The sequence below is a fragment of the Podarcis pityusensis genome, assembly GCF_964106645.2.
Source record: "Podarcis pityusensis genome assembly, chromosome: 12".
Classification (NCBI taxonomy): Eukaryota; Metazoa; Chordata; class Lepidosauria; order Squamata; family Lacertidae; genus Podarcis; species Podarcis pityusensis.
Genome location: NC_138037.1, coordinates 49856171 through 49995773, shown reverse-complemented (window position 1 = coordinate 49995773; position 139603 = coordinate 49856171). Strand labels below are relative to the sequence as shown.

The following is a 139603-nucleotide window of genomic DNA, read 5'->3' as shown; positions in this document are numbered from 1 at the left end:
GAGAGAGGGGGACATTCCCTTTCTTGCCAGCCTATACATTTGCTTAGCTCCTTGCTGGACAGTAAGGATAGCTCCATTTTTGCAGTGCCTTAGCAGTGCTAAAGGGCTGGTCTGGTATGGAAACAACCTCTTTTTCTGTCTGGATAATATCAAAGTGCCTAATCATCATTGCTGCAGGAATTTGTATTGTCCATAATCATGGAAACTGTCTATCTTTTGCACTGTTGTTTTTTTAAATTACTGTAACAGCTGTTGGCTTTTCTGGCTTTTATAAGGTGAGTCTTTGCATAATAATAGCAGATCAACACTACGACAATAAAATATTTTCGTAAGAGTTTCTAGTCTTCTGGTTTGAATTTATCCAAAATGGCAACATAAATTGTGGTGGCTTTCAACAGAATGATTTCCAACCACCCCATAGTAATAATGCTGTGGGTTTTTATATATTTATCTATACAGTGGTACCTTGGGTTAAGAACTTAATTCGTTCTGGAGGTCCGTTCTTAACCTGAAACTGTTCTTAACCTGAAGCACCACTTTAGCTAATGGGACCTCCTGCTGCCGCCGCACCGCCGGAGCACAATTTCTGTTCTCATCCTGAAACAAAGTTCTTAACCTGAAGCACTATTTCTGGGTTAGCAGAGTCTGTAACCTGAAGCGTATGTAACCTGAAGCGTATGTAACCCGAGGTACCACTGTATATCTATATATCTTTATATCTCTATCTATCTATTTATCTATCTATCTATCTATCTATTAGAGCCAGGCTGCGTAAAGTGAGGACATGGGGAATGACCCACTGCACTTTTAAGAAGCCTAAAGCCATTTCTATTATTCCTTACTATGCAGAGTTTATTTTCCAATAACAGAGATGGACATACCATGTTCCAGAAAAGCAGTCGCTTAAATCAGGTAAGAATGCACATGCACCTTCCCCACCAGGTAGACAACTCTAGACAACTGCTGTAATTGACAAAGGAAGCAACTACAGAAGTCTTTTTTTCCTCCCTCTTTCCTGGATATACAATGGAAGGAAAACTGAGCATCATTGCTGCCTTTGATTCTCACTGTGTGTCTAGAATCCTGAAGGACAGAATCACTTTTAATGAACCGAGCAACTGGCTAGAATATTGCCTGCATGGTCTTTCCAAGCTAAACTAGAGACATAACAGTGTGAACCTAACCCTTTCTACTCAGAAGTAAATCCTATTTAATTCAGTGTGGTTTACTCCTAGATAAGTGGGGAGTAGGATTGCAAGCCCTAATCAGGTTCCTCGGTTATTGTAGCAGCTGTAGACAAACTTGTGAGGCTGCCAACTCATGCGTGCATCCCCACCCCTGTATTTGAATATTGCACAGGGAAAAGTTCCATTTTCAGTGAAGCTGGGTGGGTTCACAATAACCCTAGAATAACCTTATTTGTCTGAAGGCAAATTTGCTACACAGAGCTAGAAATCCATTCTCTTTGTCAGCATTAGAGTAGACCTCAGCAGTGGAGCAGTAGATGCCATAAATACTCCCATGTGGTACCTTTTAAAAATAATAATAATCTGGCTACAAAGAGTTTCATGTACAACCATTCTGTGTTGCACCATTAGCTTCTTTGTGGAACTGCAGAAAAGAAGAAATCAGTGGGATAGAGGGACATTAGTAACTTCAGTGCTATTTTTCTAGAAAAAGGTGCCAGAACTCACCGTGAACACCTCCCTTGTTCTCTAATGCCAGTGGCGCCCACCTGAGAGGTGCTGGAACTGAGTTCCAGCAAGTTCCAACTGCAAAGAAAAAAGCCCAGGTAGATTTCATTTTACGCCGGTTTTACACACGTGATCACAGCTTTATGTGGATTGCAGGAAAATTTAAAAAGGGGCGAGAAAGCAGGGAAAACCCACAAGAAGGACTGTCTGAGATCTTGTGAGAAACCCTTGTGCGATGTTCCCAGAGCCTGGCAAGCAAAGCAAGGGCCTTTAAAAGCTCTCCACCTTGCATGGGGGGGGGGGGGCAAAGCCCGCTAAGCACTAGCTTTGGACAGGTGTGGGGGGGGGGTGTCACGTGGGACCTTTCCAAGTGTCGTCCAAGCTTTCCACAATTATGCCTATAGCCAGGAACCAAATGCTAGCATAAGATGAGATCTACCTGTATAGATACAACAGTTACAGGCCTGTTTATGTGGCAGGTTCTGGAAGAGAAAGAGAGAGCAGGACTGCTTTGAGATTTAATAGGCGGGGCTTGGATCAGGCAAATTTAAATCTGATAGCCTGGAGGTTCCTACCAGTTGGACAGTTAACTGTCCGGGAGAGACTGTTGGAGAGCAACATAGTGAGAGGGACACAGTTAGAAGCAGGTTGGTGAGAGGAGGTGTGGAAGTAAATTGGATAGGGTGGAGTATTAGAGAAATTGGCTTGTGATGTGGGAGGAGTGGAATGAAGCCATTGATGGAGCGATGATGTGGCATCCTGAGCTGGCAGAGATCGAGTTGAGAGAGAAAGGACTCTGTGTACAATCTGGAGTGAATTTAGAGGGGAAAGTTATCAAACCTCTGGCGCTTTTCTCAGGAAAAAAGAATGGAAGAAGCGTAAATGGTAGGGATTTCCCCCACAAAATCAAGATGGAAAGCCACGGCAAATACAACAGGAAATGGGATCAGAAGATACGGAACTAGGGCAAATTAATGAATGCATAACAAGAAAAGAACTATGGAATAGTGTCTCGAAATATGATCATGACAGAGAGACTATTCTGTGGACAAAGATGGAAAGATTTATTGTTGTTCAGTATGGAGAAATGGTTGTCGAAGCTATTGGAGGCAAAGCTGATATGTTTGGTTGGAATAAAAACAATGCTGACATTTGTTAACAACAACAACAACAACTCCACTCCATGGGAGATAAAATAAAACACTGGGGCACCCCTTACTGAAGGCTCTTGAGGGCCGAATAACACTCCTTAGGCACAGTTCCTCTGAAGACGATCATCCAAGTTGGACTGGAACTATGGCTAAGCTGTACTGTCAGCGCCCAACTTGGACAGCTACTCCAGAAGAATACAATGGTCAATGGTATTGGAAGCCATTGGGAGAACAAGGAAAGTTAATAGGGACACACATCTCCTGTCTCTCTCAAGGCCACCATATAGGTAGTTTCCATGTCAAAGCCAAGCCTAAAGCATGAAATGGATCTAGAAAATCAGTTTCATCCAAGAAAGACTGGAGCTGACCTATGACCACGCACTCAAGAACTTTGCCCAAGAACTAGTCATTAAAAACCTTGTGTCTACTAGGTTCATGAGACATGTACAAGGAATCCTACTCCTGACACCACCATGGAAATGATTTGATGGTAAGGTACAAAATGTTGCTTCCCCCCAAAATAGCTGTATGTTAATTCAGTAACAGGAAGGTTTCTCTGAAAGCTACTTTAGTGTTGCCAATATCTGTTTATCGTTGTTAATGATATGAGCATACAGCAAATCCTACAGCAAAACTGGCCCTATGTGTTATTTTAAATAAACAAGCTCTGAATAGCGTTCATTGACTTTCCCCAGTACACAAACATTACAATGAAGTTTTACTGAATACCAGTACACGTTGATTCATGGCAACTGAAAGTACATAGTTTTAATTTAGCTTTCTAGCCCATCTGTATCCAAATTTCAAATAATGAAAATCAGGCATAGGCAAACTCTGGCCCTCCAGATGTTTAGGACTACAATTCCCACCATCCCTAGCTAACAGGACCAGTGGTCAAGGATGATGGGAATTGTAGTCCCAAACATCTGGAGGGCCAGAGTTTGCCTATGCCTGCCTGATGAAAATAAACTCCAGATGGTATAACATACAAAATGCTTAGATTATAAACCCAACATTCCAGCAAGATTGAAACGCTGTCCCAGAAGGGGATGCCCCACTAGAGAAGTCATTCCTTCTCCCTTCCACTAGTCTAGACAAACCAGACAACCTCCCCTCCTTCCTAAAGTGTAACCTGAATTACTCAGCCAGCCCGCTTTTACAGTAAATGTTTGATGGCTGTTGCTTCTCTGACTCAAAACACGTCTTTCACTAGCAAGGCGTTGCCTGCTCTCGAAGAAACCAAATAAATGCCACTGGTTGTTAGTATAATTATGCTGATGTATTTCTCGAATAATGTTTGTTGTGCCTAGCTCTGTCTATCTTACATTGGTAAGACCACAAGTGATGTCGGTTGAGATACTGTCAGGATGCTGTCGGCTGTTCCCGGCTGGTTGCCCAGGAAAGTATAAAGACAAGGGAAAGTTCCTTACCGTTTTTTCTTATTTCAGACTCACAGAGAGAGACTATAGAACCCAGCCTCTTGGATTGTTGTCCTGAGTGAATTTCCACCCACTGTCTCTCCCACTTCCTCATTCATCATTCTTATCACCTCCTCTACGGGTGTCACTAACTGCCCTCTGTCTTCGAGCTCTTTGCTCTCCTACTTTTAAGGCTCGCTGGGTTCTGGGAAAGGGTGGGTCTGGAATGACGTGTCAGCCAGCTGCTGCTCCCGCTCTCCCATGTTTTCCCAACTTTCGCCCTCATCTGAGCTGTGACTTCCCACAAACCCCTGTTGTAAATCTATACTGTCTTCCTCTTCCTCTTCCCTGGAAGGGTCAGGATGGGGAAGTGGTCTCCACCATTCCTCCTCCTCTGCCCAGTCCACGACAGATACCCTTGTTTAAAAGATTTAATACATGGGATAGCACAACTATCATAGCCCTTCATATTTATTTCCTTAACTGATTTTCCTTTGCATCGCATGGTGCTAATATAACTAGTATGCGGGTGGCACTGTGGTCTAAACCACTGAGCCTCTTAGGCTTGCTGATCAGAAGGTTTGAATCCCAGTGATGGGGTGAGCTCCCATTGCTCTGTTCCAGCTCCTGCCAACCTAGCAGTTCAAAAGTACACCAGTGCAAGTAGATAAATAGGTACCGCTGCCACAGGATGGTAAAAGGTGTTTCCATGTGCTCTGGTTTCCATCATGGTCCTCTGTTGCACAAGAAGTGGTTTAGTTATGCTTGGCCATATGACCTGGAAAGTTGTGTGAACAAACACTGGCTCCCTTGGCCTAAAAAGCAAGATGAGCACCACAATCCCATAGTCGCCTTTGACTAGATTCGAACCGCTGACCTTCTGATTGGCAAGCCCAAAAGGCTCAGTTGTTAAGACCACAGCGCCACCCACGTCCAAGGGTATTGAATGTTATACCCATCAAGAAGCTACAAACATTAGGGTTAGGAGAAAGCAAAGAAGGTAAACATAAGATGCCTATAGATTCAGGTAGATAGCATTGTTGGTCTGACGCAGTCAAAATATATTTAATTTTTTTTTTTTTTAATGTCCAGTCGCACCTTAGAGCCCGACTAAGTTGGTTGTTGGTATAAGCTTTCGTGTGCATGCACACTTCTTAAGGATGTCTATGTATGAGAAGTTGCATAAAGAATCATGGCAAGAAAAATTGATGGACTATGCAGAACTGGCCAAACTGACATACAAGCTAAGGGACAGGGATAACTGTGACTTTAAAGATGAATGGGAACCCTTTACAAAGTATTTGAAGACGCAGCAAAGTGAACTGGACTCCTTGGCTGGCTTTGAATAAACATTCACAAACTTTTTATTGATAATAATCACCTAAATAGTTTGAGGATCTATACAACTTTGTAACATGCAGAAAACAGCATTCTCAGAGAAACCAAAGACTGGAACTGAGGGAAGCCGGGGGGTGGGTTGGGTGGGTTTTGTGTGGGAGGGTTGGGGGGGGGGAAGGGAAAATGGGGGGGGGGGGAAATAAGGATGATATGTTTTTGGATAATATGTTTTGTTTTAATTTTGAATAAAAAATTTAAAAGAGAGAGAAGTTGCAGTCAGTGTTCTTTATTTTTTGTACAAGTTAGTTGAAAGTCAGTACAATTTAGTTTAAAGTTTTAGTACAATCAGTTATTTATAATTTTGTTTTTTAAAAAGCTTAAACTTGTAGCTTATTTTTACACCAGATGTTAGAACTGTTGGCCCTCCAGATGTTGCTAACAACATCTGGAAGACCAAAAGTTCCCCCCACATCCTACATGGGGCTCACAGGGGTTTCTTATACAAGAGTTCAGCTAGGCTCATACCTCCTTAGCCCCAGCTTTTCATCAACATCAATTGCTCTCATTCCACTCATCCAATGCCCTTCCTTCTCACAAAACAAAAAACTATGCCAGTTACTTAGTTCAAGGTGTTTGTAATTCATTTCCCATTATTCTTGCACAAAGTCTGGACAAATTCATCCATAAATCTAACTTTTTCAAGGCGTTTACTTAAGAAAGATGGCAATTATAAGTAGGCAGAAGCAGAAACGTTTGTGAATAGATGTTCATTCAACTTATACTTTTCTTGTGTTATCAGTTCATAGGTTAAAATAAACATTTCTGTTGAACGACAGGAATGCTGGCTATGAGGAAATCACTAAATATGTTTAGCTGTTTATTAATAGTATTTGTTTTTAAGTGAACACAAACAATCAACATTTCTTATTTTGGTTTCTGAAGAGGCAATCTGGGTGGTGGTGGAGGAAGAGAAAGATCAACTATGCATGCAAGAAAGTCTTTGTGTGGGGAGCCAAACTGCGTCCATAGAGAGAGGATCTTGTACCAGTTCTAAGGTTATTTCTATGGACTTGTCCACACCAGAGCAAAATGTGGATTTCCACTGGCCTATCTCCTCATTAATATAGGGGTGTCCACATGACATCATCCCCATTCCAGTGTTATCCCAGACCTTGTCCCCTTTAAGTGGAGGGTTTCCTAATCATTGGCAAGGATGATGCCTCTTTGAAACATATGTTCATACAGTGTTCTATGCTTACATTTTGGAAGAAAGTGTTGGACTGTGTAACTATGACTATGCAGAAAAAGTTAAATCTTTGTCGGAGAATATCTTATTGAACTATCGTATTTTTCCATGTATAAGATGAGGGTTTTTTTACTCTAAAATAATGTTTAAAAACAGGGGTCATCTTATACATGGATAGTGCATAGGGTGGACTGGTGATTGGTTGCAGCCGTGAGCAGGAGCTTGTCAGTGGCGATTTGGTGGGTGATTGGTTGCTGCGGCAAGGGCTGCTGTGGATTGGCTGCCGCTGTGTCAATTGGGCATGAAGCTGCCGGCTGCTGTTGGCTTTGGCAAGTCCCCCAAAATAGGGGGCGTCTTATACATGGGAGCATCTTATACACAGAAAAATACAGTATATACCTGCAGTGTGGAAATTATCAACGGGACAACAGAAATGGATTTTCCATGCTCTAATGGTGGCCAAGAGATTGATATTGAGGATTTGGGGGGGAAATAAAGGTATGATACCCTTCAGTCAATGAACTGACAAATTGACATCACTTACAATTCATGAATGGATATTTGGAATGAGCTTATACAAAATGTAGTAGGCTCTTAACATTTACATAAGCACTAGGACAATAACACTATACCAATTTATACAAGAATGTATGGGAATATCTCTGAGAGAGAGAGAGAGCTTATATTTTCACTTTTATATGTATCTTTGTTGTTGTTGTTGTTTTCCCTCTCACTTTTCCTTCTTTTTTCTCTGTAGCACTTTATTTCTTTTAAATGAAATAACTTCAATAAAAGTCCAAAATGGCCAACACACCCACCCACACCAAGGGGGACAGGTCAGGGACAACAGGGGAGTACATCAAGTAGATGGCCCTATATTAAGAGGGAGACAGTCTAACCTGGAAACAGCGGCAATACCTAGTGAGTCCTATGTTCCCACAGACTTGCATTTAATCACATACCTATGCAAAAGAATATAGTTCATATTTTGGGCAGTCAACATGGGCAAATAAAATAACTTTAGATTATATAGCCAGACCTAAGATACAGAGCAGTTCAGATCACATTTAGAAGTATTATAGCTAATAACATAATAATAATAAAAACCACCACCTGTTAGAGTCATGTTAAACTCTAAGGCAATTCTGAGATGTACAATGACTCTAACAGGTGGTGTGTGTTTTTTATAAAAAGAATAAACTATGAGGTGGTTTAAAGCGATCCTCTCACTGAAAGGAGGTGGGTGGAAGCCCAAAAAGGACTTGGGAAGTAGATCTCATGTGATGACTTGAAAAGAAACTCATAAGATGATGAAGAGTGATGGCATAGAAATTTGATTCAGTTTGCATTTAAAGGTGAGTTTGAAGAATTTGTATTTTACGAAACAATATGTCAACTGAAACACCACCATCTCTTGAAATTTGCCCTTTTCTTAATTTTGCAACACGGTCCCCCAGCTGAGTATGTGTATAAAAATTGAATTCAATAATTGGGTACTGGGGAAAATTCATGCCAAAATCCTGATTAATTTTCATGAGTACTTTCTTCTAAGGCGTTTCTCAGAACATTGTGGAAACCTGGAGAAGTAGACTTAAGATAGGAAAAACAATAAACAGATATTGAGAAATTTGCCTATCCCTAATGCTCAGGTGCTTAAGTTGACTGCAGAACTGAAATGGAGTAAAATGAGAATTCTTGTTCCCAAGATGGCTTCCTCCTTTTTCTTTTCCATGTCCAAAGCTTTACGATTAGGCTGTGCTTATTTGTCAACACACATCCTCTGGTTTCCGGCAAAACAAACTCACAATTGTTCTGATACCTGAGATAGCATCACATTTTGGCCTGATCTCACACGAGACCACCTCAGGCTTTTCAGAGGGGCTCTTCGTCACTTGTGGACTGAGTGTAGATTGAGCCTGATGACTCGGAGGTGAATGTATCGGGGCGTCCACAAGATTTGCAAAATATTTTCGAGAAGACACACTTCTTAAAGAACAGTCTGATGTACTTCTTGAACTTCTGTCCCATGAAGAAGTAGATAACAGGATTGAGACAGCAATGGAAAAATGCTAGAGTTTGAGTCACCTGAGCTGCGTAGTCCAAGTTTTTGCTGGTCAGGCAGCCTTCTAAAATGCCCACTTCAGCCAAACATTGTAGGAATTGTACAATGCTATAAGGGGTCCAAAACACAAAAAACACAATCATAACAGCAAAGATCATCTTTACAGCCTTCTTCTTCTTTTCATTTCTGCAGTGGAGCAAGGTCATGACTATCCTTGTGTAGCAAAATAACATGACAATGAATGGCATCAGAAGGCCTAAAATGTTGATCTCCAAGGAGGTGAAAAGGTTCCAAGTTGTGTCGTTCCTGGGATATTCTGCCCTGCACATGGTGTAGTTATAGTAGCTAACAGACTTGCTAAATATCAGCTCTGGGACAGACGCCGTGACGGCCACTAGCCACACAACAACACTGGCAAGGCTGCCGTAGCTGACGGTTCTTGCTTTCAAGGCAAACACGACGTGAACGACGGCGAGATACCGGTCGATGCTCATGAGCATGATGAAGAAGATCCCGCTGAAAAATCCAATCTTGTACACCCAAGAGACAAATTTACACAAGCCGTCTCCAAACACCCACTTGTCGGCCACGTAATACGACCAGAAGGGAAGAGCAAGGACGAAAAGGAGGTCAGAGATGGCAAGGTTGAGCAGGTAGATGTCCGTCATGCTTCTCAGCCTCTTGTATTTGAACAGGACCAAGACAACGAGGGCGTTCCCCGCCAAGCCAAGCAGGAACACGAGTGAGAAAAACGTGGGAAGGAACCAGGACTCAAAATGCCTCACTTCATCTTTGCTGCATGGTTCAGGATCATCCTCGTAGCTATAATAGGTGGAAAATGATGCGTCCCACCCTGTGGCAGCCAATGCTTTGTCAGTAGAGGTCATTTTCTTTTTGGAACCTAAATAGAAGGATGAAGTGAGTCAAAATTGAAAGGTTTTTGCCCCCCTACCCAGGGTAACATACAGTACAATCCTTGTCTGTTCAGAAATATAACCTTATCGAATGCAATGGGGCTTACTGCTAGATAAATGGGGTTATGGCTACAGCCATAAATTGCAATTCTGTGCACACCTATCTAAGAGGTAATCCCATAGAAAGTGGAATTTACTTCTGTATAAACTTCTAAAGATTGCACTATTAATGATTATTTTGAGCAAAGATTTAAAAAACAGAATGAGAATGCAGGAGTGAGAAGCCTACAGCTCCAAAGAGAGCTGATTGCCAGGGATTCTTAAGGATTTCTAAAAAAGAATTTAGATTTTTTTAAATATTTCTTTTAAATAAAACAATAGAAACTTGGCAATAGATAAATGTCTCTTTGCGCAATGGCCAATTTTTGACCAAAGAAGGGCTAAGAAACTTTTAGCTTATCTTTCTTAATCTTATGCTTCTTGTTGCTTTATAGGTTTGGCAATTATTCTCAGGAACTTTTCACCTCTTTCATAAATATCTAGAGCATAACTATTTCTAGTGCTAAATCTTACTGAGAGATAGAGCATATGCAATGGCTAACCCACACAGACTGCTTCTAACTGCTCCTACTTGGAGCTTATTTCAGGGCTCGCAATTTTGTTTTGAAGGTTCTGCCGGACAGAGAAACAGTCTGATGTCTGTCATTAATTCACCTTGCTGTACTCACAGTTTTTACCACCCAGCAGTATATCCATTCTATGAAATAAAGAGATAAAGCTAAGAACAGACGGAGATAGCCAATGAAACCAGTAAGGGCATGGTCTCAGCAGTGACCTCTTCATATTACCATATGGTAAGGATGTCAACGGGTCAGATAAAGGATTTCTCCAGAGCCTGTAGCAGAAGGTTGACATGCAGGACTCTACAGATCAAAACTTTTAATGGCGCGGAAATCAACATTGTCACATACTAATATTATAAGCATGTCAACCTGCTACCACAAGTGCAGTTCAGAAACCAGAAGCAGAAGCTGTCTACTCGCTGCATGGGGGAAATCTGTGCCTAATAATCCCCTCCTTGTGAAAAGGACGTCATGTGCATCCACTGCCAAATGCAGGGTTCGTGGGTGTTTGGAAAACGCTGTTTTTTCCAGAAGCTAAAAATCAACTGCTATGCATGACAGTTTATGCTCATGACCAGGTGAGTACAAATGGTTCATCAGAGGTTATGGCTACCATGTGCAGATTTTTCCAAAGGCTTTTTTTGTGTGGATACTCACAAACCACCCACTTATCAAGTGAGTAGACTTAACTGTCTTTTACCTTGCATGCACACTTTTATTTTATGAACAAAGAGGACCAATGTACATAGAAATTAAGTAGTTGTTAACCTCGAGGAAGTGGCTCTGTAAAGGAGCTTTGCTATGCTGAACTGTGTATCTGAAATAGATGTAATTCTCAGGTTTTGTCCACTTACCCTGTGCACACTTACATATGAATAAGGCTGCAATTAGGGATAGAAAGATCTGCCACTTTTAGTACTCTCAGTTTCTCATTTCTCTACATTTTAAATCAATCACCATAGCTTTTTTTAAAAAAATGGCCATGAAAATTCACCCATTTATGGGTTTGAATTTCTCCTAATAAACATTTTTATATGCAGTTTTGACTCATGTGCACATTTTTGCAAGCAGTTTTTGCTAATCTAACACATTTTTATACACACCTGCCCCACATATAGGCATTTTTGTAAACCTTGTTTGCTCCGAAAACTGCATTGTAAAATTCAGATAAGTGTGACTTTCGAGGGATAGCTCTTCTTTCAGTTGATGTATTTGTTTGGAAAGCGCAGATTTGGCAGATTTGACTTTAAACGTATCCCGAATCAAATTTATATGCTATCCCTAGCTGTATTCCTTGACATGCCTACCTGGAGATATAAGTCTGACTGATCTCAGTAGGACTTACTTCTCTGTTGACGTGCATTGGATGGCACTGAAAACCCCCATATTTCCAAAGGAACATGAATAGGATCAGGCCGCAAACAAAAAATAAAAATCCATTTACATACATTTCAGTTAACACAATTACAGCATAAATATCCCTTGCTGTAAGTATATTTACATTTGCAAGCTTCCCTTGCTCCATCACACATTATTATATACAATTATGTGTATAATTTTAAGTAATTAAGTAATGCAGCAGCATAAAAATTGTGCAATCATCTTATGACAGCAATGGTCAAAGTACATATGAGGTGTATTTTACACATACCTTTTTGCCTTTCTTAGATGCTGAGAAGTGTCTTGCCTGAGGGTGATGTACCTTCTGTTCTCTAAGGAAGTGGTGTACTTCGTGAGATAAACAGAAGTCAGCGAATGAGGAAGTGTAGTGGCATGGAATGATCCACGTAATTGCTTCTGGTTCTTGTGAAGATTAAATTATAATCTGACCTTTTAAAATTAGTCGTCATAGCAAGCATCACTGCCCACCTCTGAGCCTGCTTCTTCAAGCCCTTTAGCACTGCGGAGGCACTGCTTTTCTGAAATTGGCAGGAGGTGGAATGAAAACAGGGGTTCAATAGGTTGCACCTTTGCCATGAGTCCTGTTGCCTAACATTTTCTTATAGCATATATTCAGAAATAGTTGAATTGAACAAATGAAAATGCCTTATAGTTCACAGCCTTCACCATACTCCTTTGGGTGCCTACTGAAAACATTTTTGTTTGGACAATCCTATCCAGACACGTTGCATGTTTCAATCCTTTTTTTGTTTATGGATGATTTTATCTTTCGAAGAATTGGTTTTTTAAAAATGGTAGACTGAGTCAAGCTGGAGCTAATTAAGGCTTTCTCCGAGACTTTCCAGGGCTTTCTCTAAAACTTTTAGCTTAAACTTGTGATTATAAGAAAAAGATACCAAGCAATAAAATACTAGAACTGATAAAAGCTAATAAAAAGCTGATAAAACTAGTAAAAACTAATAAAAACCGCATAACAGACTCGGAGCTCAAATTGATGCTTTCTCTAACGACCCCAATTAATTATGCAACCAATCTGTTTTTAGTTTATGGATGATTTTATCTTTCGAAGAATTGTTTTTTAAAGAATTGAGTGTTTTTTAAAAACGATTTCTACTGATGATTTCATTCTTTAATTCTCTCTGAGGGTTGGTTTGTTGGTTTGTTTGACAAATGAATGACTAGTTAGAGCCGTTAATTTCCATCGTTCACCTTCATGTGCTGTGATCATCAAAATAATAATGATGAAGAGGATGACAAAACATTCATTCAACAACGCTGTGTTTTATTATCCGATGATGATAATGATGGAACAACAAAAGCATTCAGCAAAGCACACAGACCGCAGTACTACAATGATTATTGATTATGATATTGGTGGCAACATCTCCAGAGTAAATGAGGAACTGAGAAACACACACACACACACAGAGGCTGCAATTCTAACCCTACCACTACAATGATGATGATATTGTTAAAGAATCTCTTTCAAACTAAACAGGGAATTGTGCAACTCGTATCAGAGAGCAACAGCAGCCCTGAGCAAGGCACAACCACCCTCTCATTTCAGCAGAAGCCTCCAAATTTATCTCTCCTCCCACCACAAGTATTCTGACATAAGTGGGTGGTATTCAATGCTACTTCCACTCAGAGTAGATCCTTTGATGTCAACAGTGGCATAGTGTGGGGGAGCCCACAGGTAAGGTTGCCCTGGGCGCAAAATTGTTAGGGGCACAAAACTTCAGCACCCGGGTGCTACCTCAATACAGCTGAGCAATTCCGTTGCTGGGCTCCATTCAAAATAATTTCAACATACGAACCAGGAAGTGACCTTTCCAGGCAACAGAACGACTCTTCTTGTCTTATCTCTGCAGCTGCGATCTCCTGGGCAACATGGACACTGTTAAGTAGCTGAATACGCATGTGTACTCGGTCTGAAACCCTCCCTCATACACAGCCCTCCATGCGGCCCCGGGAGCTGGCAACACACGCTACATCACTGGACGTTAATAGCCATGAAGTATGGCATCCCGATCAAGGGAAAATATAGTTCCTCTCTATTCTGCCTTGGTCAGACCACACCTGGAATACTGTGTCCAATTCTGGGCACCACAGTTTAAGCAGAATGTTGGCAAGCTGGAATGTGTGTAGAGGAGGGCAACCAAGGTGATTTAGGGTTTGGAAACCAAGCCTTATGAGGAATGGTTGAAGGATCTGGGTATGTTTAGCCTGGAACAGAGGAGACCAAGAGGACATATGATAGCCATCTTCAAATATCCGAAGGGCTGTCACATGGAAGATCGAGCAAGCTTGTTTGCTCCTGCTCCGGAGGGTAGGACCTGAACCAATGAATTCAAGTTACAAAAAAGGAGATCCTGATTAACCATCAGGAAGACTTTTATGGCAGTAAGAGCTGCTTGACAGTGGAATGGACTCTCTTGGGACTCTCCTTCATTGGAGGTTTTTAAGCAGAGCTTGGATGGCCACCTAGCATGTATGATCTGGTTGAGATTCCTGCATTGCAGGGGGGTTGGACTAGATGACTAGGGTCCCTTCCAACTCTGCAATTCTATGATTCTTATAGGTTAATTAATTTCAATGGATTTTCCCCTAGGATTTAGTTTAATGGTATAGGAGAGCTTGAAATTTCAACAGCATTCCCTTCCTGCCTTCTCCATTCAGAGAACTGTCTATTTATTGCTTGCTGAAACTTAACCAATTCCTGATCCACAAGAAGACATCTCCTCTTATTCCTTGGCTGCTAAGCTTACTCAGGAATCTTTGATGAGGTACCAAGTACTATGTGTCAAAGCAGTCTCTTGTATCTGTATGTTTGCTGATACCCTCAAAGAACGCTAATAGTCCTTGCAGAAGTCAAGCTGCCTCTGCCTCATTAACAGTTGTTCTTCAATATGCATAGTTATATCATCTTTAATACCCTGGGCCTGCTTACCTGTTACGTACTGAGGTCCTAGAACAATAGGATTCAGAATCCAGCAGTCTGATTGGTCCACAGGACCAATCCAGCTCCAGGTGGAAGTGAATCTGCAACCTGATCAGCCTACAGGAGAATCCCGGATTTAGCCAATCACGTGGGGCCCATTGTGTAAATAATGTATATAAAGCAGACATTCTGGGCGAACTTCCATTCCTCCTCACCACTATGAACTGAATAAAGAGCATGAAATCCACTCTTGACTCCGAGTATATTTCATTACCCATGAGGCAAGATGAGGCAACTGCCTCAGGCAGCAGGAGCCATGGGGACAGCAGATCCAGCCTCCAAAGAACACCCTGGCCACTGCTACTGCTCCTTGGTAGCCAGATCAGACCCCCCGTTGGTCTTTATTCCACACAAACACACCATGATGGAGCTCTTTACTTTCCTCTTCTTTGCTGGAGGGAAGCACCCTTCTGTGTCTTGCCTCAGGTGCCAAAACGTCTTGGGCTTGCTTTGTTAAGAATATTTTCCACTAGTTTTCCTGGGAAGGATTTTCAGCCAACTGGCCTGTTATTTCCAGGATCCCTCGATCCCCCCCCTTTAAAAATGGTGTTACATTGGATGCTTTCCATTCCTCAGGTATAGAGGCTGATCTGAGAGATGAGTTATTTTTGTTAGAAGACAAGCAACTTCACACGTATGAAACTACAGAACACTGAAATGCTATGTGAATGGATTCCTTTAAAAATTCTGCGATGCCTCACTTTTTGGTTTTTCTCTTATTATGTCTGTCAATTTGGCTAAACCAAAAAGTGAAGTAAAAAAAGAATGGGAGTGCCTAAATGAAGACCTCAAAAGTCAAGGTTCGAGGACAGAAATCTGGCTGAGATTGGAATAACCTTGTGACATGAAAGGATAAGAAAGAGGGATTTATATCTAGATGTTAGAACAGAGATGATAAGGAAAACAGGAAAACAGGAAGACACAATGAGAGATAAAGGAGGTGCTGTGGGATTGGTGGAAGTCAATGTCTTGTTGTTGTTTTAGTGTTTACAGTATTAACTTGTAAGATATGGATTTTTTGTTTTGTTTTTTAGTTGTTGCTTTCTTTAGTTTTCGAATGTTGATTTTTGTGTGTTGTGTATTGTTATTTTTCGATATTTTTCGTGTTGTTATAAATACTAATAAAATTTATTTTAAAAATAAAAAATAAAAACTCTGCGATGGCAGATTAGCTCATGAAATCATACAACTGCTGAGTCGGAAGGGACCACGAGGGTCTTCTAGGATATTTTTGCTCAACCTGCGGCTCGAACCCACAACCCTGAGTTTAAGGGTCTCATGCTTTACCAGCTGAGCTGCTAGCTATTTGCAGATTGTGATGTGTCGAAGAGAAGGTTGAATGTTCTCTCCCTTTGCAGGATCCAGAAGGCATCACACACCATTACCATTCAGACTGAAAATTTGTGCAGCAATGAGAACCAGAGTTGGATTCCTGGAGTACCTCCTTCAACACAAGAGGTGTAAAAGCCAAGAATGTAAGCATCTCTTGCTTTGATTATTCTGGGTAATGTGTGGTATGAACTGAGGTTGGGTAGCAATGGCTCAAATGTTCAAGCAGTGTGCCTCTGATGTTCGGATAAATTGTATTGCATTTTTAAGAACCACAACAAAAACAATTAAATTGCTGCTGAAGGCCATTGAGGACAGGGGCGGAGGAAGGTGGGTGCAGTAAGAGCGGTCTGTCCTGGCTGTCACCACTGAGGGGGGTGACAAAATGGCGGGCAGCACTCACTGCGGGGTCTGCAGTGCGCCCGAGCCACGCGTCTCTCCTGGGAGTGATGTGGTGGCTTGGGTGCCCCCAGGCTCCGGACTGCCCCAAACAGTCCACCCGCCGCCTCCCCCTCAGGTGTAGGGCGGCTGAGTGGGAGGAGGCAGGCAGACTCCTCAGAGGCCCTGCTGAGCGTCCTGTCCTGGCTCACCCCACCCCACAGGTGGCTGGCCCCGCCCTTGGAGGCGACTGGCTCCGCCCCTGGGTGCAGGGCACAGGGCACAGGAGCTGCCCCACGTGCCCAATTGGCTTGCTCCGCCGCTGATTGAGAAGGCAATGACTCACCATGGACCATAGCTGGATCCGTTCTCTGCTGTTTGAGTGCTTTGGAGGAAAGCATGAATCAAAAAGCGACAGCAGCGAAAGTGCACTCATCCCTAGAACGGAACAGAAATTAGAAGCGGTGCTGCAGATTACTTAGTAACATCCCAAATTTTTTTGTGTGGTTTGCCAATGCAGAAGAAAAAATAAGGAAGCTATAATTATTTGTCCTGTAATTAAGATGTCCATTTTGTCCCTCCTTAAAGAGATCTACCTGTGCATTGTTTGTACATTATACAATTAGATGACATTCATTTTCTGTCCTATTGATGACATTTCTTCTACAGGACACATTTCTGTTGTGTTAAAAATCTCCTGCTCATGTGAATGTTTTTAATACAGTTTGCAAGATGAGGATAGGTTTTCTTTCAACGTTGCCTCGGAATATTTTTTTTTAATGGAAAAAAATGAAGCGTGGTCGCAGGGCAAGGTGCTGTGCAGTAAGTTTGCACTCCTTTTTTTCAGGCTTGATCAGGATTTTTTGTTGTTGTAATTTTTATTATTATTTAGCCATACCCCTCAACCATCCCAAATTGAGTGAAACAGCCTGGAATTACGGAAGCTATCTTGGCTTCTGATTGGATCCCAGAATGTCCCATTTTTTGGTCCGGCACTCTGGCACAAGTCAACTGGCCAGACCAAAAGACACCCTTTTTTTGTCTCGTGCTCTCAAGCGAGTCACATGGTTCCCTTGAGAGCTAGAGACGAAAAACGAGCATCCCGATTTTGATCAGTGGGATGTTGGAGGGTATGTTTGTCCAGAATTGGGCTTTTAGGACACAACATCCACAGCTGAGCACTAAACAGATGTTAATTGTAATCTATCTCTTTGCATGTACTTGCAACCCAATAAATAATAATGTGTCATCAAATAGTGTTCATCTGCATTGGAGAAATGTAGTTGACAATTCTTTGAAGTTATTTTTATTTATGATTATGATTATTACTTATTAACTAAATTTACATATTGCCCTTCATCCAGAGATCGCAGGGCAGCTTACAGTAGAGAAACATGCAATTCGTAGCGTAACAACAACAACCCCTCCTTTCCTCTAAGGAGCTCAAAGTGAGAAATACTGATCTAATCCGCCAATTCATACCTAGGCTCCAGAATGCCTTCTTCTGCCCCTTTAGCTGGAGAAACTTTGTGAAAAACACGATCCCCATTCTGCAAGGCTGTACAAATCCTGAGGCCCACAAAAGGCCCACAAAACCACAAGGTGTTTTCAAGCAGCAGAAGAGCAGGATGGTGCCCTTCCTGTTATTGCGGCTTCCTCTTAGCAGCAAAAGTCGTAACACAGCAAATGCAGCTCTTTGAGTTGTCTCCACTAGATGGGAGGCTTGCATCACACCTGAAGCTCAAGCTACTCCCAGTTCCTTTCTTTCATTTACTTCCAAACCATTACAGTTCTATATTTAGGCCAAGTACATATTAGTTGCTTAATACACAGTGAGCTCATTCCCCCCTGTTGTGTTTTAAGCTGCATTAGTACATTGCTATGCACACCAAGGGTGGCGCTGTGGGTTAAACCACAGAGCCTAGGGCTTGCCGATCACAAGGTCGGCGGTTCGAATCCCTGTGACGGGGTGAGCTCCCGTTGCTCGGTCTCTGCTCCTGCCAACCTAGCAGTTTGAAAGCACGTCAAAGTGCAAGTAGATAAATAGGTACCGCTCCGGCGGGAAGGTAAACGGCGTTTCCGTGCACTGCTCTGGTTCGCCAGAAGCGGCTTAGTCATGCTGGCCACATGACCCAGAAGCTGTATGCCGGCTCCCTCAGCCAATAAAGCGAGATGAGCGCCGCAACCCCAGAGTCGGCCACGACTGGACCTAATGGTCAGGGGTCCCTTTACCTTTATGCACACCAAAGAGAGAGAAGGAATCTCTCTCTCTCTCTCTCTTTTGCCAAATCTCCTAAAAAAATAAAGTTTTTGAGCAACTTTTTCGGAAATTCGCCAAAAAACCAACGCTTCCAAAATGGGTTGCCATACAGACAGGTTTTCCTAGGCATTCTTACCAATTTTCTGCCTGGATGCTATTTCTGACGGCCGAATTCCGGCTACGTCTGGGAAATTCCAGATGTATGACAACCCTAGGTTCATACACCTGCTGCAACACTGCTGTCCTCAACTCCTATCTATGAAGCTGTCATCTGCACATGTGCAATGGCTGTCTTAGATGTACACACCTCAGCTGAGGTGTGTACATCTAAGACAGGACACAAAGTGATTGTGGTTTACATGTTCAAAGCATATGGAAGCTGATTGGGGGGCGGGAATGCATGTAACAGCAGTATTTCTCTAGAAACTAACAGGGTAGATATGGACTGTGGTCTAAAGTTATGTGTACACAGCTTCAAACACCAGGTGGGAGTGCACAGGAGCCGGAGTAAACAGAAATGTGTATATAGCCATGATAAATATATCAATGCTCTAAGTACATAAAAAAATTAAATGTACATTTTAATTACATCATATAGAACGCTGCAGAAATGTCACCGGAATTTTAATGAGATGCAATCTGCCAGTGCATTGTTGCAAGTAAATTACATATTTGAAACATAAAGGATGCCCAAGTTGAGCAATACATTTGATTAGGAAAAACAAAATGGCGAGCAAACTTTTCACTTCTCCAGAATGCAGCTGTGAATGGGACTTCCGGAGGTGGCGCCAGCGGTTAATGGCGGATTTCCTCGATCGGAGGAAATTTCGCCACGAAAAATAGGGTCAGATCCCGCTTCGGCGCAGCGGGGGACCCCTAAAAAGCACAGGCGGGGGAAGCCTGTGTACCTGGGACCCAGCGGGCACATTTGGCGCCCCCCCAACCCGGTGAAAAGCCCGGCAACGGGCTCGGAATCGGAGCGGGGGAAGGAGCGCTGTGCTGTGGGCTGTCTGCTTCTTTCGTGGAGTGAAGCCGCAAGCTGTTAACCGGAGAGCGCTGCCTAACGATCCGTGAGTAGGATACAACGTAATTGGAACTGTACAAATTTTGAATCTGGCCGAAAACGGAAAGAGGTATAAAAAGGAAGTCTACCTCTTCCTATTTGTAGATAAAATAAAGCTTTGAACTTGAAAGCGGAAGCGCAGGAAAAGACGTATTGGCGGACTTTAACCCAATCATCTAAACTGGATTTCCCCCCCCCTTAAATTAAGGGAAAAGGGGGGAGAATTGTGGATGTGATTTCTTCATAAAGAAGTGGAAATAAAAGGGACTAAACCATCGCTCAACTCCTTGGGAACGGACTTCCAGAGGCAACTTAAAAACGGATGAGAGGTACTGTCTTGAAATATACTTTGACAGCTAGTCCTGCGCAGGAAATATAAATTTGGATATATTATGTGGACATATATCTCCTGGTCTTAAGTACTTATTTTAGATAGACTGTTATCTTCCTGAATAAACTGGGGGGACTGAAAAAAGAAAGTAAAGTATCCAAGAACTTTTATGACTGTTACAGTGTCCCCCTAGTGGAACTTGGAATTGTTACAACCTGTTATTATTGAAACTGTAGCTGGCTTGAGGAATTCTCACACAGCTCTGCTGGGAATTTCCACTGTTTGAATTTAACTGCGTGTCTGACCTTGAGCTTTATCTAAAGGAATGGCAGATGGTAAAGAGAGAACAGAAGCTTTACAGGCTACAAGGTGGGGCAAGGTTCTTCGAACAGAAGAAGGATTACAAAGGAGATTTTCAGTTTCGGGCGCCTCTGGAATCCCAACAACAGCCTCATCGGCACAATCAAAAGTAAAAAGTATGACAAGTGATGACGCCTTTGCTCAAGTTTTGGCTAAGGTTAATGAATCGTTAAATAGAATAAGTCAACAAGTAGCAGAGGCATGTGACAAGATTGATCAAAATACAACAAGTATTAATCAGAATACAGCAAGCTTAAACAATTTGGGTCAGAAAGTAAACACTAATACAGAGACTATTCAGAAATTATTAGAGGAATCGGCCTCAACACGCCAGATTGCCGAGGAGGCCAAAGAAATTGCTACAACTTCTGCTACAGAGGTTAAAGAGGTTCAAGAGACAATACCATCACTGCACAAACAATTGGAAGATCATAAATTGACCCTGTCTATGATAGAATTGAAGGAAAAACAAGTGAATTTACGGGTCAGATCGGTACCTGAAGTGGAAAAGGACAATCTAGCTGAATTTCTCATGCAGGAATTTTCGGACTTTTGGGATCCAGAATTGGTAAAAGACAGCTTTAAAATAGTAAATGCTTTCAGACTCGGGAAAAGAGGAGAGAAGAAGGTGAGAGACTGTTTGATCACTTTTCGAACAAAAGAAGAGAGGGATAAGATTTTGAGTTTGCATTTCAAGAAGACACTGGAAATCCAGCGGACAAGGGTTGAAATATTTAAAGACATTCCGAAATACCTTCTGGATCTCAGATCAAACTATAAAGACTTGGTCACCCTGCTGAGAAGGAACAGTATTAACTTTAGGTGGGAACTTCCTCAAGGCCTATCTTTTAGCTACAAAGGAAAGAAGAGGAAAATAAGATCGGAAGACGACAAAGACAAATTTTGGAGAGACCACGGAGAAGACCTACAAAAAGAACTATCTCCGGAACCAAAAGACTGTTCGAAAAAAGTGATACCACCGACGGACGAGGAACAGGCACTAGGTGCAGTAGGAGGAGAATTAAAACAATAACATCATGGCCCTGCAACTTTTAACATGGAACTGTCGGGGTTTGAATTCCCCTCAGAAAAGGAAGTCAGTATTTCATATATTAAAAAAGGAACAATTGGACTTAATTTGTTTACAAGAAACACATATAACAAGATTACACAGGAAATTGTTGATAAATAAAAGACTTGGTCAGGAGTTTATTTCGTCGGACAAAGTTAAAAAAAGAGGGGTTGTGATTTATGCAAAAGACAATTTATCACCGAAATTCGTTTTTAAAGGTGACCAAGGAAGATTTGTGGCAATTGAAATTCAAACACAAGGAGAAAAATTTTTGATTGTAGGAATTTATGCACCAAATGATGGGAAATCTGAATTTTTTAAGAAGTTGCACGAGACCCTGATGGACCATATGGATTATAACATGATTTTGATGGGAGATATGAATGGAGTGGTATCTACATATATGGACAAGGCACAAAGACAGGTAGTCACCAAGGATGGTAGACTACCGAAAACTTTTTTTGACATGACAGACAACTTGGATTTAGTGGACATTTGGAGAATAAGAAATCCCATGGCTAAAGAGGGAACTTTCTTTTCTGAAGCCAAAATGACATGGACAAGAATTGACCAAATTTGGATAACTAGAGCAATGGCACCAAAGACAAGAAAGGTGGAAATCTGCCCGAAAATTTGCTCCGACCATAATGCTGTTAAGATGGAAATGAGACTGACACCAACTGGCTCCTTCAGATGGAAGATGAATGACACCTTATTTAGAGATGAAGAATTTCTTAAGAAGGCCCAAAAAACACTGAGAGATTACTTTGAGATAAACCTCAGTACCAACGTGGAGAAAAGAGTAATCTGGGACGCTAGTAAAGCGGTTATGAGAGGGTTCTTAATACAACAGAATGCAATAAAGAAAAGAACTCAAAATGAGAAGAAGGATAAGATAATGGACAAAATAAAGGAATGTGAAAAAAGACTGAGAGTAAATCCCAAATCTCAAGAGATTCTGCGAGAGTTAAAGCTATACCAAGTACAATATATGAAAATGATGAATCAGGAAATAGAATGGAAAATTAAACAAATGAGACAAAAGACTTTTGAGTCGGCCAATAAATGTGGTAAATTGTTAGCATGGCAAATGAAAAAGAGACAAAAATTAAATACAATTACGAACCTAGAAGTGGAAGGAAGAAACATACAGAACCCTGCAGAGATCAGAAGTTGTTTCCAGAGGTACTTTAAACGACTATACACTCAAGGGCCAATGAAAGAAACAGACTTAGACCAATTTTTGAAAACAAATGGATTACAAAAAATATCTCAAGAAAACAAATTAATTTTGAATCATAGAATAACTGAACAAGAAATAGAAGGTGCCATCCAAAATATGCAACTGGGTAAATCTCCAGGACCAGACGGCTTGACCTCTAGATACTACAGATCTTTAAAAGAATGGTTAATTCAACCTTTGAAAGAGGTCTGCAATGAAATAATGGAGGGGGAAAGAGCACCAGAGTCGTGGAAAGAAGTATATATTACACTTGTACCAAAGACAGAGACTGAAAAGACACAGCTTAAGAACTACCGCCCTATATCGTTATTGAATGTGGATTACAAAATTTTTGCAGATATTTTGGCTAAGAGATTTAAGAAGGTGCTGATGGAAGAGATCCATAAAGACCAAGCGGGCTTTCTCCCAGGAAGACATTTGTCTGACAATTTGAGGAATATAATTGATATTTTGGAAAAATTAGAAGTGAATATAAACACCAAAGCAGTTTTGATATTTGTAGATGCGGAGAAAGCCTTTGACAATAGTTCTTGGAATTTTATGAAGAAGAATGTCCAGGGTATGGGGGTAGGTCAAGGTTTTGAGAATGGTATAGGTGCAATTTATTCAGAACAAAAAGCTAAACTAATTGTAAATAATGTTGTGACGGAAGAGCTAAAAATTGAAAAAGGGACACGACAAGGTTGCCCTATTTCCCCACTTCTTTTTATTTCGGTCCTGGAGGTTTTGCTGAATATGATTAGAAGGGACCAGTCGGTTAAAGGTATACAGGTCGGAACTAAACAGTACAAATTAAGAGCGTTTGCAGATGACTTAGTATTGACGTTACAGGAGCCAGAATCTAGTACTAAAAGAGTATTAGAACTGATTCAGGAATTTGGTCAAGTGGCAGGATTTAAATTGAACAAGTCAAAAACCAAGGTTTTAGAGAAAAACTTAACACCGTTTGAAAGAGAGAGGTTTCAGAATGAGACAGGTTTAACAGTGGTTAAGAAAGTTAAATACCTGGGGATTAACATGACAGCAAAAAATGGGAACTTATTTAAAGATAACTATGAAAAATGCTGGTCCGAAGTGAAAAAAGATTTAGAAATTTGGTCAAATTTGAAGCTTTCACTGCTAGGCCGTATTGCTGCGATAAAGATGAATGTATTGCCTAGAATGTTGTTTTTGTTCCAAACTTTGCAGATTGTGGACAAAATGGATTGTTTCAAGAGGTGGCAGAAAGATATTTATAAATTTGTCTGGCAGGGCAAGAAGCCCAGAATAAAATTTAAAATACTAACGGATGTAAAGGAAAGGGGTGGATTTGCCCTGCCAGACCTTAAACTTTACTATGAATCAGCAGCTTTTTGCTGGTTGAAAGAATGGCTACTTCTTGAAAACACTGACATTTTGGACTTGGAAGGGTTTAATAATGTATTTGGATGGCATGCATATTTGTGGTATGATAAGGTCAAAGCACATAAAGCATTTAGAAACCACATTGTCAGGAAAGCGCTATTTAATGTTTGGATAAGATATAAGGATTTGCTAGAAAACAAAACCCCAAGGTGGCTGTCACCAATGGAAACGAAAGCCTTGAGAAAGGCCAATATGGAGGTCAAATGGCCGAAATATTGGGAAATTTTAGAACAAGACGGAGATAGACTGAAATTGCAGAGCTTTGAAAAATTAAAAAACAAAGTGCGAGACTGGCTTCATTATTATCAGATAATGGAGGCATTTAAATTGGACAAGAAAATTGGCTTCCAGGTGGAAAGATCCAAATTAGAAACAGAACTGTTAGAACCCAAAACTAAGAATTTGTCAAGAATGTATAACTTGCTGCTGAAATGGAATACCCAGGATGAAACGGTAAAATCGGCTATGATTAAATGGGCACAGGACATTGGACATAACATTATGTTTGCTGACTGGGAACAGTTGTGGACCACAGGTATGAAATTTACGGCATGTAATGCCTTAAGAGAGAATATTATGAAAATGATATACAGGTGGTACATAACCCCAGTCAAGCTTGCAAAAATTTATCACTTGCCCGATAACAAATGTTGGAAATGTAAAGAAACTGAAGGTACATTTTTTCACCTTTGGTGGACGTGCCCAAAGATTAAGGCTTTCTGGGAAATGATATATAATGAATTAAAAAAGGTATTTAAGTATACCTTCCCTAAGAAACCAGAGGCCTTTCTCCTGGGCATAGTCGGCCAAATGGTGTTAAAAAAGGATAGAACTTTCTTTATGTATGCAACAACAGCAGCAAGAATACTCATCGCAAAGTATTGGAAGACACAAGAACTTCCCACGCTGGAGGAATGGCAGATAAAACTTATGGACTATATGGAACTGGCGGAAATGACTGGTAGAATCCGTGACCAGGGAGAAGAGTCGGTGGAGGAAGATTGGAAGAAATTCAAAGACTATCTTCAGAAACATTGCAAAATTAAAGAATGTTAGAGTGATGTTGGACTGAAAATAAGCGGTTTCCAGCTGTACAGGTTAAAGTTAATGATAGACTAAGATTAAGATTAGGATTAAAGATGTTTAAAGAAATGGAAATTTGACAATTAAGAGGGAAAATTTTAATGTTATATTATACTAAGATTAAAGATTAGGTTTAAAGAAGTCGAAGTTATATATTACAATATTATATTAAAGTTAAATATTGGGATTAAAAAAGTTGAAAAGAAATTGCTGGACAAACAATTTGGATTGGAATACAAAAGAAGGAGGTATGAGGAAGTCCAGAAAATAAGTAAACTAAAAAAAAAACGGAAATGGAAAAGAGATATTGTTTTTAATTGTTATGTTTTTTGTTTTTTATTGATGAATTGTGTTTTTTTGTGTGTGTGTTTTTGTTATCATTTTTTTTTGAGATATGTATTGTGTATGTTTTTTCCCCCTCTTTTTTGTTGTTTAAAACTTTAATAAAAATTATTTATATTAAAAAAAAAAACAGAATGCAGCTGTGAATGTAACGTTTTAAGTGCATTATACAAAAGCGACACTAGAAGCGATGGTGAGCCCTCTGGGAAGCAGTCGGCAGCCAGTGTCATGGACATTTAGTGGTCAGAGAGAAAACAGAGACAAGTTCAGAATCAGAGGCAGAAGTTGAAGCAGGAGAGTGGGAGGAGGCAGGCCAAGAGGCAGAGATATACCAGGCTGTGAAAAGTTGCAGATGTCTCCCCCTTCTGCTGCGAACAGCTCCCTTCCCCCTGGTCTCTCAGAACCAGAAGAGGTATGAAGAGAGCAGAGAAGTTAGCTTCACGCAAGCGCAGTCTCTGATTGCTTGAGGGAAACCCTGGAGACAAGGGGATTTAGGACTCAGCTACATTAATAAAGAAGCCATGATTTGAATGCTCTGTAAACATGCAACACCAGATGGTGCCAAAGAGCAGGAATTTTAAAGCACGGTTTTCCATAGAGATTTTTTTCTTTTGTTAAAATGACCTAATTTCTGACCTATTTATAGTATCCCCGCCCCTGTGCTTAGATCCACCCTTAGACAACTGTGGGGAGGTGGGGACTGTCAGTCTCAGCAACTGATCCATGGGGCAAGACCTGCCGGGGGATGAGCTGCTATGCTCCTTAGGCCTGACACTTGGCCATGTCTGTGCAGATCATGTTCTTGCTAATAAAGAGTTAACTTGCAGGGTGTGATTTACTGCTGGCTCGCTCCTGTCAGATGGGCTGACTGAGCAAGAAATCATCCAAAGCCTGAGCTTCATGCACCTGTAATCAATAAAGTTGTGGCCTGTTTCGATCCAAGAATCTTGTACTGTGTATGCAGGGGTGAGGCACCAGGCAGTGACTTGAGCGTGCAACTGATGCTGTTTTCAAGGCAAACACAGTGTCTGGATCTCACTTCTTCCTTGTGCTCAGCTTATACGCCTGTAAATAAACAGAATGTAGAAGAATGAAAATTGCTAAGTCTCGTGCACTTGCTGCTTGTTGACTTTAATAACCTGGGTACTTCCTTCTGCCTAGGGAAGTGGAAGCCCTCAAATAAGCTGCATTTTCTGGAAATGTTAATGGATTCACAACAAAGAAGTTAAAACACACACACACCACACCCATGGCTGATGAGAAGTCTTTGGCCATCACACTTTGCAGAACTCATTCGGCAAGTCTTGCTTGGGTGGGCCTTCATTGGAAACCTCAAAGCTGAAGGCTGGGTTTATAAATAACTACGAGCTGGTGGCACTGGGTGTTGTATGTGTGAAAGCAGTGCCAATATCTGCATCTTGATGTTGACACTTCTGCTTATAAGACTGCTGACAGATCTGCGTGAAGAAACGAGGAGAACATTTCTGAAAGTATCAGTAAGCTGTTTCCTTGTTCTGCTGGATCTCTCAGCGGCTTTTGACACCATCAACCATAACATCCTTCTGGACCATCTAGAGGGGCTGGGATCTGGGGGCACTGTTATACAGTGGTTCCGCTCCTTCCTCCTGGGCTGTGTTCAGAAAGTGGTGGTGGGGGATGAGTGTTCAGACCCCTGGGCTCTCACTTGTGGGGTGCCTCAGGGTTCTGTCCTCTCCCCCATGCTTTTCAACATCTACATGCAGGCACTGGGAGCGATCATCAGGGGGGTTGGGTTGGGTGTTCATCAATATGCGGATGATACCCAGCTCTACCTCTCTTTCAAATCAGAACCAGTGAAGGCAGTGAAGGTCCTGTGTGAGTGTCAGGAGACGGTTGGAGGATGGATGGCAGCTAACAGATTGAGGTTGAATCCTGACAAGACAGAAGTACTGTTTTGTGGGGACAGGAGACAGGCAGGTGTGGAGGACTCCCTGGTCCTGAATGGGGTAACTGTGCCCCTGAAGGACCAGGTGCGCAGCCTGGGAGTCATTCTGGACTCACAGCTGTCCATGGAGGCGCAGGTCAATTCTGTGTCCAGGGCAGCTGTTTATCAGCTCCATCTGGTACACAGGCTGAGACCCTTCCTGCCTGCAGTCTGTCTCGCCAGAGTGGTGCATGCTCTAGTTATCTCTCGCTTAGACTACTGCAATGCGCTCTACATGGGGCTACCTTTGAAGGTGACCCGGAAACTGCAATTAATCCAGAATGCGGCAGCTAGACTGGTGACTGGGAGTGGTCGCCGGGACCACATAACACCGGTCCTGAGAGATCTGCATTGGCTCCCAGTACGTTTCCGAGCACAATTCAAAGTGCTGGTGCTGACCTTTCAAGCCCTAAACGGCCTCGGTCCAGAATACCTGAAGGAGCGTCTCCACCCCCATTGTTCTGCCCGGACACTGAGGTCTAGTGCCGAGGGCCTTCTGGCAGTTCCCTCCCTGCGAGAAGCCAAGTTACAGGGAACCAGGCAGAGGGCCTTCTCGGTAGTGGCAGCTGCCCTGTGGAACGCCCTCCCACCGGATGTCAAAGAGAAAAACAACTACCAGACTTTTAGAAGACATCTGAAGGCAGCCCTGGTTAATAGATTATTGTATTTTAATATTCTGTTGGAAGCCGCCCAGAGTGGCTGGGGAAACCCAGCCAGATGGGTGGGGTATAAATAAATTATTATTATTATTATTATTATTATTATTATTATTATTATTATTAGACACTTGGTCCATACGATTGACTCTACATGCTGTGGTTGTAATGTTGTAATTCTGGGTAATGTTAATGACCTACCAACACACTTGTCAGCACAGTGGAACCTTGGTTCTTGAACTTAATCCATTCCAGAAGTCCGTTCAACTCCTGAAACGTTTGAAAACCAAGGTGCTGCTTCCAATTGGCACAGATGCCCCAGAAACAATAGCTGACAACCACATCAGACCTTTGGCTTCCAAAAAAGTTCAAAAATTGGAACACATACTTCTGGGTTTTTGGCATTCGGGAACCGATTTGTTCGTCAACTAAGCCGTTCGAGAACCAAGGTTCCACTGTAATGTTTAATTGTGGATCATGCTAACCATTTACACACAGACACAACTTCCTGCCTTCAGTTGCCTTTGAAACAAGAACCCTCTGATGTGCTAATTTTCTTACATGATACTTTCATGTTGCACTGAATTATACAGGTAGAAGATGAATACTAAGAAACAATGAGCACATCTTAGAATGAGCAACCACTGTTGAAACGACTGGATTTGCATTAAAGTACCTGTACATTTTTGTTTCATTTCCATCCAAGAGCATTACCCTCTGTTCTTGTCTGGGAAATTAGTAGTTTAAATATGCCCTCTTCCAGAACCAACCTTCTACAAGGAACTCTGCAAATGTCCTGAAAACCTAGTCTATGCTCAAGCAGGTAACTAACTACTACAATAGGCTTCATTTTAAGCTTGTTTGTGTGTGTGTTCGTGTGTGTGTATGTGTTGCCTCCCCTTTCCCTTCATTTCCCCCCAATTCTCCAAATAAGTTTCCTTTTATATTTGGACATTTGGCTTCATTGGTTTCAAAAGGAATTTCTCATTCAGATCTTCCCCATGTGCTAAAACCACACAGCTAAGAGTTAAAGCTGCTCATTGCATTCTAATGTTATTTCAAAGGGACTTGCAAAGGTCTGCCTCATACGGGCTTTGGGAAAGGACATACAAAGATTCTTTGTTTGTTTTTTCTAGAGGTGTGCAAAAGAGAAGAGTACCAGGCAGTTGGGCTCAGAAATTTCAGAAACAGCTGAACAGCCTGGTTCAAGGTTGTCGGTAGAAGCTCACCCTGTCTGGTACAAGCCCATGGTAATACAATTGGGGAGGACTCTTATACAAAAAACAGGGAGTGGTCTGCCAGTAAGCCAAAGCCCTCTGCCTCAGATCCATGCCCCTACAAATGCATTTTCAAAGGGGGAAGAAAGCTACAAAGTGCCCTGTCATGAATACAATGCTTGCTTTGAGCACACCACAGTGAAACTTGAGGCATACATTTACAGCAGGGGTCAGACCATATGGTGGGCCGGACTATATTTTGAAAAAAATAATGAACGAATTCCTATGCCCCACAAATAACCCAGAGATGCATTTTAAATAAAAGGACACATTCTACTCATGTAAAAACATGCTGATTCCTGGACCTTCCGCGGGCTGGATTGAGAAAGTGATTGGGCCGCATCCAGCTCCCGGGCCTTAGGTTGCCTATCCCTGATTTACAGCATACTTCTCTCTTTCAAGAGCTTGACCCCAGTTTGTTGGCGAGGCCAGAAAAGAGGAAAGAAGCGAAGAGAGAGAAAGAGAGTTTGTGTGGCCTTACGCAACATATGCTTTCTTCGTTTTCTGAAGCCAGGTTCCTGCATGCAGCGGTTTCAAAGCGGAAGATCATTATTAGTCTGCTACGGGACAAAACCAGAAGTGGTTGCCTTTTGTCTTGTCTACCCGCTTTGTTCAGCAGTTGCCAAAACCTCATGCACATGGTAGGGGCTCAATGCTTGCCTAAGAAGTTTATTTTGTTTCTCCTTTTGCTGACTTCCTTGGTTGTGGCATGGATGGGACTTCTGCCTTTGTCTTCCTCTTTCATTTTATAAAAGCAACTACATGTGTGTGTGTGTGTGTGTGTGTGTGTGTGTGTGTATGTGTAGGTAGGTATGTAGATAGCTAGCTAGCTAGATAGATAGATCTAGATAGTTACATGGCACCCCGATCTCCACAGCTGTGTGACATCCCAGGGTGCCTGGGTCTTACCCATGGTTTGTGTTTCCTTTGGAAATGAGGCACAGTGCTGGTTTGGGTCGGTTGTTCATTTGGTCAGTGTCATTTGCCTCTTTCTTGAGGTGTAAAATTTTCCACTAGAGTCAGAAGTAGCCCATTTGTTATCATTAGAATTTTTTTCATGCTGGAGAGGTCCGTGCATATCAAGTGGAACTGGTCCTGAAGATAGCCGTTTCTCTCCTCTGTTTGAGTACATTTGGAAGTAACCTGTTGACTTTGAAAGTTTTTTCCAAGCTCAGAAGGTGGCCTCTGGGTCGTTATATCAGTTATGTTTGCCTTCTAGGATTTCTCAGCTAAGGCCAGTTCTTGAGCCAGGCTTGTTGGGTAGTTAATATTTTCGGAATCTTGTCGGAGCCCTTTAAGATCAGTTGACCAGTCCAGAACAGTGGAAGGAGGAGGAATGGCCTCATCTAGAATTAACTCATTCAGCTCCCTCTTACTCTCCTCCTTTTGGAGAAAATAATGTGTGATTTCGCCCTGTCTCCTTCAGCGAATCTGGCATGATTCCCAGATCTTTGCAGTTCTTTCTAGTAAGTACCATAATAATTATGAATATTTGTTGGCAGTTTGCAGAAATCAATTATCTCCAAATGTGGCAGCCTTGAATTTTTCAGTCCGGAGTCAGTGCCATCCAGCAGAAGGGAGTGTTTTAGAGACTCTCTGCAGCTGTCACCTGGGCTCGCTCGTCAACAGTTCTGATAATCAAGATGTTTCTCTTCCTAATTTATAACTAGTATCATGTATCTGGCTCGACCTTGCATTTGGCACTGCCTAGCAAAGTGCTCAGCCCAGCCCAGCTTCATGCAGCCTCAGAGTTTAGGGGAGTTAGAACAATAAAACAATGAGATAAAACAACAAATTAAAACAACAAAAGAAAGCACTAAAAGGAGTTAAGAAATAAAATGGAAGAGGGGATAAAAACAAATGCTAAGGGTCGGTTATAGAGCAGAAACTTGCCTTAGAGTTGGCCTTAGAGCTCAAAACCCTGCTTCAAGCATTCGGCAGCCATCTTCCTACCCAATGTGGTTTATTTACACACCTGAGCCTACTGTGAAGGGGTTCAAAGCATTGCACCCCCAATGCTCTCGCACTCCTTTCTGCAGCACCAAAGCAGTCTGCCCTCCTCGTGCTGTGACCTCCACCACTCCCGCTTGTCACTGAGAAGAGACGGAACAGGATTTTTCTTCACCCTACCAGGCAAACTGCAATCCTGCACATCTCCCTCCTGGACTTTTGTCTTACTTTACTAACTAAATCCAGGACTCAGGGAGGGGCTTCCCCCATTTGGCTGTATGACAGTTTTGTTAGGTTAATGGTTTTGGCCATCATCAGGCTTTCATCCCCTTCGGTGAGCTATTTTGAACAGAAGCTGTTTGGCCCAGTTTCACTCACCAAACATTGATTAATTCTAACTTTCATCGGACCAAGGAATTTAGGGTGTCTCGCATCGAACAAACCCATCTCTCTCTCTCTCTCTCTCTCTCACTCACGCGCGCGCGCACACACACACACACACACACTTGCTGACTTGCTCCTCTTTCTTTCTCTTCTCTTTTGGGCACAGCAGTGCAAAGTTTAATACTATTCTGAGCTGAGTCAGCTTAATGGCTGCTATTTATTTATTTGTACGGCTGTTACGTGGAAGCAGCTCAGGAAATCACTGTGTCCTTTAATTCGCAGGCTTGTGGCCTCTGGTCCTGCCAAAAGGAGAAGGGATGGAAGGAAGGCAAACGCTGCACCTTATCCCTCCGAGGTTTGGGCGATTTGCAGCACGGCCAGGAATTGGTTGACAGGGAGTTACTACAGCTCTGTGCTGTAGCTGCTGCCTTCCCTCTCTCTGTTTGTGCTGTGGCTACCATTTTGCGATCCTAGAGGTTCAAGGATAGCGTCCAGTTTTCCCTTCAATAAGATATGACTAGAAGAAATTGTCAGACACAAGTTAAGGAGATACCTGCTTTAAACAACCTAATGTTTTTTAGTTGTTCATATTTGCAGTGCCGGATTTACGTATAAGCTAAACAAGTTATAGCTTAGGGCCCCACTCTCTTGGGGTCCCCCCAAAAAAATTAAAGGGAAAAAAACCTGGATGTACATTTCCAAAATATAAGATAAAAAACAAATAAAATAAAACCTACATACAGCAACAGTGTTTTGTGTAGTGTAGGCTCCTATGATGTAAGTCAGGGGTCAGCAAACGTTTTCATCAGGGGGCCGGTCCACTGTCCCTCAAACCTTGTGGGGGGCTGAACTATATATTGAAAAATATATGGTAAATACCCTGCAAACCAGTCCCACAGCTGCCTCCGGACCTGGAGGAGGAACGCATAGGTAAAGGTAATTAGGTCCAGTCATTAGGTCCAGTCGTGGCCGACTCTGGGGTTGCAGCACTCATCTCGCTTTATTGGCCGAGGGAGCCAGTGTACAGCTTCCAGGTCATGTGGCCAGCATGACTAAGGCACTTCTGGCAAACCAGAGCAGTGCATGGAAACACTGTTTACCTTCCCGCCGGAGCGGTACCTATTTATCTACTTGCACTTTGACGTGCTTTCGAACTGCTAGGTTGGCAGGAACAGGGACCGAGCAACGGGAGCTCACCCCATCGCGGGGATTCAAACCGCCAACCTTCTGATCGGCAAGTCCTAGGCTCTGTGGTTTAACCCACAGCGCCACCCGCGTCCCTTGTAAACGCATAGTCCCGCACTAAAAAGTAAAGCAGGTGTTAGAAAAGTGTTGAATATATTTACAGCATGATAATATAAAGACGAAGGGACGCGGGTGGCGCTGTGGGTAAAACCTCAGTGCCTAGGACTTGCTGATCGCATGGTCGGCGGTTTGAATCCCCGCAGCGGGGTGAGCTCCCATCGTTCGGTCCCAGCTCCTGCCCACCAAGCAGTTCGAAAGCACCCTTAAGTGCAAGTAGATAAATAGGTACCGCTTTATAGCGGGAAGGTAAACGGCGTTTCCGTGTGCTGCGCTGGTGCTGGCTCGCCAGCTGCAGCTTCGTCACGCTGGCCACGTGACCCGGAAGTGTCTTCGGATGGCGCCGGCTCACAGCCTCTTGAGCGAGATGAGCACGCAACCCTAGAGTCGGACACGACTGGCCCATATAATATAAAGACGAAGGATTTATTGACTATTCTTTTAGTGGCTGCTCGGCTATCAGTAGCTCAAACCTTGAAGGCTTTACAAGGATTATCCATGGACAAATTTTATGCAGTATGCTGGCCAATTGTTTGGTTAGCATCTGCCTGTCTTGGGAGACAACGGAGATGTCTGCCATTTATCCAATATACAATATGAAACTATCTGCAGATACGGCTATCTTGAACAGTAAAGCTTTCACTATATTCTTTCCTGGTAATGACTCTCTATGATGGCTAAAACAAATTTTACAGGACACTATATCCTGCATAGTTTTTTGTTTGTTTGTTTTGAAATAATTTTTATTAAAGATTTTCTTGAATTACAAAAGAACGTGCAATGTCTCTTTTCTTATGCTGGATAGTTGAATAATTTGTATGGCTTAATAAGAATCCTTTATTTATTTCATAAAATATATACACCTCTTGAGTATAAAAACAACAACCTTCAAAGCAGTTTACTAAAGGATAAAACAATAAAAATGAGGAAGAATTACAACCATACTTCAAAACCTACAAAAGTTAAAATACTGAATTAAATTAAAATTACCTGAACTTTCTAAGCATTAATGCTAATGCACAATCAGATACCAGTTGGGGGGGGCATGCTATGTGTGTGTGCATATATATTTCTTTGTTGTTGTTGTTAAAGATTTTATTGATTTTCCATTTTCAAAACAAATATCCACTATCAATACTAAACATTAGCTTTTCACCCCCCCCCCCTTGACTTCCCTCAGCTTCCATTTCTGGTTTATTACATCAAATGATACGTTCTGCTGTTTATATGCAATACTATGTTATCACAGTGTTATATTCCTTGTTTTATGTAAATATAATTGTAAATGTTTATTTAAATCCTGCCAATGAGTCCAATTTTTTTTTTTTTTTGGTGTTTCTGCAAATATATTGTAATAGGTTCCCATTCTTTTTCAAAGTCCCTGTTGTCCTTTTCTCGCAGTTTGTCCGTTAACTTTGCTAACTCTGCGTAGTTCATCCATTTTTCTTGCCATTGTTCTTTAGATGGTACTTCTCCAGTCTTCCAGTTTTGTGCTATTAGAGTTCTTGCTGCTGTTGTAGCATACATAAATAATGTCCGTATTTCTTTTGGCAGCTCTTGTCCTAAAATATCTAACAAAAAGACTTCTGGTTTTTTAACAAATGTTATTTTAAACATTCTTTTCAGTTTGTTGTATATCATTTCCCAAAATATTTTGATAATCTTGCACTCCCACCACATATGATAAAATGTACCTTCCCCTTCTTTACACCTCCAACAGTTCTTTTGTTCTGTTTTATACATTTTTGCCAATTTTACTGGCATGATATACCATCTGTACATCATTTTCATGTAATTCTCCTTCAGCAATACACAGTTGGTAAATTTCAAATTCACTTTCCACAATCTTATCCAGTCCTCAAATACATATATATACATTTCTGGTTCTTAGTGGCAGAACATGAATATTGAAACCTATGGGATGTACAAAAGAACCCAGAGAACTGCCCCCAGAAGGGGGCAGCTAGAAGTAGCCTTTCCTGCTCCCTTTCCCCCCCTCTCAGCCCCCCTCAACTTGCAATTAATGGTTCCCAGAGATCCAGAGCCTCTGGCAAGGAGCAGAAGGGGAAGAGAGCAGAAAATTGGACAGAGGTACTTTTTGCTCCCTTCACAGGGGAAGCCCATGACGTTTTCCCCATGGGCGGATCTTTGGACCCAACCCTATTCGCTCACTCACATCTAGGTCAAATTGTAGGCTAGCATTCAGTATACAAAATATTCTTCAGGGCTGGCCTCTAGGGAGCAATCACAGAAGGATGGAGCCATCTTGGTCACTGGTGTTCTGCGTATGGTTGCTGGTTATGGTGACCTCTGGAACAGGAACTGGAGCTCTATCGCAAGGCGCACAGAAGAAAAAGAACGAGACACATCTGAGAGCCAAGCGAGAAAGCTTCTTTCTGAATTTTTCACCGGCAAAAGCATAGATGATGGGATTAAGGCAGCAGTGGCTGAAAGCCAGTGATTCGGTGATTTGCATGGTGTAATCTAAAAGCCTCCTTGAGCTGCAGCTCTGAAAGAAATCGGAGAGCCTCAATATCTGCAGAAAAAGTGATATGTGGTATGGAGTCCAGAACAGGAAGAACACAACCACCACTAATAAAATCAGCTTCATGGCTCTTCTTTTCCGGTGATTTTTGCAGGACATCAAGGTTTTGACGATCATCAGGTAGCAGAAACTCATGATGCACAGCGGGAGAAGGAAACCAATGACGTTATATTCTATGTAAGTGAAAATGGGCCAGATTTCCTCAAGGTGTTCTGGATACAGAGAAGTGCATTCTCTACCTATATTTCGGATGAACACGAAATGGGGAGCTGCAAACAAAATGGCCAGGGTCCAGACTGCAAGGCTAGTGAGAGATCCATGTCGGATTGTTCTGGCTTTCATGATGCAAGTTGCCCGGACGATAGCAAAGTATCGATCGATGCTTATGACAGTGATGAAAAACATCCCTCCGTACAAGCCCACAGAATAGAAAGAGGAAACGATCCGACACGGAATGTTCCCGAGTGTCCAACCTTTTACGATGTAAGAAGCCCAAAAGGGAAGAGAAATGACAAAAAGGAGGTCACAAATGGCCAAGTTCAGGAGAAATATGTCAGTGACGCTCTTTTGGCGCCCACCTTGCACGATGGTCAGAACCACCAGGCCGTTTCCAACCAGCCCTACGGTGAACACAAGGGCGTACAGTATTGGCAGAAAGGCTTTGCCCAATGCCTGGATGTCTGTTTTCTCGCACATTATGGCCTGCTCTTCATAGAGATACTCAGTGACCACTTCCAGATGGTCCTCAGCCATGATGAATACTTGCCTGAAAAAGGAAAAGGAGAAGAAGAGTTTGGATTTGATATCCCGCCTTTCACTCCCCTTCAGGAGTCTCAAAGCGGCTAACATTCTCCTTTCCCTTCCTCCCCCACAACAAACACTCTGTGAGGTGAGTGGGGCTGAGAGACTTCAAAGAAGTGTGACTGGCCCAAGGTCACCCAGCAGCTGCATGTGGAAGAGCGGAGACGCGAACCCGGTTCCCCAGATTAGGAGACTACCGCTCTTAACCACTACACCACACTGGCTCTCAGTGACCACTTCCAGATGGTCCTCAGCCATGATGAATACTTGCCTGAAAAAGGAAAAGGAGAAGCACAGTTAGCCGTGGAAGAGAGACATGGACTTCTCTCCCGTGGTGGCTGGTGTCCATTGGAATTGGCAGGGAGGCCAACAGTAAGTGGCACTAGAGCCAATGGAAGGCAGAGCTAACTAATTCTAGAGTTCATATAATCATAGAGTTGGAGGGCCCCCCGAGAGTCATCTAGTCCAACTCCCTGTCATGCAGGAATATGCAGGTGGTCTGTATGGGGATTGAATCTGTGACTTTGGTTTTACCAGCACCTAACCAACTAAGCTAACTGGAGAAGGCAGGCAAGTGTTGGTGGATCAGCCTCTGGTGCTCATTTCAAATGCAAAGCAGCTGTGAACCCGACATTAAAGTCCTACAGTTGTGTTAAATCACCTCTTCACATTTTAAGTAACATTTTTGTTTTTGTCATGTGGCCTGAATGACTAAGCCACTTCTGGTGAACCAGAGCAGTGCACGGAAACGCCATTTACCTTCCTGCCAGAGCAGTACCTATTTACGTGCTTTCGAACTGTTAGGTTGGCAGGAGCAGGGACCGAGCAATGGGAGCTCACCCCGTCGCGGGGATTCAAACCGCCGACCTTCTGATCGGCAAGTCCTAGGCTCTGTGGTTTAATCCACAGCGCCACCCGTGTCCCAGTTCCCTTAATTCTTTGGGCGAAACCCTGTGCATTAAATGTTGCCGCATGCCACCATTTTGAGGGTTTTTGTTTTTTAATGTCTGCATTATTGTTTACAGTTAACTTCCTTAAAATTTTGTGCTATTTCTAGATAGACCCAGATTACTGGAACATAAATTAACTGTGGAAGCACTTTCCCAAGTGCTAGTTGGGGAAATAACATGTGCCCCTTTTGTCCATGCAAAGTTGAGATTGCCTTTGAGGCTCGCAAGTCTTTTGCCAGAGAGCCACACTAAGGATTATGGAGCTCTGTGGCAGAACTTCTCTTTCCTTTTTCTACATCACAACCCCCGTGTCGGGGTACCAATTGGGCCTTGTGGTGGCAGCTCTTTACCAAGAGAAAAAAGAAGACATGGCAGATCAAATCATGGATGTCTTGTTATTTGACATATTCACAGGTATTAAAATGCTTGAGTTTGTTCAGTCTCCAGACTACCATATGTACATTTGTGCCATTTAAGTGGACTCCCAAGGTAACTATCATTTTCTCTGAAAAGGTAAAATTTGATTCTTTTCTATGATAGGTCACCCTGGATGGAATCTGTCAAAAGGCAATTCAAGCCAATTTTCCAGTAGACAGCAGAAACATTTTGAAATATACTCGTAGTCAAGAGTGGATTTCATGGTCTTTATTCAACTCATAGTGGTGAAGAGGAATGGCAGTTCCCCCAGAATGTCTGCTTTATATACATTACTTACACAATGGGCCCCACGTGATTGGCTAATTCCGGGATTCTCCTGTAGGCCAATCAGGTTGCGGATTCACTTCCACCTGGAGCTGGATTGGGTGGCTCCTGTGGACGAATCAAACTGTTGCATTCTGGATCCTATTGTTCTAGGACCAATCAGACTGCTGCATTCTGAATCCTATTGTCTAGGACCAATCAGACCGCTGCATTCTGAATCCTATTGTTCTAGGACCAATCAGACTGCTGCCTTTTGGATCCTATTCAACTCAGTACATAACACATTTCATCAGCCTAAAGTGGTATTTTAAATTTGTGCAGCATGACCAAGACTTGGCGAGGGTGTGTGTGTGTTCCTTTTGCAATCCCAGGGTGATATGGGGCTGCAGTCCTACACACACTGAATTTGAAATAAGGCCGTTTAAATCAGTAAAATGAACTTTGAGTAAACATTTACAGATGCTTGTCATTTTACAGTGGAAAAACCAAGTACAGCAGAACACTGGAAGCCAGTGAGACGAAGGAAACAATTGGAAAAACAATGTGCAAGTGGAACGAGGTTTAGTGAGAAACAGTTTTTGGATAAAGCTAGAAGCTGTTCAGTCTGGAGGCATCCTTAGATGTTACAAGAAGAGAGAAAAGCTTGTCTTGCGTTTCATATGATGCGCAGTTGCAGCCTCAGCTATCAGAAGCCTGGGAAACCTTTTGGTGCCCTCTGAGGTTCACTCATATTCACTGAAAAGCAGCTCCTCTGCCACAATACGGAAACTTCAGCAGTCACATTTTGATAGTTCCCACTCATAGTGTTAGTTTCAAGCCAGACCTGATAACCAGACATTAGGTCGCTGTAAGGTGGTGGTTCTCAAAGGGTGTGGCAGGCAAGGGTTGATGGCAAGGGTGGCAGGAAGATTCAAGAACAAGAAACAGGCAAACATTTCAGTGTTTTACACACACACACAAACACACACAGAGAGACAGAGAGACAGACAGACAGACACACACACAGAGAGAGAGAGAGAGAGAGAGAGAATATGGGTTGATAGCTTTTCAAAATACAGTGGTACCTCGGGTTACAGACACTTCAGGTTACAGATGCTTCAGTTTACAGACTCCACTAACCGAGAAATAGTACTTCGGGTTAAGAACTTTGCTTCAGGATGAGAACAGAAATTGCACGGCGGTGGCAGCGGGAGGCCCCATTAGCTAAAGTGGTGCTTCAGGTTAAGAACAGTTTCAGGTTAAGAACGGACCTTTGGAACGAATTAAGTTCTTAACCCGAGGTACCACTGTAGCTTTTTTGACAAATATGAAAGATCGGGAAAGGCTTCTTTGTGTTGTTGAGGAGATGAGAGTTTGTTTGTCTCAAATGAAACCAAATATAAATGAGATCACCCATGCCTCTCATTGAGTTTGTATACAGCCATTTATTATAATAATTTTATTATTTGTACCCCACCCATCTGACTGGGTTACCCCAGCCACTCTGGGCAGCTTCCAACATGTATAAAAACACAATAAAACATTAAACATTTTAAAAGCTTCCCTATTCAGGGCTGCACTTCAGATGTCTTCCAAAGCTTGTATCTCCTTGTCTCAGGAGTCACATAACTCCATACCCTCCAACATTTCTCTCATGAAAATAGGGATGTCCTAAGGAAAAGTGGGACATTCTGGGGTCAAATCAAAAATCGGAATGGCTTCTGTAAATCTGGGACTGTCCCTGGAGCACTTGGAAGGTCTGGACTTAAGGTACATATGTAAGAGGCTCATTCATCATTATATTTTGGGAATGATTTCTGTTCTTATGTAGTTGCATTGTTTCCTGGATGTCCCATACTATAAAGCAGTTATGTTCCATGTTATAAATCAAGCACTGCTAGAAATGGTTTCTTATCGCTTTCCAATGGATCTTTTCTCAATAGAAAACTTGGTGTGGTGTGAGCAAATTTTTATTCTGAAAGGGTGACCTGGGGAATTTTTTGTTTTGTTTTGTTTGAGAAGCACTGCTGTAACCTGTTAAGCCAGCCTTTCTCAACCTGTGGGTCCCCAGGTGTTGTTGAACTACAACGCCCATCACCCCTAGCTAGCAAGGCCAGAGCTCAGGGATGATGGGAGTTGTAGTCCAACAACATCTGGGGACCCACAGGTTGAGAACCACTGCCAGTTAATCCTTAGTTCCCCTCCCCGGCTACTCCCTTTGCACAGAAGCAGCCTGCTGCTATCTTATCTTGCTGGCCCAGGCAAGGATGGTTGCAGAAGCCCAGAGACAACAGGATGAGGCTTCCCACACAGATGGGGCAAGAAGACAGGTGGAAGTGGTAATGCGGCAAAAGGCCTGCGTCTGCTGACCTTTGTGGGAAGAAGATGCATATTGCGCTGAGCTCGCTTTCGTGGTGCTTCCGTCCCTCTCTCTTTCCACACAGCAAATGCCACCTCTGCCCCTCTCGTCCCCTCTTGCCCACATGGGACAGTCCATGTCTTCTTTTGTGTGCCCCCCACCTTCTCTCAGTATAAATTGGGGTGAGGAGGAAAAAGGAACACAGAGTATTGTAGGGTTGGATGCACAGGAAAACCACACCGTGTTGAAACACCCAAGACTTTGAAAAACATTTAATGGGAATTAAATGTTTCACCATACATTTGAAGCACCGTATTTTTCGCTCCATGAGACGCACCCGACCATAAGACGCACCTAGTTTTTAGAGGAGGGAAACAAGAAAAAAAATATTCTGAACGAAACAGTGGATGTATGATTTTTGTGGTTCATGCTGTGGCCACAGACATGTGATTTGACAGTGAGTTTGGGGTAGCCCATTGCAAAAATCCTGAGAATCCATGTGGATCCGTGCTTTGTAACCACGTTTTTGCGTCCTATTTTTTTTAAAAAAGCATGATCTGCTTTTTGCCCCTGGGCAATTCGGCTCCAGGGACCACGCATTCACTCCATAAGACGCACAGACATTTCCCCTTACTTTTTAGGAAGAAAAAAGTGTGTCTTATGGAGCGAAAAATACGGTACATTGAAAACACACGACTCTCTCTCAATGCCCCCACCCCACCCCAAAGAATCCTGGGAACTTGGAAAAGCACAGAGCTACTCTTCCCAGTACCCACTGTAACAAATGACAGTTCCAGGATTCCCTGGGGGAAGTCATGTGCTTTGAATGCACTTTAAATGCATGGTGTTTGCAAAAGCTCTTTGCAAAAGCCCTTTTCACATGTGTAGCCGATGCATGAAGGGCATAGCTGGGCCCTGCTGCTGACCCCACACCAAAGGTATGCACACTTTTGAGTCTCGCCTTGACCCCACGATGTCTGTTCCAAGAGAGGACCATCTGGAAGGAGAGACTATGCACATCAACTCCGCTCCCACATGCTCTTCTCAATGTGCGTGGGGTACGAGCATTTTGAGGGCAGGGGAGAATGGGCACTGCCCGGCTCTGCCCTCAATGTGTATAGCATATGTTGGGGTAAGGCCTTTGGGGTACGTAGCTAAGTCACAGAGCACAAGTTTGAGCCCCGGCATCTGCAGATAGGACTGAGGGAAAACCCTGGAGAGAGACTGCCAATGAGGGCTGCCATATTTCAAAAAGTAAAATTTCTGACACTGCCAACCACCAAAAATGTTGAAGGTATTTTTTAATAAACCTACCCAAACTGTTGAGCTTCATTTGGGAACAAACCCAAATTATTGGGTGATTTTAAGCTTTTGGAGCTGCTTTTTTCCAGCACATTGCCATACATCTGGGTTTTCCCTGACATTTTGCCGGTTCGGCAAAATTCCTTCCCGACACCATTTTTACACCCAAAAACCAGGACATGTCATGAATTTTTGTGACATAGCGCAAGCCTACAGAAGTGAAAGCTGGACCATAAAGAAGGCTGATTGCTGAAGAATTGATGCTTTTGAATTATGGTGCTGGAGGAGACTCTTGAGAGTCCCATGGACTGCAAGAAGATCAAACCTCTCCATTCTTAAGGAAATCAGCCCTGAGTGCTCACTGGAAGGACAGATCCTGAAGCTGAGGCTCCAATACTTTGGCCACCTCATGAGAAGAGAAGACTCCCTGGAAAAGACCCTGATGTTGGGAAAGATGGAGGGCACAAGGAGAAGGGGATGACAGAGGACGAGGACGAGATGGTTGGACAGTGTTCTCGAAGCTACCAGCATCAGTTTGACCAAAGTGCGGGAGGCAGTGGAAGACAGGAGTGCCTGGCGTGCTCTGGTCCATGGGGTCACGAAGAGTCAGACACGACTAAACGACTAAACAGCAACAACAGGGCAAGCCTACTGCCAACCAGTGTAGATAAGACTGAACTTGGGCCTGTAAGGCAGCTTACTATGGGTAGAGATCCTATAGATCAGGTCAACATGGGAACCTGCAGATGTTGTTGGGCTCCCGTCAGATCCAACCATCAGGTTCGGGGGTGATGGGAACTCTGGTCTAAAAACAGCAAGGCTACACCTTCTCTAGATTCAGAGAGAAGGCTTCCTTCTTCACCTCCAAGTCAGTCCTTTTATCAGCCTTTTGAGGACAGGGAACCGTGTCACAGCAATCATGCTTTCCTCACGTCACCTATTAAATGCACAGCTAAGCTAAAGACCATCTCTCTGACTACAATGGCTGCTGGATCTTTCTTGACAGTAAAAAAAAGGGGCTGGAGGCCCTTTGATGGAGCTGATAGATTGCCAGCAACAGCTTGATAATGGCTGATGTTTGGAAGAGTCAATTGTTACGAGAGATTGAAAGCTTCACTTCCCGTGGTGGGCTCATTTATCGGTTTTTATTAAAATAAGTGATACAAAAAGTGGAAGAGCATGCAAACGCCACAAGCCACAGTACAATATCCTGTCTCTTTCAAGCTACCTTCGGTTCTCAAAAAGGTACACCCCCATCTCCAGCCTGTCACAAGCATCTACTGTTAAATAGTTATTCGGAGCCAGTCATTATCATATATGATCTAGCTGAGATTCCTGCATTGCAGTTGGTTGGACCGGATGAGCCTTGGCATTCCTTCCCAAGTCTGCAATTCTATGATTATTTCATTGGCCTGCATCTAAGGATGCTTCCAGATGGGACTTAATGCTGAAGACAGATTGCTGGGATTTCGCAAATGGGTAATGCGCAAGAAAAGACAAGAGAAAACCTGTCCCAAGTGGTGTTTATAGGAAGGCCGTAACACTAAACAATTATCAGCCACAGCTAAGGAACTATGATTACCTGGTTATACCTTAACACCAAGAGAATGTAATACAGTGGTACCTCTGGTTACGTACTTAATTCGTTCCACAGGTCTGTTCTTAACCTGAAACTGTTCTTAACCTGAAGCACCACTTTAGCTAATGGGGCCTCCCGCTGCTGCTGCGCCGCCGCCGTGCGATTTCTGTTCTCATCCTTAAGCAAAGTTCTTAACCCAAGGTACTATTTCTGGGTTAGCGGAGTCTGTAACCTGAAGCGTATGTAACCTGAACCGTATGTAACCCGAGGCACCACTGTACTAAGATAAATTGTCATGTTAAAGATGATCTGTAGATGGTTCTGATCCATAGGTGGTATCTGAGACCACGGAAAAAGGACAGGGTTTATAGGGTTGATAATTTTGGTGGGCAAAGGTGTGCTGTGATCAACATGGACTTTTACATTGCCCCAAATTTTAGAACAATTGAGATTTTGTAATCAAGGTAATGCATGGAATTCCAGTTTGTAGGGCTGCCATCTGCTGCCCACTTGCCTGGGAGGGAGTCCCACTGAACTCAGTTGGAATTACTTCCGAGCAGACATGCACAGGATCACATTGCTAGAAGAGATTTGCTGAATTTTGCTGAATTTGATTCATATGATTTCCGATTAGGACGATGAAGAATCTCCTAATGGCTGCAAAAATTTGAGTCCCAGGAAGTGATTGTTAAACACTGTTTCCATACAGAAAAAGTTCTTGGAAGAAGCCTAGCAAACTACAGAAATAGGAACACTGCCCTATACAGTGGTACCTCGGGTTAAGTACTTAAATACGTTCCGGAGGTCTGTTCTTAACCTGAAACTGTTCTTAACCTGAAGCACCACTTTAGCTAATGGGGCCTCCAGCTGCTGCCGCGCCACAGGAGCACGATTTCTGTTCTCATCCTGAAGCAAAGTTCTTAACCCGAGGTACTATTTCTGGGTTAGCAGAGTCTGTAACCTGAAGCGTATGTAACCTGAGGTACCACTGTATTAGAGATGCTTTAGAAAAGGAGATATCCAATGACCAATGTCAGTCAAACCCACATAGAACCACTAAAATCAGAATACTAGTTAAGTCCATTGATTTGAATTGGTCTGCTCTTAGCATGACTAATGGTGGCTTATCACCCCAGAGTTGTAGCTGTAATAATATAGTTTAGCGTACAACCACAGGTTGTAAAACAGATTATCTTCCACACCTGAACCCTGCAAAAATCAGAATACAACTCCCTTCACATCAGCTGGGATTCCACTCTTCTTGAATTTTTCAGTGCAAATCATTCTTGATTCTAGAGACTTTGGGCAAGATAAAGGAGGTTTGAAAAGCATTCTTTCCAATGCTTTTAGGGTATTCAAATATTCAGAACCGTGAAGTATTCACAACCGTGCCAAAGCATGTTTAAGTGTCAAATGACACATTGTGCTAATTGCATAAAAACAATTACTGTGTGCAGTTTTTTAAAATGTCTACAACCACCACAGGGTGGGTTGGGCAGGATTAGAACCACCACCATCCCACAGTCCCAACAACAATCTCTCCCTGGAGAGGCTATTAGCCTCAGGAAAGAGGATTCCACTGGCGACAATGGAAAGGTAAGCATAATCTTAATTGTGCAACCTTCTACATGCCTAATCATAAGTAAATATAATAATATAAAGTTGAGGTCTTTTTCAGTATTTTAACTTTTGCATGCTTTAAAGTATGGCTGTAGATTTGTCTCGATTTTATTATCTTTCTGCAAACTTTGAGGTGTTTTTTTCTCTTCTTCTTCTTGTCAGTTAAAGAAGCTAATGGATTTTGTACACGGCATTGGCTTGTTAATGAAATATCTGTTTTAAATTGCTACATTGATTCATGCTGAAGACAACACATGGTGTCAGAAGTGAAATACATTGTGTGGAGGTACTATCTCTCTCACATGGGGCAACTGAAGAATGGAGGGGGGAGAATTCAGTGAGTAGGGAAAGACACGGACAGGAAAATTGTAGCAATAAACAATAACATTATTATTATTATTATTATTATTATTATTATTATTATATATTTAGTTATTTATACCCAACCTTTTCCGTATCAGAGACTCAAGATGCCTTACAGATAAAATAAGAATAGCTAAAAACATAGGAAGAGGTGTTAGTAAAGCAGGAATGGATAGAAATTGAGAGAGAGGAAAGCAGCAGTTTTAAACAAAGGTTTGATTGTTTTTGAAATGGTGTCTTAGGTTGGTTCACATTTGTGTGAACTGAATCAAATTTCTCCCGATTCCAAAATCTGATACATGCTTACCTAAGCTGAGAGTAAGTCCAGTTGAGCTCTTGGGGCTAACTTTTGAGCAGGCATACACAGGATTCTGCTGTTAATATAATTTTTTTAAAAAACAAACATGATTTCAAGGTTTAGCCTTGGAAGGACTTCTACTGCAGCTCCTTCCCCACTAACAGCAGTGGATATTTCCATGCCGCAGACTGGAAGTGATGTTTCAACTCCACTATTTTGGCACTGTTGAAATCTCTCTGGCAAACAATCTGATTTTCTGATTGCTTGTACAATGAGACAACCCCCTCCGCTTTGAAGATTAAAATGGAATATATATATATATATATAGTTTATTTTTTAATAAACAAAACAAAGAAAATATGTTTCACGCTGCAGCCAAATCTCGCATATGATGAATCTAACACATCCTTAATCAGTTGTCGGCCTTCATATTTACTTTCGTAGCTGTTGGCTGAGGAGATCAAAATTACACGAGCTAATATTGTGAACTAGAATGGCCAGGTAAAAAGGACATTGGCTCTTGCACCTTTAATAGTAGTTTGTCATGCAAAGTAGCCTATTGAAATGCCCTCTCCTATACAACTATTAAAGGTGCAGGAGTGCTATGGACCTTCGGATATTATATGGTGCTTCTTGTTCTTACCTTAATAGGCTCTGTCTTGCTTTGAATGAAAATGTGCTCAAATCTGATCAGGGTGATTGCTCCCTCTTCTGCCTTAGACTGATGCAGCCAGAGCATAGACTGCAGATGCTGCAACTGTTTCCTCAATTGCAACCCAGCTCTGCAAGGGAAATGAACTGCTTCTTCCGAGAAGATCTTGCATAGGCTGACCAGGACTGCATGCATGTTTAACTGGGCTCTTGCTGGGCTGGGGAAAAAAAATATGGGGTGGGATTATGACATGAGCATCCACCAGATTCTGAGATGAATGAATCATGTGACATAAAGAGTGTCCCCTGGAAAGTTAATTTCCCCAGAGTGCCATGGACTTGACTCCCAACAATAATTTCTCATTTGTTTTGTTTTGTAACGTTTATGTCATATGTTGTGTTGCAAGCATGCCTCTGCTCCACTCTGAAAGGAAGGACAGGGTATAAAAACTTTTAAATAAATAAATGTCGTTTTAGATAGATAGATACAGTGGGTTTCCCCCCCTAAAAAATGTTCAGGGGTACTCTCATTTTGACTCAAGAAAATTACCATTTTATTGTTCAAATTGAGGGAAATAAATACAGTAAACGGACAAAAGTACAAAGAACATGCATTGCCTCATATTACACAGCTGACAGCTGACAGTAACTTCCACATTGGCATGAGGTTGTGTGCACTAACGTCTTCCCGATAATGGCTTGCGGTTGGTGTCTGTCGCCAGCCCGCTAATGCAGATGTCATAAGAGAAACCATGATCAGAAAGGGGAATTAAAGAATGACACTGTCTATATTCGTATCTGCTTTATATTCCGTATTGAGTAAGTATATGTATGCTATCAGAGAATGTCGTTTTCTGAGAAATAATGTACCTTTGACTTCAAGAATGAATCTTTTTACTTGTACCTCTTCATTTCTATCTTTTTAAAGAATGTATCTTTAAGAATGACTTCAAGAATGTATCTTTAAGAAAGTACTTTTTTACTTGTATTTTAAAGAATGTATCTTTTAGAACATGGGTAGGCAAACTATGGCCCGGGGGCCAGATCCAGCCCAATCACCTTCTTAAGCCAGGCCACAGACGGTCCGGGAATCAGCATGTTTTTACAGGAGTAGAATGTGTGCTTTTATTTAAAATGCATCTCCGGGTTATTTGTGGGGCACAGGAATTCGTTCATTTTTCTCTCTCTTCAAAATATAGTCCGGCCCCCCCACAAGGTCTGAGGGACAGTGGACTGGCCCCCTGCTGAAAAAGTTTGCTGACTCCTGTTTTAGAATGCATCTTTTTACTTGTATTTCTTTACCTTGTATCGCTCCTTAAAATGTAACTAAAGAACGTAACTCTTGTCTTTGTATCGCTGTATAGTTTAATGCCCTCATATCCTGTATTCCCTGTTTTATGCCTTTGTATTACTACATTAGTGTATAACCAATCTGTGAATATTATTGTCTGCTACTCACAAACTGTCAAACTCACAAACTGTCAAACCTTGTAGCACCACAGCGCCACCTACTGAGTCTACAAATGAACCCAAGAATACACACAAAATGCAAACATAAACCAAGTTTAATTAATAAAAGTATGCAGAACAGAACTTCACAGCACCACTGATAACCATTTCCCAAAAATCCAGTCAATCATGTAATCTGCATGCTGATCACCTCAGAACCTCCAGTATTCTTTCCTGTAAATAAAGGAAAAACAGAACTATTAGCCAAGATCCGCTGAAAAGGAAAAACAGCTCAACACCTTTTGCTCCCAATCTCAAACAAAGGACATCTCCATTAGCACCACTCAAGATCTTACAACTGGGGTCAGCAAACGTTTTCAGCAGGGGGCTGGTCCACTGTCCCTCATACCTTGTGGGGGGCTGGACTATATTTTTTTTTTGGGGGGGGGATGAGCGAATTCCTATGCCCCACAAATAACCCAGAGATGCATTTTAAATAGCAGCACACATTCTACTCATGTAAAAACTCGCTGATTCCCGGACCGTCCGTGGGCCGGATTTAGAAGGTGATTGGGCCAGATCCGGCCCCTGGGCCATAGTTTGCCTACCCATGTTCTAAAAGATACATTCTTTAAAATACAAAGATACATTCTTTAAAATACTTTCTTAAAGATACATTCTTGAAGGCAGACAGCAGGCTACAGCTTGCAGTTTATTTATTCTTTTATTTCATACCATTTATATTTAGGCGACCACCCATGAACACGTGTTCAATATGTGTGCAACTGTGGACAGGCACATAACTCAGAAGTGACTGATAAATGTCAAAAACGTCACCCAGAGGGGCAGAGCGGGGTGGGGGCAGAACAGAGGGTTGGGGGGGCTTTCCCAACGGTGTTTCAAAGACACACTATTTCATTGATGCACGTGGTGCCTCAAAATGTAACGTTAATGGCGGGTTGCCTGTACTGCTTAATTTTTAAATCCACGTCTTTGTGCTTTGCAAAAAAACACACACAAAAGAATAAAATTATCAGTAAAAGCAGTTTAAAACAACTATTTAATTAAAAGAAATAAGAATTAAGGATCAACCAAAAACAGATTTAAAAACACACAGCAACATTATGGAAGAGGGCAACCAAGGGCAACCAAGATGATCAAGGGTCAGGGTCTGGAAACCAAGCCTTATGAGGAATGGTTGAAGAAGTTGGGTATGTTTAGCCTAGTTAAAGCTATGGTTTTCCCAGTAGTGATGTATGGAAGTGAGAGCTGGACCATAAAGAAGGCTGATCGCCGAAGAATTGATGCTTTTGAATTATGGTGCTGGAGGAGACTCTTGAGAGTCCCGTGGACTGCAAGAAGATCAAACCTCTCTATTCTGAAGGAAATAAGCCCTGAGTGCTCACTGGAAGGACAGATCCTGAAGCTGAGGCTCCAATACTTTGGCCACCTCATGAGAAGAGAAGACTCCCTGGAAAAGACCCTGATGTTGGGAAAGATGGAGGGCACAAGGAGAAGGGGATGACAGAGGACGAGATGGTTGGACAGTGTTCTCGAAGCTACCAGCATGAGTTTGACCAAACTGCGGGAGGCAGTGGAAGACAGGAGTGCCTGGCGTGCTCTGGTTCATGGGGTCACGAAGAGTAGGACACGACTAAACAACAACAAGCCTGGGAAAGAGGCTAAACTCGTGTGTAGCCTGGGGATTTCTTTTCAGTACCAGAATTAGGCTCCAAGTTCTTTCCCAAATCCAATTGTTTTTCCTAAGCTTTTATAATGTGCTTTCATCTATGAAAACTAGCTGAAATTCAACCTATGGAGATGCGTGACTCTACATTTTTCCCTAGCTCCGCGGTAATGAGCTAACCGCCCGCCTTCCTTTCTGTAACAGGGCTCTTTCGTCATCTCCAAGCGACGTGCTTGGGATGATGGGAGTTGCAGTCTGACAAGATCTGGCGACCCAAACCGTTTCATAGCATACAGTATATCGAAGCAGAATTGACAGAGAGGAGCTGAAAACGGCCAAGATCCTTAGCAATTTTTAGGTTTAATTCCAGATCTTAGTAATTTTTAAGTTTAATTCCTGGATCCTCAATCATTTTTAGGTTTAATTCCAGATCTTAGTAATTTTTAAGTTTAATTCCTGGATCCTCAATCATTTTTAGGTTTAATTCTAGGATCCTTAATAAAGTTTAGGTTCAATTCCTAGATCCTTAAGTAATCTTTAGGTTCAATTCCATCAGCATCTGCCGTTAGAGTCTTAAATGAACCACCTGCCATTTTCCAGGCAAACGCGAAGCAGGAAACAAGGTGGAACTCTTCAGTGGTAAGAAAACTAGGCAGGTTCCTAAGATCGGGCTGCTCATCATAGGTATTTAAAACACCGTTATAAATTCCCCACCAAGCCTCGGCTGTGCTGCAAAGGGATTAAAACCCCAAATACATTTTGTCTGCGGAGTTGCGGTGATCATGGAAACCAGCTTGGTACCTAGAAATAGAATTTATTTATATAAAGCACGTGTCAAGAAAATAAACACCACCTAATACTTTTATTGGGGAGATTACATATAAAAATAAGTATAATCTGTGCAATTATTATGATTTTTAAAAGGGTGCAGAAATACATTTAGAATTAAGAGAAAATGTGGTTATGTATGTATGTGTTTATGTATGCACTCATCAGCCTGGGGATTTGTTTCCAGTGCCAAAAGCGGGCTCCCACAAAAGGGTGGGCTCGGTGACCCTCGGGATCCTGTCCAATTCTGCAGTTCCGATTCTAGGATTCTATAAAGTGAGTTTAAAAAAGGCACCGGCGCGCTGCTGGCTGCAAACCCTGCTTCCTTCACCCTTTTTCATTTCATTTCATTTCTCTTTTCTTTTTTGCAGGGGGGCTGCCGGTTGCAAACCCTCCTTCCTCTGCTTCGAGGTTGGGCGCCCGTGTGCCAGGCGACGCTTTAGCCGCTTGTCCTGCGCGCGGGGTTGGACTAGATGACCCCGGGAGTTCCCCCTTCCAAGCCTCCGCCACGCTCTCCCCGCTCTTTGGCGCGCGGTCCTTTGGCCTCGGGGGCGGGGCGTCGGGCGAAGCCCCGCCTCCCCTTCACGTGGCCAGGCTCCTCCCCTCGCCTCGGATTGGTCGGGCGTCGGAGGCGTCGGCGCGGCTGGGGCCCGGCGGCGAGCTGCGTGGGATGCCCTCGGCTGCGGGACCCGAGGCGGAGCTGAGGAGAAGTTGGCCGGGGGCCCGAGAGGCCATGGCGGTCAGTGGGGGGCGGGGGCACCCCTTACTCAAACGGGGGGAGGGCTGGGCTGGGCTAGCCGGCATCCCACCCCCCGCAGTAAGGCGGCCCGGCGCCTCTGCCAGGTGGTGGCTTGGCTTGCTCCCGAGTAAGCACGGGCAGAGTGGCAGCCCCTCTGGGTGGGAGGGGGCCCGCTTCTGGTCTCTGGGTGGGTGGGTGGGACTCAGGACAAGAGCCCTTCTTCACTGTTATTTATTAAACTTGTATACCTGAAGAGGGGTTGGAGGGGGGTGTATGGGGGTGGGGGACTGCTTCTGGTCTCTGGCTGGTGGGAGGTGGGACTCGGAACAGGAGCCTTTCTTCACTTATTTATTAAACTTGTAAACCTGGGGGTGTAGGAGGGTAGGGGGTATAGGGGCGTGGGGTAGGGGTTCGTTGAGGGTGGCGTGTATGGGGTGGTGGGTGACCGCTTCTGGTCTCTAGCTGGCTGGCTGGGATTCTGGAGTGCAGCCTTTCTTCATTTTTTTAATTATTGAATTTGTATACCGCCCCTCGGTTTAAAGATCTTGAGGCGGTCCACGAAGTAGAGAACGAAACCAATAATAATAATAATAATAAGTTTATTTATACCCCGCCGTCCCCAGCCAAGACTGGGCTCAGGGCGGCTAACACCAAATATAAAAACAATTGATTGAAATACAGCTTAAAAACAAGGTTAAAATACTGTACAACATTAAAACATTAAAATTAAAATACAGAAGAGAACCACCAAGTTGGGAATTTGCAGCCTCGTGTTGTGCGTTGAGGAAAGGGCATGGAAAAGGAGGTGCTAGGCAAGCGCATGGAGGTCACAGGCTTTCCGTGGCTCCTCTTGGTAGAGTTGGAAGGGACCCCCAAGGGTCATCCAGCCCAACCCCCTTGTAAGGCGGGGATCTTTTGCTAGCCGGCATCCCACCCCCCGCAGTAAGGCGGCCCGGCGCCTCTACCAGGTGGTGGTTTGGCTTGCTCCCGCATAAGCACGGGCAGAGTTGCAGGCCCTCACAGCTTGGGTGGGAGGGGGCCCGCTTCTGGTCTCTGGGTGGGTGGGTGGGACTCAGGACAAGAGCCCTTCTTCACTGTTATTTATTAAACTTGTATACCTGAGGAGGGGTTGGAGGGGGGTGTATGGGGGTGGGGGACTGCTTCTGGTCTCTGGCTGGTGGGAGGTGGGACTCGGGACAGGAGCCTTTCTTCACTGTTATTTATAAAACTTGTAAACCCGGGGATATAGGAGGGTAGCGTGTATAGGGGGTGGGGTAGGGGTTGGAAGGGGTTGGGGTGTATGGGGTGGTGTTAGGGTTAGGGGACCGCTTCTGGTCTCTGGCTGAGGGGAGCGGGGAGTTGGGACAGGAGCCTTTCTCCATTGTTATTTATTAAACCACATAACACCGGTCTTGAAAGACCCACACTGGCTCCCAGTACGTTTCCGAGCACAATTCAAAGTGTTGGTGCTGACCTTTAAAGCCCTAAATGGCCTCGGCCCAGTATACCTGAAGGAGTGTCTCCACCCCCATCTTTCAGCCTGGACACTGAGGTCCGGTGAGGGCCTTCTGGCAGTTCCCTCGCTGTGAGAAGCCAAGTTACAGGGAACCAGGCAGAGGGCCTTCTCGGTAGTGGCACCCGCCTTGTGGAACGCCCTCCCACCAGATGTCAAAGAGATAAACAACTACCAGACTTTTAGAAGACATCTGAAGGCAGCCCTGTTTAGGGAAGCTTTTAATGTTTAATAGACTGTTGTATTTTGATATTCTTTTGGAAGCCGCCCAGAGTGGCTGGGGAAACCCTTAAGACACGAGGAACAACTTTCTGGTAGTATTAGCAGTTTGACAGTGGAAAAGATAGCTTTGGAATGTTGTAGACACTTTTTCGGTGAGACTGATAAGTATTGGCATGAGGGATGCTGTAGCTGTGGATTTTCTGCACTGACGGGGTTGGGCTAGGTTGCCTTTGAGGTCCCTTAAAGGTAAAGGTAAAGGGACCCCTGACCATTAGGTCCAGTCGTGACCGACTTTGGGGTTGCGGTGCTCATCTCGCTTTATTGGCCGAGGGAGCCGGCGTACAGCTTCTGGATCAAGTGGCCAGCATGACTAAGCCGCTTCTGGCGAACCAGAGCAGCACACGGAAACGCTGTTTACCTTCCCGCTGGAGCAGTACCTATTTATCTACTTGCACTTTGATGTGCTTCCGAACTGCTAGGTTGGCAGGAGCAGGGACTGAGCAAAGGGAGCTCACCCCGTTGTAGGGATTCGAACCGCCGACCTTCTGATCGGCAAGTCCTAGGCTCTGTGGTTTAACCCACAGCACCACCCCCATCCCCATTGAGCCCCTTTGAGGTCAATTGACCTGCATTGAGGTCCCTTACATTTCTATAACTAGTTGAAATCATGCACAGTTGTCACAAGACTTCCAACGGGCTTAAACATGTGAGAGGCATTGCAGGACATTGGCGTTAAATTGCAACTTGTTGAGCATTTTGACCGATACCATTTATGAAAGCAAATCCTGAATTGAGCATTAAAAATATATATTATGTCTTTGCTGGCGATAATATGTCCCATTTAAAGGCTTTTTCTTTTAACATTGCACTGTTTTCCTTTGAAGATGCACCCTGTGGTGAAAGCCTTTGTTTGTGGCTCCATCAGTGGGACCTGCTCTACCCTGCTATTCCAGCCTCTAGACCTGCTTAAAACCCGCCTGCAGACCCTACAGCCATCTGTCAATGGGTAAGCATTTGATATTTCAAGAAGAGACGCTCACGCCCTTGGTGTTAGAGGTTTGGAATAGAGACAGAATGAGAACAGAAGAGGGTGAAAAGTGTTTGGCAAATGAAGTAGGAAAGGTCTTCCAAAAGGTGTTGCAAGACCATGAGGGGAAAGAGCATATTTCAGCCTCAGTTTTTAATCTAATAAATGCATTTATATGGTGGTCTCAGTCAGTAGATAGCCAGGATGATTAATAATTAGTAATTATGATTATGGGCTGTGACTTTGCAATCACCCTGGCTTACAATGAGGTTTCCACACTTAAAAAATCATCCTGATTGTATGTCTGAGCCAGTCATGTTTTGAGTGACTGATCTAGCTAGAACTATCTTAAAAAACATGGATCATTTTTACTGGAAGCCCCGAAAAGCCATTCCCACTGAAACAGCAAGTACTCTAGATACCATGAACTGAAATGTAAGCACATGCCAAAGTAGCGTATTGGCCTTTTCATGTAGTGTTGCCATAAACTAATATGTTAGTGGTCAATAGAGAAGAATGGCAGGATTCAAACCTCTTTGTGTATTACATGAACATCGAATAACTTGTTCAGAGAAGCAGGAATAACTTGGTATACCTGCTCATCTCTGGAGGGCTTTGGCCAACGGAAGGAGGAAAGGATTATTTTGCAATGTGTTTCCTATCAACAGACTGTTGTGATTATGTGTGCCTGTTTTTAACCTCCGATTTGGTTTTCCTTGCAGATCAGGCCGTGTTGGCATGGTAACTCTATTCTTTAAGGTGGTTCGCACAGAAAGTATACTGGGGCTGTGGAAGGGTGTTTCTCCGGTAAGTTGCCTAAATAAAACAGTGTTTTTCTTTTCTTTTGGATTCATTGGAGTTAACCTCATTTGTCTCCTTGTGAGATGAACACCCTATTAACAGAAATAAATGAACGTGACTAACTTAGTTCCATTAATCTCCATGGTTCTGCTCAGAGTAGGTCTAAGATTGTAGAAAATGTAGCCTCGTGTTTATGGTGTCTTGAATTGTGAGCCAGCCACGTAGCTTGAAAAGAGATGCCGTATTTTTCGCCCCATAAGACGCACCTAGTTTTTAGAGGAGGAAAGGGGGAAAGCCCCGGTTTTTTTGAGGATCAGCACAAAGTTGCGCAGCTTCTTTTGCAAAGGGGAAAAGCCCCCTTTATTGAGGATCAGCTCAAAGTTGTTGAGCTTACTTTGCAAAGGAAAAAAATCCTGTTTTTATGGGGTTCAACTCACAGTTTTGCAGCTTCTTTAGGAAAGGAAAGGGAGCCGTTTCTACAGTTTCCAGGCAGATAAACTAATCAGCCAGTCACATGTCACTGGGGAAACAGCCTCCGTCTGCAGCACATTCAACAATGGAGGCCTGGGCAAGGAGGCGGGGCCGGAAAGGGAGCCAGCGATCGACCACACATTTGCTCCATAAGACGCACAGACATTTCCCCTTACTTTTTAGGAGGAAAAGGTGCATCTTCTGGAGTGAAAAATACGGTAAATATGCAATAGAATTTCCGTTGTGGTCTTACCACTAAATATTTTCTCTCTCCCCACTGTTGCCCTTTCATCTCTTCACAGTCCTTTGCAAGATGCATCCCAGGAGTAGGGATTTACTTCAGCACCTTATATATGATAAAACAGCATTTTCTGCTGGATCGTTCTCCTACAGCCCTGGAGTCTGTTTTGCTGGGTGGAACCTCGCGTACTGTAGCTGTGGTATGCATGTTGCCTATCACTGTAGTGAAAACACGGTATGAGGTGAGTTTTGTAACCTTTTTTTTTTTTTTAAAATGGCTGTACTAGTCCCTCAACCGGTCCATATAGGTCAGTTCCTGCCCTTCAACTATACAGCCCGAGGACACTTTCGTTGTTAGGTGTTAAATTTCACTTTTGTGTTTGGTTTGCAGTGTGGAAGGTACGGCTATGAAAGCATTTATGGAGCCCTGAGGAGCATCTATCGGTCAGAAAGTGTCCAGGGCTTGTTTAGCGGTCTGACTGCAACACTCCTGCGTGATGCGCCCTTTTCTGGCATTTACTTGATGTTCTACACACAAACCAAAAAGATAGCACCATATGGTAAGGGTGGTTGTAATGTTGTCCTCACAGCTTCCTGTTCCCGGAATTTAAATTGCAGGGTTTAGATAAGGTACATCAGGCTTTTCCAACAGGATCAGGATGAGCCATTGAAGTATTTATTCACCTGGTTGGCCAGAGAATGAGCTGCGTGACTGAATGGTGGGTTGACAGGCCACATTTCATTATTTGTAGCAATGTAATTTTGCTTGGAGAATATTTGCTATGCACCAGTCATTGTTGGTGTACATAACTGCAGATTGTTACACTCGAGAGAGTTGGCAGAGTTTTGGAGACGTGTCATCTTCTTGTCACCTGATAATTGGTGAAGAATATTTCTATGCACGATTGTTTCTGTGATTGAAATTTTGTCGTGGTGGATGCTGCTTCTAAAACACTCCTTTTAAACATAGTCCTTTGCCTATAGTCTATTCTGTGCCTGGTCTCTTTGCAACCCTGTCTTAAGCATGTTTACTTAAAAGAAAAATAAGTCTGTTGCATAATAGAATTGCCGCCTTACTCTGCAGGGGGGAAACACCATGATGTAATCTGCTGAGTAATCTGTTTAGTCAGCTACCTAGCTGTGCCAGATTAGCACTGAACACTGTAAGGTCCAGGAAGTTACAGCAGAGCACATTTCTGAGTCAGCAATGGGATGATGCCACAATGAAGTTGAATGCCATTGAAGCTGGCTTGGCAGACACCTTTTACTTTATTTACTTGTATGTCTTAATAGGACTGTGACAAACTCTCAACACTGGTTAGTACTTGTTCGAAATGTCGGAGCCACTTTGAAAGTATGCTGCAGGGAAATCAAACTAGAAAGTCATAAGGATGGTAGTCAGCTACATTTAGTGAACAGGACTATGTTAGGTTCATTTATTTCAGTGGGTTTGCTTTGAGCAAAAACTTGCTCAGAATAGAGCAAGGCACGTGGCAAAGTGTGGGAGGAATAGGCAAATTTGGGTAAGGGGACTGGCTAGTTTTGGGATAATTTTAAAGATACGATAAGGAAGATGGAGCAAGCAGCTCTGTATATAAAATGAAGCTAGATTTAAGTGGGGGAACAGTTAGGCAAATGTGACAAGTTGCTTAAGGAAGCTGAAATCTCCTTTTATCCAAGTACTTTTTAGGTGGAATAAGTGGCTGTTACTGAGATGATTAAGAAAGATTTGGCATAAGACTTTGTGACCCTTCTTTTCTCCTGCGGAAAGCTAATTGTGAAATGGTTTTTTCCTCGTTCTTTTCCAGACCAAGTGGACCCAGCACTCTCACCTTTAGTGAACTTTGGCTGCGGGACTGTTGCAGGGATTCTGGCATCGCTGGCAACTCAGCCTGCTGACGTCATCAAAACCCACGTGCAGGTGTCATCCGACAAACACCTCCGGATGCGCCAAGCCATTGCCTTCATCTTCAGGGTAAGGTTGAGTTTGCTCATTAACTAATCACATTTTTATACTGTTATTTCTTTCTGAGGCGTTGAAGACTTTCCAGCTATGTTTGAGGCAGGAGTAGACTGGCGTCATCGGCTGTTCTTACTTTTATCTGTAAGCCTCCTTGAGTCCCTTTTAGGGGGAAAAGGCAAAATAATAACAGATTCTCAGAAACGCAGTTTGAGCTTGGATAAGACTTTGGCCTCACAGCTTGTTCTTATCTGTAGCCCCCCAAAACTGCTAGTGAGTGTTCAGTGATGTGAGCAACTCTCTTCCCAGAAAGGTGCACTATACCACTATATCTGACCATTGGACCTAGAGCTCAGTATCGTTTATGTACTGAAACTGGGAACTTCTACATGCAAACCCTGTTCACACATTGTGACCCATTCTCTAGGCTTGCTATCTCCTCACTCTCCCCTCCAAAACTATACTGAATTTTACAAATATATAGAATCACTGCACATCAACCTTTTGGACTTAGCACACGTTGTTCTGACTTTACAACTTTGTTTTGGTGTTGCAAAATTGTGAGAGTGTTGTTTTGTGTATGCATAGACCTTCCTTGACATCTTCCTACATGTAGAGAGATTGCCCATTACAGTTGTACCTTGGAAGTTGAACGTCTTGGCACTCGTACGTTTTGGCTCCCGAATGCCACAAACCTGGAAATTGGTGTTGCGGTTTGCGAATGTTCTTTGGAACTCGAACACCCGGCACGGCTTCTGATTGGCTGCAGGAGCTTCCTACAGCCAATCGGAAGCCGCGCCTTGGTTTCTGAACATTTTGGAAGTCGAATGGACTTCTGGAATGGATTCCGTTTGACCTCCGAAGTACAACTGTACCAGGTCTGAAAGAGTACTTTGGCTCTTAAACTGGCAGAGCGTACTTTGATGACAGATATAATTTCATGAACTAGCTAAATTATAGGATCTGGATGTGCTACTTTCAGGGTTTTTTATCACTCTTGGCTTGCTTTCAGATAGAAGCAATTCTGGGCTAGCTCTGCTCTGGGAACAAATGGTTGTAAACCATATCTTTGTCCTTTGGACACACAATTAAAAGGGAGAAAGATAACACAACCCTTCCCAAGAAATTTATTTAGTTTAGAAATATTTCATTAAGCTAAGGTATCACCGAATGATGCACTTGTTCTGCTCTTCACCAAACTAGATCTTTTATGGTTCTAGATGCACAAGTATATCCTGTTGAATAATTCCTAGCATCGTTCAAAAAGTAGCTATTGAACAGTTTCTTTTGTTAGGTTTCTATGCTGATCAGCTGGACCCATCCAAAATGTTTTTGTCTTTGCAAGTGAGAGAATCTGTCAAGTTCCTTCATCAGCATTTGTGCCTAAGCATTGTTGTGTCCATAAGGCAAATGCTTGCCCCTTTTTTGTAAGCATTTGGTATATATTTTGCTATCTGCAACATGAGAATACCTTACTTGGGACTCTGAAGTTATGGTACAGACACACTGCTATCTAGGTTAAGGGAACAAGAGCAAGGCATAGGGTTGGCTCAAAGGACTATCTGCTTAATGAATGCACACATGAATTTCCTTCCTTCTCCCCTGCCTGGCTAGGGTCATAATTATATTGACCATTCTGGCTTCTTCCTGCTGCTTTTGTGGGGTGGGTGGAAGTCCTGTTGCAACAGTCGTTTGAATAAAGACCAGGCCTATTGGCTAATGTTTTGCTCCTAATAATAATAATAATAATAATAATAATATTGACCATTCTTAACCCTGACGAAAATGTACACAACTCCGTTTCAGAAACCTGGATTTCCTTTAAACACGCTTCTGAAACAGTTTGAGCACCCTCAGATTTCTTTCATCCAGCTTTAGTAAGAAACCCGGGGAAAGGAATGTGGAGCGTTGTTAACACCTAGTACCATGTGACAATTTTCATTCCATGATCCTTGCCTAGCTAATGCTAAACCCATAGGTAACAGAGGGAGTGTCTCATTAGTATTATTTTTATGATTTTATGATTTTCAATTTTATATATTTCAATAATTTTATAATCATTTTGACATTTCAAAACTTGACTTCCTTCCTCCTCTTTCTGCGGTTCCTTAAACTTATTTTTAATATTTTCTGCATATCCAAATTAACTTAATTTACTCATTTATTCATCTACGCACTTTAAATATATACTCTTATAAAACTGCAGGTTATTACAGTAATCCTGCCAATGTTCCTATCTCTTTACAATTTATTTGTAAATATTCACTAAACCATTTCCATTCTTTTATAAAAATGTTATCTGGATTTCTTATTTTATCGGTATGTTTTCCCATTTCTGCGTATTCCATAAGTTTTTGTATCCATTCTCCTTTTGCTGGGACCACTTCTTCTTTCCATTTTTGGGCAAGTAACATTCTTGCCGCTGTAGTCACATACATTAATAAATTTCTATACAGTTTAGGTAGTTCTGTCCCTATAATTCCCAAAAGGAAAGCTTCTGGGTTTTTTTTACAAAGAAGGAGAGTCTCTAGACAGAATAAAAACCTGATGCAGAAGCAGATAGGAGAAATGATAGCAGCTGTGGCAGCTTTGGAAAACGTTGACCATTCATTCATGTTTGGGGGGTTTTTCTTGGTGAACATTTGCTGCAGCATTAATGTGCCTTGCTGAAGGGTTTGCATGCTTAAGAGTAACGACGACACTTGCTTCTTTCTCCTCCTACAGGATTATGGATTAATAGGCTTTTTCCGAGGTGCCGTCCCAAGAGCTTTGCGACGAACACTGATGGCGGCCATGGCGTGGACTGTCTATGAACAGATGATGTCTAAAATGGGCTTAAAATCCTGAGTGAGTTCTGCCGGAGAACAAAGCGACCTAATCCAGTTCTTCCACTCGCTGCAGTTGCTTTGTGAAACTGGTGGTCTGATCCATATGGGAGGTGACTTGCACCCGTTTGTGGGGAAACTCCGTCCAAGCCTGTGGACCAGGCTTTTATAAGTGAGACTGAGAGGAGCAAAATACTGCTCTGGTCACGACGGGAAGAGCATTCCAGGGAGACTTTGCCATACCTGCCATACAAGTGCACATCTTGGTGTCCGGTGCATGTGTCAGACGTGCTGCTAAGGCCCACCTTCTTCACAAGATCCCTTTTCCAGAAGTCCTCTTCAGCCTGAGCCGCTTCCAAAGAGAACACAGGAAAGACTCTCAAGAAAGCGGTGTTGGGGTGGCCGAACCTAGCATCCCAAACCGGTGACTCCTAAATTGTGTGCTGACTCTCCTGCCTGCTCTCCTCTTGAGTAATGCGTTCTGCTTGTACGCCCAACAAAAACAGGGTAAAGAGGAGAGGCGACAGGAAGCGTGTCTGTTTCAGAGCTTGTCTGGCGCAGTTGGTAAGAAAGAACAAACATTGCCATTGCTGGAAAGCAACAGTGGGACGCAGAAATTCAGCATTCCTTATAATAAGGGCAGGGAGCCTGTAGCCTTCTAGCTGTTTGTTGGACTACATATCCCATCATCAACTATTACCAGAAAAAACAAACCTGACTATTTATTACCAGTGTGGGCTGAGGCTGATGGGAGTTGATAGTACTAATGGGAAGGATACAGGTTCCCCATCCTTGCCTTATAGGATTGCTTTAGTGTGCCAAACCCTGTAGTCAGTGAGTTTAAATGGTTGCCATTAAGCACTCCTGTGTCTCTTCAGTCTTCCTCTGTGTGCACGAAACAGTGGAAGAACAAATCTACTTAAGGCACAACTCAGGAGTCAGATGCTGGGACAAATCCCTCTTAAGCTATCTGTTTAAATGTTGCTGTTAGTCCAGCTGCCTTCGGCAAGGGAGATTGTCCTATCTTGCTGTTATTTAGCTTTCTCCTAGCTGAGTATTGCCTGACTTTTCCCCTTCTTTGCACTCCTTGCTCCAGCGATCAGCATCGGAGGCCATGCCGCAGTTGTCTTTTGTGTGAATAAATTAGAGTGGGTGAAAAGCAAACTGGGGACAGAATGGCATTTAAAATATATTTGTGTTGTCATATGTCTGTACTTTCCATGTTCATAAGAAACCTGGTCCAAAGATCTGTGGCCTTGGAAGCATGTTGAAAGGACTTGGTGATCTCTTTGGCCTCTGAAAGGACTGTGTTTGACTTTGGAATGCTTGGAGAAACTTGTTTTGGCCATTTATTTTATTATTGGAAGCACTGAATTTTTAAATTGCTGATTAAAAAGAAAAAGAAAAAAGCTTGCAAGCATAATTTTCTTTCCAACTTAGATTCTTCTAGTTCAGTTTTGGTGGTTCCAATACTTCAACAGCTAAAAGTTTGACAGTTATAATGCCCTAAACAGATTAGTAGTAAACCTGTGAATCACCTGCGAGGCTGAATAATTTTAATTGGGCTTAAGCCTGACTTTCAAAGACTCATCTGGCCTTCAGCAATGTGCATGGATAAGTCAAAGCTCTAGCAGTCAGAAAATGTATGTACCAGATGTGAAAAATCAAGTGAGTCTTCACAACTAAATATCTCATCAAGGTCTCATGGACTTGAGTTCCAGAACAAAATTATTTATTTTATTCATTTCAACAATATATAAATTGTCTAAATACAATAATCTGCATGTGGTATACAACAGTACAGAAAAGGTATAAATCCATTAAAACTATAAAAATAAAACTACAGTATAAAATCAAACTATAAAAATCAAACTTACGTTAAAATTCCTTCTGGAGTTTTTAAAAAATGTCTCCAATAGGCAGTGGAGATTCAGCCGGGTCCAGGGTGCCTGTCTGAGCTCAACTGGAAGGGAGTTCTAGAAGTTTGGGCCTACAATACTAAATTCACGGCTTCCTAGATATGAGCCATGCCTCTGATGACAAGATCCAATTAATCTGGAGTTTATTATATTGGTTGCAGGGAAAGAAGAGCTCTTGTGTTCTATACGTGCTCAGTCTAAAGAAGGGAGTGGAAAATGCAAAACTTGGAAAATCTTAAAATGGAAGCCACATCCATAGAAATAGCAACAAAGCCCACATATCAGCATATTTATTTGTTTTCATGAAATTCATACACCGCTTGCTTGTTAAAAAAACATACCTCGAAGCAGTTTACAAAAAGATAAAACAATACAATTGAGAAAAAATTCACAATCATACTTCAAAACAAACAAAAGTTGCAATACTATAATAGATAAAGATTATCTCTTCGCAGCCTTCCCTCTCCTATACATTGTATAGAGTGGGGTTGCGCTGTGGATTTGAACTCGGGGCTTGCTGCATGTACAGCATGGAGTCGTTCTCTGGGGTTGGGGGAAACAAATGCCCCGTGATGTGTCTGATACCAGTCTCTGCTGGGGGTATGTGGTTAGAGAACTAGGTGCTGGAGGGCTTAGAATCCTAGACGTTCCCTCTCTTTTGCTTCTGCTGTGTCTGTTTTTGGCTATCCATGCAAAACATGAATGAGGCTATATTGCTGTAACTGCTCTCTACGTTGCTGAAATGAGTCATTGATTTTGCCAGTTCATGTGCACCACCCGGTTCATGTGGTTCAATCTTATTTTAAGTGGTGAGAAAATCTGCCTGTGGTTGTCTCATAGATGAAACAATGGATAGCTCAGTTGGTTAAGAGTGTGGTGCTGATAACGCCAAGGTTGCAGGTTTGATCTCCGTATGGGACAGCCGCATATTCCTGCATTGCAAGGGGGTTGGACTAGATGATCCACAGGGTCCCCTCCAACGCTACATTTCTGCGATTCTAGGACTTCTATAGTGTTTTTACATCAAAACAGCCCTAGTGTAATCAAGAGACCCGTGGTGGTTGACTTTGCAGGTTCTACCTGTGCTTTATGTGCTCATAAACTGCTTAAGTGCCAACCACACATTTGAAATGGGAAGGGTTTAATAGATTGTTGTAGAACTGGGTGATCATGGAGCTGAATTGGGTAAAGAAAGTTTCAAACAGTCTGCACTGCAGCTGATGGTTGCTAGCATACTGTTGAGGAAACAGTGCTTGCGTGATGGTAATGATGTATTCAGCTCTTTTCATCCCTGGCATTAAGAGCTTCATGCCATATCCTCCGACATTTCTCCAATGAATATAGGGGCCTCCTACAGAAAAGTGGGACATTCTGGGATCAAATTAAAAATCCCAACAGAACAGCAACAAGGCAGGCTGGACACCTTATCTCGACTTAAGTATAGAAGCAGAGGCGGTACGCAATACTAGTTTTGAGGATCTGAGCAAACAGTTTGCAATTAGGAAAAAGCAGGAGGAAGTTTTTCAAATGTAAATAAAGTGGAAGTATACAAAAATAATCATTATTTTCCATCTTACTAGGTTTTTTTTCATTTCAAAAAAACAAAAGTTTATTATTTTTTATATTTTGAAGTCGATATATATGGGCGCAACAAAATGTTTTTAAGTCCTTAGGGCCTCTAAAGGTCTTAATCCAGTTATTCTCTGCCTAGGGGCAGCTGCTGAACAGGCTGTCTTATCTATCTTATCAGAAGGAAGTTGGGTGGAGATGCTTTTTGCTTATCAGCCCCAAACAGCCGCAGACCGCAGGAGAGGCTATAGCAACAAACAGTCAAAACAGCACCTTGCACCTAATGGAATATCCTGTGTTTTTGAGGGGAAGATTGGGGCAAGTGGAGTATACCTGTGGCTATATCTTGAAAGCAATTTGCCGCACCACAAAGAATGGTGGGCACTTTAGTTTACCCCTCACAGAGTTAAATTTCCCAGCAACCCTTAAGAAACCACAGTACCCAGATTTGGGGTGTGTGTTTTGAATGTGCTTTAAAGATGCAGCCTGTGTTGTGTATCCTTTTTGAGTGGCAAACTGTAGTACACATCCTCGTTCCTTACACAGCAGAACTGTTGCAGTTAGCAGACTGCCTCAGCATTTATTTTCACATACCTTTATATGCCGATTTGCGTGAGCTTCTTTTGGAGCAGGGGTCAGCAACCTTTTTCAGCCGTGGGCTGGTCCACCGTCCCTCAGACCATGTGGTGGGCCGGACTGTTTTTTTGGGGCGAAATGAACGAATTCCTATGCCCCACAAATATAATAAAAGCACACATTCTACTCATGTAAAAACACCAGGCATGCCCCACAAATAACCCAGAGATGCATTTTAAATAAGAGGGCACATTCTACTCATGTAAAAACACGCTGATTCCCGGACTGTCCGTGGGCCGGATTTAGAAGGCGAATTGGTTGCGTTCGGCCCCCGGGCCTTAGGTTGCCTACCCCTGTTTTGGAGAGTCGTTATTTCTCTGAGCAAGGCTGTTTAAGGCCTTTTTGCTCATTACAGACACAGAAAAGGCTGGAAATGTTTGCCCCTTACTGATGTTGTATGCGCAACAACAACGCAAAATTTAGACCGTTTCTGGTCTGCTTCTTAACTTTGTACAGACAGAGCAATCCTAGCTATAGGAAACTGGCATAATTTACACAGGTTTAAGGTGCCCCTATTCTAAACTCCGTTCAGGAGTCTCTGGGAAAAGCTACCATTGGCTGGCGAGTGTGACATGATCAAATAATCACCGGATTGTAGAGTTGGAAGGGACCTTGAGGGGCATCTAGTCCAACCCTCTGCAATGCAGGAATCGTGCCCACAGCGGTTCCTTCTGGTTAACAGCCAGACAAACTGACCCACAGCACTGACTCGTGTTTTGAGGACTGGGCCCTGGGTCACATGACCCAGTGTAAATCTCGCCTTGCCTGTTCTGCCCACGGCCACCACTTTTTGGACTTTGCTGGTGCAAGTTACGGTGGTGTGCGTTCTGCTAGCTGAGCCCTGGCTGAATCCAGGTGATGGACTTTTGCTGGTGTAGCCACAGCACACCTGAGAAAGCCCAAGATCTACTGGATCCAAACATGTCTTTCCCGTTGGATCTTGGGTTTGGATCTTGTAAGACAGTAACTAACATGAATTCTGGCACCCGCTTTGTTCATAGCATGTGCTGAAGGGATGAGGAACATTCACTTTGTAAATATACCTGCAGAAGAATCAGGTGGTCGGGAAGATTGCAGTCCTAAATGCAGGAGTGAATGGAGCCTGTTTCTGCTTTAGGATTGGGCCACATCACTCTGAATTTACCAGGGCCGGATTTAGGTTTGACGAGGCCCTAAGCGACTGAAGGTAATGGGGCCCTTTATATGTCCAGCTGTCCTTTGTCAACAACAAATTGTTGCTGTTTTTTGTTTTGAGTATATGCTATATGGTAATTTATGGACCAAATAGGTATCTAAAGCCATTTGCGCATGTTGCCATTCAACCAGTGCATGCAGAATGTAGGCACCGTATATATAGAAATGAGCAAACCTGTGATATTTTAGGGAGCAGGCTAGCGGGCGATGTCCATTACTTACATCACAGGAGCCTACACAACACAAAACACTGTTGCTGTATGTAGGTTTTATTTTATTTGTTTTTTATCTTACATTTTGGAAATGTACATCCAGGTGTTTTTTTCCTTTAATTTTTTGGGGGCCCCCAAGAGAATGGGGCCCTAAGCTATAGCTCGTTTAGCTTATTTGTAAATCCGGCACTGGAAGTTACACACACTTGTTTGGGAATAAGCCTTACCAAATGAATGATCGACACAGAATAGGACCCACACATGGCTGCATGGGGATTGGATGAGTGATGGAGCTTCTCAGTAAACAGGATTAAGCTACACAGGTTCACTGACTGCTGGACTGAGTGTATTTCAATGCATACCTATTCAGACGTATGCCCTTTAAAAATATTTATATTTTATTGCAGATATTCCAATTAAAGTGACTTTTTTTTAAAAAAAGGGAAACAAAATGCTTTAAAAATACATAAACCTTCCACTAAAATTCCTCACATACCTGTCAAATACAAATGTATGTAAGTGAAATTATTATTCTAACAGATATACATTTATTTATTTTTATAAATGCTTTCCAAATGTCATTATATTTGCCCACACACAATCTATGACTTCAATACAACTTGCTTCCTGTAGGATTGTAGTCTTACCTGCCTTCCCAAAAACGCCAGCTCCTTTTATTCAAGGCTGTTCCTTAAATGAGGTGGAAGAAGGAAGAAGCAATGGTAAATACTGGGAAGGCGAACAAGTGGCCTCTGTTGCCACTCACAGGCTACTACTGGTACTCCACGTGATTCAGTGCTGTTGCTAAACTATAGAGATACAAAATATGCAAGGGGGTCTTGCAACAAAACGTTTCTCATGGATGCTGCTGCTCAGGGGTTGCCCTCTTCCAGGATACTCCATTCCGCTCCCCGCCCAAGTCAGCATTCTGTGGCCACTGAGCATGCTCAGTCCTCACTGGATTGTTTAGACTCCCCTGCAATTTTTCTTTTTTGTCCTTCTGCAAACTTTGGGATCCCCTTGGGCCTGGTGAGTCTATATACTCTCGAGTTTTAATAAAATAAAATAAAATAAAATTTAAAAGTTGACTTAATTAAAATTTTAATTTAAAATTTAATATAATTTTAATTTAAAAGTTGACTTAATTTAAAATTTTAATTTAAAATTAATCAAATTTAAAATTAAATTAAATTCAAATTTAATTATAATCCCCCTTCATTCATGCCCCGCCTCTTCTTCCTCCAGCGCGCAAGTGGGGCGTGGATTTGACTGCGCAAAGCACACCGACGAGCGCAAAAGCTTCGGAGGGTGAATAGCTGCGTGGCTCAGCGACGCCTCGCGCCCTCTTCCGCTTTCCCCGCACATGGCGGCGCTCCAACAGAGCCCCGGAAGTGAGAGGCGGCGCCGCGTGCGTCGCCGAACTCTTCCCTCCAGGCGCGTCCCGCTTCACCCCGCCCCTGCGCCGAGTCCCTGACGTCACCACACCTTTCCCGGCGGAAGCGCCTCGCGATTGGCGGGCCGGCCGACTATATATAGGCGTCACGAGGCGCCGCGGCCTTCTTTCTCTCCGACCCCAGGGAGGCCTCCATACGGCGTTGTAGCCGCGTGAGTTGGCGCGGGGAAGCGGGCGGGGAACGGGGGGTGGGGGAGCGAAAAGGCGTCTTCGGAGGAAGAAGAGGGAGCCGAGCCGGGGCGGCAGCGTGGGGGGCCCTTGGGGGGAGAGGACCGGGCTGGTCCCCCTTCCGCTGGTGGGCCCTTCGCTCGAGGCCTCGCAGCTGCAGCGGAATAACCCGGCCTCGGGGGCGCCCTGAGAGGCCGCGAGCCCAACCCGTGCTGAGGTTTTAACCCAGATCAGGAATATATACATTGCTATCACTGGATTTCCGTACCGCCCTTCATCCGCAGAGCGCTTTGCAATCTATCTATAATAACACAAATATAGCACAAATGTATATATATGTATGTGTGTGTGTGTATGTATATATATATACACACACACATACACACACACATATATATATATATATACATATACAAACACACACACATTATATATATATATATATAATGTGTGTTTGTGTGTGTGTGTGTATGTATATATATATGTGTGTGTGTGTGTATATGTATGTGTATATATATATATCTATATATATATCTCACAAATTCGTTGCAAGCAAGAGCAATAACACACCCGAACACTGTTTAAATGGCCCTGGACGGTTCAGTTAGCCAAAAGTCATGGAGTATAGGAATAATTTTTCCTTGGTGCCTAAAGGTAATGGATGCCGGCGATCTCTCCTTGCTTCACCTTTAGCTGAAGCAGTTCTGAATCCTGACGTCGTTACATAGTTAATTTGATGTTTCTTGCCATTCTTCCCACCCCCTCCACAAGGACTCGAGGCAGATCACAGATAAAATAGGGACACAGGTGCGGGGGGCGATCGTTAGAAAGGACAACCACACATTACGTGTATATGCACGATATTGAAAAGGACAGCGAAAATGGCGCTGCACCAGCCTTTTCATTACAGTCAGTTCCCAAAAGCGTGTTGAAGTAAGGTCTCTCTAAAGACTGCAAGGAGAGAGCCGGTTTTAAGTTCTCTAGGAAGGGAGTTCCAGAGTCTGGGAATAACATCTACTGTACAATGTAAATAAAACACAGAGAAAATGTTAATTTGCCTCAAAATATCTGCTTCCATATTTTTTTTTAAAGAGCTCCCAGATGAGTAGTCTTCTTTGGCCTTTCTAAGAAATCTTACTCCATTGCAGGCATTGAATGGTTCCCCCTGATTTGGAGACCATAGTCGCTTTTATATGATGGTTGTGTATATTTTAAGCTTGGCAGCAGAATCATGGGCTTTTGTTGCTTAATAGCCTCCTGGTTGAAACCCTTTAAAAACATTTAAAGAAAACATAATTTTGATGCAAACATACCAATTTAAACTTAATAGTAATTAATTTTATATAATAGGCTTAGCATAAAGGTTGCAATTTTTCATTTTGAATTGCTGCAGTTTATTTAAAGCACTTTTATGATCTTCCAGCCAAAAAAGGTTCCCAGAGCAGGTTGCATAAAACCAATGATAGGATCACCCAAGTTTGCATGCTTCCAAGTTCTTTAAATGACCAGCATAAATGGAAACATCTGAGAGGAGAAGCCCAACAAAGCTGATTCAGGGATCCTATTTCCAATCTCTGCCTCTGCTGCAGCCTAATGGCTGCTGTTAGATGACAGTTTTAGGCCAGAAATGTGGTTATGTTGCCTCTTCAATTGCCACTATAGTGCAAGTAGATAAATAGGTACCCCTCCGGCGGGAAGGTAAACTGTATTTCTGTGCACTGCTCTGGTTCGCCAAAAGCGGCTTGGCCACATGACCCAGAAGCTGTCTGTGGACAAATGCTGGCTTCCTTGGCCTATAGAGTGAGATGAGTGCCGCAACCCCAGTCGTTCACAACTGGATCTAACGGTCAGGGGTACCTTTACCTTTAAGATCTTTCTTAAATCACAAAGTTACTGTAAATCACATGCAGAACCCAAGGGTTTTTTTTATCATTCTTGTATTGAAGAAGACTTTGCAATCATATATTTGCCTCTGCAGTGACAGTAGTTCACTATTGCTCCCATTTTATAGATTGGCACGGAGACCTGACAGTGATGTTCCTGTCCCATACTAACATAAGCTGATTCTGTTTTAGGTTTCCTGTCGTTGCTTTAAAAGGAAACTTCACAATGTCCGGAGGTCTTGATGTTCTGCAGATGAAGGAGGAAGATGTCCTCAAATTCCTTGCTGCAGGAACCCACTTGGGAGGCACCAATCTCGACTTTCAGATGGAACAGTACATTTATAAAAGAAAAAGTGATGGTAAGAATCTTGTAGAATGTCAGGGTGATTTTTTAATAGTCTGTTGTTTGTGGCGATGCTAGACTCAGCAGTGGCTTATGAGTGCAAAGCAGCATTGGATTTTACATTTTTCTGTTCAGTTATTTATATATTCATTCTATATACTACTGCTTAGTGCTTTTCACTTCCTTTAGTCCTATTCCTTGCCAAGAATGCACATGCTGAACTTGCCTATTCAAATAAGTGAATTGCTTTTGTTAATTGTTCTTCATGTCTAGGCCAGGGATGGGAATTTCTGGCCCTCCAAATGTTACTAGGCTACAACTACCACCATCCCTGTTTATTAGCCATTTTGGCTAGGGCTGATGGGAGTAGGACTCTGTTAACAACATGTGGAAAGGGTCACAGGTTCACTGTTCCTTGTCCTGGCCTATCTTGCAGTACTCTAGGAGTAAACTGACACCTAGGGGTTCTTTACATTTCAGGACAGGTTTTTTGTACTTTGTTTTACTTCTTTGTGTTCTGTTGTTTATCATGGAGACATGTCACAAAGAATAGCTTTGGTGGCTTGAGTAAGATTCGATATATTTCAGGCAGCTTGATCTACATGTTTGGTTTTAACTGCACGCTATTAAAGCTCAGAGGTGAGGTCAGTTTCTGGCCTATGAACTCTTGAGTGTCGGAAGTGTGCTACAGTAAACTCTGGCAGGATTTTCGCTAACGCCAGGAGAGCTATGCTCTATGACTGGAGTTTGATAGTAGTCACTGCCACATCCATGCCAAGCTTGATAAGGTGAAGGGACATGTTTAATAATACTTTGTAAACGTGCACCTCTGCATTTACTATTGAGGCACTATGAGTGGGAAGGGAAGCACCCCCTTCTGCAAAATTGTCCTCTGAAGTGTAACCACAGCAAAACAGTAAGTGTAGGAACCCTCATGCCACTTGCACATTCCTTTGAATCGTCACTTCCCAGATGAAGGCAAACCAGAGGATGAAATCAGTATATCCCCATGTCTTTTTGGAGCCATTTTTCATTCTCATGCACTCGTATCATTTTAAACAAGGGGGAAGGACAAGTGCAAACAACTGCAGTCGGGAAGCAAGATTCAATACAAGTGCGTCCAGTTGCCAGTTTCTGTTATTTAAAACACCATTGCGTTTTATGTAGGTATTTACATCATCAATCTGAAGAGAACGTGGGAAAAGCTGCTTTTGGCAGCTCGTGCCATTGTTGCCATCGAGAACCCGGCTGATGTGAGCGTTATCTCCTCCAGGAATACTGGACAGGTATGGGAGTATGTCTAGGAATGCGAATTGTGTGATGGGGTTGGCTTTAGTATTTTTGCAAATGTGTCAGCACTTGTCTCCAAATAACCATGCAAGCCAGGTTTCTGTTGAAAATGCAGCATAAATTGTAGAAGAAATTCAACTATTTCAACCTTTCTTATTATCTCCCCACTGTAGCGTGCCGTTCTGAAATTTGCTGCTGCAACTGGAGCTACACCAATTGCTGGCCGTTTCACTCCTGGCACTTTCACCAATCAGATCCAGGCTGCCTTCCGTGAGCCCCGCCTCTTGGTAGTCACTGATCCAAGAGCTGACCATCAGCCACTGACTGAAGCATCATATGTAAACATCCCTACCATTGCCTTGTGCAATACCGATTCTCCCCTGCGCTATGTGGATATTGCAATTCCATGCAACAACAAGGTAAGTGTATACTCTTTATGTCTATCCATGGTTTTCTTTTAAAGGCATTTTCTGGGTGTGATTTTCAAAGTTTGCAGTCAAAGCTTACTGCTGTGTTTTGATAGAAGGCAGCAACTAGTTTTGGAGGGGGGAAACGGGTTGTGTGCACATAGTTAGAGCTCAGAGCTGAGGTCAGTTTCTGGCCAATGAACTCCTGAGTGTAGGAACTGTGCTACATCAATCTTGGCAGGATTTTTCGCTAACGCCACAAGGACTTTCACGGTCCAATGAGTGGAGTTTGATAGTGATTCTTGCCACACCTTTATGAGAAATGATACAGGTAGTTGAGGGACGTACCTACCTTATTTTTAATGTATCTTACCCCATTGTTCTGCTTTTGAATTTGCTGAGCAGTCTTGCCAAAACTTGATTGCCTGTGGCTTTTTAATAAAATACGTTTTTTGCCAATTTACCCTATAATTTTCTGAATTATTATTATTTTGAGAATCTTGGTCCTAATGGATAAATATCTAATCTGTGCTCCAGGGGGCTCATTCAGTTGGCCTGATGTGGTGGATGCTGGCTCGTGAGGTCTTGCGTATGCGTGGTACTATTTCCCGTGAGCACCCGTGGGAGGTCATGCCTGATCTCTACTTCTACCGGGATCCTGAAGAGGTAAGCTCGGATTGGCACACAGTATTGTGTTGGGATTTTAGGACGAGGAAGGAAAAGGAGAGCGTAACCTTGGCAAAGCAGCATGACCCGTACCCTGTCCGCTCAGTCCCTACCCAGAGGTTCACAGTATGAGGAGGCACTTCTGGAGCAAAATGTTTCTTTAACGTTTACACTATGTGTGATTGACACTTGATGGTTTCACTAGTGGGGCACCAAAGTTAGTCACATACATAAACTCTCTTTAGAGGAACCTTTCAACAGCTCTACAGTGGTGCCTCGCAAGACGAAAAGAATCCGTTCTGTGATTCTCTTCGTCTAGTGATTTTTTCCGTCTTGCGAAGCAAGCCCATTGAAGGATTAGCGGATTAGCGCTTTTAGAGGCTTTTAGCGGCTTATCTGCTGATCGGATCAGCTGATAAGCGGCTTAGCACTATTAGCGGCTTTTAGCTGCTTTTAGCGGCTTATCTGCTGATCGGATCAGCTGATAAGCAGCTTAGCGGCTTAGAAAAAGGGGGGGAGGGGAAAAAAACCAGCAGGAACTCGCAAGACATTGTCGTCTTGCGAAGCAAGCCCATAGGAGATTCGTTTTGCGAAGCACCTCCAAAATGGAAAACTCTTTCGTCTAGCGAGTTTTCCGTCTTGCGAGGCATTCGTCTTGCGGGGCACCACTGTATTGAACCAAGTCTTTGGTAGACCTTTTCCAGCTAGAATGGCTATCAGTGTTCTAACCAGCAACACCCACTCAGCCCCTTCTGGGATTTAATTTCCTCTGATGGGACCAAAGCTGGGTTGCCCTGCCCAGCCATTCCCACTCAGATGCTTCAAACCCCAGTTGCTCACACTGACAGCCCAGCTCCTACAGGGAGAGTCAAATACCTATCTGCTAGGTCCCTGTCTAACCTGCAGACAATCTGTGTCTGCCCTCTCTGAAAGGTGCATGGCCCGGTTGATTAGGGCATGGTGCTTGATAATGCCAAGGTTGCAGGTTTGATCCCTGTACGGGAGAGCTGCATATTACTGCATTGCAGGGAGTTGGATAAGCCTCAGGGTCCCTTCCAACTCTGTGGTTCTATTGTGACTCTTAAAGCTCTGCATCTAACTGCTTTCTCCTGATTGGCTCTGGGTCTCTCCAGCTCTCATTGGTTGCCAGGTCACCAGGAGTCAGGCCCATAGCTTGTCCGTCGCAGAATATATCTGTAACATTAGCTTGCGTTAATCTCTCTCTCTCTCAGATTGAAAAGGAAGAGCAGGCTGCAGCTGAGAAGGCGGTTACAAAGGAGGAATTCCAAGGAGAATGGACTGCTCCTGCACCCGAATTCACTGCTCCGCCGCAGCCTGAGGTGGCTGATTGGTCTGAAGGAGTGCAAGTGCCGTCTGTGCCAATACAGACAACATTCCCAGCTGGTAAGTATTTTGAAAGATGACGCTCAAACTTTTCTTAATGACAGCAAACTGTAAAGTTATTTGTCACTTGCGTCAGTGGTGTTTCCATCTTCTCCAACAGAGGTTTCTGTGATAAAATCTCGAGATTTATTAGTTCTCAAACATGACAGGGAGGGTTGGGGGTGTTTGCTTGAGTTTAACATTTCTGATGGTGGTTTTACGTATGTTTTTTCCCCAGAGGACTGGAGTGCACAGCCTGCCACTGAAGACTGGTCTGCAGCCCCCACTGCTCAGGCAACTGAGTGGGTAGGGACTGCCACGGAATGGTCTTAATACATCTACAGGAATTCATGAGTACAGTGAAAAATAAAGATCTTTCTTAATACAAGGCTTTGCTTGCTTTTCTGATATGCAGTGTTATCCTGGTGTGCTCTGAGATCCATGAGCTCATATATATATATATAATAGGCATCGTGCACATGCACAATCAAGTCACCCAACAATGTTACAGAATCTTACGATCTGACATTTGATAAATTTTAGAAGTTTATGCATCAAGGATGTTTTATAGTGATTGTGTATTTTACAGGGCATGTTTGAATCATTTTGGTCACATCCATGCTATGATGCCTTACAGTGTTTTACACAGGGCAAGGCCCACTGTGGTAGCTGATAAACTTTATCAGCTAGTGGTCATGTTTTTGAATTAAGTAGACTGTTGGGCCAGCACATTAACTTTGAGCAGTATGTAATTTCCGAAGAGACACAGCAAAGTGCTTTTTAACCCCTTTCTCCTCTGTGTGAATAGCATTGGGGGCTTTTTTAGAGCTGAACCTGGTTTGTAGCACAAAACGAAATTTAAAAATTCCTTTCGTTACGAGTACGGCAAACCAACACGGCTACCTACCTGTAACATGTTTCACAAAAGTTTAACATCGTAGCCACTCAGGAAAAAAGGACAATACCTTTATTAGGTCAACCAAAATGTTACAAAACAGTGTGTAAGCTTTCCTGTACTTGAGAAATCTTCACCCGCCTGTATGTTAAAGATGGGGAGAAAGAGGCAGCTGGTGTGCCTTTGCTGAAAGTCTTAAGAATTTGTGTAGGAGCAGTTAGCAGATAAGCAAAGGAAACCTTTTCAGATACTGTAGGTTTCAAATAGCACCCTGGTCTTAAGGGAAGGAGCACTCTAGAGACCAATAAAGACCATGCTGCTCAGAGATCAGTTTGACCTTAAGCAGGGTCAGTCTGGAAAGTGAGATGGCTCCTGCCATTGGAGAGGAGGCAAGAAGCTGGGATCCTGCCTGATCCATACTAGATAAGACCTTTATTAGGCTTTCTGTTGACTTTTTGACAAGTAATGGTATCTAGAAGTTCAGGCAGGGTTGGTCTGGCTAGATGAATGATTCTTCCCCATGGTATGGAGGCAAAAGACACAACCCAAGCTCTCCAGTAAGAAGCATCCCTTTACTAGGAATGTCTTTCATCAATATTTGGCAAAACTTCAGGGTTTTTTCTAAAGTTAATTATAGCTCTATGCCAGTTCTTTTACACAAACATGCATATAATTCACACATACTTTCACTAATGGGATAATCTGAGTCCAAGCAATAGCTAAATGTCAGCCGTGGTTTGGAAAATAAAACGCAAGGACATACTATAATACACAAATTCCAAGGACCTGTTACTACAACATCATTGTTTAATTGTATGCCAGCTTTTCATAGTTAAGCCATGCTGAAGGCGGCTTACGACGTGAAAAGATTTACAAAATATAACAAAAGTCATAAGCAATAAAAGTCAAAGGCCACAAAACACACCTGTTCTTAATCAAACCTGCCACAGTGAGGTTTGGAAAAAAAAATCCTATGGAAGCCAGCAGGATGCTTTTTTCAAGCCAAAATATGTGGGGGCATTTTTGCTGGAGAGGGCTTCAAGTGCACAGGGAGGGGAGAGTTGCATCAATTCACATATTTTGCTAGCATTTGAACCCACCATGAAAGGTAGGTTAGAAGTAATGTTCTCATATTGCAGATAGATCATGGTGAGAATGCAGGGAGTGGGATCCTTTGAGCTGGGAGTAAGAAGTTTTGAAGCAGTGGCTTCTTTTGCTCTTAACAGTTCTTAAAATGTAGCTGCTTTTGCATTGGAAAACTTTTATAACCTTTAAAGAGACATTCAGGGTTTCTCCTGTAAATGCATCTAAAGATAACCTCTTAAAAGCCAGGAAGTGAATGAAAACGTTATCATTTGCAACCTTATTTTTCATGCTTCTTGCCTTCATTCCTAGGTCTATATTTTCAAATAATAATAATAAATTTTTATTTATACCCCGCCCTTCCCAGTTCAGAAAAAGGCTCAGGGCGGCTAACAACAAATTTAAAACAATTGATGCAACAAAAAACAGCATAAAATACAATATAAAACGTGAATAACAATAAATTCAGAATTCAAAAATCAATTTAGGGGGGAAATCCATCCAATAAACATTAGATAATCACCAGGGCTAGCTGGCTAAATTAGTCCTATTTGGGCCAGCGAGAAGACCAGGGGAGAATTAGCTGTGGGATCCCAGAGCGGGTAATCTTCATATAGGGGAAGGAAGGAAGGGGAATAAAAGAATGGGGGACCTGTTGTCTTAGCATTGCTCATTCTGAACCCACCTCAAAAAAGACATGCTCCTGATGGTTCAAGCACTGCATATGCTCAAAAGGAAAAGGGGGTTTGGAGAAGTGACCACAGAAGGCTGTTTTTATATGATGGACTTTTGACAGTGACGTACTTTAGACCTCAAATGTGGATGTGTAAAATTTCTACTTGCAGGAATTGATGTGCAGCATACATTTCCAGTGCACGTAGATGAATTGTATTTTAATGGTAGTCAATGAGTCTTACCCCTTCCCATTCCAGGGGGTGGTCCCCTAGGCTGTGGCATCTTTGGATTTGGTCTTGGTTGGTTAGGCAGCCCGCCTCTTGGGCTTGGTGGCCGAGTCACTACAACAGCAGGCTGGAGTGTGGCTCCTCTTGCAGGGTTCTCAGGATTACTGTTTCTGGTGGTGCTTGCTTCTTCCTTCATTGCAGGAGTGTTTTTAATGTTGGCAGACTCAGGCTTGTTATCTTGTAAAAGGAAAGGAACATTCAGTGCTTTTTCGCATATTAACTAACCCATCCATGCATCCTTCAGATCTCATTTAGCTGTTATTTTTGTGCACAGCAAAGCCACTGAGGCAAGCAGTTAGATTCCCCTTGATATCTCTATTAGTTGTTGCATTAGCTAAACTTTTATAATAGTTCAACATCAACCTCCAGAGGGACTGCAGTCCACCTTACCAGATGCATGGAGGGACATCCTCATGAATACACAGGATTTGGGTAAGTATCAGTGACGTCAGAGTGCAATGAAATGCTAACAAGTAAAACCTGAGAATTACACAATTAACAGTGGTATTTTACATAATCAGTAGGTGTAACAGACAACCTGGCACTGGTCAGCTAATTAATACAATGCTAAAAATCCTTTGTCTCTGTTTAGGCCAGAAATGATAGCACTGAAGTTGTCACCTGATGGCATAATGATGTTTAAAATACAGTGGTGCCTCACAATGCGAAATTAATCCGTTCCGCGAGAGTCTTCGTCTAGCGGTTTTTTCGTCTTGCGAAGCAACCCTATTAGCGGCTTAACAGATTAGCGCTATTAGCGGTTTAGCGGCTATTAAAGGCTTATCGGCTTATCGGATTAGCTGCTAAAAGGCTATTAAAGGCTTAGCGGCTTAGATAAAGGGGGGAAAAGCGGAAAAAAAATCTCAAGACTTACAAGACATTTTCGTCTTGCGAAGCAAGCCCATAGGGAAATTCGTCCTGCGAAGCAACTCAAAAACGGAAAACCCTTTCGTCTAGCGGGTTTTCCGTCTTGCGAGGCATTCGTCTTGCGGGGCACCACTGTAGTCTATGTAAAGGGAGCCAGACTATAATCCAGTCATTGGGCAAAAAAAGGTTTTCACTTTTGAGAGAGAGATAAATAGTGTCACCAAAAATGCTGATTATATTTCAAAGGCTGGGTTAATCTAGTTTTCACCTAGTGCCTAAATGAGGCCAACATGGGACAACCTGATGCCATTTAGGGAGGGAGTTCCATAATGTGGGGGGCACTGAGAACCCCCTGTCTCAAGCAGTCACCTGTCCAACAGAAACTAAAACTGGAATAGCAACCAGGGCATCCTCAGTAAATCTTAGTCATTTTTTCAGGTTACTGATTCCCAAGTTGTTTAAACCTTTGTATACCAATACCAAAACTTTGAACTGAGCCCAGGGATTTACCAAAAGAATTACATTGACAAGCATTGATGGAAGACCAGTGGGTTGGGCTGTTTTTACCTTCTGTTGGTTTGGGTCCATCCATGGCCTTTGCACGTGGAACAAGCAAGTCTTCCAAATCTTGCATTGCTGGGTTGGTGGAAGCTTTGTTGTTCTTCTTGTTTTTCTCATCTTCACGTTGCTACAGAGCATGGCACGTAAAAACGTTAGGGTGATATCCTTTGCAATTAATGGACCTAAGCTCGTCCTGCTGCTTAATTTCAGTTGGCCTACGCAGAGTAGGACTAGCGTTGGACACAGCTCTCAGGCATGATCATCATCATTTTTTAAAAATAATTATGGTAAAAGCTACAAATTAAGGGAGAACTAAAACAGAGGCTGAGACTTGAGTGTACTCAATATAAAGCTGATGTTTTGAAACTGGAAAATTACCTGAAATGCAGCAATATTATTTATTTATAAATACACATACATATGAGAATGGAGAAACAGGGCAGGAAAAATGGTTTAAAACAACAGCCCAGGTTTGAGTAAAGCAGGGATGGAGAAACATTGAGGGGAGGGAAGTGACAATTTAAAACAATACCAGGATAAATACAATGAGCAGGATGGGACATTGGCAGTTTAAAACAAGGTTTGGGAATAGCGAGAAGGGTGTTTGAAAAAGCTCTGTTGTGTTAGCTTTTTGGTGTCAGCTTCCGTGTTGTGCTCATCTCTGATATTTCTCCTTTTAAAAACCGATTTGTTCTTTTTAAAAAACGACCTCTCAGTGTCCTGTCAGTGTTTAAAACTGTCATTTTCCTCTCAGAGTTTCTTTCTCCCTGCTTTACTTAAACTTCTGCTGTGGTAAGAGAGCTACTGAGAGGGAAATTGTGGTTTAAACAGCAGCAGAGGTTTGAATTAAGCAGGAATAGAGGATCGTGGAGAGAGAGAAAGGTGGCAATTTTAAACAGTGTCAGAGTTTTGAGGAGAGTGAGCAGGGATGACACTGGGGGAGGACTGGCAGTTTAAAACAAGATCTGAGTACCGAGCGAAGGGAATTTGAAAAGGCTTTGTGTTGTGTTAGTGTCTGTGTTGTACCCAACACTTTTCCTTGTTAAAACTGGTTTGTTTGTTTTCTAAAAAACCACAAAGCCTCTGTGTACTCTCAGAATAGAGTTCTTCAGGTGGGGTGAGACATTCATTTGGAGAGTGTATTTATGCCAGTGGAGTGGGGCTGGGGGGCTGGATACATCATATATTTTCAAATGCTTGCCCCTAGATAGAGCAGCACACGGGTATATTTCATATTATAAAAATGTTGTAGCATTTTTTATATCAGTGTTAAGTGCATCTTAAAAAGTTGGGAATATGAGAATTTATTATGTGGTTTTAATATATAAAGAAGGAGCAGGTAATTCAGGATGAGCTAATATGTACTTAAGGAATGCTAGGAATGTAGCAATCAGCACATGAACTGGCACATGGATTTTTGAACCATGTAGTTCAACAATGGACCCAAACACCTGTGGTGTTTTCATTTGTAAGTTCATTTGATAAAATACAAACATACCATTTGCATTTTCTTCTTCAGCTCCGCATTGGCGTGTTGATAAGCTTCACCCACAGCATTCAGGTAATATATAGCAAGGCTACAAAATCAAATATCAGTTAAACTTCTGTGAAACCTTACAATGGCTTAAAAGTAGACAAAAGAGGCAGGTTTAATTACTGATCTAAGAAATACAATATCAGTTAAACACTTTCATGAGTGTTTTTGTTAATATCCACATTTCCTATCAGTTATTAACAAAAAACAAATAAAAAAACCTTTCTTTTACAACTCTAGCAAAAAATATCAAAGCAGTTTACGAGAATCTATATATAATAAAAACCACAGAAAAATTTAAAATCAGAGGTCATCAGCTGTTAAAGAAAGACATTGTCTTAATTGCCTGGATAGGTTTGGCAGCATAGAAAAGTTTTCAGCAGGCGTTTAAAGGTTAAAACAGAATATTTATAAACTATATATAAGCATATCATTAAAAATATCAAAGTGCCTTACAAAAAAGTATTGTTGTTTTTGCTGCGGTGGAAAAATAATCTGTATTATGGATATAAGGAGTGGAGATGAATTAGGGTGAGAAGATTCTGCATAATCCATTAATGGTTGGTTTGATTTCAGGCTACACGCACAGCACGACATTTTAAATCCTAGCAATTTTTAAACCAATAACCTAAGGATACCTCTTGCTAAAATAAAACTCTTCTTCGCTCTCAGGTCCCCAGGCTATTGGAACAACTTACATCATAAGTAGAATGGCGGGTATAATTAGTCCTGGATTTGCCACATAACCGAAGATCTTGGCCACAAAGGGAAGAAAATCGTGTTGGATGGTCTCTTGGATTACATCGTACATTTTCTTTTCCCCACTGGAATGGTGCCCAACGGTTGCAAATGCATCCCTGAAAGGTTTGGCAGTCGAAACAGAAGGCTTTTTATCACAGGACAAGAAATCAGCCCTCGACAACTTAACCGGCAGGAAAATTTTTTTTTGCAAAAAATCCCTAAGCCCCGGGGTCACAATTTCAGAAAAAATCTGACTTTCGGCAATTCACTCAAAACTGGTGCCCAAGGGTTCCAAATGATCCACTGAATGGTTTGACAGTCGAAACAGCAGGCTTTTAATCACAGGAAAAGAAATCAGCCCTCGAGAACTTAACCGGCGGAAGTAGATTTTTTTGAAAAGACCCCTAAGCCCCGGGGTCACAATTTCAGAAAAAATCTGACTTTTGGCAATTCACTGAAAAATGGTGCCCAACGGTTGCAAATGCTCCCCTGAAAGTTTTGTGGTTGAAACAGAATGGTTGCAAATGCTCCCCTGAAACGTTTGGCGATCGAAACAGAAGGTTTTTTATCACAGGACAAGAAATCAGCCCTCGACAACTTAACCAGCAGAAAAATATTTTTTTGAAAAAATCCCTAAGCCCCGGGGTCACAATTTCAGAAAAAATCTGACTTTTGGCATTTCACTCAAAAATGATGCCCAACGGTTGCAAATGCTCCCCTGAAACGTTTGGCGGTTGAAACAGAAGGCTTCTTATCACAGGACAAGAAATAAGCCCTCGACAACTTAACTGGCGGAAAAATTTTCTTTTGAAAAAATCCCTAAGCCCCGGGGTCACAATCTCAGACAAAATTTGACTTTCGGCAATTCACTCAAAACTAGTGCCCAACGGTTGCAAATGCTCCCCTGAAAGGTTTGGCGGTCAAAACAGAAGGCTTTTTATTACAGAACAAGAAATCAGACCTCGACAATTTAATGAGCAGAAAAATATATTTTTGAAAAAATCCCTAAGCCCCGGGGTCACAATTTCAGAAAAAATGTGACTTTAGGCAATTCACTCAATAATGGTGCCCAACGGTTGCAAATGCTCCCCTGAAAGTTTTGGAGGTCGAAACAGAAGCCTTTTTTTCATAGGACAAGAAATCAGCCCTAGATAACGTAAACGGCAGAATTTTTTTTTTTTTCAAAAAGATCCTTAACCCTGGGGTCACAATTTCAGAAAAAATCTGACTTTCGGCAATTCACTTAAAAATGGTGCCCAACAGTTGCAAATGCTCCCCTGAAAGGTTTGGCAGTCGAAACAGAAGGCTTTTTATCATAGGACAAGAAATCAGCCGTCGACAACTTAACCGGCGGAAGAAGATTTTTTTGAAAAAATCCCTAAGCCCCGGGGTCACAATTTCAGAAAAAATCTGACTTTCGACAATTCACTCAAAAATGGTGTCCAACGGTTGCAAATGCTCCCCTGAAAGCTTTGGCGTTAGAAACAGAAGGCTTTTTATCACAGGACAAGAAATCAGCCCTCGACAACTTAATCGGCGGAAATGTTTTTTTTTTTTTTGAAAAAATACCTAAGGCCCGGGGTCACAATTTCAGAAAAAATCTGACTTTCGGCAATTCACTCAAAACTGGTGCCCAACGGTTGGAAATGATCCCCTGAAACATTTGGTAATCAAAACAGAAGGCTTTTTATCAGAGGACAAGAAATCAGCCCTCGACAACTTAATCGGCGGAAATGTTTTTTTTTTTTTTTAAAATCCCTAAGCCCCGGGGTCACAATTTCAGAAAAAATCTAACTTTCGGCAATTCACTCAAAAATGGTGCCCAACGGTTGCAAATGCTCCCCGGAAAGGTTTGTTGGTCGAAACAGAAGGCTCCTTATCACAGGACAAGAAATCAGCCCTCAACAACTTAACCGGCGGAAAAATTTTCTTTTGAAAAAATCCCTAAGCCCCGGGGTCACAATTTCAGAAAAAATCTGACTTTCGGCAATTCACTCAAAACTTGTGCCCAACGGTTGGAAATGCTCCCCTGAAAGGTTTTGGGGTCGAAATAGAAGGCTTTTTATCACAGGACAAGAAATAAGCCCTCGACAATGTAATGAGCAGAAAAAAAATATTTTTGAAAAAATCCCTAAGCCCTGGTGTCACAGTTTAAGAAAAAATCTGACTTTCGGCAATTCACACAAAACTGGTGCCCAACGGTTGCAAATGCTCCCCTGAAAATTTTGGCGGTCGAAACAGAAGGCTTTTTTGTCAGGAAAAAGCACCAATACAAAAGCCAGCTGCAAGTGGCTGGAATGCAAAACAGGATGTTGTGGTTTGCAAATGTACTGCTGGGAAAAAGGGGCAGTCTATTCTCTGTACTGAGCACCGGATGTTAGCTCAGAGTGTCATCTGACCTGTACTGGAAGTACAGGGGCGGAATTGTGACTCTTCTGATGGAGTCTGAAGGGAGCAGTCGCGTTTCTATGTACTGCTGAATGACAGGAATAAAACATGTAAATAGGACTCCTGTCTGTCTCATTTCCCCTCCCTGGGGGGGAAAGCAAGGAGAGAGAAGCAGAGGGTGTGTTCTCCTCACATCTAATGAGGAGAATCGCCGGTTTACGACCTAGCCTGCCGGGAGTAGCAGACGGAAGGTAAACAAAGTATCTCACTCAATTGCCCGGGGGAGGCCAGTTTACCTCTGACCGTGAGCTGAGATACTGACATATGGTAGCAGAGGATGGTTTCGATCCATCGACCTCTGCATGAGAGGCTGGTGGATTGTCCTCCTCTGCTCCAAGGGAGAAAAGCGTCTGAGAGAAGCCAGAGGCTGAACAGACGGCTGGACCCAGAGGAAAGTGTTTTCCAAGCAACGGAGCTCAAGGTATGCTGCATTTCGGGCTAAAAGTGTGAACGCAGATTGATTAATTCTCTGGTTCACGGGAGCTGCGTTTTTTAAAAAAGAACAATAGCTCCGGAAGGAGGGGCCTGCAGCTCAGAGGCTGAAGCCTGCATTCCACGAATTCTTGTGGTTGATAAACTGTCCTGTTGGAATGCATTGTTGCTAAGTAACGGTCGTGGAAAGTTACTGGCAGAGAAGCTGGACTGTGAGGCTGGGAAAAGCAAAACAATACCAGGGAATGTTTTGGCTACAAGTTTACGAGCTCTTGGAAGGGACTTTCCATAGCAGCTAGCGTTTAGCTGCCAGGTGCCAAGAGCGTAAACAACTTGCAGTTTGCCTGCCTGAGAAAGAAGAAAAACAACTGTTGGATTTTACAGCTTACTTGAGAGTGTGAACTGGAGGCTTGGCTTCAAGATGGATGCCAAGAAGGGGGGAGCTCTGCCTTACCCACCTCCCTTAAAAAATGACAATTATTCATCTTGGTCTATAAAGATGAAGGCCCTGCTGCAGAATCAGAGGCTTTTTGATGTAATTGAAAACCCCATCCCTGCAGCACCAACCGGAGGTTGGGAGTCACGGAACGTGAGGGCCAGGACTGCTATAATTCTGTGTGTCTCAGATGATCAATTGGTGCATGTTCAGCATTTAGAAAATGCGAAAGAGGTTTGGGATACGCTACGTACAACGCATCAGAGAGATGCTGGTTCTTCAGCGTTGTTGTATTTTGAGAAGTTAACCAATCTGAGACTAGCACCTGATGGAGATGTTCAAGCGCACCTGACAGAAATGAAGTTTCTGTGCCAACAGATGGAAGAACGCAATTTCCGTCTACAGGAGGAAGTGTTTTGCTTCATGATGATAAACAGCCTTAATCGGACCTACAAAGAAATAAGCCCTCGACAATGTAATGAGCAGAAAAAAAATATTTTCCAAAAAATCCCTTTACCCTGGGGTCACAATTTCAGAAAAAATCTGACTTTCGGCAATTCAATCAAAAATGGTGCCCAACGGTTGCAAATGCTCCCCTGAAAGGTTTGGCGGTAGAAACAGAAGGCTTTTTATCACAGGACAAGAAATCAGCCCTCGACAACTTAACCGGCGGAAGAATATTTTTTTGAAAAAAACCCTAAGCCCCGGGGTCACAATTTCAGAAAAAATCTGACTTTTGGCAATTCACTCAAAACTGGTGCCCAACGGTTGCAAATGCTCCCCTGAAAGTTTTGGCGGTCAAAAGAGAAGGCTTTTTATCGCAGGACAAGAAATCAGCCCTCGACAATGTAATGAGCAGAAAAAAAATATTTTTGAAAAAATCCCTAAGCCCCGGGGTCACAATTTCAGCAAAAATCTGACTTTTGGCAATTCACTCAAAAATGGTGCCAACCGGTTGCAAATGCTCCCCTGAAAGGTTTGGCGGTCGAAACAGAAGGCTTTTTATCACAGGACAAGAAATCAGCCCTCGACAACTTATCCGGCGGAAAATATTTTTTTGAGAAAATCCCTAAATCCCTAAACAATTTCAGCAAAAATCTGACTTTTGGCAATTCACTCAAAAATGGTGCCAACCGGTTGCAAATGCTCCCCTGAAAGGTTTAGCAATCGAAACAGAAGGCTTTTTATCACAGGACAAGAAATCAGCCCTCAACAACTTAACCGGCGGAAAATATTTTTTTGAGAAAATCCCTAAATCCCTAAACAATTTCAGCAAAAATCTGACTTTTGGCAATTCCCTCAAAAATGGTGCCAACAGGTTGCAAATGCTCCCCTGAAATGTTTGGCGATGGAAACAGAAGGCTTTTTATCACAGGAAAATAAATCAGCCCTCAACAACTTAACCGGCGGAAAATATTTTTTTGAAAAAATCGCTAAGCCCCGGGGTCACAATTTCAGCAAAAATCTGACTTTTGGCAATTCACTCAAAAATGGTGCCAACAGGTTGCAAATGCTCACCTGAAAGGTTTGGCATTCGAAACAGAAGGCTTTTTATCACAGGACAAGAAATCAGCCCTCAACAACTTAACCGGCGGAAAATATTTTTTTGAGAAAATCCCTAAATCCCTAAACAATTTCAGCAAAAATCTGACTTTTGGCAATTCCCTCAAAAATGGTGCCAACAGGTTGCAAATGCTCCCCTGAAATGTTTGGCGATGGAAACAGAAGGCTTTTTATCACAGGAAAATAAATCAGCCCTCAACAACTTAACCGGCGGAAAATATTTTTTTGAAAAAATCGCTAAGCCCCGGGGTCACAATTTCAGCAAAAATCTGACTTTTGGCAATTCACTCAAAAATGGTGCCAACAGGTTGCAAATGCTCACCTGAAAGGTTTGGCATTCGAAACAGAAGGCTTTTTATCACAGGACAAGAAATCAGCCTTCAACAACTTAACCGGCGGAAAATATTTTTTTGAAAAAATCCCTAAGCCCCTGGGTCACAATTTCAGCAAAAATCTGACTTTTGGCAATTCACTCAAAAATGATGCCAGAGCTTGCAAATGCTCCCCTGAAAGGTTTGGGAGTGGAAACAGAAGGCTTTTTCTCACAGGACAAGAAATCAACCTTCAACAACTTAACCGGCAGAAAATATTTTTTTGAAAAAATCCCTAAGCCCCGGGGTCACAATTTCAGCAAAAATCTGACTTTTGGCGATTCACTCAAAAATGGTGCCAACTGGTTGCAAATGCTCCCCTGAAAGGTTTGGGAGTCGAAACAGAAGGCTTTTTATCACAGGACAAGAAATATGCCCTCAACAACTTAACCGGGGGAAAATATTTTTTTGAAAAAATCGCTAAGCCCCGGGGTCACAATTTCAGCAAAAATCTGACTTTTGTTAATTCACTCAAAAATGGTGCCAACAGGTTGCAAATGCTCCCCTGAAATGTTTGGCGATGGAAACAGAAGGCTTTTTATCACAGGAAAATAAATTAGCCCTCGACAACTTAACCGGCGGAAAATATTTTTTTGAAAAAATCGCTAAGCCCCGGGGTCACAATTTCAGCAAAAATCTGACTTTTGGCAATTCACTCAAAAATGGTGCCAACAGGTTGCAAATGCTCCCCTGAAATGTTTGGCGATGGAAACAGAAGGCTTTTTATCACAGGAAAATAAATCAGCCCTCGACAACTTAACCGGCGGAAAATATTTTTTTGAAAAAATCGCTAAGCCCCGGGGTCACAATTTCAGCAAAAATCTGACTTTTGGCAATTCACTCAAAAATGGTGCCAACAGGTTGCAAATGCTCCCCTGAAAGGTTTGGGAGTCGAAACAGAAGGCTTTTTATCACAGGACAAGAAATCAGCCTGCAACAACTTAAAAGGCGCAAAATATTTTTTTGACAAAATCCCTAAGCCCCGGGGTCACAATTTCAGCAAAAATCTGACTTTTGGCAATTCACTCAAAAATGATGCCAGAAGCTTGCAAATGCTCCCCTGAAAGGTTTGGGAGTCGAAACAGAAGGCTTTTTATCACAGGACAAGAAATATGCCCTCAACAACTTAACCGGGGGAAAATATTTTTTTGAAAAAATCGCTAAGCCCCGGGGTCACAATTTCAGCAAAAATCTGACTTTTGTTAATTCACTCAAAAATGGTGCCAACAGGTTGCAAATGCTCCCCTGAAATGTTTGGCGATGGAAACAGAAGGCTTTTTATCACAGGAAAATAAATCAGCCCTCGACAACTTAACCGGCGGAAAATATTTTTTTGAAAAAATCGCTAAGCCCCGGGGTCACAATTTCAGCAAAAATCTGACTTTTGGCAATTCACTCAAAAATGGTGCCAACAGGTTGCAAATGCTCCCCTGAAAGGTTTGGCATTCGAAACAGAAGGCTTTTTATCACAGGACAAGAAATCAGCCTTCAACAACTTAACCGGCGGAAAATATTTTTTTGAAAAAATCCCTAAGCCCCGGGGTCACAATTTCAGCAAAAATCTGACTTTTGGCAATTCACTCAAAAATGATGCCAGAGCTTGCAAATGCTCCCCTGAAAGGTTTGGGAGTGGAAACAGAAGGCTTTTTCTCACAGGACAAGAAATCAACCTTCAACAACTTAACCGGCAGAAAATATTTTTTTGAAAAAATCCCTAAGCCCCGGGGTCACAATTTCAGCAAAAATCTGACTTTTGGAGATTCACTCAAAAATGGTGCCAACTGGTTGCAAATGCTCCCCTGAAAGGTTTGGAAGTCGAAACAGAGGGCTTTTTATCACAGGAAAATAAATTAGCCCTCGACAACTTAACCGGCGGAAAATATTTTTTTGAAAAAATCGCTAAGCCCCGGGGTCACAATTTCAGCAAAAATCTGACTTTTGGCAATTCACTCAAAAATGGTGCCAACAGGTTGCAAATGCTCCCCTGAAATGTTTGGCGATGGAAACAGAAGGCTTTTTATCACAGGAAAATAAATCAGCCCTCGACAACTTAACCGGCGGAAAATATTTTTTTGAAAAAATCGCTAAGCCCCGGGGTCACAATTTCAGCAAAAATCTGACTTTTGGCGATTCACTCAAAAATGGTGCCAACAGGTTGCAAATGCTCCCCTGAAAGGTTTGGGAGTCGAAACAGAAGGCTTTTTATCACAGGACAAGAAATCAGCCTGCAACAACTTAAAAGGCGCAAAATATTTTTTTGACAAAATCCCTAAGCCCCGGGGTCACAATTTCAGCAAAAATCTGACTTTTGGCAATTCACTCAAAAATGATGCCAGAAGCTTGCAAATGCTCCCCTGAAAGGTTTGGCAGTCGAAACAGAAGGCTTTTTATCACAGGACAAGAAATATGCCCTCAACAACTTAACCGGGGGAAAATATTTTTTTGAAAAAATCGCTAAGCCCCGGGGTCACAATTTCAGCAAAAATCTGACTTTTGTTAATTCACTCAAAAATGGTGCCAACAGGTTGCAAATGCTCCCCGGAAATGTTTGGCGATGGAAACAGAAGGCTTTTTATCACAGGAAAATAAATCAGCCCTCGACAACTTAACCGGCGGAAAATATTTTTTTGAAAAAATCGCTAAGCCCCGGGGTCACAATTTCAGCAAAAATCTGACTTTTGGCAATTCACTCAAAAATGGTGCCAACAGGTTGCAAATGCTCCCCTGAAAGGTTTGGCATTCGAAACAGAAGGCTTTTTATCACAGGACAAGAAATCAGCCCTCAACAACTTAACCGGCGGAAAATATTTTTTTGAAAAAATCCCTAAGCCCCGGGGTCACAATTTCAGCAAAAATCTGACTTTTGGCAATTCACTCAAAAATGATGCCAACTGGTTGCAAATGCTCCCCTGAAAGGTTTGGGAGTCGAAACAGAAGGCTTTTTATCACAGGACAAGAAATATGCCCTCAACAACTTAACCGGGGGAAAATATTTTTTTGAAAAAATCGCTAAGCCCCGGGGTCACAATTTCAGCAAAAATCTGACTTTTGTTAATTCACTCAAAAATGGTGCCAACAGGTTGCAAATGCTCCCCTGAAATGTTTGGCGATGGAAACAGAAGGCTTTTTATCACAGGACAAGAAATCAGCCCTCAACAACTTAACCGGCGCAAAATATTTTTTTGAAAAAATCCCTAAGCCCCGGGGTCAGAATTTCAGCAAAAATCTGACTTTTGGCATTTCACTCAAAAATGATGCCAGAACCTTGAAAATGCTCCCCTGAAAGGTTTGGCAGTCGAAACAGAAGGCTTTTCATCACAGGACAAGAAATCAGCCCTCAACAACTTAACCCGTCGAAAATATTTTTTTGAAAAAATCCCTAAGCCCCGGGGTCACAATTTCAGCAAAAATCTGACTTTTGGCGATTCACTCAAAAATGGTGCCAACTGGTTGCAAATGCTCCCCTGAAAGGTTTGGGAGTCGAAACAGAAGGCTTTTTATCACAGGACAAGAAATCAGCCTGCAACAACTTAAAAGGCGCAAAATATTTTTTTGACAAAATCCCTAAGCCCCGGGGTCACAATTTCTGCAAAAATCTGACTTTTGGCAATTCACTCAAAAATGGTGCCAACCGGTTGCAAATGCTCCCCGGAAAGCTTTGGCGATGGAAATAGAAGGCTTTTTATCACAGGACAATAAATCAGCTCTCGACAACTTAACCGGCGGAAAATATTTTTTTTAAAAAATCCCTTAGCCCCGGGGTCACAATTTCAGCATAAATCTGACTTTTGGCAATTCACTCAAAAATGGTGCCAACCGGTTTCAAATGCTCCCCTGAAAGCTTTGGCGATGGAAACAGAAGGCTTTTTATCACAGGACAAGAAATCAGCCCTCAACAACTTAACCGGCGCAAAATATTTTTTTGAAAAAATCCCTAAGCCCCGGGGTCACAATTTCAGCATAAATCTGACTTTTGGCAATTCACTCAAAAATGATGCCAGAAGCTGGCAAATTTTCCCCTGAAAGGTTTGGCAGTCGAAGCAGAAGGCTTTTTATCACAGGACAAGAAATCAGCCTTCAACAACTTAACCGGCGCAAAATATTTTTTTGAAAAAATCCCTAAGCCCCGGGGTCAGAATTTCAGCAAAAATCTGACTTTTGGCATTTCACTCAAAAATGATGCCAGAACCTTGAAAATGCTCCCCTGAAAGGTTTGGCAGTCGAAACAGAAGGCTTTTCATCACAGGACAAGAAATCAGCCCTCAACAACTTAACCCGTCGAAAATATTTTTTTGAAAAAATCCCTAAGCCCCGGGGTCACAATTTCAGCAAAAAACTGACTTTTGGCAATTCACTCAAATATGGTGCCAACCGGATGCAAATGCTCCCCTGAAAGGTTTTGCAGTCGAAACAGAAGACTTTTTATCACAGGACAAGAAATCAGCTCTCGACAACTTATCCGGCGGAAAATATTTTTTTGAAAAAATCTCTAAGCCCTGGGGTCACAATTTCAGCAAAAATCTGACTTTTGGCATTTCACTCAAAAATGATGCCAGAAGCTTGCAAATGCTCCCCTGAAAGGTTTGGGAGTCGAAGCAGAAAGCTTTTTATCACAGGACAAGAAATCAGCCTTAAACAACTTAACCGGCGGAAAATTTTTTTTAAAAAAAAATCCCTAAGCTCCGGGGTCACAATTTCAGCAAAAATCTGACTTTTGGCAATTCACTCAAAAATGGTGCCAACCGGTTGCAAATGCTCCCCTGAAAGCTTTGGCGATGGAAACAGAAGGCTCTTTATCACAGGACAAGAAATCAGCCCTCAACAACTTAACCGGTGGAAAATATTTTTTTGAAAAAATCCCTAAGCCCCGGGGTCACAATTTCAGCAAAAATCTGACTTTTGGCAATTCACTCAAAAATGGTGCCAACCGGTTGCAAATGCTTCCCTGAAAGCGTTGTCGATGGAAACAGAAGGCTTTTTATAACAAAACAAGAAATCAGCCCTCAACAACTTTACCGGCGGAAAATATTTTTTTGAAAAAATCCCTTAGGGTCACAATTTCAGCAAAACTGACTTTTGGCGATTCACTGAAAAATGATGCCAGAAGCTTGCAAATGCTCCCCTGAAAGGTTTGGGAGTCGAAACAGAAGGCTTTTTATCACAGGACAAGAAATCAGCCCTCAACAACTTAACCAGCGGAAAATATTTTTTTGAAAAAATCGCTAAGCCCCAGGGTCACAATTTCAGCAAAAATCTGACTTTTGGCAATTCACTCAAAAATGGTGCCAACCGGTTGTAAATGCTCCCCTGAAAGGTTTGGGAGTCGAAACAGAAGGCTTTTTATCACAGGACAAGAAATCAGCCTGCAACAACTTAAAAGGCGCAAAATATTTTTTTGACAAAATCCCTAAGCCCCGGGGTCACAATTTCTGCAAAAATCTGACTTTTGGCAATTCACTCAAAAATGGTGCCAACCGGTTGCAAATGCTCCCCGGAAAGCTTTGGCGATGGAAATAGAAGGCTTTTTATCACAGGACAAGAAATCATCTCTCGACAACCTAACTGGCGGAAAATATTTTTTTGAAAAAATCCCTAAGCCCTGGGTTCACAATTTCAGAAAAAATCTGACTTTTGGCAATTCACTAAAAAATGATGCCAGAAGCTGGCAAATTTTCCCCTGAAAGGTTTGGCAGTCGAAGCAGAAGGCTTTTTATCACAGGACAAGAAATCAGCCTTCAACAACTTAACCGGCGCAAAATATTTTTTTGAAAAAATCCCTAAGCCCCGGGGTCAGAATTTCAGCAAAAATCTGACTTTTGGCATTTCACTCAAAAATGATGCCAGAACCTTGAAAATGCTCCCCTGAAAGGTTTGGCAGTCGAAACAGAAGGCTTTTCATCACAGGACAAGAAATCAGCCCTCAACAACTTAACCCGTCGAAAATATTTTTTTGAAAAAATCCCTAAGCCCCGGGGTCACAATTTCAGCAAAAAACTGACTTTTGGCAATTCACTCAAATATGGTGCCAACCGGATGCAAATGCTCCCCTGAAAGGTTTTGCAGTCGAAACAGAAGACTTTTTATCACAGGACAAGAAATCAGCTCTCGACAACTTATCCGGCGGAAAATATTTTTTTGAAAAAATCTCTAAGCCCTGGGGTCACAATTTCAGCAAAAATCTGACTTTTGGCATTTCACTCAAAAATGATGCCAGAAGCTTGCAAATGCTCCCCTGAAAGGTTTGGGAGTCGAAGCAGAAAGCTTTTTATCACAGGACAAGAAATCAGCCTTAAACAACTTAACCGGCGGAAAATTTTTTTAAAAAAAAAATCCCTAAGCTCCGGGGTCACAATTTCAGCAAAAATCTGACTTTTGGCAATTCACTCAAAAATGGTGCCAACCGGTTGCAAATGCTCCCCTGAAAGCTTTGGCGATGGAAACAGAAGGCTCTTTATCACAGGACAAGAAATCAGCCCTCAACAACTTAACCGGTGGAAAATATTTTTTTGAAAAAATCCCTAAGCTCCGGGGTCACAATTTCAGCAAAAATCTGACTTTTGGCAATTCACTCAAAAATGGTGCCAACCGGTTGCAAATGCTTCCCTGAAAGCGTTGTCGATGGAAACAGAAGGCTTTTTATAACAAAACAAGAAATCAGCCCTCAACAACTTTACCGGCGGAAAATATTTTTTTGAAAAAATCCCTTAGGGTCACAATTTCAGCAAAACTGACTTTTGGCGATTCACTGAAAAATGATGCCAGAAGCTTGCAAATGCTCCCCTGAAAGGTTTGGGAGTCGAAACAGAAGGCTTTTTATCACAGGACAAGAAATCAGCCCTCAACAACTTAACCAGCGGAAAATATTTTTTTGAAAAAATCGCTAAGCCCCAGGGTCACAATTTCAGCAAAAATCTGACTTTTGGCAATTCACTCAAAAATGGTGCCAACCGGTTGTAAATGCTCCCCTGAAAGCTTTGGCTATGGAAACTAAAGGCTTTTTATGACATTACAAGAAATCCGCCCTCAACAACTTAACTGGCGGAAAATATTTTTTTGAAAAAATCCCTAAGCCCTTGGGTCACAATTTCAGCAAAAATCTGACTTTTGGCGATTCACTCAAAAATGGTGCCAAACCGGTTGCAAATGCTCCCCTGAAAGCTTTGGCGATGGAAACGGAAGGCTTTTCATCACAGGATAAGAAATCAGCCTCAACAACTTAACCGGCAGAAAACATTTTTTTGAAGAAATCCCTAAGTCCCGGGGTCAGAATTTTAGCAAATATCTGACTTTTGGCAATTCACTCAAAAATGATGCCAGAAGCTTGCAAATGCTCCCCTGAAAGCTTTGGTGATGGAAAAAGAAGGCTTTTTATCACAGGACAAGAAATCAGCCCTCAACAACTTAACAGGCGGAAAATATTTTTTTGAAAAAATCCCTAAGCCCCGGCGTCACAATTCCAGTAAAAATCTGACTTTTGGCGATTCACTCAAAAATGATGCCAGAAGCTTGCAAATGCTCCCCTGAAAGGTTTGGGAGTCGAAACAGAAGGCTTTTTATCACAAGACAAGAAATCAGCCCTCAACAACTTAACCAGCGGAAAATATTTTCTTGAAAAAATTGCTAAGCCCCGGGGTAACAATTTCAGCAAAAATCTCACTTTTGGCGATTCACTCAAAAATGATGCCAGAAGCTTGCAAATGCTCCCCTGAAAGCTTTGGCGATGGAAACAGAAGGCTTTTTATCACAGGACAAGAAATCAGCCCTCAACAACTTAACTGGCGGAAATTTTTTTTTTGAAAAAAATCTCTAAGCCTCGGGGTCAGAATTTCAGCAAAAATCTGACTTTTGGCGATTCACTCAGAAATGGTGCCAACCGGTTGCAAATGCTCCCCTGAAAGCTTTGGCGATGGAAACAGAAGGCTTTTTATCACAGGACAAGAAATCAGCCCTCAACAACTTAACTGGCGGAAAATATTTTTTTGAAAAAATCCCTAAGTCCTTGGGTCACAATTTCAGCAAAAATCTGACTTTTGGCAATTCACTCAAAAATGATGCCAGAAGCTAGCAAATGCTCCCCTGAAAGGTTTGGGAGTCGAAACAGAAGGCTTTTTATTACAGGACAAGAAATCAGTCTTCTACAACTTAACTGTGCAAAATATTTTTTTGAAAAAATCCCTAAGCCCCGGGGTCACAATTTCAGCAAAAATCTCACTTTTGGCGATTCAGCAAAAAAGGATGCCAGAAGCTTGCAAATACTCCGCTGAAAGCTTTGGCGATGGAAACAGAAGGCTTTTTCTCACAGGACAAGAAATCAGCCTTCAACAACTTAACCGGCAGAAAATATTTGTTTGAAAAAATCCCTAAGCCTCGGGGTCAGAATTTCAGCAAAAATCTGACTTTTGGCAATTCACTCAAAAATGGTGCCAACCGGTTGCAAATGCTTCCCTGAAAGCGTTGTCGATGGAAACAGAAGGCTTTTTATAACAAAACAAGAAATCAGCCCTCAACAACTTTACCGGCGGAAAATATTTTTTTGAAAAAATCCCTTAGGGTCACAATTTCAGCATAAATCTGACTTTTGGCAATTCACTCAAAAATGGTGCCAACCGGTTGCAAATACTCCCCTGAAATCGTTGTCGTTGGAAACAGAAGGCTTTTTATCACAGGACAAGAAATCAGCCCTCAACAACTTAACCGGCGGAAAATATTTTTTGAAAAAATCCCTAAGCCCCGGGGTCAGAATTTCAGCAAAAATCTGACTTTTGGCGATTCACTCAGAAATGGTGCCAACCGGTTGCAAATGCTCCCCTGAAAGCTTTGGCGATGGAAACAGAAGGGTTTTCATCACAGGACAAGAAATCAGCCTCAACAACTTAACCGGCGGAAAATATTTTTTTGAAAAAATCCCTAAGCCCCGGGGTCACAATTTCAGCAAAAATCTGACTTTTGGCAATTCACTCAAAAATGGTGCCAACCGGTAGCAAATGCTCCCCTGAAAGCTTTGGCGATGGAAACAGAAGGCTTTTTATCACAGGACAAGAAATCAGCCCTCAACAACTTAACCGGCGGAAAATATTTTTTTGAAAAAATCCCTAAGCCCCGGGGTCAAAATTTCAGCAAAAATCTGACTTTTGGCAATTCACTCAAAAATGATGCCAGAAGCTAGCAAATGCTCCCCTGAAAGGTTTGGGAGTCGAAACAGAAGGCTTTTTATCACAGGACAAGAAATCAGCCCTCAACAACTTCACCGGCGGAAAATATTTTTTTGAAAAAATCCCTAAGCCCTGGGGTCAGAATTTCAGCATAAATCTGACTTTTGGCAATTCACTCAAAAATGATGCCAGAAGCTTGCAAATGCTGCCCTGAAAGGTTTGGCGATGGAAACAAAAGATTGGATTGGATTGATCTTTATTACGGCCATTGGCCCGTCACACGACAGTTTCCCATACCAACATAATGTACTTGAACCTCCAAATTTAAAACCGTCAAAACTTACAAAAAACAGACAAGAACCAAAGCAGAACAAAAACAAAAGACCAACATCATACGTTGCAATAAATTTGTAACATAACCATCACCATCTGTTCACAAATCAATAGAAGACATCAATGGTGATTCACCTAGTTACATCCTAAAACATAGATCATGGTTTAAAGGGATTTTCCGAGCCACACAGGAGTCCGTTTCTCTTCTTTAGGGATAGGACACTGATCAAGAATCTGGCAACCGTGAGTGATCTTAGGGGGTCATCATCATTTAATAGATATCTCAGTTTGGCTTCATTTGTATCATCGGCAATTCCCTTTAGATATTGGGCAAGAAACTTGCTCCTGGCCGATGAGTGAAAAGCACAGTCAAAAATTATGTGATGCAACGATTCCGGTGCCCCACAATTACAATCACATAAGAGCGATATCTGTCCATTGGAGAATCTATTTCTCAGCATGTTCGATGGGAAGGTGTTGAATCTTGCCTTTACAAAGGCATATCTATGAGCCGAAGAAGTTAAGGAATTCAAATAGTTTGGGAGCCTTAAGAGGGGTGATAAACCAAGGTTTAGAGGTGAGCAGGTACCATTGCCCAAGACTATTTTCTGCTGCAAGTCCATCTCCTCTAGTTTACAGGTTACTGTTCTTTTAGCTGGAACTATGTCCTGCTCTAGTAATTTGGATGGGGAGATTCCCATTGCCGTTATTTTCAGCTGTAAATTTTTTACCCATGGGCTCTGGAAATCATCTCTCCACATACATTGTATCAAGTACAAGTTTGGGAGATTGTGCCATAGAGATAACCAGTGACAAAGTATGTGCTTCCACAGAGCGTTTTCCAGGGATACAGTATTAAGTTCCATGCGTAACGCTGTATTACTTACACAGTTGGGCAGTTTCAATATCCCTCTTAAAAACTGATTTTGAATAACCTCTAGGTGAGATAGATTGACAAAAGTCCCCCAAATTGAGATGGCATAGGCAATTGTCGGGATCACCTTGGCCTTGAAGACTTTCAACGCCGATGGGATATGAAGGGCCCCATCGGTGAAGAAGAATCGCAAGATCGCCAAGGAGATAGCTTTGGCTCTATTTGCAACATAGGCTACATGGGCCTTCCATCTAAGGTTATGTTGTAACCAAACTCCCAAGTATTGGAATCTATAGACTTGTTCGATGACTCTCCCATCAATTCTCCAATTATGGAGTTTCCGGCTCTTTGAGAAAATTAGGATCTTAGATTTTCCATAATTAATTGTAAGGGAATTTGCGTTACAGTACGATCCAAAAATTTTTAAGGCCCTCCTGAGACCTACTCTAGAAAAGGAAAGGATGACTGCGTTGTCCGCATACAGTAACAAAGGGCAGCGATAAAGTGCTAGGCGGGGTGCATGAATCCTTTCTTGAGCCTCTATTAGGGGAGTCCTCATATCGCTTATGAACAAGTTGAACAGGAATGGAGCCAATATACAACCCTGTCGGACACCTCTGTTAATGGGAATTGGATTGGTGAGATCACCCTCCGGGGTGAGTCTCACTCTAGCCGCTGAGTTCTCATGGAGTTTGATTATTAGCCAGAGAAGCCTTCTGTCGATGCCCCAGCGGGAGAGTTTTTCCCAGAGGATGCTCCTGGGGATACTATCGAATGCTGCCTTTAGGTCAATGAATGCCACACAGAGTTGGCCACCCTTTGGGGTGGAATATTTCCAGGCAAGATGCTGTAAAATTAGAATATGATTAATTGTTGACTGTTTTGGGCGGAATCCAGCTTGTTCGGGCCCAATTAATTTTTTCTCTTCGGCACATTGGTTAAGTCTGTTCAGCAAGAAGCGGGCATACAGTTTCCCCACTATTGAGAGCAGACTGATATTTCTGTAATTCCCCGGGTCATCTGGTGAGCCCTTTTTGTGGATTGGAACGATAACAGCGTCCTTCCATACTTCCGGGATCTTTCCAGAGTTGTTAACGGCATCGAAGATGGTCGCCAGAACTTTAGCCCACCAGTCCGCGTGGTATTTTATAGCTTCTGCCGGGATCAGGTCTGGCCCAGGCGCTTTCCCTGTTTTGAGTTTAACGATCAAGTCATGGATGTCTTCCGGGTCGGTGGGGGGCCAGAGGGGAAGCTGATCTTGAAATTCATCTCTTGTGTTAGCAATACAGTCAGTTGTGGCAAAGTAGTTTTTTAAGTAGGATTCCCAAACCGGGGCAGGAATAATAGTCAAAGGGTATCTTTTAGTTCTTTTATTTACCAGGAGCCAAAATTGTCTGGAGTTCCGTGATGATGAGGCTTCTATGATTGCTCGCCATTGATTCACTTGCCATTCCTGTCTGGCTCCCTTTTGAATTTGCTTGTAGGCTGATTTTGCTTGGAAATATTCTTTTGGCAAGACCGTTGCCCCGGAGGCTTTATACTCTTTGTAGATGTTACCAAGAAGTTGTCTAGCCTGTTTACAAGCACTATTGAACCACAAGGCACCTATCTTCCTTTGTGTTCGATTTATTTTATGCGTCGGGACAGAGAAAAAAGACGTTAGATCTTCTGACAGATTCGAGAATGGTCTTAGAGTTTGGTCATAATCATAATAATTCTCGATTAAGCCTGAATATGCTTGTTTTAGCCCTTGTTGGAAATATGCTGAGTATTTTTGGGCCTGTAGTTCGGACCATTTTACACTTTTGATTTGCAATGCTGAGTTCGTAATCAGATGTGTTGGGTGCTTGTCTCCATCTGGGGTCCAGTCTATAGTCATTGTGGCGACCAACGGTAAGTGGTCGCTCAGTTGAATGTTTTCGACTTTAAAATGGGAAAATTTGGGGAATATGTCATGAGATACTAACATATAATCCAGGACACTGTTTGCAGAGGAGCTTATATGTGTAAACTCACCCGGTACGTCTGGCGGGCAGTTCCCGTTTAGAATCACTAAGTTTAGACGTAGTACCAATTGGTAAAGAAGGGTTCCTGCTTCATTTACCCTTTTGTCTTTAGAAAGTCTTTGATTATGGAGGGAGAGGTCATTAATGAATTCTGGGGTTATCCACCATTTGGCTTTGATTAAAGACTCCCAGTTTGTTGCAATGCGAGCATTGAAGTCCCCTGCTATAACATTGGGTATATTGGGGTATTTGGAGTGACAAAGAGTGAGATGTTCCTCCAAGATTCCCCATTTATTGTGTAAGTCTGCAATATTGCCTCCAGGAGGAAGATAAACATTTGTTATAACAAGTTCAAAGTTTTCCCCCGTAATCAGGACTGTAATTGCAAAGATGGAAGCATTTACAAGCGTGAGTTTTGCCTGTATTTTCAAGGATATTGCTATAACTAATCCTCCACTGGGCCGGCCTCCTTTAGTAGACGGGCATGCCGGTAATGATGTAACATCAAAACCATTAATATCTACTCTCCCCTCTTCCCATGTTTCCTGCAAGAGAATTACTTGGTGTGAGTTTATTAGTTTTACAAAGTCCGGGTCAGATTTTTTCCCCTTCCAACCTGCTATGTTCCAGCTTAAAAGGGAGAACGGGGGAGGATTTGACTGAGGTTTGGGTAGTCACAATGGGGAAGGGGGGAACGCTGGTCTTGGTGGGTTGTCAAATTTAAAGAAGTCAGTAATTTTCCTTTGACTAATAGTAGATGACTTCTCTCCTTTTGGCGCAGATGTACCTCTTGAGCTATTTGTAATTATGCTCTGCTCGCCCGATCCTATAGGGGTAGTGTCCTGGTTTGATCTGGTCTCCTCTCTGAAATCCCTTGTTTTATCCGAGAGGTTATCACCTAGGGGGGCAGAGATTAAGTCGGTACAAGTTTTAACTATTATTAGATTTCCCTTCCGTGGGTGTATCATCTTATTTATATGGCCCAAGGGGTCTTCTGTCCAGTCCATATCGATAGCGGTTTGAGCTTCTAAATCATCAGCTAGAGATTCTCCGTCCGATAATGATGACTCCAGGTCAGGCATTGAGGAATGTGTCGAAATTTTGTTTACATTTTGCTGTTCTTTAGTAGGTGTAACCATTCCAGCTGGTGCAGGAAGGGCTGGTTCCAGATTAACTAATAGGGGTGGCGAGACGATTGTCTGTATCGTTGCCTTGGATTTTATGGACCTATTTTGAGGCTGTGGGCTAAATTTGAGAAGGTCCACTGAGCCTCCAATGGCCCTGTTGGTTTGAATTTCTTTGTTTCCTATTTTGCTTTTGGCCTGAGACATCTTCTCTCTTAGTTTATCTAATTTATTTATTATTTTTTCTTTTTCTTGTGACTGTAATTCATCAAATGAATTCATAAGGGCGCTTTCATCATTAGATATTCTGGAACCACCCAAGTCCGTTCCTGGTTGTGGACTGCAGGCCATCTCCTCCGTTCTCTGTGGGGAAGGCAACATCTCTTTGTCTGGCGATTTTGTAGAGCTTGTTCCTGAATCTAATATCTCTTTCTCTTTTTCCACAAGTAGTGGTTTTACTATGCTGTCCGCAAAAACCCTTGTAGGTATGATTTTTGTTTTTATAAATTTCCATTTTTGTCTTATTATTAATAAGGGTAGTCTCAGCGAACGGAAGGCTAAAATAACTTTGTAAGGGCCATTTGATTGAGTTAGCGGAAGTAAAGCATGAAGATCAATATGAACTATGCTTATTCTCAGGATTTTACTTAGGGCAGTTTTAGCTCCTTCCAAGCTTGACCAGTCCCATATCTCAGACCTTATCGTTAGGCACACCTTCTTAGGTTGCAATGTTAGATTTTGCTTACACATGAGATCGTTTAGTTTATATTTTCTCATCCCCTTTGCCCCAGAGTTTGGTGGGGCTATTACTGGAGGTCCCCTCTGGTAGTTATTATTGAGGGCAATTTTGGCGTCCATATCCATCACTTTTTCCGTTAGCTTGGAAATTGAGCACGTCAGAAAGTCTATCTTTTTAAATATGCAGTCCAGTGTCCTAATGACTAGTTGTAAATGGGAGGACTCATTTCCCAGCTGGTTTTCTTTATCCCGGATCTTTTTCCCATCCACATTGGGCCCACCCTTGACGGGAGTGCTCGTTAAATTACAATTGTGTAAGGTGGTATTTTGGGACTTGGGAATGTTATTAGCTACATCCAAGTCACTTAGTGGAAGAAATCTATTGTATGTGGTAACTGCTGCTTGAGAATTTGACTGGTCTCTTCTTTCTTTAGCTTGTAGCTTGGGGCTAGGGAGGAGCAGTAATTCCTCTGCTTCTCTGAGGCGTTTCCTCTTGCCCATAGCCACAGTAGATATGAGCTAAATAATGTAGATAATACAGGAGAGAAGAAGGGGACTTCCTACCACAGTCAATGATTTGGCTATACAGCTGAGTATTTAACTCCAGGGATTTCTCCGCAGTTCATACAAGAGCTATAATAAGAGTCAAATTCCGATAAAGATTTACCCCTGGTGAGGGCTCAAGTAGATCATCTCAGCTCAGCCCTCTTCACGATTGATTGTTCAAGGGAAGGGCTCTCAATTTAAATCTTGGTCCAGTCCCCCATCCCTCCCCTATTCGGTCTCCAGGAAAAGTGCAAGCAGGCTTTACTTGGAACAGAAGGTCTCACCGATTTGTGAACTTCCAGGCTTTTGTTTTGTTTAATTTAAACTCCCGTCTCCTCTCTCTTCACCCCTCTCTGCCGAAAACTTCTTCTTCACCTCTCAGAGTGTAGTTTCAGCAACCCGAAGCCTAGCAGCCTCGCAGCTTTCCACTCTCGCTGATTGGGATGACGAAGTGCAGCTGGAGAAGACTGCTCGAGAGGGAGGCTGGGTCCTCAAGCCCGTCGGGTTCAGCTGCCCGTTCAGGCACCTGAGGACTTCTATGATCTCCTCTGGTCCTCAGGTCCTCCCCTGGCCTGGCTTCAAAACTTCGGCTTGGCTCTTTCCCTTCCCCAAGTATTAAGACTCCGCTCAGGCCCTGTCTCCTGGCTACAGCTATAGCAGAGGTGATCCAGTGCTCGGGAGTAATTTTAACCAACACTTGCCTTCTAGTTCCTTGTGTAGCCGGTGATTCGGTGTCCTTAAACAGGGGAGTTTCTCTTCGGGTTCTGACTCTGGACTCCCGCTGATTCTCCCTGCTCCGGCGGTCAAGATTGATGGTGACGTCTATTATTCCTTATCTGCAAAGCGCTGACTCATCTGGCACTTTCTCTGCTCACAGCTCAGCATTCTTCTGCTCTCAACTCCAGGTTAAAAAAAACAGATGTGATTAAGAAAAGTAAAATACTTAGTCTAAAACGAGTTAAAACGAGATAAAATCAATTAAAACTCAGTTAAAATTTGTGGAGCTCTGGAGCTGACTGCCTGGCCTGCCGCCATCTTGACCGGAAAATGGAAACAGAAGGCTTTTTATCACAGGACAAGAAATCAGCCCCCAACAACTTCACCGGCGGAAAATATTTTTTTGAAAAAATCCCTTAGCCTTGGGGTCACAATTTCAGCAAAAATCTCACTTTTGGCGATTCAACCAAAAATGATGCCAGAAGCTTGCAAATACTCCGCTGAAAGCTTTGGCGATGGAAACAGAAGGCTTTTTCTCACAGGACAAGAAATCAGCCTTCAACAACTTAACTGGCGGAAATTTTTTTTTTGAAAAAAATCTCTAAGCCCCGGGGTCAGAATTTCAGCAAAAATCTGACTTTTGGCAATTCACTCAAAAATGGTGCCAACCGGTTGCAAATGCTCCCCTGAAAGCGTTGTCGATGGAAACGGAAGGCTTTTTATGACAGGACAAGAAATCATCCCTCTACAACTTAAACGGCGGAAAATATTTTTTTGAAAAAATCCCTATGCCCCGGGGTCACAATTTCAGCAAAAATCTGAATTTTGGCAATTCACTCAAAAATGATGCCAGAAGCTTGCAAATGCTCCCCTGAAAGGTTTGGGAGTCGAAACAGAAGGCTTTTTATCACAGGACAAGAAATCAACCTTCTACAACTTAACCGTGCAAAATATTTTTTTGAAAAAATCCCTAAGCCCCCGGGTCACAATTTCAGCAAAAATCTGACTTTTGGCGATTCAACCAAAAATGATGCCAGAAGCTTGCAAATGCTCCGCTGAAAGCTTTGGCGATGGAAACAGAAGGCTTTTTATCACAGGACAAGAAATCAGCCTTCAACAACTTAAATGGCGGAAATTTTTTTTTTGAAAAAATCTCTAAGCCCCGGGGTCAGAATTTCAGCAAAAATCTGACTTTTGGCAATTCACTCAAAAATGGTGCCAACCGGTTGCAAATGCTCCCCTGAAAGCTTTGGCGATGGAAACAGAAGACTTTTTATGACAGGAGAAGAAATCAGCCCTCAACAACTTAACCGGCGGAAAATATTTTTTTAAAAAAATCCCTAAGCCCCGGGGTCACAATTTCAGCAAAAATCTGACTTTTGGCGATTCACTCAAAAATGATGTCAGAAGCTTGCAAATGCTCCCCTGAAAGGTTTGGGAGTCGAAACAGAAGGCTTTTTATCACAGGACAAGAAATCAGCCCTCAACAACTTAACCAGCGGAAAATATTTTTTTGAAAAAATCCCTAAGCCCCGGGGTCAGAATTTCAGCAAAAATCTGACTTTTGGCAATTCACTCAAAAATGGTGCCAACCGGTTGCAATTGCTCCCCTGAAAGCTTTGGCGATGGAAACAGAAGGCTTTTTATCACAGGACAAGAAAACAGCTCTCAACAACTGTACCGGTGGAAAATATTTTTTTGAAAAAATCCCTTAGCCCCGGGGTCACAATTTCAGCAAAAATCTGACTTTTGGAGATTCACTCAAAAATGGTGCCAACCGGTTGCAAATGCTCCCCTGAAAGGTTTGGGAGTCGAAACAGAAGGCTTTTTATCACAGGACAAGAAATCAGCCCTCAACAACTTAACCGGCGGAAAATATTTTTTTGAAAAAATCCCTAAGCCCCGGTCTCAATTTCAGCAAAAATCTGTCTTTTGGCAATTCACTCAAAAATGGTGCCAACCGGTTGCAAATGCTCCCCTGAAAGGTTTGGCAGTCGAAACAGAAGGCTTTTTATCACAGGACAAGAAATCAGCCCTCAACAACTTAACCGGCGGAAAATATTTTTTTGAAAAAATCCCTAAGCCCCGGTCTCAATTTCAGCAAAAATCTGACTTTTGGCAATTCACTCAAAAATGGTGCCAACCGGTTACAAATGCTCCCCTGAAAGGTTTGGCGTTGGAAACAGAAGGCTTTTTATCACAGGACAAGAAATCAGCCCTCAACAACTTCACCAGTGGAAAATATTTTTTTGAAAAAAATCCCTAAGCCCCGGGGTCACAATTTCAGCAAAAATCTGACTTTTGGAAATTCACTCAAAAATTATGCCAGAAGCTTGCAAATGCTCCCTTGAAAGGTTTGGGAGTCGAAAAAAATGCTTTTTATCACAGGACAAGAAATCAGCCCTCAACAATCTTACCGGCGGAAAATATTTTTTTGAAAAAATCCCTAAGCCCCGGGGTCGGAATTTCAGCAAAAATCTGACTTTTGGCAATTCACTCAAAAATGATGCCAGAAGCTTGCAAATGTTCCACTGAAAGGTTTGGCAGTCGAAACAGAAGGCTTTTTATCACAGGACAAGAAATCAGCCTCAACAACTTACCCGGCGGAAAATATTTTTTTGAAAAAAGCCTTAAGCCCCGGGGTCAGAATTTCAGCAAAAATCTGACTTTTGGCAATTCACTCAAAAATGGTGCCAACCGTTTGTAAATGCTCCCCTGAAAGCGTTGTCGATGAAAACAGAAGGCTTTTTATTACAAGACAAGAAATCAACCTTCAACAACTTAACCGGCGCAAAATATTTTTTTGAAAAAATCCCTAAGCCCCGGGGTCACAATTTCAGCAAAAATCTGACTTTTGGCAATTCACCCCAAAATGATGTCAGAACCTTGCAAATGCTCCCCTGAAAACTTTGAGGATGGAAACAGAAGGCTTTTTATCACAGGACAAGAAATCAGCCCTCAACAACTTTACCGGCGGAAAATATTTTTTTGAAAAAATCCCTAAGCCCCGGGGTCACAATTTCAGCAAAAATCTGACTTTTGGCAATTCACTCAAAAATGATGTCAGAAGCTTGCAAATGCTCCCCTGAAAGGTTTGGGAGTCGAAACAGAAGGCTTTTTATCACAGGACAAGAAATCAGCCCTCAACAACTTAACCAGCGGAAAATATTTTTTTGAAAAAATCCCTAAGCCCCGGGGTCAGAATTTCAGCAAAAATCTGACTTTTGGCAATTCACTCAAAAATGGTGCCAACCGGTTGCAATTGCTCCCCTGAAAGCTTTGGCGATGGAAACAGAAGGCTTTTTATCACAGGACAAGAAAACAGCTCTCAACAACTGTACCGGTGGAAAATATTTTTTTGAAAAAATCCCTTAGGTCACAATTTCAGCAAAAATCTGACTTTTGGAGATTCACTCAAAAATGGTGCCAACCGGTTGCAAATGCTCCCCTGAAAGGTTTGGGAGTCGAAACAGAAGGCTATTTATCACAGGACAAGAAATCAGCCCTCAACAACTTAACCGGCGGAAAATATTTTTTTGAAAAAATCCCTAAGCCCCGGTCTCAATTTCAGCAAAAATCTGTCTTTTGGCAATTCACTCAAAAATGGTGCCAACCGGTTGCAAATGCTCCCCTGAAAGGTTTGGCAGTCGAAACAGAAGGCTTTTTATCACAGGACAAGAAATCAGCCCTCAACAACTTAGCCGGTGCAAAATATTTTCTTGAAAAAATCCTTAAGCCCCGGGGGTCTCAATTTCAGCAAAAATCTGACTTTTGGCAATTCACTCAAAAATGGTGCCAACCGGTTGCAAATGCTCCCCTGAAAGGTTTGGCAGTCGAAACAGAAGTCTTTTTATCACTGGACAAGAAATCAGCCCTCAAGTACTGAACCGGCGGAAAATATTTTTTTGAAAAAATCCCTAAGCCCCGGGGTCACAATTTCAGCAAAAATCTGACTTTTGGCAATTCACTCAAAAATGGTGCCAACCGGTTACAAATGCTCCCCTGAAAGGTTTGGCGTTGGAAACAGAAGGCTTTTTATCACAGGACAAGAAATCAGCCCTCAACAACTTCACCAGTGGAAAATATTTTTTTGAAAAAATCCCTAAGCCCCGGGGTCACAATTTCAGCAAAAATCTGACTTTTGGAAATTCACTCAAAAATTATGCCAGAAGCTTGCAAATGCTCCCTTGAAAGGTTTGGGAGTCGAAAAAAATGCTTTTTATCACAGGACAAGAAATCAGCCCTCAACAATCTTACCGGCGGAAAATATTTTTTTGAAAAAATCCCTAAGCCCCGGGGTCGGAATTTCAGCAAAAATCTGACTTTTGGCAATTCACTCAAAAATGATGCCAGAAGCTTGCAAATGTTCCACTGAAAGGTTTGGCAGTCGAAACAGAAGGCTTTTTATCACAGGACAAGAAATCAGCCTCAACAACTTACCCGGCGGAAAATATTTTTTTGAAAAAATCCCTAAGCCCCGGTCTCAATTTCAGCAAAAATCTGTCTTTTGGCAATTCACTCAAAAATGGTGCCAACCGGTTGCAAATGCTCCCCTGAAAGGTTTGGCAGTCGAAACAGAAGGCTTTTTATCACAGGACAAGAAATCAGCCCTCAACAACTTAGCCGGTGCAAAATATTTTCTTGAAAAAATCCTTAAGCCCCGGGGGTCTCAATTTCAGCAAAAATCTGACTTTTGGCAATTCACTCAAAAATGGTGCCAACCGGTTGCAAATGCTCCCCTGAAAGGTTTGGCAGTCGAAACAGAAGTCTTTTTATCACTGGACAAGAAATCAGCCCTCAAGTACTGAACCGGCGGAAAATATTTTTTTGAAAAAATCCCTAAGCCCCGGGGTCACAATTTCAGCAAAAATCTGACTTTTGGCAATTCACTCAAAAATGGTGCCAACCGGTTACAAATGCTCCCCTGAAAGGTTTGGCGTTGGAAACAGAAGGCTTTTTATCACAGGACAAGAAATCAGCCCTCAACAACTTCACCAGTGGAAAATATTTTTTTGAAAAAATCCCTAAGCCCCGGGGTCACAATTTCAGCAAAAATCTGACTTTTGGAAATTCACTCAAAAATTATGCCAGAAGCTTGCAAATGCTCCCTTGAAAGGTTTGGGAGTCGAAAAAAATGCTTTTTATCACAGGACAAGAAATCAGCCCTCAACAATCTTACCGGCGGAAAATATTTTTTTGAAAAAATCCCTAAGCCCCGGGGTCGGAATTTCAGCAAAAATCTGACTTTTGGCAATTCACTCAAAAATGATGCCAGAAGCTTGCAAATGTTCCACTGAAAGGTTTGGCAGTCGAAACAGAAGGCTTTTTATCACAGGACAAGAAATCAGCCTCAACAACTTACCCGGCGGAAAATATTTTTTTGAAAAAAGCCTTAAGCCCCGGGGTCAGAATTTCAGCAAAAATCTGACTTTTGGCAATTCACTCAAAAATGGTGCCAACCGTTTGTAAATGCTCGCCTGAAAGCGTTGTCGATGAAAACAGAAGGCTTTTTATTACAAGACAAGAAATCAACCTTCAACAACTTAACCGGCGCAAAATATTTTTTTGAAAAAATCCCTAAGCCCCGGGGTCACAATTTCAGCAAAAATCTGACTTTTGGCGATTCACCCCAAAATGATGTCAGAACCTTGCAAATGCTCCCCTGAAAACTTTGAGGATGGAAACAGAAGGCTTTTTATCACAGGACAAGAAATCAGCCCTCAACAACTTTACCGGCGGAAAATATTTTTTTGAAAAAATCGCTAAGCCCCGGGGTCACAATTTCAGCAAAAATCTGACTTTTGGCAATTCACTCAAAAATGATGTCAGAAGCTTGCAAATACTCCCCTGAAAGGTTTGGGAGTCGAAACAGAAGGCTTTTTATCACAGGACAAGAAATCAGCCCTCAACAACTTAACCGGCGGAAAATATTTTTTTGAAAAAATCCCTAAGCCCCGGGGTCGGAATTTCAGGAAAAATTTGACTTTTGGCAATTCACTGAAAAATGGTGCCAACCGGTTGCAAATACTCCCCTGAAACGTTTGGAAATAGAAGCAGAAGGCTTTTTATCACAGGACAAGAAATCAGCTCTCAACAACTTAACCGGCGGAAAATATTTTTTTGAAAAAATCCCTAAGCCCCGGGGTCGGAATTTCAGGAAAAATCTGACTTTTGGCGATTCACTCAAAAATGGTGCCAACCGGTGGAAAATGATCCCCTGAAACGTTTGGAAATCGAAGCAGAAGGCTTTTTATCACAGGACAAGAAATCAGCCCTCAAGAACTGAACCGGCGGAAAATATTTTTTTGAAAAAATCCCTAAGCCCCGGCCGGGGTCACAATTTCAGCAAAAATCTGACTTTTCGCAATTCACTCAAAAATGGTGCCAACCGGTTACAAATGCTCTCCTGAAAGGTTTGGAGATGGAAACAGAAGGCTTTTTATCACAGGACAAGAAATCAGCCCTCAACAACTTCACCGGTGGAAAATATTTTTTTGAAAAAATCCCTAAGCCCTCGGCTCAGAATTTCAGCAAAAATGAGACTTTTGGCAATTCACTCAAAAATGGTGCCAATCGGTTGCAAATGCTCCCCTGAAAGGTTTGGCAGTCGAAACAGAAGGCTTTTTATCACAGGAGAAGAAATCAGCCCACAAGGACTGAACAGGCGGAATATATTTTTTTGAAAAAATCCCTAAGCCCCGGGGTCACAATTTCAGCAAAAATCTGACTTTTGGAAATTCACTCAAAAATGATGCCAGAAGCTTGCAAATGCTCCCTTGAAAGGTTTGGGAGTCGAAAAAGAAGGCTTTTTATCACAGGACAAGAAATCAGCCCTCAACATCTTAACCGACGGAGAATATTTTTTTGAAAAGATCCCTAAGCCCCAGGGTCACAATTTCAGCAAAAATCTGACTTTTGGCAATTCACTCAAATAATGGTGCCAACCGGTTACAAATGCTCCCCTGAAAGTTTTGGCAGTCGAAACAGAAGGCTTTTTGTCACAGGACAAGAAATCAGCCTCAACAACTAAACCGGCGGAAAATATTTTTTTGAAAAAATCCCTAAGCCCCGGGGTCAGAATATCAGCATGAATCAGACTTTTGGCAATTGACTCAAAAATGGTGCCAACCGGTTGCAAGTGCTCCCCTGAAAGCTTTGGCGATGGAAACAGAAGGCTTTTTATCACAGGAGAAGAAATCAGCCTTCAACAACTTAAGCGGCAGAAAATATTTTTTTGAAAAAATCCCTAAGCTCCGGGGTCACAATTTCAGCAAAAATCTGACTTTTGGCAATTCACTCAAAAATGGTGCCAACCGGTTGCAAGTGCTCCCCTGAAAGCTTTGGCGATGGAAACAGGAGGCTTTTTATCACAGGAGAAGAAATCAGCCCTCAACAACTTAACCCGCGGAAAATATTTTTTTTGAAAAAATCCCTAAGCCCCCGGGTCACTATTTCAGCAAAAATCTGACTTTTGGCAATTCCTCAAAAATGATTCCAGAACCTTGCAAATGCTCCCCTGAAAGGTTTGGGAGTCGAAACAGAAGGCTTTTTATCACAGGACAAGAAATCAGCCCTCAACAACTTAACCGACGGAAAATATTTTTTTGAAAAAATACCTAAGCCCCGGGGTCACAATTTTAGCAAAAATCTGACTTTTGGCGATTCACCCAAAAATGATGCCAGAAGCTTGCAAATGCTCCCCAGAAAGGTTTGGGAGACGAAACAGAAGGCTTTTTATCACAGGATAAGAAATCAGCCTCAACAACTTAACCGGGGGAAAATATTTTTTTGAAAAAATCCCTAAGCCCTGGGCTCAGAATTTCAGCAAAAATGAGACTTTTGGCAATTCACTCAAAAATGGTGCCAATCGGTTGCAAATGCTCCCCTGAAAGGTTTGGCAGTCGAAACAGAAGGCTTTTTATCACAGGAGAAGAAATCAGCCCACAAGGACTGAACAGGCGGAATATATTTTTTTGAAAAAATCCCTAAGCCCCGGGGTCACAATTTCAGCAAAAATCTGACTTTTGGAAATTCACTCAAAAATGATGCCAGAAGCTTGCAAATGCTCCCTTGAAAGGTTTGGGAGTCGAAAAAGAAGGCTTTTTATCACAGGACATGAAATCAGCCCTCAACATCTTAACCGACGGAGAATATTTTTTTGAAAAGATCCCTAAGCCCCAGGGTCACAATTTCAGCAAAAATCTGACTTTTGGCAATTCACTCAAATAATGGTGCCAACCGGTTACAAATGCTCCCCTGAAAGTTTTGGCAGTCGAAACAGAAGGCTTTTTATCACAGGACAAGAAATCAGCCTCAACAACTAAACCGGCGGAAAATATTTTTTTGAAAAAATCCCTAAGCCCCGGGGTCAGAATATCAGCAAAAATCTGACTTTTGGCAATTCACTCAAAAATGGTGCCAACCGGTTGCAAGTGCTCCCCTGAAAGCTTTGGCGATGGAAACAGAAGGCTTTTTATCACAGGAGAAGAAATCAGCCTTCAACAACTTAAGCGGCAGAAAATATTTTTTTGAAAAAATCCCTAAGCTCCGGGGTCACAATTTCAGCAAAAATCTGACTTTTGGCAATTCACTCAAAAATGGTGCCAACCGGTTGCAAGTGCTCCCCTGAAAGCTTTGGCGATGGAAACAGAAGGCTTTTTATCACAGGAGAAGAAATCAGCCCTCAACAACTTAACCGGCGGAAAATATTTTTTTTGAAAAAATCCCTAAGCCCCGGGGTCACTATTTCAGCAAAAATTTGACTTTTGGCAATTCCTCAAAAATGATTCCAGAACCTTGCAAATGCTCCCCTGAAAGGTTTGGGAGTCGAAACAGAAGGCTTTTTATCACAGGACAAGAAATCAGCCCTCAACAACTTAACCGACGGAAAATATTTTTTTGAAAAAATACCTAAGCCCCGGGGTCACAATTTTAGCAAATATCTGACTTTTGGCGATTCACCCAAAAATGATGCCAGAAGCTTGCAAATGCTCCCCAGAAAGGTTTGGGAGACGAAACAGAAGGCTTTTTATCACAGGATAAGAAATCAGCCTCAACAACTTAACCGGGGGAAAATATTTTTTTGAAAAAAACCCTAAGCCCCGGAGTCAGAATTTCAGCAAAAAGGAGACTTTTGGCAATTCACTCAAAAATGGTGCCAATCGGTTGCAAATGCTCCCCAGAAAGGTTTGGCAGTCGAAACAGAAGGCTTTTTATCACAGGACAAGAAATCAGCCTCAACAACTTAACCAGCGGAAAATATTTTTTTGAAAAAATTGCTAAGCCCCGGGGTCACAATTTCAGCAAAAATCTGACTTTTGGCAATTCACTCAAAAATGATGCCAACCGGTTGCAAATGGTCCCCTGAAAGGTTTGGCAATGGAAACAGAAGGCTTTTTATGACAGGACAAGAAATCAGCCATCAACAACTTAACCGGCGCAAAATATTTTTTTGAAAAAATCCCTAAGTGCCGGGGTCAGAATTTCAGCAAAAATGAGACTTTTGGCAATTCACTCAAAAATGGTGCCAATCGGTTGCAAATGCTCCCCTGAAAGGTTTGGCCGTCAAAACAGAAGGCTTTTTATCAAAGGAGAAGAAATCAGCCCAAAAGACTGAACAGGCGGAATATATTTTTTTGAAAAAATCACTAAGCCCCGGGGTCACAATTTCAGCAAAACTCTGACTTTTGGAAATTCACTCAAAAATGATGCCAGAAGCTTGCAAATGCTCCCTTGAAAGTTTTGGGAGTCGAAAAAGAAGGCTTTTTATCACAGGACAAGAAATCAGCCCTCAACATCTTAACCGACGGAAAATATTTTTTTGAAAAGATCCCTAAGCCCCGGGGTCACAATTTCAGCAAAAATCTGACTTTTGGCAATTCACTGAAAAAATGGTGCCAAACGGTTGCAAATGCTCCCCTGATAGCTTTGGCGATGGAAACAGAAGGCTTTTTATCACAAGACAAGAAATCAGCCCTCAACAACTTAACCGGCGGAAAATATTTTTTTGAAAAAATCCCTAAACTCCGCGGTCACAATTTCAGCAAAAATCTGACTTTTTGCAATTCACTCAAAAATGGTGCCAACCGGTTACAAATGCTCCCCTGAAAGTTTTGGCAGTCGAAACAGAAGGCTTTTTATCACAGGACAAGAAATCAGCCTCAACAACTAAACCGGCGGAAAATATTTTTTTGAAAAAATCCCTCAGCCCCGGGGTCAGAATATCAGCAAAAATCTGACTTTTGGCAATTCACTCAAAAATGATGCCAGAAGCTTGCAAATGCTCTCCTGAAAGGTTTGGCAGTCGAAACAGAAGGCTTTTTATAACAAGACAAGGAATCAGCCCTCAACAACTTAACCGGCGGAAAATATTTTTTTGAAAAAATCCCTTAGCCCTGGGGTCACAATTTCAGCATAAATCTGACTTTTGGCAATTCACTCAAAAATGGTGCCAACCGGTTGCAAATGCTCCCCTGAAAGCTTTGGCGATGGAAACAGAAGGCTTTTTATCACAGGACAAGAAATCAGCCGTCAACAACTTAACCGACGGAAAATATTTTTTTAAAAAAATCCCTAAGCCCCGGGGTCAGAATTTCAGCAAAAATCTGACTTTTGGCAATTCACTCAAAAATGGTGCCAACCAGTTGCAAATGCTCCCCTGAAAGCTTTGGCGATGGAAACGGAAGGCTTTTTATCACAGGAGAAGAAATCAGCCTCAACAACTTAACCGGCGGAAAATATTTTTTTGAAAAAATTCCTAAGGCCCGGGGTCAGAATTTCAGCCAAAATCCGACTTTTGGCGTTTCACTCCAAAATGATGGCACAAGCTTGCAAATGCTCCCCTGAAAGGTTAGGGAGTCGAAACAGAAGGCTTTTTATCACAGGACAAGAAATCAGCCTCAACAACTTAACCGGCGCAAAATATTTTTTTGAAAAAATCCTTAAGCCCCGGGGTCAGAATTTCAGCAAAAATCTGACTTTTGGCAATTCACTCAAAAATGGTGCCAACCGTTTGCAAATGCTCCCCTGAAAGCGTTGTCGATGAAAACAGAAGGCTTTTTATTACAAGACAAGAAATCAACCTTCAACAACTTAACCGGCGCAAAATATTTTTTTGAAAAAATCCCTAAGCCCCGGGGTCACAATTTCAGCCAAAATCTGACTTTTGGCAATTCACCCCAAAATGATGTCAGAACCTTGCAAATGCTCCCCTGAATACTTTGAGGATGGAAAGAGAAGGCTTTTTATCACAGGACAAGAAATCAGCCCTAAACATCTTAACCGACGGAAAATATTTTTTTGAAAAAATCCCTAAGCCCCGGGGTCGGAATTTCAGCAAAAATCTGACTTTTTGCGATTCACTCAAAAATGGTGCCAACCGGTTGCAAATGCTCCCCTGAAAGGTATGGAAATCGAAGCATAAGGCTTTTTATCGCAGGACAAGAAATCAGCCCTCAAGAACTGAACCGGCGGATAATATTTTTTTGAAAAAATCCCTAAGCCCCGTGGTCACAATTTCAGCAAAAATCTGACTTTTGGCAATTCCCTCAAAAATGGTGCCAACCGGTTACAAATGCTCCCCTGAAAGCGTTGTCCATGAAAACAGAAGGCTTTTTATCACAAGACAAGAAATCAGCCTTCAACAACTTAACCGGCGCAAAATATTTTTTTGAAATAATCCATAAGCCCCGGGGTCACAATTTCAGCAAAAAATTGACTTTTGCCGATTCACCCAAAAATAATGCCAGAACCTTCCAAATGCTCCCCTGAAAACTTTGAGGATGGAAACAGAAGGCTTTTTATCACAGGACAAGAAATCAGCCTTCAACAACTTAACCGGCGGAAAATATTTTTTTGAAAAAATCCCTAAACCCCGGGGTCACAATTTCAGCAAAAATCTGACTTTTGGCAATTCACTCAAAAATGGTGCCAACCGGTTGCAAATGCTCCCCTGAAAGCTTTGGCGATGGAAACAGAAGGCTTTTTATCACAGGAGAAGAAATCAGCCCTCAACAACTTAACCGGCGGAAAACATTTTTTTGAAAAAATCCCTAAGCCCCGGGGTCACAATTTCAGTAAAAATCTGACTTTTGGCAATTCACTCAAAAATGGTGCCAGAAGCTTGCAAATACTCCCCTGAAAGGTTTGGCAGTCGAAACAGAAGGCTTTTTATCACCGGACAAGAAATCAGCCCTCAACAACTTAACCGGCGGAAAATATTTTTTTGAAAAAATTCCTAAGCCCTGGGGTCACAATTTCAGCAAAAATCTGCCTTTGGCGATTCACCCAAAAATGATGCTAGAAGCTTGCAAATGCTCCCCTGAAAACTTTGAGGATGGAAACAGAAGGCTTTTTATCACAGGACAAGAAATCAGCCTTCAACAACTTAACCGGCGGAAAATATTTTTTTAAAAAAATCCCTAAGCCCCGGGGTCACAATTTCAGCAAAAATCTGACTTTTGGCGATTCACTCAAAAATGGTGCCAACCCGTTGCAAATGCTCCCCTGAAAGCTTTGGCGATGGAAACAGACTTTTTATCACAGGAGAAGAAATCAGCCCTCAACAGCTTAACCGGCGGAAAAATATTTTTTGAAAAAATCCCAAAGCCCCGGGGTCACAATTTCATCAAAAATCTGACTTTTGGCAATTCACTCAAAAATGGTGCCAACCGGTTGCAAATGCTCCCCTGAAAGCTTTGGCGATGGAAACAGAAGGCTTTTTATCACAGGACAAGAAATCAGCCGTCAACAACTTAACCGACGGAAAATATTTTTTTAAAAAAATCCCTAAGCCCCGGGGTCAGAATTTCAGCAAAAATCTGACTTTTGGCAATTCACTCAAAAATGGTGCCAACCAGTTGCAAATGCTCCCCTGAAAGCTTTGGCGATGGAAACGGAAGGCTTTTTATCACAGGAGAAGAAATCAGCCTCAACAACTTAACCGGCGGAAAATATTTTTTTGAAAAAATTCCTAAGGCCCGGGGTCAGAATTTCAGCCAAAATCCGACTTTTGGCGTTTCACTCCAAAATGATGGCACAAGCTTGCAAATGCTCCCCTGAAAGGTTAGGGAGTCGAAACAGAAGGCTTTTTATCACAGGACAAGAAATCAGCCTCAACAACTTAACCGTCGCAAAATATTTTTTTGAAAAAATCCTTAAGCCCCGGGGTCAGAATTTCAGCAAAAATCTGACTTTTGGCAATTCACTCAAAAATGGTGCCAACCGTTTGCAAATGCTCCCCTGAAAGCGTTGTCGATGAAAACAGAAGGCTTTTTATTACAAGACAAGAAATCAACCTTCAACAACTTAACCGGCGCAAAATATTTTTTTGAAAAAATCCCTAAGCCCCGGGGTCACAATTTCAGCCAAAATCTGACTTTTGGCAATTCACCCCAAAATGATGTCAGAACCTTGCAAATGCTCCCCTGAATACTTTGAGGATGGAAAGAGAAGGCTTTTTATCACAGGACAAGAAATCAGCCCTAAACATCTTAACCGACGGAAAATATTTTTTTGAAAAAATCCCTAAGCCCCGGGGTCGGAATTTCAGCAAAAATCTGACTTTTTGCGATTCACTCAAAAATGGTGCCAACCGGTTGCAAATGCTCCCCTGAAAGGTATGGAAATCGAAGCATAAGGCTTTTTATCACAAGACAAGAAATCAGCCTTCAACAACTTAACCGGCGCAAAATATTTTTTTGAAATAATCCATAAGCCCCGGGGTCACAATTTCAGCAAAAAATTGACTTTTGCCGATTCACCCAAAAATAATGCCAGAACCTTCCAAATGCTCCCCTGAAAACTTTGAGGATGGAAACAGAAGGCTTTTTATCACAGGACAAGAAATCAGCCTTCAACAACTTAACCGGCGGAAAATATTTTTTTGAAAAAATCCCTAAACCCCGGGGTCACAATTTCAGCAAAAATCTGACTTTTGGCAATTCACTCAAAAATGGTGCCAACCGGTTGCAAATGCTCCCCTGAAAGCTTTGGCGATGGAAACAGAAGGCTTTTTATCACAGGAGAAGAAATCAGCCCTCAACAACTTAACCGGCGGAAAACATTTTTTTGAAAAAATCCCTAAGCCCCGGGGTCACAATTTCAGTAAAAATCTGACTTTTGGCAATTCACTCAAAAATGGTGCCAGAAGCTTGCAAATACTCCCCTGAAAGGTTTGGCAGTCGAAACAGAAGGCTTTTTATCACTGGACAAGAAATCAGCCCTCAACAACTTAACCGGCGGAAAATATTTTTTTGAAAAAATTCCTAAGCCCTGGGGTCACAATTTCAGCAAAAATCTGACTTTTGGCGATTCACCCAAAAATGATGCTAGAAGCTTGCAAATGCTCCCCTGAAAACTTTGAGGATGGAAACAGAAGGCTTTTTATCACAGGACAAGAAATCAGCCTTCAACAACTTAACCGGCGGAAAATATTTTTTTAAAAAAATCCCTAAGCCCCGGGGTCACAATTTCAGCAAAAATCTGACTTTTGGCGATTCACTCAAAAATGGTGCCAACCCGTTGCAAATGCTCCCCTGAAAGCTTTGGCGATGGAAACAGACTTTTTATCACAGGAGAAGAAATCAGCCCTCAACAGCTTAACCGGCGGAAAAATATTTTTTGAAAAAATCCCAAAGCCCCGGGGTCACAATTTCATCAAAAATCTGACTTTTGGCAATTCACTCAAAAATGGTGCCAACCGGTTGCAAATGCTCCCCTGAAAGCTTTGGCGATGGAAACAGAAGGCTTTTTATCACAGGACAAGAAATCAGCCGTCAACAACTTAACCGACGGAAAATATTTTTTGAAAAAATCCCAAAGCCCCGGGGTCACAATTTCAGCAAAAATCTGACTTTTGGCGATTCACTCAAAAATGATGCCAGAAGCTTGCAAATGCTCCACTGAAAGGTTTGGGAGTCGAAACAGAAGGCTTTTTATCACAGGACAAGAAATCAGCACTCAACAACTTAACCGACGGAAAATATTTTTTTGAAAAAATAACTAAATCCCGGGGTCACAATTTAAGCAAAAATCTGCCTTTTGGCAAATCACTCAAAAATGGTGCCAACCGGTTGCAAATGCTCCACTGAAAGCTTTGGCGATGGAAACAGAAGGCTTTTTATCACAGGACAAGAAATCAGCCTTCAACAACTTAACCGGCGGAAAATATTTTTTTGAAAAAATACCTAATCCCCGGGGTCACAATTTCAGCAAAAATCTGACTTTTGGCGATTCACTCAAAAATAATGCCAGAAGCTTGCAAATGCTCCACTGAAAGGTTTGGGAGTCGAAACAGAAGGCTTTTTATCACAGGACAAGAAATCAGCCCTCAACAACTTAACCGGCGGAAAATATTTTTTTGAAAAAATCCCTAAGCCCCGGGGTCGGAATTTCAGCAAAAATCTGACTTTTGGCGATTGACTCAAAAATGGTGCCAACCGGTTGCAAATGCTCCCCTAAAAGGTTTTGTAGTCGAAACAGAAGGCTTTTTATCACAGGACAAGAAATCAGCCCACAAGGACTGAACCGGCGGAAAATATTTTTTTGAAAAAATCCCTAAGCCCCGGGGTCGGAATTTCAGCAAAAATCTGACTTTTGGCAATTCACTCAAAAATGAGTCACAGGACAAGAAATCAGCTTTCAACAACTTGACCGGCGGAAAATATTTTTTTGAAAAAATCCCTAAGCCCCGGTGTCACAATTTCAACAAAAATCTGACTTTTGGCAATTTACTCAAAAATGGTGCCAACCGGTTGCAAATGCTCCCCTGAAAGCTTTGGCGATGGAAACAGAAAGCTTTTTATCACAGGAGAAGAAATCAGTCCTCAACAACTTAACCGGCGGAAAATATTTTTTTGAAAAAATCCCTAAGCCCCGGGGTCACAATTTCAGCAAAAATCTGACTTTTAGCGATTCACCCAAAAATGATGCCAGAAGCTTGCAAATGCTCCCCTGAAAGCTTTGGCGATTGAAACAGAAGGCTTTTTATCACAGGACAAGAAGTCAGCTCTCGACAACTTAACCGGCGGAAAATATTTTTTTGAGAAAATCCCTAAGCCCCGGGGTCCCAATTTCAGCAAAAATCTGACTTTTGGCAATTCACTCAAAAATGGTGCCAACCGGTTGCAAATACTCCCCTGAAATCGTTGTCGTTGGAAACAGAAGGCTTTTTATCACAGGATAAGAAATCAGCCCTCAACAACTTAACCGGCGGAAAATATTTTTTGAAAAAATCCCTAAGCCCCGGGGTCACAATTTCAGCAAAAATCTGACTTTTGGCAATTCACTCAAAAATGGTGCCAGAAGCTTGCAAATCCTACCCTGAAAGCTTTGGCAGTCAAAACAGAAGGCTTTTTATAACAGGACAAGAAATAAGCCCGCAACAAGTTAACCGGCGAAAAATATTTTTTTGAAAAAATCCCTAAGCCACAATTTCAGCAAAAATCTGACTTTTGGCAATTCACTCAAAAATGGTGCCAACCGGTTGCAAATACTCCCCTGAAATCGTTGTCGTTGGAAACAGAAGGCTTTTTATCACAGGACAAGAAATCAGCCTCAACAACTTAACCGGTGGAAAATATTTTTTGAAAAAATCCCTAAGCCCCGGGGTCAGAATTTCAGCAAAAATCTGACTTTTGGCTATTCGCTCAAAAATGATGTCAGAAGCTTGCAAATGCTCCCGTGAAAGCTTTGGCGATGGAAACAGAAGGCTTTTTATCACAGGACAAGAAATCAGCTTTCAAGAACTTGACCGGCGGAAAATATTTTTTTGAAAAAATCCCTTAGCCCCGGGGTCAGAATTTCAGCAAAAATCTGACCTTTGGCTATTCACTCAAAAATGGTGCCAACCGGTTGCAAATGCTCCCCTGAAAGGTTTGGCAGTCGAAACAGAAGGCTTTTCATCATAGGACAAGAAATCAGCCCTCAACAACTTAACCGGCGGAAAATATTTTTTGAAAAAATCCCTAAGCCCCGGGGTCACAATTTCAGCAAAAATCTGACTTTTGACAGTTCACTCAAAAATGGTGCCAGAAGCTTGCAAATCCTCCCCTGAAAGCTTTGGCAGTCGAAACAGAAGGCTTTTTATCACAGGACAAGAAATCAGCCCGCAACAACTTAACCGGCGGAAAATATTTTTTTGAAAAAATCCCTAAGCCCCGGGGTCACAATTTTAGCAAAAATCTGACTTTTGGCAATTCACTAAAAATGGTGCCAACCGGTTACAAATGCTCCCCTGAAAGGTTTGGCAGTCGAAACAGAAGGCTTTTCATCATAGGACAAGAAATCAGCCCTCAACAACTTAACCGGCGCAAAATATTTTTTTGAAAAAATCCCTAAGCCCCGTGGTCAGAATTTCAGCAAAAATCTGACTTTTGACAATTCACTCAAAAATGATGCCAGAAGCTTGCAAATGCTCCCCTGAAAGGTTTGGCAGTCGAAACAGAAGGTTTTTTATCACAGGACAATCAATCAGCCCTCAACAACTATATCGGCGGAAAATATTTTTTTAAAAAACTCCCTAAGCCCCGGGGTCACAATTTCAGCAAAAATCTGACTTTTGGCAATTCACTAAAAAATGGTGCCAGAAGCTTGCAAATGCTCCCCTGAAAGGTTTGGGAGTCGAAACAGAAGGCTTTTTATCACAGGACAAGAAATCAGCCCTCAACAACTTAACCGGCGGAAAATATTTTTTTGAGAAAATCCCTAAGCCCCGGGGTCCCAATTTCAGCAAAAATCTGACTTTTGTCAATTCACTCAAAAATGGTGCCAACCGGTTGCAAATACTCCCCTGAAATCGTTGTCGTTGGAAACAGAAGGCTTTTTATCACAGGACAAGAAATCAGCCCTCAAAAACTTAACCGGCGGAAAATATTTTTTGAAAAAATCCCTATGCCCCGGGGTCACAATTTCAGCAAAAATCTGACTTTTGGCGATTCACTCAAAAATGGTGCCAACCGGTTGCAAATGCTCCCGTGAAAGCTTTGGCGATGGAAACAGAAGGCTTTTTATCACAGGACAAGAAATCAGCTCTCAACAACTTAACCGGCGGAAAATAGTTTTTTGAAACAATCCCTAAGCCCCGCGGTCAGAATTTCAGCAAAAATCAGACTTTTGGCAATTCACTCATAAATGATGCCAAAAGCTTGCAAATGCTCCCCTGAAAGGTTTGGGAGTCGAAACAGAAGGCTTTTTATCACAGGACAAGAAATCAGCCCTCACCAACTTAACCGGCCCAAAATATTTTTTTGACAAAATCCCTAAGCCCCGGGGTCACAATTTCAGCAAAAATCTGACTTTTGGCAATTCACTCAAAAATGAGTCACAGGACAAGAAATAAGCTTTCAACAACTTGACCGGCTGAAAATATTTTTTTGAAAAAATCCCTAAGCCCCGGGGTCACAATTTCAGCAAAAATCTGACTTTTGGCAATTCACTCAAAAATGGTGCCAACCGGTTGCAAATGCTCCCGTGAAAGCTTTGGCGATGGAAACAGAAGGCTTTTTATCACAGGACAAGAAATCAGCTTTCAACAACTTGACCGGCGGAAAATATTTTTTTGAAAAAATCCCTTAGCCCCGGGGTCAGAATTTCAGCAAAAATCTGACTTTTGGCTATTCACTCAAAAATGGTGCCAACCGGTTGCAAATGCTCCCCTGAAAGGTTTGGCAGTCGAAACAGAACGCTTTTCATCATAGGACAAGAAATCAGCCCTCAACAACTTAACCGGCGCAAAATATTTTTTTGAAGAAAATCCCTAAGCCCCGGCGTCACAATTTCAGCAAAAATCTCACTTTTGGCAATTCACTCAAAAATGGTGCCAACCGGTTGCAAATGCTTCGCTGAAAGGTTTGGCAGTCGAAACAGAAGGCTTTTCATCATAGGACAAGAAATAAGCCCGCAACAACTTAACCGGCGCAAAATATTTTTTTGAAAAAATCCCTAAACCAGAATTTCAGCAAAAATCTGACTTTTGGCGATTCACCCAAAATTATGCTAGAAGCTTGCAAATGCTCCCCTGAAAGCTTTGGCGATGGAAACAGAAGGCTTTTTGTCAAAGGAGAAGAAATCAGCTCTCAACAACTTAACCGGCGGAAAATATTTTTTTGAAAAAATCCCCAAGTGCCGGGGTCACAATTTCAGCAAAAATCTGACTTTTGGCGATTCACTCAAAAATGGTGCCAACCGGTTGCAAATGCTCCCCTGAAAGCGTTGTCGATGGAAACAGAAGGCTTTTTATCACAGGACAAGAAATCAGCCTTCAACAACTTAACCGGTGGAAAATATTTTTTTGAAAAAATCCCTAAGCCAGAATTTCAGCAAAAATCTGACTTTTGGCAATTCACTCAAAAATGATGCCAGAAGCTTGCAAATGCTCCCCTGAAAGGTCCGGCAGTCGAAACAGAAGGCTTTTTATCACAGGACAAGAAATCAGCCCTCAACAACTTAACCGGCGGAAATTTTTTTTTTGAAAAAATCCCAAAGCCCCGGGGTCACAATTTCAGCAAAAATCTGACTTTTGGCAATTCACCCAAAAATAATGCCAGAAGCTTGCAAATGGTCCCCTGAAAGCTTTGGCGATGGAAACAGAAGGCTTTTTATCACAGAAGATATCAACTCTCAAGAACTGAACCGGCGGAAAATATTTTTTTGAAAAAATCCCTAAGCCCCGGGGTCACAATTTCAGCAAAAATATGACTTTTGGCGATTCACTCAAAAATGGTGCCAACCGGCTGCAAATGCTCCGCTGAAAGCGTTGTCAATGGAAACAGAAGGCTTTTTATCACAGGACAAGAAATCAGCCTTCAACGACTTAACCGGTGGAAAATATTTTTTTGAAAAAATCCCTAAGCCAGAATTTCAGCAAAACTCTGACTTTTGGCAATTCATGCAAAAATGATGCCAGAAGCTTGCAAATGCTCCCCTGAAAGGTTCGGCAGTCGAAACAGAAGGCTTTTTATCACAGGACAAGAAATCAGCCCTCAACAACTTAACCGGTGGAAAATATGTTTTTGAAAAAATCCCTAAGCCCCGGGGTCACAATTTCAGCAAAAATCTGACTTTTGGCGATTCACTCAAAATTGGTGCCAACCGGTTGCAAATGCTCCCCTGAAAGCATTGTCGATGGAAACACAAGGCTTTTTATCACAGGAAAAGAAATCAGCTCTCAACAACTTAACCGGCGGAAAATATTTTTTTGAAAAAATCCCTAACCCCCAGGGTCACAATTTCAGCAAAAATCCGACTTTTGGCGATTCATTCAATAATCGTGCCACCCGGTTGCGAATGCTCCCCTGAAAGTGTTTTCGATGGAAACAGAAGGCTTTTTATCACAGGAGAAGAAATCACCCTTCAACAACTTAACCGGTGGAAAATATTTTTTTGAAAAAATCCCTAAGCCAGAATTTCAGCAAAAATCTGACTTTTGGCAATTCACTCAAAAATGATGCCAGAAGTTTGCAAATGGTCCCCTGAAAATTTCGGCAGTTGAAACAGAAGGCTTTTTATCACAGGACAAGAAATCAGCCCTCAACAACTTAACCGGTGGAAAATATTTTTTTGAAAAAATCCCTAAGCCCCGGGGTCACAATTTCAGCAAAAATCTGACTTTTGGGGATTCACTCAATAATCGTGCCACCCGGTTGCGAATGCTCCCCTGAAAGTGTTGTCGATGGAAACAGAAGGCTTTTTATCACAGGAGAAGAAATCACCCTTCAACAACTTAACCGGTGGAAAATATTTTTTTGAAAAAATCCCTAAGCCAGAATTTCAGCAAAAATCTGACTTTTGGCAATTCACTCAAAAATGATGCCAGAAGCTTGCAAATGCTCACCTGAAAGCTTTGGCGATGGAAACAGAAGGCTTTTTATCACAGAAGATATCAACTCTCAACAACTTAACCGGCGGAAAATATTTTTTTGAAAAAATCCCTAAGCCCCGGGGTCACAATTTCAGCAAAAATATGACTTTTGGCGATTCACTCAAAAATGGTGCCCACCGGTTGAAAATGCTCGCCTGAAAGCGTTGTCAATGGAAACAGAAGGCTTTTTATCACAGGAGAAGAAATCAGCCTTCAACAACTTAACCGGTGGAAAATATTTTTTTGAAAAAATCCCTAAGCCAGAATTTCAGCAAAACTCTGACTTTTGGCAATTCATGCAAAAATGATGCCAGAAGCTTGCAAATGCTCCCCTGAAAGGTTCGGCAGTCGAAACAGAAGGCTTTTTATCACAGGACAAGAAATCAGCCCTCAACAACTTAACCGGTGGAAAATATGTTTTTGAAAAAATCCCTAAGCCCCGGGGTCACAATTTCAGCAAAAATCTGACTTTTGGCGATTCACTCAAAATTGGTGCCAACCGGTTGCAAATGCTCCCCTGAAAGCATTGTCGATGGAAACACAAGGCTTTTTATCACATTAGAAGAAATCAGCTCTCAACAACTTAACCGGCGGAAAATATTTTTTTGAAAAAATCCCTAACCCCCAGGGTCACAATTTCAGCAAAAATCCGACTTTTGGCGATTCATTTAATAATCGTGCCACCCGGTTGCGAATGCTCCCCTGAAAGTGTTGTCGATGGAAACAGAAGGCTTTTTATCACAGGAGAAGAAATCACCCTTCAACAACTTAACCGGTGGAAAATATTTTTTTGAAAAAATCCCTAAGCCAGAATTTCAGCAAAAATCTGACTTTTGGCAATTCACTCAAAAATGATGCCAGACGATTGCAAATGCTCCCCTGAAAATTTCGGCAGTTGAAACAGAAGGCTTTTTATCACAGGACAAGAAATCAGCCCTCAACAACTTAACCGGTGGAAAATATTTTTTTGAAAAAATCCCTAAGCCCCGGGGTCACAATTTCAGCAAAAATCTGACTTTTGGCGATTCACTCAATAATCGTGCCACCCGGTTGCGAATGCTCCCCTGAAAGTGTTGTCGATGGAAACAGAAGGCTTTTTATCACAGGAGAAGAAATCACCCTTCAACAACTTAACCGGTGGAAAATATTTTTTTGAAAAAATCCCTAAGCCAGAATTTCAGCAAAAATATGACTTTTGGCAATTCACTCAAAAATGATGCCAGAAGCTTGCAAATGCTCCCCTGAAAGCTTTGGCGATGGAAACAGAAGGTTTTTTATCACAGGACAAGAAATCAGCCCTCAACAACTTAACCGGCGGAAATTTTTTTTTTGAAAAAATCCCAAAGCCCCGGGGTCACAATTTCAGCAAAAATCTGACTTTTGGCGACTCACACAAAAATCGTGTCACCCGGTTGCGAATGCTCCCCTGAAAGCGTTGTCGATGGAAACAGAAGGCTTTTTATCACAGGACAAGAAATCAGCCTTCAACAACTTAACCGGTGGAAAATATTTTTTTGAAAAAATCCCTAAGCCCCGGGGTCACAATTTCAGCAAAAATCTGACTTTTGGCGATTCACTCAAAAATGGTGCCAAGCGGTTGCAAATGCTCCCCTGAAAGCATTGTCGATGGAAACAGAAGGCTTTTTATCACAGGACAAGAAATCAGCCTTCAACAACTTAACCGGTGGAAAATATTTTTTTGAAAAAATCCCTAAGCCAGAATTTCAGCAAAAATCTGACTTTTGGCAATTCATGCAAAAATGATGCCAGAAGCTTGCAAATGCTCCCCTGAAAGGTCCGGCAGTCGAAACAGAAGGCTTTTTATCACAGGACAAGAAATCAGCCCTCAACAACTTAACCGGTGGAAAATATTTTTTTATAAAAATCCCTAAGCCCCGGGGTCACAATTTCAGCAAAAATCTGACTTTTGGCAATTCACCCAAAAATAATGCCAGAAGCTTGCAAATGGTCCCCTGAAAGCTTTGGCGATGGAAACAGAAGGCTTTTTATCACAGAAGATATCAACTCTCAACAACTTAACGGGCGGAAAATATTTTTTTGAAAAAATCCCTAAGCCCCGGGGTCACAATTTCAGCAAAAATATGACTTTTGGCGATTCACTCAAAAATGGTGCCAGAAGCTTGCAAATGCTCCCCTGAAAGCGTTGTCAATGGAAACAGAAGGCTTTTTATCACAGGACAAGAAATCAGCCTTCAACAACTTAACCGGTGGAAAATATTTTTTTGAAAAAATCCCTAAGCCAGAATTTCAGCAAAACTCTGACTTTTGGCAATTCATGCAAAAATGATGCCAGAAGCTTGCAAATGCTCCCCTGAAAATTTCGGTAGTTGAAACAGAAGGCTTTTTATCACAGGACAAGAAATCAGCCCTCAACAACTTAACCGGTGGAAAATATTTTTTTGAAAAAATCCCTAAGCCCCGGGGTCACAATTTCAGCAAAAATCTGACTTTTGGCGATTCACTCAAAAATGGTGCCAACCGGTTGCAAATGCTCCCCTGAAAGCGTTGTCGATGGAAACAGAAGGCTTTTTATCACAGGACAAGAAATCAGCCTTCAACAACTTAAGCGGCAGAAAATATTTTTTTGAAAAAATCCCTAAGCTCCAGGGTCACAATTTCAGCAAAAATCTGACTTTTGGCAATTCACTCAAAAATGGTGCCATCCGGTTGTAAATGCTCCCCTGAAAGCGTTGTCGATGGAAACAGAAGGCTTTTTATCACAGGACAAGAAATCAGCCTTCAACAACTTAACCGGTGGAAAATATTTTTTTGAAAAAATCCCTAAGTCCCGGGGTCACAATTTCAGCAAAAATCTGACTTTTGGCGATTCACTCAAAAATGGTGCCAACCGGTTGCAAATGCTCCCCTGAAAGCGTTGTCGATGGAAACAGAAGGCTTTTTATCACAGGACAAGAAATCAGCCTTCAACAACTTAACCGGTGGAAAATATTTTTTTGAAAAAATTCCTAAGCCAGAATTTCAGCAAAAATCTGACTTTTGGCAATTCATGCAAAAATGATGCCAGAAGCTTGCAAATGCTCCCCTGAAAGGTTCGGCAGTCGAAACAGAAGGCTTTTTATCACAGGACAAGAAATCAGCCCTCAACAACTTAACCGGTGGAAAATATTTTTTTGAAAAAATCCCTAAGCCCCGGGGTCACAATTTCAGCAAAAATCTGACTTTTGGCAATTCACCCAAAAATAATGCCAGAAGCTTGCAAATGGTCCCCTGAAAGCTTTGGCGATGGTAACAGAAGGCTTTTTATCACAGAAGAAATCAGCTCTCAACAACTTAACCGGCGGAAAATATTTTTTTGAAAAAATCCCTAAGCCCCGGGGTCACTATTTCAGCAAAAATCTGACTTTTGACGATTCACTCAAAAATGGTGCCAACCCGTTGCAAATGCTCCCCTGAAAGCGTTGTCAATGGAAACAGTAGGCTTTTTATCAGAGGACAAGAAATCAGCCTTCAACAACTTAACTGGTGGAAAATATTTTTTTGAAAAAATCCCTAAGCCAGAATTTCAGCAAAAATCTGACTTTTGGCAATTCACTCAAAAATGATGCCAGAAGCTTGCAAATGCTCCCCTGAAAGGTTCGGCAGTCGAAACAGAAGGCTTTTTATCACAGGACAAGAAATCAGCCCTCAACAACTTAACCGGCGGAAATTTTTTTTTTAAAAAAATCCCAAAGATCCGGGGTCACAATTTGAGCAAAAATCTGACTTTTGGCGATTCACACAAAAATCGTGTCTCCCGGTTGCGAATGCTCCCCTGAAAGCGTTGTCGATGGAAACAGAAGGCTTTTTATCACAGGACAAGAAATCAGCCTTCAACAACTTAACCGGTGGAAAATATTTTTTTGAAAAAATCCCTAAGCTCCGGAGTCACAATTTCAGCAAAAATCTGACTTTTGGCAATTCACTCAAAAATGGTGCCAACCGGTTACAAATGCTCCCCTGAAAGCTTTGGCGATGGAAACAGAAGTCTTTCTATCACAGGACAAGAAATCAGCCTTCAACAACTTAACCGGTGGAAAATATTTTTTTGAAAAAATCCCTAAGCCCCGGGGTCACAATTTCAGTAAAAATCTGACTTTTGGCAATTCACTCAAAAATGGTGCCAGAAGCTTGCAAATGCTCCCCTGAAAGGTTCGGCAGTCGAAACAGAAGGCTTTTTATCACAGGACAAGAAATCAGCCCTCAACAACTTAAGTGGCGGAATTTTTTTTTTTGAAAAAATCCCTAAGCCCCGTGGTCACAATTTCAGGAAAAATCTGACTTTTGGCGATTCACTGAAAACTGATGCCAGAAGCTTGCAAATGCTCCCCTGAAAGGTTTGGCAGTCGAAACAGAAGGCTTTTTATCACAGGACAAGAAATCAGCTCTTGACTACTTAACCGGCGGAAAATATTTTTTTGAAAAAATCCCTAAGCGCCGGGGTCACAATTTCAGCAAAAATCTGACTTTTGGCGATTCACTCAAAAATGGTGCCAACCGGTTGCAAATGCTCCCCTGAAAGCGTTGTCGATGGAAACAGAAGGCTTTTTATCACAGGACAAGAAATCAGCCTTCAACAACTTAACCGGTGGAAAATATTTTTTTGAAAAAATTCCTAAGCCAGAATTTCAGCAAAAATCTGACTTTTGGCAATTCATGCAAAACTGATGCCAGAAGCTTGCAAATGGTCCCCTGAAAGGTTCGGCAGTCGAAACAGAAGGCTTTTTATCACAGGACAAGAAATCAGCCCTCAACAACTTAACCGGTGGAAAATATTTTTTTGAAAAAATCCCTAAGCCCCGGGGTCACAATTTCAGCAAAAATCTGACTTTTGGCAATTCACCCAAAAATAATGCCAGAAGCTTGCAAATGGTCCCCTGAAAGCTTTGGCGATGGTAACAGAAGGCTTTTTATCACAGAAGAAATCAGCTCTCAACAACTTAACCGGCGGAAAATATTTTTTTGAAAAAATCCCTAAGCCCCGGGGTCACAATTTCAGCAAAAATCTGACTTTTGGCGATTCACTCAAAAATGGTGCCAACCCGTTGCAAATGCTCCCCTGAAAGCGTTGTCAATGGAAACAGTAGGCTTTTTATCACAGGACAAGAAATCAGCCTTCAACAACTTAACCGGTGGAAAATATTTTTTTGAAAAAATCCCTAAGCCAGAATTTCAGCAAAAATCTGACTTTTGGCAATTCACTCAAAAATGATGCCAGAAGCTTGCAAATGCTCCCCTGAAAGGTTCGGCAGTCGAAACAGAAGGCTTTTTATCACAGGACAAGAAATCAGCCCTCAACAACTTAACCGGCGGAAATTTTTTTTTTTTTAAAATCCCAAAGCCCCGGGGTCACAATTTGAGCAAAAATCTGACTTTTGGCGATTCACACAAAAATCGTGTCTCCCGGTTGCGAATGCTCCCCTGAAAGTGTTGTCGATGGAAACAGAAGGCTTTTTATCACAGGACAAGAAATCAGCCTTCAACAACTTAACCGGTGGAAAATATTTTTTTGAAAAAATCCCCAAGCTCCGGAGTCACAATTTCAGCAAAAATCTGACTTTTGGCAATTCACTCAAAAATGGTGCCAACCGGTTGCAAATGCTCCCCTGAAAGCTTTGGTGATGGAAACAGAAGTCTTTCTATCACAGGAAGAGAAATCAGCCTTCAACAACTTAACCGGTGGAAAATATTTTTTTGAAAAAATCCCTAAGCCCCGGGGTCACAATTTCAGTAAAAATCTGACTTTTGGCAATTCACTCAAAAATGGTGCCAGAAGCTTGCAAATGCTCCCCTGAAAGGTTCGGCAGTCGAAACAGAAGGCTTTTTATCACAGGACAAGAAATCAGCCCTCAACAACTTAAGTGGCGGAATTTTTTTTTTTGAAAAAATCCCTAAGCCCCGTGGTCACAATTTCAGCAAAAATCTGACTTTTGGCGATTCACTGAAAACTGATGCCAGAAGCTTGCAAATGCTCCCCTGAAAGGTTTGGCAGTCGAAACAGAAGGCTTTTTATCACAGGACAAGAAATCAGCTCTCGACTACTTAACCGGCGGAAAATATTTTTTTGAAAAAATCCCTAAGCGCCGGGGTCACAATTTCAGCAAAAATCTGACTTTTGGCGATTCACTCAAAAATGGTGCCAACCGGTTGCAAATGCTCCCCTGAAAGCGTTGTCGATGGAAACAGAAGGCTTTTTATCACAGGACAAGAAATCAGCCTTCAACAACTTAAGCGGCAGAAAATATTTTTTTGAAAAAATCCCTAAGCCCCGGGGTCACAATTTCAGCAAAAATCTGACTTTTGGCAATTCACTCAAAAATGATGCCAGAAGCTTGCAAATGCTCCCCTGAAAGGTTCGGCAATCAAAACAGAAGGCTTTTTATCACAGGACAAGAAATCAGCCCTCAACAACTTAAGCGGCGGAATTTTAAAAAAAAAAAAAATCCCTAAGCCCCGGGGTCACAATTTCAGCAAAAATCTGACTTTTGGAGATTCACTCAAAACTGATGCCAGAAGCTTGCAAATGCTCCCCTGAAAGCTTTGGCGATGGAAACAGAAGGCTTTTTATCACAGGAGAAGAAATCAGCCCTCAACACCTTAACCGGCGGAAAATATTTTTTTGAAAAAATCCCTAAGCCCCGGGGTCACAATTTCAGCAAAAATCTGACTTTTGGCGATTCACTCAAAAATGGTGCCAACCCGTTGCAAATGCTCCCCTGAAAGCGTTGTCGATGGAAACAGTAGGCTTTTTATCACAGGACAAGAAATCAGCCTTCAACAACTTAACCGGTGGAAAATATTTTTTTGAAAAAATCCCTAAGCCAGAATTTCAGCAAAAATCTGACTTTTGGCAATTCACTCAAAAATGGTGCCAGAAGCTTGCAAATCCTCCCCTGAAAGCTTTGGCAGTCGAAACAGAAGGCTTTTTTATCACAGGACAAGAAATCAGCCCGCAACAACTTAACCGGCGGAAAATATTTTTTTTGAAAAAATCCCTTAGCCCCGGGGTCACAATTTTAGCAAAAATCTGACTTTTGGCAATTCACTAAAAATGGTGCCAACCGGTTACAAATGCTCCCCTGAAAGGTTTAGCAGTCGAAACAGAAGGCTTTTCATCATAGGACAAGAAATCAGCCCTCAACAACTTAACCGGCGCAAAATATTTTTTTGAAAAAATCCCTAAGCCCCGTGGTCAGAATTTCAGCAAAAATCTGACTTTTGACAATTCACTCAAAAATGATGCCAGAAGCTTGCAAATGCTCCCCTGAAAGGTTTGGCAGTCGAAACAGAAGGTTTTTTATCACAGGACAATCAATCAGCCCTCAACAACTATATCGGAGGAAAATATTTTTTTAAAAAACTCCCTAAGCCCCGGGGTCACAATTTCAGCAAAAATCTGACTTTTGGCAATTCACTAAAAAATGGTGCCAGAGGCTTGCAAATGCTCCCCTGAAAGGTTTGGGAGTCGAAACAGAAGGCTTTTTATCACAGGACAAGAAATCAGCCCTCAACAACTTAACCGGCGGAAAATATTTTTTTGAGAAAATCCCTAAGCCCCGGGGTCCCAATTTCAGCAAAAATCTGACTTTTGTCAATTCACTCAAAAATGGTGCCAACCTGTTGCAAATACTCCCCTGAAATCGTTGTCGTTGGAAACAGAAGGCTTTTTATCACAGGACAAGAAATCAGCCCTCAACAACTTAACCGGCGGAAAATATTTTTTGAAAAAATCCCTAAGCCCCGGGGTCACAATTTCAGCAAAAATCTGACTTTTGGCAATTCACTCAAAAATGGTGCCAGAAGCTTGCAAATCCTCCCCTGAAAGCTTTGGCAGTCGAAACAGAAGGCTTTTTAAAACAGGACAAGAAATCAGCCCTCACCAACTTAACCGGCGCAAAATATTTTTTTGAAAAAATCCCTAAGCCCCGTGGTCATAATTTCAGCAAAAACCTGACTTTTGGCGATTCACTCAAAAATGATGCCAGAAGCTTGCCAATGCTCCCCTGAAAGCTTTGGCGATGGAAACAGAAGGATTTTTATCACAGGACAAGAAATCAGCTCTCAACAACTTAACCGGTGGAAAATAGTTTTTTGAAACAATCCCTAAGCCCCGGGGTCAGAATTTGAGCAAAAATCAGACTTTTGGCAATGCACTCATAAATGATGCCAAAAGCTTGCAAATGCTCCCCTGAAAGGTTTTGGAGTCGAAACAGAAGGCTTTTTATCACAGGACAAGAAATCAGCCCTCACCAACTTAACCGGCCCAAAATATTTTTTTGACAAAATCCCTAAGCCCCGGGGTCACAATTTCAGCAAAAATCTGACTTTTGGCAATTCACTCCAAAATGAGTCACAGGACAAGAAATCAGCTTTCAACAACTTGACCGGCGGAAAATATTTTTTTGAAAAAATCCCTAAGCCCCGGGGTCACAATTTCAGCAAAAATCTGACTTTTGGCTATTCACTCAAAAATGGTGCCAACCCGTTGAAAATGCTCCCCTGAAAGGTTTGGCAGTCGAAACAGAAGGCTTTTCATCATTGGACAAGAAATCAGCACTCAACAACTTAACCGGCGGAAAATATTTTTTGAAAAAATCCCTAACCCCCTGCAAAAATCTGACTTTTGGCGATTCACCCAAAAATGATGCCAGAAGCTTGCAAAAGCTCCCCTGAAAGCTTTGCCGATTGAAACAGAAGGCTTTTTATCACAGGACAAGAAGTCAGCTCTCAACAACTTAACCGGCGGAAAATATTTTTTTGAGAAAATCCCTAAGCCCCGGGGTCCCAATTTCAGCAAAAATCTGACTTTTGGCAATTCACTCAAAAATGGTGCCAACCGGTTGCAAATACTCCCCTGAAAGCTTTGGCAGTTGAAACAGAAGGCTTTTTATAACAGGACAAGAAATCAGCTCTCGACTACTTAACCGGCGGAAAATATTTTTTTGAAAAAATCCCTAAGCCCCGGGGTCACAATTTCAGCAAAAATCTGACTTTTGGCAATTCACTCAAAATGGTGCCAACCGGTTACAAATGCTCCCCTGAAAGGTTTGGCAGTCGAAACGGAAGGCTTTTCATCATAGGACAAGAAATAAGCCCGCAACAACTTAACCGGCGCAAAATATTTTTTTGAAAAAATCCCTAAGCCCCGGGGTAAGAATTTCAGCAAAAATCTGACTTTTGGCGATTCATCCAAAATTATGTCAGAAGCTTGCAAATGCTCCCCTGAAAGCTTTGGCGATGGAAACAGAAGGCTTTTTGTCAAAGGAGAAGAAATCAGCTCTCAACAACTTAACCGGCGGAAAATATTTTTTTGAAAAAATCCCCAAGTGCCGGGGCCACAATTTCAGCAAAAATCTGACTTTTGGCGATTCACTCAAAAATGGTGCCAACCGGTTGCAAATGCTCCCCTGAAAGCGTTGTCGATGGAAACAGAAGGCTTTTTATTACAGGACAAGAAATCAGCCTTCAACAACTTAACCGGTGGAAAATATTTTTTTGAAAAAATCCCTAAGCCAGAATTTCAGCAAAAATCTGACTTTTGGCAATTCACTCAAAAATGATGCCAGAAGCTTGCAAATGCTCCCCTGAAAGCTTTGGCGATGGAAACAGAAGGCTTTTTATCACAGGACAAGAAATCAGCCCTCAACAACTTAACCAGCGGAAATTTTTTTTTTGAAAAAATCCCAAAGCCCCGGGGTCACAATTTCAGCAAAAATCTGACTTTTGGCAACTTAACCGGGGTCACAATTTCAGCAAAAATCTGACTTTTGGCGATTCACCCAAAAATGATGCCAGAAGCTTGCAAATGCTCCCCTGAAAGATTTGGCGATGGAAACAGAAGGCTTTTTATCACAGGAGAAGGAATCAGCCCTCAACAACTTAACCGGCGGAAAATATTTTTTTGAAAAAATCCCTAAGCCCCGGGGTCACAATTTCAGCAAAAATCTGACTTTTGGCAATTCACTCAAAAATGATGCCAGAAGATTGAAAATGCTCCCTTGAAAAGTTTGGGAGTCGAAACAGAAGGATTTTTATCACAGGACAAGAAATCAGCCCTCAACAACTTAACCGGCGGAAAATATTTTTTTGAAAAAATCCCTAAGCTCCGGGTTCACAATTTCAGCAAAAATCTGACTTTTGGCGATTCACTCAAAAATGGTGCCAACCGGTTGTAAATGCTCCCCTGAAAGCGTTGTCGATGTAAACAGAAGGCTTTTTATCACAGGACAAGAAATCAGCCTTCAACAACTTAAGCGGCAGAAAATATTTTTTTGAAAAAATCCCTAAGCTCCGGGGTCACAATTTCAGCAAAAATCTGACTTTTGGCAATTCACTCAAAAATGGTGCCAACCTGTTGTAAATGCTCCCCTGAAAGCTTTGGCGATGGAAACAGAAGGCTTTTTATCACAGGACAAGAAATCAGCCTTCAACAACTTAACCGGTGGAAAATATTTTTTTAAAAAAATCCCTAAGCCCCGGGGTCACAATTTCAGCAAAAATCTGACTTTTGGCAATTCACTCAAAAATGGTGCCAACCGGTTGCAAATGCTCCCCTGAAAGCGTTGTCGATGGAAACAGAAGGCTTTTTATCACAGGACAAGAAATCAGCCTTCAACAACTTAACCGGTGGAAAATATTTTTTTGAAAAAATTCCTAAGCCAGAATTTCAGCAAAAATCTGACATTTGGCAATTCATGCAAAAATGATGCCAGAAGCTTGCAAATGCTCCCCTGAGAGGTTCGGCAGTCGAAACAGAAGGCTTTTTATCACAGGACAAGAAATCAGCCCTCAACAACTTAAGTGGCGGAATTTTTTTTTTTGAAAAAATCCCTAAGCCCCGGGGTCACAATTTCAGCAAAAATCTGACTTTTGGCGATTCACTCAAAAATGGTGCCAACCGGTTGCAAGTGCTCCCCTGAAAGCGTTGTCGATGGAAACAGAAGGCTTTTTATCACAGGACAAGAAATCAGCCTTCAACAACTTAACCGGTGGAAAATATTTTTTTGAAAAAATCCCTAAGCCCCGGGGTCACAATTTCAGCAAAAATCTGACTTTTGGGAATTCACTCAAAAATGATGCCAGAAGCTTGCAAATGCTCCCCTGAAAGGTTTGGCAGTCGAAACAGAAGGCTTTTTATCACAGGACAAGAAATCAACCCTCAAGAACTGAACCGGCGGAAAATATTTTTTTGAAAAAATCCCTAAGCCCCGGGGTCACAATTTCAGCAAAAATCTGACTTTTGGCGATTCACTCAAAAATGGTGCCAACCGGTTGCAAATGCTCCCCTGAAAGCGTTGTCGATGGAAACAGAAGGCTTTTTATCACAGGACAAGAAATCAGCCTTCAACAACTTAACCGGTGGAAAATATTTTTTTGAAAAAATCCCTAAGCCAGAATTTCAGCAAAAATCTGACTTTTGGCAATTCACGCAAAAATGATGCCAGAAGCTTGCAAATGCTTCCCTGAAAGGTTCGGCAGTCGAAACAGAAGGCTTTTTATCACAGGACAAGAAATCAGCCCTCAAGAACTGAACCGGCGGAAAATATTTTTTTGTAAAAATCCCTAACCCCCGGGGTCACAATTTCAGCAAAAATCTGACTTTTGGCGATTCACTCATAATTGGTGCTAACCGGTTGCAAATCCTCCCCTGAAAGCGTTGTCGATGGAAACACAAGGCTTTTTATCACAGGACAAGAAATCAGCCCTCAACAACTTAACTGGCGGAAAATATTTTTTTGAAAAAATCCCTAATCCCCGGGGTCACAATTTCAGGAAAAATCTGACTTTTGGCAATTCACTCAAAAATGATGCCAGAAGCTTGCAAATGCTCCCCTGAAAGGATCGGCAGTCGAAACAGAAGGCTTTTTATCACAGGACAAGAAATCAGCCCTCAACAACTTAACCGGCGGAAATTTTTTTTTTTTGAAAAAATACCAAAGCCCCGGGGTCACAATTTCAGCAAAAATCTGACTTTTGGCAATTCACTCAAAAATGATGCCAGAAGATTGCAAATGCTCCCCTGAAAAGTTTGAGTGTCGAAACAGAAGGCTTTTTATCACAGGACAAGAAATCAGCCTTCAACAACTTAACCGGCAGAAAATATTTTTTTGAAAAAATCCCTAAGCCAGATTTCCAGCAAAAATCTGACTTTTGGCAATTCACGCAAAAATGATGCCAGAATCTTGCAACTGCTCCCCTGAAAGGTTCGGCAGTCGAAACAGAAGGCTTTTTATCACAGGACAAGAAATCAGCCCTCAAGAACTGAACCGGCGGAAAATATTTTTTTGAAAAAATCCCTAACCCCCAGGGTCACAATTTCAGCAAATATCCGACTTTTGGCGATTCACTCAAAAATCGTGCCACCCGGTTGCGAATACTCCCCTGAAAGCGTTGTCGATGGAAACAGAAGGCTTTTTATCACAGGAGAAGAAATCACCCTTCAACAACTTAACCGGTGGAAAATATTTTTTTGAAAAAATCCCTAAGCCAGAATTTCAGCAAAAATCTGACTTTTGGCAATTCACTCAAAAATGATGCCAGAAGTTTGCAAATGCTCCCCTGAAAGTTTCGGCAGTTGAAACAGAAGGCTTTTTATCACAGGACAAGAAATCAGCCCTCAACAACTTAACCGGTGGAAAATATTCTTTTGAAAAAATCCCTAAGCCCCGGGGTCACAATTTCAGCAAAAATCTGACTTTTGGCGATTCACCCCAAAATGATGCCAGAAGCTTGCAAATGCTCCCCTGAAAGATTTGGCGATGGAAACAGAAGGCTTTTTATCACAGGAGAAGAAATCAGCCCTCAACAACTTAACCGGCGGAAAATATTTTTTTGAAAAAATCCCTAAGCCCCGGGGTCACAATTTCAGCAAAAATCTGACTTTTGGCAATTCACTCAAAAATGATGCCAGAAGATTGCAAATGCTCCCTTGAAAAGTTTGGGAGTCGAAAGAGAAGGATTTTTATCACAGGACAAGAAATCAGCCCTCAACAACTTAACCGGCGGAAAATATTTTTTTGAAAAAATCTCTAAGCTCCGGGGTCACAATTTCAGCAAAAATCTGACTTTTGGCGATTCACTCAAAAATGGTGCTAACCGATTGCAAATGCTCCCCTGAAAGCGTTGTCGATGGAAACAGTAGGCTTTTTATCACAGGACAAGAAATCAGCCTTCAACAACTTAACCGGTGGAAAATATTTTTTTGAAAAAATCCCTAAGCCAGAATTTCAGCAAAAATCTGACTTTTGGCAATTCACGCAAAAATGATGCCAGAATCTTGCAACTGCTCCCCTGAAAGGTTCGGCAGTCGAAACAGAAGGCTTTTTATCACAGGACAAGAAATCAGCCTTCAAGAACTGAACCGGCGGAAAATATTTTTTTGTAAAAATCCCTAAGACCCGGAGTCACAATTTCAGCAAAAATCTGACTTTTGGCGATTCACTCAAAATTGGTGCCAACCGGTTGCAAATGCTCCCCTGAAAGCGTTGTCGATGGAAACACAAGGATTTATATCACAGGACAAGAAATCAGCCTTCAGCAGCTTAACAGGCGGAAAATATTTTTTTGAAAAAATCCCTAAGGCAGAATTTCAGCAAAAATCTGACTTTTGGCAATTCACTCAAAAATGATGCCAGAAGCTTGCAAATGCTCCCCTGAAAGGTTCGGCAGTCGAAACAGAAGGCTTTTTATCACAGGACAAGAAATCAGCCCTCAACAACTTAAACGGCGGAAATTTTTTTTTTGAAAAAATCCCAAAGCCCCGGGGTCACAATTTCAGCAAAAATCTGACTTTTGGCGATTCACATAAAAATCGTGTCTCCCGGTTGCGAATGCTCCCCTGAAAGCGTTGTCGATGGAAACAGAAGGCTTTTTATCACAGGACAAGAAATCAGCCTTCAACAACTTAACCGGTGGAAAATATTTTTTTGAAAAAATCCCTAAGCCCCGGGTCACAATTTCAGTAAAAATCTGACTTTTGGCAATTCACTCATAAATGGTGCCAGAAGCTTGCAAATGCTCCCCTGAAAGGTTCGGCAGTCGAAACAGAAGGCTTTTTATCACAGGACAAGAAATCAGCCTTTAACAACTTAACCGGTGGAAAATATTTTTTTGAAAAAATCCCTAAGCCCCGGGGTCACAATTTCAGCAAAAATCTGACTTTTGGCGATTCACTCAAAACTGATGCCAGAAGCTTGCAAATGCTCCCCTGAAAGGTTCGGCAGTCGAAACAGAAGGCTTTTTATCACAGGACAAGAAATCAGCCCTCAAGAACTGAACCGGCGGAAAATATTTTTTTGAAAAAATCCCTAAGCCCCGGGGTCAGAATTTCAGCAAAAATCTGACTTTTGGCGATTCACCCAAAAATGATTCCAACCGGTTGCAAGTGCTCCCCTGAAACGTTTGGCAGTCGAAACAGAAGGCTTTTTATCACAGGACAAGAAATCAGCTCTCGACTACTTAACCGGCGGAAAATATTTTTTTGAAAAAATCCCTAAGCCCCGGGGTCACAATTTCAGCAAAAATCTGACATTTGGCGATTCACTCAAAAATGGTGCCAACCGGTTGCAAATGCTCCCCTGAAAGCGTTGTCGATGGAAACAGAAGGCTTTTTATCACAGGACAAGAAATCAGCCTTCAACAACTTAACCGGTGGAAAATATTTTTTTGAAAAAATCCCTAAGCCAGAATTTCAGCAAAAATCTGACTTTTGGCAATTCACGCAAAAATGATGCCAGAAGCTTGCAAATGCTTCCCTGAAAGGTTCGGCAGTCGAAACAGAAGGCTTTTTATCAGAGGACAAGAAATCAGCCCTCAAGAACTGAACCGGCGGAAAATATTTTTTTGTAAAAATCCCTAACCCCCGGGGTCACAATTTCAGCAAAAATCTGACTTTTGGCGATTCACTCATAATTGGTGCTAACCGGTTGCAAATCCTCCCCTGAAAGCGTTGTCGATGGAAACACAAGGCTTTTTATCACAGGACAAGAAATCAGCCCTCAACAACTTAACTGGCGGAAAATATTTTTTTGAAAAAATCCCTAATCCCCGGGGTCACAATTTCAGGAAAAATCTGACTTTTGGCAATTCACTCAAAAATGATGCCAGAAGCTTGCAAATGCTCCCCTGAAAGGATCGGCAGTCGAAACAGAAGGCTTTTTATCACAGGACAAGAAATCAGCCCTCAACAACTTAACCGGCGGAAATTTTTTTTTTTTGAAAAAATACCAAAGCCCCGGGGTCACAATTTCAGCAAAAATCTGACTTTTGGCAATTCACTCAAAAATGATGCCAGAAGATTGCAAATGCTCCCCTGAAAAGTTTGAGTGTCGAAACAGAAGGCTTTTTATCACAGGACAAGAAATCAGCCTTCAACAACTTAACCGGCAGAAAATATTTTTTTGAAAAAATCCCTAAGCCAGATTTCCAGCAAAAATCTGACTTTTGGCAATTCACGCAAAAATGATGCCAGAATCTTGCAACTGCTCCCCTGAAAGGTTCGGCAGTCGAAACAGAAGGCTTTTTATCACAGGACAAGAAATCAGCCCTCAAGAACTGAACCGGCGGAAAATATTTTTTTGAAAAAATCCCTAACCCCCAGGGTCACAATTTCAGCAAATATCCGACTTTTGGCGATTTACTCAAAATTGGTGCCAACCGGTTGCAAATGCTCCCCTGAAAGCGTTGTCGATGGAAACAGAAGGCTTTTTATCACAGGACAAGAAATCAGCCTTCAACAACTTAACCGGCAGAAAATATTTTTTTGAAAAAATCCCTAAGCCAGAATTTCAGCAAAAATCTGACTTTTGGCAATTCATGCAAAAATGATGCCAGAAGCTTACAAAAGCTCCCCTGAAAGGTTCGGCAGTCGAAACAGAAGGCTTTTTATCACAGGACAAGAAATCAGCCCTCAACAACTTAACCGGCGGAAAATATTTTTTTGAAAAAATCCCTAAGCCCCGGGATCACAATTTCAGCAAAAATCTGACTTTTGGCGATTCACTCAAAAATGGTGCTAATCGATTGCAAATGCTCCCCTGAAAGCGTTGTCGATGGATACAGTAGGCTTTTTATCACAGGACAAGGAATCAGCCTTCAACAACTTAACCGGTGGAAAATATTTTTTTGAAAAAATCCCTAAGCCAGAATTTCAGCAAAAATCTGACTTTTGGCAATTCACGCAAAAATGATGCCAGAATCTTGCAACTGCTCCCCTGAAAGGTTCGGCAGTCGAAACAGAAGGCTTTTTATCACAGGACAAGAAATCAGCCTTCAAGAACTGAACCGGCGGAAAATATTTTTTTGTAAAAATCCCTAAGCCCCGGAGTCACAATTTCAGCAAAAATCTGACTTTTGGCGATTCACTCAAAATTGGTGCCAACCGGTTGCAAATGCTCCCCTGAAAGCGTTGTCGATGGAAACACAAGGCTTTTTATCACAGGACAAGAAATCAGCCTTCAGCAGCTTAACAGGCGGAAAATATTTTTTTGAAAAAATCCCTAAGGCAGAATTTCAGCAAAAATCTGACTTTTGGCAATTCACTCAAAAATGATGCCAGAAGCTTGCAAATGCTCCCCTGAAAGGTTCGGCAGTCGAAACAGAAGGCTTTTTATCACAGGACAAGAAATCAGCCCTCAACAACTTAACCGGCGGAAATTTTTTTTAAAAAAAAAATCCCAAAGCCCCGGGGTCACAATTTCAGCAAAAATCTGACTTTTGGCGATTCACATAAAAATCGTGTCTCCCGGTTGCGAATGCTCCCCTGAAAGCGTTGTCGATGGAAACAGAAGGCTTTTTATCACAGGACAAGAAATCAGCCTTCAACAACTTAACCGGTGGAAAAATTTTTTTTTGAAAAAATCCCTAAGCTCCGGGGTCACAATTTCAGCAAAAATCTGACTTTTGGCGATTCACTCAAAAATGATGCCAGAAGCTTGCAAATGCTCCCCTGAAAGGTTTGGCAGTCGAAACAGAAGGCTTTTTATCACAGGACAAGAAATCAGCCTTCAACAACTTAACCTGTGGAAAATATTTTTTTGAAAAAATCCCTAAGCCCCGGGGTCACAATTTCAGCAAAAATCTAACTTTTGGCAATTCACTCAAAAATGATGCCAGAAGCTTGCAAATGCTCCCCTGAAAGGTTTGGCGATGGAAACAGAAGGCTTTTTATCACAGGACAAGAAATCAGCCCTCAACAACTTAACCGGCGGAAAATATTTTTTTGAAAAAATCCCTAAGCCAGAATTTCAGCAAAAACCTGACTTTTGGCAATTCACGCAAAAATGATGCCAGAAGCTTGCAAATGCTCCCCTGAAAGGTTTGGCAGTCGAAACAGAAGGCTTTTTATCACAGGACAAGAAATCAGCCCTCAAGAACTGAACCGACGGAAAATATTTTTTTGAATAAATCCCTAAGCCCCGGGGTCACAATTTCAGCAAAAATCTGACTTTTGGCGATTCACTCAAAAATGGTTCCAACCGGTTGCAAATGCTCCCCTGAAAGCGTTGTCGATGGAAACAGAAGGCTTTTTATCACAGGACAAGAAATCAGCCTTCAACAACTTAACCGGTGGAAAATATTTTTTTGAAAAAATCCCTAAGCCAGAATTTCAGCAAAAACCTGACTTTTGGCAATTCACGCAAAAATGATGCCAGAAGCTTGCAAATGCTTCCCTGAAAGGTTCGGCAGTCGAAACAGAAGGCTTTTTATCACAGGACAAGAAATCAGCCCTCAACAACTTAACCGGCGGAATTTTTTTTTTTTTTTAAAAATCCCAAAGCCCCGGGGTCACAATTTCAGCAAAAATCTGACTTTTTGCAATTCACCCAAAAATGGTGCCAGAAGCTTGCAAATGCTCCCCTGAAAGCTTTGGCGATGGAAACAGAAGGCTTTTTATCACAGGAGAAGAAATCTTCCCTCAACAACTTAACCGGCGGAAAATATTTTTTTGAAAAAATCCCTAAGCCCCGGGGTCACAATTTCAGCAAAAATCTGACTTTTGGGAATTCACTCAAAAATGATGCCAGAAGATTGCAAATGCTCCCCTGAAAAGTTTGGGAGTCGAAACAG

The 139603-nt window shown here is 42.2% G+C and overlaps 5 protein-coding genes across 10 annotated transcripts; 2 read left to right on the top strand and 3 right to left on the bottom strand.

Moving 5' to 3' along the window:
* Nucleotides 1-5886: 5886 nt before the first annotated feature.
* Nucleotides 5887-12209, bottom strand: CCR4 (C-C motif chemokine receptor 4). Of its 2 annotated transcripts, XR_013978299.1 has the most exons (3): nt 12098-12209; nt 8049-9810; nt 5887-7979 (listed from the first exon to the last, which is right to left on the bottom strand). XR_013978299.1 is itself a non-coding variant. In XM_080975334.1 (2 exons), the coding sequence occupies exon 2, from the start codon at nt 9794-9796 to the stop codon at nt 8720-8722; it is 1077 nt and encodes a 358-aa protein (XP_080831460.1). In that variant the 5' UTR covers nt 9797-9810; nt 12098-12209; the 3' UTR covers nt 8011-8719. The 2 variants fall into 2 exon arrangements, 1 of the variants encoding a protein (XP_080831460.1); XM_080975334.1 differs by lacking the exon at nt 5887-7979 and having other exon boundaries at nt 8011-9810.
* Nucleotides 12210-33986: 21777 nt separating this feature from the next.
* Nucleotides 33987-50699, bottom strand: LOC308459993 (CX3C chemokine receptor 1-like). Of its 2 annotated transcripts, none has more exons than XM_080975985.1 (3): nt 50520-50699; nt 46387-46612; nt 33987-36556 (listed from the first exon to the last, which is right to left on the bottom strand). In XM_080975985.1, exon 3 carries the CDS (start codon nt 36541-36543, stop codon nt 35491-35493), a length of 1053 nt encoding a protein of 350 aa, XP_080832111.1. In that variant the 5' UTR covers nt 36544-36556; nt 46387-46612; nt 50520-50699; the 3' UTR covers nt 33987-35490. The 2 variants fall into 2 exon arrangements, with proteins under 2 accessions (XP_080832111.1, XP_080832112.1); XM_080975986.1 differs by lacking the exon at nt 50520-50699 and adding an exon at nt 45753-45819 and having other exon boundaries at nt 46387-47094.
* Nucleotides 50085-63651, top strand: SLC25A38 (solute carrier family 25 member 38). Of its 4 annotated transcripts, none has more exons than XM_080976014.1 (7): nt 50085-50169; nt 53717-53838; nt 54582-54666; nt 55434-55613; nt 55763-55931; nt 57180-57346; nt 60056-63651. In XM_080976014.1, the coding sequence occupies exons 2-7, from the start codon at nt 53717-53719 to the stop codon at nt 60176-60178; spliced, it is 846 nt and encodes a 281-aa protein (XP_080832140.1). In that variant the 5' UTR covers nt 50085-50169; the 3' UTR covers nt 60179-63651. The 4 variants fall into 4 exon arrangements, with proteins under 4 accessions (XP_080832140.1, XP_080832139.1, XP_080832141.1 ...); XM_080976013.1 differs by lacking the exon at nt 50085-50169 and adding an exon at nt 50959-51097; XM_080976015.1 differs by lacking the exon at nt 50085-50169 and adding an exon at nt 51200-51224.
* A 3485-nt stretch (nt 63652-67136) lies between these two features.
* Nucleotides 67137-73667, top strand: RPSA (ribosomal protein SA). Its single transcript, XM_080976017.1, has 7 exons — nt 67137-67291; nt 69383-69549; nt 70701-70819; nt 70997-71242; nt 71768-71896; nt 73129-73300; nt 73518-73667. Exons 2-7 carry the CDS (start codon nt 69417-69419, stop codon nt 73610-73612), a joined length of 894 nt encoding a protein of 297 aa, XP_080832143.1. The 5' UTR covers nt 67137-67291; nt 69383-69416; the 3' UTR covers nt 73613-73667.
* Nucleotides 73668-74228: 561 nt separating this feature from the next.
* Nucleotides 74229-80016, bottom strand: LOC308460020 (transmembrane channel-like protein 2-B). The gene is made up of 4 exons (XM_080976058.1): nt 79880-80016; nt 79146-79224; nt 77654-77774; nt 74229-76396 (listed from the first exon to the last, which is right to left on the bottom strand). The coding sequence occupies exons 1-4, from the start codon at nt 79990-79992 to the stop codon at nt 76161-76163; spliced, it is 549 nt and encodes a 182-aa protein (XP_080832184.1). The 5' UTR covers nt 79993-80016; the 3' UTR covers nt 74229-76160.
* Nucleotides 80017-139603: the final 59587 nt, after the last annotated feature.

Coding starts and splice junctions, on each gene's coding strand:
- CCR4 (XM_080975334.1), bottom strand. CDS start 9,796: ATGACCTCTACTGACAAAGCATTGGCTGCCACAGGGTGGGACGCATCA.
- LOC308459993 (XM_080975985.1), bottom strand. CDS start 36,543: ATGGCTGAGGACCATCTGGAAGTGGTCACTGAGTATCTCTATGAAGAG.
- SLC25A38 (XM_080976013.1), top strand. CDS start 51,029: ATGCCCTCGGCTGCGGGACCCGAGGCGGAGCTGAGGAGAAGTTGGCCG. Junction 53,839..54,581: donor CTACAGCCATCTGTCAATGG/GTAAGCATTTGA, acceptor TTTTCCTTGCAG/ATCAGGCCGTGTTGGCATGG. Junction 57,347..60,055: donor CCATTGCCTTCATCTTCAGG/GTAAGGTTGAGT, acceptor CTCCTCCTACAG/GATTATGGATTAATAGGCTT.
- RPSA (XM_080976017.1), top strand. CDS start 69,417: ATGTCCGGAGGTCTTGATGTTCTGCAGATGAAGGAGGAAGATGTCCTC. Junction 69,550..70,700: donor TTATAAAAGAAAAAGTGATG/GTAAGAATCTTG, acceptor CGTTTTATGTAG/GTATTTACATCATCAATCTG. Junction 73,301..73,517: donor ACAGACAACATTCCCAGCTG/GTAAGTATTTTG, acceptor TTTTTTCCCCAG/AGGACTGGAGTGCACAGCCT.
- LOC308460020 (XM_080976058.1), bottom strand. CDS start 79,992: ATGTACGATGTAATCCAAGAGACCATCCAACACGATTTTCTTCCCTTT. Junction 79,225..79,879: donor CCCGCCATTCTACTTATGAT/GTAAGTTGTTCC, acceptor TTGATTTTGTAG/CCTTGCTATATATTACCTGA. Junction 77,775..79,145: donor TGAAGAAGAAAATGCAAATG/GTATGTTTGTAT, acceptor CATGCTCTGTAG/CAACGTGAAGATGAGAAAAA.